At 43.0% G+C, this 136,435-nt stretch overlaps 1 protein-coding gene and 1 long non-coding RNA gene across 2 annotated transcripts; one reads left to right on the top strand and one right to left on the bottom strand.

The window, feature by feature from the left end:
* Positions 1-37,234: 37,234 nt before the first annotated feature.
* On the top strand, positions 37,235-117,771 carry lrfn5a (leucine rich repeat and fibronectin type III domain containing 5a). Its single transcript, XM_029138431.3, has 10 exons — positions 37,235-38,202; positions 79,669-79,772; positions 101,245-101,468; positions 102,278-102,406; positions 102,515-102,695; positions 102,927-103,082; positions 103,456-103,715; positions 104,566-105,033; positions 115,367-115,640; positions 115,940-117,771. The coding sequence occupies exons 3-10, from the start codon at positions 101,272-101,274 to the stop codon at positions 116,879-116,881; spliced, it is 2,607 nt and encodes an 868-aa protein (XP_028994264.1). The 5' UTR covers positions 37,235-38,202; positions 79,669-79,772; positions 101,245-101,271; the 3' UTR covers positions 116,882-117,771.
* LOC129603574 (uncharacterized) lies at positions 64,720-68,391 on the bottom strand. The gene is made up of 2 exons (XR_008693612.1): positions 67,907-68,391; positions 64,720-67,483 (listed from the first exon to the last, which is right to left on the bottom strand). It is a non-coding gene; the product is annotated as an uncharacterized LOC129603574 (long non-coding RNA).
* Positions 117,772-136,435: the final 18,664 nt, after the last annotated feature.

Here is a 136,435-nt window from a genome sequence, read left to right as displayed (position 1 = left end):
CACTGTCCGCATATGCTTGTTGGAAATCTCATCAGTTTGGGTCAACAGTTGTCAGGCCCCAGATCGGCCTCCAGATCACAAAAGATGTCCTGAAGGGACATATACACACACACACACACACACACACACACACACACACACACACACACACACACACACACACACACACACACACACACACACACCCTAATTACTGGCTGATTGGCAGTCACTCAAACTCCTACAATAACACACTCACAGACATATACTGTGTTGCACAGTGACATGCACAGTGGTGACATCTTTAGTCCTGATGGGCATCATTTTGTGAAATGATCCCTGCCTGAAAAGCACAGAGAGAAAGACACACACTAACAGCATTGATGCTTTATGCTCATCCTGGGTAGGTTCATTTGTCAGTGTGCAGACAAATGTACTGTATATGTTTATATGCATTTGCAAGGTTTCCTTTAGTCTCAGATAAACACGGTTAACTGATGTAAAATATACATATAATATAAATATATACTACATTGATGATGCCAACAATGGGATTATTGTGTGAACTTTGGAGGAGACCGACCCTTTAAAGGGGAAACCTTTAAAGCGGATGCAGATGAGGCGCGTGTCCAGTGCTGGAACGTGCAGTAGTTAACTGAACAACTACTACTGTATAACTACTTGATTGATTCTCTTGAAATGAATGAATCCACCGGAGGAAGCCTCCACTGCCGTCGAATTCAACGTCCCACAGTGTTTCAGCCAGAGACATGATCAAGTGACCATTTATAGCTCGTAGTTCAACCGTTCAATCAAGCAGAAAAAGCTACGCTGCTTAAACGAGCCCTTGATTTGTCTCCCTGACGTTTCGTGCAGCACCAGAATCACATTACCATTTTTATTTGTCTAATATGACTGAATACTGCAACATTCCCATTAGCCTGTAGCTTGACTTTAATGCTAATCAATAAGCAGTGGATGTAAAAGCACCCACTTAACAACAGCGCGTTAGCAGCACACACCCTGTACTTAAAGCCTCCATCTGGGGCTCAAGCAACATCTTCTAGCTGAATTTTTCTGATTGATTCAAGAAGTGAACCTCACTGAAGAAGATTTAGAAGCAATTACGTCTGCTCCGCCGGCAGCGCCATTTAATGAGCGCGAGTATCGGGAGCTCTGACAGCGCGTCTCCAACATTAGGGTTTCCATTTAGAAGCATCTCACTGCTGAGCAGAGTCACAGAGCGCCTTCAGACACACGCCGTCTCCGGATAAACCGCTCGACGCGTTGCTCTTCCTCCCAGAGGAGCGAGAGCGAAGCCCTGATTCTGTTCTGAGTTAGGTGAAGACAAGCGATTCGAACGCCGCGGCTCCTAAGAAGTCAAACTACTGGACCGTCTGTTCCAGTGGCTGAGCTGCAGTGTTGCTGCTTTGTGCCTGTGCAGCTGGAGCCCTCATCTTTGTGGTGCTGCTGCTCTTTTTATTTCAGCTGCAGGCGATGCATAAGTAAAACCGGAGGGTCTGTAGTTCACATGGGACTGAATCTGTGTGAGCGTCTCTGCCCTGGAGCTTTTCTCTTCATTGGAAAGAAAATATATATACTGTATATATATGTATGTTTTTCTGTCCCAATGTCAAACCTAAAGTTTAAAGTGCTATAATCCAATTTAGTCCAGGTCTAATAAATATTCAGTCACTGAGTGTTTCTGAGTTTTATTTAGATACAAACCTCAACAATCCTAAGGCTAAAGTCTCAACAGATGGTTTATATGTTATACAGCATTTAAACAATGTCCTCACAGACGCAAATAAATGTAAATTAAGGAGATAATGATTGGCTGAACCATATCAAAATGATGATCCATCTCCTGAGTTGTTCGTCTGGTTTTGCTGCTCTCACATACAGTAGCATCGTAGACCTGGACAGGAAGTAAAGATGCATGACGCGTTCCCAGTCAGTGTCGTTCCGGCGTTCCTTGTCTCTCTTAGATTTAAGCCTGGGATGATATAAACCCTCCCTTGTGTGGCTACTTAGCATCTTTTTCCATAAAATCGAGCGATTTGGCAACATTTCCTGCTGACTCATCGCTGCCGTAGGCCCCCTGCAAATCTGAAATATTTATGATGCTTGATTTTCATTTCATTTTCAGATTTGCTTGACGCCCGTGGCGGCGGTGAGCCTGTCCAGGCCTGTGAAGCGCGTGTCTCCTGCGTTCTCTCGCCGTGCGGGTACCTCTGTGCAGATACAGGGTGTCAGTCAAGAGCGGGTACGAGATTTCTAAGGGAGCTGGTGGAAACCTTTGTTCTGACAGGGAACGTGTGTGAGCATCCTAAGTTGGACAGTAAACATGGATACCTGTCACTTTGAGGTGTGTTTAGTGGGATCTGATCCAAAAAGCAGATCAGACACAGCTATGAACATAGACCATGTCTGGAAATGTAAATAGAAATGTTTTCCTTAAAACAATAAGTTCAGTATTAAACACTCATTAAACACACTTTTCTCCAGCTGCTCCTTGACCACCCACAGCATCTAATGACACCATCTTACAGTATCAAGCAGCTATAACTTCATCGTACTCCACAAATCATATGCAAACAGTTCACCAGACTGACTCCTGATTCATAGACTCCATCTTCAGTGTGTTCTGAGCGTCTGGGACCTTGGGAAGCTTCACGCAGGAGCCAGACTACAAATGATCCGCGGCTATTTTTATCCTGACGCGTGCGAAGGGACCTGAACACATGACTGCACACAGAGACACGCCGTGAGAAACGGCTACGTGTCCACGTGTGACTGAGCAACGGGAGAGTTAGCAACGTGGACGGTGCGAAGCGTCATCCAAACGCGACACGTGCGCTTCAGAGGGACCAGCTGAGCGCTAAAAACGGGAGGCATCGACTGGGGAGGAGGATGAAAAGCGCACTTGCAGCAGGATGATGGAGCAAATCCTGAAGCACTGACCTTGTAGTGACATCACACCTTATTGATTCATGTTGCAGATGTTGTAGTGCTTCCGTTTACCATGCAAACCAAGCTGCAGAGGAGCTGATGCAGCTCGTCCTGTCGCTTTGCTGGGTCCCACCAGCAGAGCACAGAGCTGGGACCCACTCGCACAGTGTCCCATCCACTTCTGAACCCACTGTGTGCAGTTAATGGATCGACGCTGAGGGCGGCTGCTTTCACAACCAGCTGGAAGAATCATGGAAGTCATCTTTCCAGCTGTTTGGTGTGTTTCTAGACTCAGCCTGAAGCTCTGAGGTTACAGACTTATTGCTTGCAGCATCCTATGCATTCATCGAGATATAAGGTACTTCAAGGTCTATAAGGTCTTAATTTTTCCTCTATAGAACTTTTCAGTGCTTTGTAAAAGCACTGAAATGTCATCTTTCCAGCAGAGGACAGTAATTACTTAAGGCCTCTGAACCATGACCTTCCAGCTGCAGCTTGAGAGAAGTGTATTGTCCCAGACTTTAGAATTGTACTGAACCAAACATATATAAAGGGATTTCACAAACTACCACAGATGAGACTGAAATGCATATTATTAAAATCAGTGTTAATGCAAAACAGCTTTTACATTGCGCTTGTTCCAGTTGACTTGTTGCTCACATGAGTCACTTTGATAAATGGCTGATGGCTGAGTAACAGGAGAAGCCAGAGCTTGTTTTGTTCTCATACATTCTCTCTGCATTCATAGAACCAAGCATCTAAAAGGGGCGAGGGAGAACAGACAAGCAAATATGTGACGACGTTAAGATGTTATTGAAATACTCTGTCAGCAGCATTATCATGTTATTTTGAATGAAAAGAAGCTTTGAAAAAAAAAATTATAAATAAATGCTCAAGCTGTGATTCCTAAACAAAACCCTGCCCTGCTCCCTCATCCTCCGCTCTCAGGGTTTCCTGCTGTTACGAGCCTGGACTGAGTGTCCGCACTACATCTCCCACAGTCCCTCCTGCTCGAGCAGCTTCCTGACATTCCTGTGTGAGTACACAGATGGTGAGTCAACTCCTGTTTCCTCTTCAGCCGCGCAGCCCGAAGCACTGACTCACGCTGTCATCCACTAATACCACCAGCCTCCCGACGTATAGATGCGCTGAGCGCCGTCATTGGACCGACTCCACTTTCCTGTCACGACAGTGGACGTCAAAGCCGGGAACTCTTCTATAAATACCCTTTGTTCTGCTGATGCTGCCTGTCTACCTGCGTTATTGGCAGTAGCTTTATATGACAGATAAGCCCAGCAAGGCGAGCGGAAATGAAGGGGAAATATCACTGCGCTCTCAGGAGATCTGCCGTCCTCCCAAAGCTGGTGCAAAGTGATGAAATTTGGAGTGAAAGAGCTGGAGGAGAGGGCAGTACTGTACGTATGTTTTAATGGGGAGGTAGATGCTGAAAAGGAGGGGGGAGGGAGGAAGGGGACAAGGGAAGGAAGCAGATGAGTGTTGAGGAGACTATGTTACGTTGCTGAGCACTAAAAGCTAAAAATAGCACAGAGGCTGTTTGGTGGTGGCTTAAAGATCTCAAGAGGTTTTGACAGTGCTCCTCAAGTATTAAAACAATGCAGCTGCTGCTAGATAGATTCTTAGCGTTGTTGTTGTTGTTACCAGATGCTATGAAGAAGAGCAAACATTAAATTCATCGCAATAATAAGGTAGAGGTGACGCGTTTGAGTGGGATTGTGTTGACTGAGCCGCCATGCAAAGCGTAAGCTATACTCCCACTCCAGCCCTGGATTAACAATAAAGGAAAGAGTGGGACCGATTGTTAGACACAGTGAAATGCATCAGAAAGAAGAGTCGACACAGAGCGTCCTGGACCTTCATCATCAGGACAGAAATAAGAAGTGAGTTTAGGAGATTGTCTTAAGGCTGGAGGAAGAATGTTAAGGAGACAAAAATAAGCAAATTATGAAGCAAATAGTGATAATTTAGAGAAAAGGGTGAAGGTGACCTCCCTTTGGTCCACCTGAGACAAATCATGTCCAACCCAATTAGACTGACGGAGACTCAGACCTAAATCAAGTGATGTTTAAAGAACAAAGGGAAAGCGTAAACATCTGCATCAGTAAAATAACATAACAGCTCTACTGCAGGACTTTAGCAGCAAAGAGTTCGGACCTGCTCGGTGACATTACGGGGAATCATTGCTGCTGTGGCAGCTCCTGCTCCTGACGCTAGCAGCTGATCTGCTGGAGACTAACTGGACTCTCTGTAATCACATTGCTGTAATCCCTTGACATGTAATTCCCGAAGCTGAGCATCATATTAAAGCTATGATCCATCTCCAGATCTTTACATCCACGCGGCTCTTCAGCAAACATTTATTGAATTTCAACTCTAGTATCAGTCAGCAGCATCCTCTATCTGTCCCCTAATCCACCCAATCCCCGTGCACGCCGCATTTTATTTATTCATCCATCCGGTAATCCAGCCGCCCTCTCATCCTCAATGCAAGCCCGTCCTGTCCACGGATCGTCTTACATGAATACACCACCGCACGGTTTGTGCCTCCTCTCATGCATGGGGCCTGTGTGAGCGAGAGGACTGAGCAGGAGCCAGCACAGGTGTCTTTACAGTCTAATATAGCGTTGTCCCATCACCGGTAACCCAAGATCCTCCGTCCACAAGGTGAATATGCACCGTTTTAAAGCATCTTGCTGTGTTGTGAATTGGAGCCTATGATGCTAAGGGTGTAGAGGCGATCAGTGTTGCTGAGTTTGTTGTTCATTTCTCTGCTCTAATTACATTTTTATTGATAATTTCTCCTTTTTACTTCAACACGTCTGCCCTAAAAAATGATATGAACATAGCCCATAATACAGTGGGTACCATGAGTAACTCATGCCTCCTGTAAAGTAAGAAGGATTATTAGCCGGTGGAAATGGTTTGCAAAATGGTGAAGACTTTGATTTTGAAGCTATAAAACCACTGGTTCTCACATTTTGTTTAATGTGAGCTTTAGGCCTCACGGCAACTTTTGTGGCCACTTAGACCTGGTTTATGTGTCTCTACAATGTGACACACTTGAATTTCAGCGCCCCATCCCCCTTTTTGTGTGAAGCATACTCTTTGGTGCTAAGAAAATAAAGCCTTGTCAATCTGCCGTCGAGCTGCTTACTTAAAACGGTGCGTTCGTGCATGCATGTTCAGGTCTCTGAAGCAGAAGATTAGAAAATACAAACACAGCTTCTTCATTCAGGCCCCTAAAGCCTGGTGTTCCTATGTGGACGAGCATGAACACACACACACACACACACACACACACACACACACACACACACACACACACACACACACACACACACACACACACACACACACACACACACACACACACACACACACAGCTCCTCTAACGAACACAATATTTTCCTGGATTCTTAGCGCTCGTTAGAGGCAACATACACACACGCACACACAACCACTCATACAAAATTAATACAACTATTATGACATTGTTCTTTCTTCGGCTTCGTGACTGATTCGAGTGGCGCGGCATAAATAAAGCAACTGTTCCATTACACATGTATGAATGAGGGAGGTCTGCTGAGATCGCATTAGATTTCAGCCTCATGAACACGCAAATAACTTCAAGTCTTTATGAAACTAACTTTTCCTGCGCGGCTTTGTGAGTTCACATGGCTTCTGACACGCGTCTGATGTGCTGAGCTGCACGGAGACAGTGCTGCTTGGGCTGAACATTTTCTCTAAGTGTTGTCAAGCTGTGTTCTATACAAATGTGTGCGTCTGGGCCCAAGCTTCAGGTCAAGTCAACCACTCGTATGTATGTAAATGCTCCCATGAAAGTCAAAGCGCAGTTTATGTAAGAGCCATGGGCCTTTTTAAAGGGCTGCAGCGTGTTGTTGTGTTCGTGAGACGTCTGGCATTTCTCTGGGCTTCACATGCCGATCGTGTCCCCAAAACACAAAATTAATTAGATCTTGTTTGTCGTAAGCTTTCATGGAACTGGGACCAAGCCAGGCCTCCGATGTTCAGCTGAATCATCTGCAGCGGAGTTGTACCGATTCAGAGGCAGCGATTAACAACACGCACTTGCACAGTGTGGCTGCAGACGCTGAAGTGCTCGCTGTCGGCTGCTTTTGGCAAAACACTGCTGTTTTTCTGCCTGAGTGTGTTGGCTGTAAAGGAGTTAGGTTTTATTTCACCGAGCTGAAGAAACACAAGCATGAGTAAGTTACACAAATGGGAAAAAAAATGGTTAAACTGCTGTAGTGTTTATACAGTAAGTGAACAAACAGTAGCATAGAGAGAGAGCAGGTTTGTTTCCGGTGGTGGGTTTTTAGCATAAACAGCTAAATCAAGGTGTAATCAAATGAAAAAAAGCCTAAAAAGTGCAACTAGAGGCAGCTTAACAAGTGTAATTCCTCTTCATCCAAGCAGATGCAAAAATGAAAACGTGCAGTATTGAGAATCAGGTGTGTAGGAGCCTCTAACAGGTTTTACAGCATCACACCTGAAGGGAGTCGTGACGTGTGATGAGACGTCCAGGAAGCGGCAGCGCTGTTCGGTCTGTGGTCCCCGTCTCCTCCAGGCAGCCTCCTCGCTCCTGTGAGCAGGAATAAGGGAATTACGATGTCCTTCATGATGACACGCTGAAACGATTTCCAGGGAGGTACAGTGGAATACATTAATGAGAGGCGCCCACTGTGTAGCACATCTCTGCTAAAACGCTCCAGGAGCTTCTTGGATATGAGCCTCAGCCGCTGCCTCTGCTGCTCCTTTTTGCTAATTCTTCGACTCGTGGCTCCGTCGGGGGCTGGACTTAAAACCAGCCTAACAAGCAGCCCACGAAAGCTGCTGAAAGACGCCCCAAACACAGGACCTGCCATTTATTTAGAGCAATTACCAGGTGCTGTCTGTGAGATGATCAGGTACTCATGGATCTCATGTGCTGTTTCTCAGATACAGCTCGAGCGATGAGCGATGGGTGATTTTTGGATGGAATCGCAGCAAGAGTCGACTTCGGAACCTCCGTTCTCCGCTGTGAAGTGACCCCCTCCACAGAGAACCGATCAAGCTGTGCTGATGTGACCATTCTGCTCCCTTGACTGCACATATCGACCCCGGCTGCTCCGCTGGACGGTCTGCAGCGCGGCTGCCCTCCAGGTTTAATAAAAGCTGAGCTGGAGGAGCTTCCTCCCCAAACGGGATGGAAGGAGGAAAACACCACGCTTCTCCTCAGCATCCACATTATTGAACACGCAACCTCTGTGGCCATGTTTACTTCTGCTACTGATCACCTGACTTGGTTTAATTACAATTATTACACTAAGGTGCACTTCTGTGGACCAACTCCACAATAACATGCTCCAGTGAGATCATTAGCAATGATTTCGCTCCCCTGGCTGCTCATATCGACCAACCAAAGAGTAACTAGTTTAATTCTGCCAGTGTGTGTGTGCATGTGTATGGGGGGGGGGGCATTTTCATGCCTGGGACCTCCTAGAATAAAGTTAGGTCCACAGTTAGAGTGTAAAGATGACTCCACAGCTCCACATTCACACTCATACGCTCTGAGCATTTTAGCTTCTTTGTGATTGGCTGGATTTGGTGGCTCCGCCTTCACGCAGACAAAATACACGCAGACAAGCTGCTTAGGCTTCTGAACATGCTTTTCTCTGATTTGGTAACAATGTGCCACAACAATGAAATCACTGAGTTATGTTTTGACAACACATTACAACCCCTTGGAATAAGCGAAACACCTCCAGCAGCACCTGCACAGCGAGCTCTCTGTTCTTCTCCAACACCTAGAAGTCTGCTTCCAAAACATTTCACTGGTTTCTACAGCAGAGCTTATGCTGAGTATTGGCCCGATGCATGTGTGAGCGTATTAATGGAAGCGGCTCATTACTGGGTGTGTATGTACAGCAGTAAGTGTGGTGTAAGTGTCAACAGAACCATCAAAGTGAGCGTCGTGGGCTAAAAGTGGACCACGTCAAGGTCAAAGGTCAGCCACCGACGCTGTGCTCATTACATCCGTCCAGACATCAGCTGCTCGTCCTTGTCCGGATGACGAGGCTGCTGCTGTCCCAGAGTTGGGCCGGCACAGGTCACCGCTCCATCACACGGCCTGTTGAGCCACTGTGAACTGTGTCGGGCCGTTGATGATAATGGATAAAAGCTAACGGGTCATTAACGCCATTAGATTTCATGTCCTGGGCCGTGGCTTTATGTACTGTGCTGCACAGTCCATCCAGCAGCTGGTAACCAAGACAGAGCTCCACCTAATGAGTCCAATAATATCCACTGGCTCATAGAAAAGATGGAAACAGGTTCAGGTTTTCTAATGCTGAATCAGAATTATTAGTTTATTACACACGATTGAACACTTTAATGAAAATTCTAACCCTTGAAGGCTTCTGCATGGAAGGTCAGTGGTGAAGAGGATGTGATGAAGACAGCGAGCGAGCGAGCGAGTGAGTGAGTGAGTGAGTGAGTGAGTGAGTGAGTGAGCGAGCGAGTGAGTGAGCGAGTGAGTGAGTGAGTGAGCGAGCGAGTGAGTGAGTGAGTGAGTGAGTGTTTAGCTTTGAAGTGGGAATACAGTCATGACTCGACCTCTCTCACCAGTTTGACCTATTGCTTTGTGTTTCCTATTGTTTTAAGAAGACAAACACGAATGTGAAAACAGTGATTACAGCCTCAGCTGATGCTTCGGTTTCCCTTCACTCTCACATACGAATCTCCGTTTTCTTCCTATATCCACTCTTACAGCTGAGGGAAGGAGCCATGTTTGAGGTCTCTTGTTTTCCCGTTTGAAACAGTGTGATTCCCTTTAATCTCTGAATGCACAGACGCAATCTTTAGCTGCGTGGAAGTGCTCCTGACGTCTCCACTTCGTCCTAGAGGGAACGTTTTCATCCAGACGAGCTCCACTGGGATCGCCTGCGTCTTTGTACGCAGATTAAAAGGCAAAATGCTCCGTCTGTCTCCCTCCTCAAAGCCAGCTCCGCGTGCGGTCCCGCCCTGCGTGAGGCGGGGTCAGCCGCGAGCCGCGGCCCCATGCGCTGATCCCCCGTCTTCTTCGAGCGTGTTTGATTTTGCTTTGCTCTGACACTTCCTGCCTGTTCTGATGCTTAATAATCCTCCAGGGGTGACCTTTAAATTCACTTACAATAACTCCGTTCTTTGTTTTCTCTCAACCTCCCACACGAGCGCTCACATGCACAAGCTCCAGAGGCCTTTTCTTCCTCCTGCTGTTGTGTCATTGTGAATAAAGGAGGTCTCTGCTTCCTAATTGCTTTGTTAATTAGAGGCCAAATGAATAGTTCAAGTAAATAGGAATTAGGTATTAGCTGCTGTCGTGGTGTGTTAATCTGTTTAGTGAGCGTTCACTGACGTCTCAGCTGTCTCCAAAAAAAGGAATCCTGAATAAATGACAGAATTATGATGAGCAACGCCGCCTTGATGTTTGGATCAGACCTTCAGAATAAAACAGCTTCTGCTGGGTTTGCATCCACGCTGCCAGACACCTGTCTGCGATGATGAAAGGAAGCGTGTTTGCCCTTTTTACTTAGAGACACACATCCCATAATCGCTCTATGACAAATGTATGAGAGCAGCTGCTGAAACAGTGCAGCATCTCCAGCGTATGCGTTTTCCACATGTTGTCTTGTGAGTACGTTCAAGTTTTACACTGTTCCAGCCTCTGCTCACTGAAGCTCATGCTTTGAAACACCCAACGTGCGAGGTTGTTGGTGAGCAGCGCTACAGATAGCGCTGTTTTATCATTAATGGTGCTGCCGGGAGGAAACGTTGCCCCCAGCGAGTTAGCACTAAGTGCATCACAGAGGTCATTACAGCTGGGATTCATCAGGGCCCCACATGTGACCACGTGGCTCAGCCTCACCTCTGGAACAAACTGTCAGCAAGAAATTATGGGCTAGTTTTTGATCTAAGCGCAAGAGATATGTTTGAATGTGAGTGGGTTTGCATTCGGTCACATGTTTTTGAATGTAAAATATTCTATTGTTAACTATACGCTTTAAGCTATGTCTGTACACTTTTCGAAACAATGATAATTTACTGGGTTCTTCAGTAGCGGAACTTGTTTGTGCAGATGTTGTTAAGTCGTTAAACCCAGAGACCGAAATCTAAACGCTTTGAGCTCATTTCAGGTGTGGAGCTGAGGAGCTGGTAAACCAGTTTGATCCCTTCTCATTTTCCTGCATGTAGAACAGACACACACGCTACATGGCGGCGGACACTAACGCGCTCATTTCCTCCCCCTTCATCTCTACGATGGCTGTGAAACATCTCCTCGCCTCCCTTCTCTCTAACTTTGTTTTTCTCCTTCGCGTCCTCTCCTCATCTCCTAATTCCTCCTCCTGCTTCTGCATCATGTCTTCCTCCCCTCCGTCTGTCCCGCTCCTCCTTGCTCTCTCTCTCTCTCATTCTCGTCTTCCTCTCGTCTTCCTCCTCCTCCAAAGACTCGTGGTCCTGCTTAATAATTGATTCTGGCTGTCACAGTGTGCTGACAAAGACAACAGCGGGGCCATTAAAAGTTCCTCGCCTGTTCTTTCTTCCTGTTTTTATTCTTCCTCCACTTCACACACACACACACACACACACACACACACACACACACACACACACACACACACACACACACACTCTGCCTCTCATCCACCCCCCCCCCCCCACTTCCAGCCTCTCTGCCTCCTTCTGTTCGTTCAAAACAAGCAAAGCTGCCTCTGCTGCTCTTTTTTTTACCCTTTCCCTCTCTGACCCCTTATTATCCTCCCATCACTCACCCCCTCCCTCTCATTACATCCTTTGTTGCCTTCGCCCCATTTTATTCCCATCTAAGTGACATTTTCCTTGATGTGCACTTTGATTCATTACAAGCAGATGATACTCTGATCTGATCTGCCGAAGCGCAGTTAAACTGCTGCACACATTAGTCACGCACAGAATTACACTTGTGTCATTATTCATGCTTTTCCTCTACAATTTTCTTGACACGTTCAAGTCTAGAACAGCTCCAGTGCTGCTTGTCATAGTCACAGAGTAATTACACAATTAGGCTGCTGCTATTTGGTTACATCAATGTTTGTTAAGACAATTGCTGCTCGTAAATCTCCAGCCTTCATCACATTATTTCTGAGTTATTTAGTTTATTACAGCACCGTCTCCTGTTTTCTCACCTTCTTTTGTGTTGTGAGTTATTTATGTGTCAGTTGCGCCTAATGAGCTGCTCCAAACTAATTTTCTCTACTGGGATTTAAGATACTGTTTGAAATCTACCTTATGACAATGATTTGGTGTCAAGGAAAAACTGTTTGATTAAGGCAAATGCAAGCAAAAATGAAACACTGACTAACACCATTTTTTCTGGTGTGAGCTGAGTTCTGTCTGCACCTAAATATAGATCCCTTAAATCTTATTATGCATTGACTGCTACAGTACGTGTGGATGTTGTCGTCCAGAAGTGGATACGGGCTGAAAACCTAATGAGATCCTGTGTCAGTGAACATTTTAAATGAGCCTTTTTTTACTTTGGAAACACATGCATACAATTAGTTAGCTCATTATGAAACACAGTCATAATGAGGCATAATAGAAAACACAATCCAGGCAGCAATACGGCAGCAGAACAGATTAGCCCGAGCTTTAGTCTTATTTTCTCCCAACTACAAAGACCAGTGTGGCTCCACTGTTCAAAGGAGCAACTGTTGGCACGCGGCCGAACACAAAACCAGTCACAATGCACTTCTCTTGCTCTTTAAACGTAGTCCAGCCATGCAGCCTGGCGTGTCAGTAACACCACCCAGACACGTCCTTAATCTCAATACAGTGCAGGTGATGAAACAGTGTAGAGGGTGAGCGTGGGTATGGGTGTGGTTACAGATGTCTTTTGATTGTGCCATTTCCTGTCGTGAAAGGACTTAGCTAGCATTGGGAACCGTAGTTTTGGGTGTATTGTTTTGGCCTTGGCTCACCCTGAAGACTTGTGGTTGTTTTTCGTTACACTGAAAGTACGCTTTGTCACTCACGGGTTGTTGGTTTGTATGCACTAAACAGTGCATAGGCAGTAGCCTGGCCTGGGTTGTCCTATGCGCCCTACCTACATGTAGACGGGGGCCGTAACATCTGTCCAGAGAAAACAGGGAAAACGGAAGTTGCAGTGATTGGACCTACCTGTCGTTTAGCTCCGCCCCCTCTCAGCTCGACCGTAGGGAAAGTACAGAAAAAAACAGGAAGCACTAATTGTATTCTATAAGCACATGGCAATCAATCCTCTGAGACGTCTCGGGGGACTTTTGCAAGGGGATAAATAATATTTTCTCTGCATAGAATATAAGGTGGAATCTGAGTGTCCCCTTATTCCTACCCGCCATTGTTTCAGTCAACCCCCGTTGAAAAAGTGAAGTTTTCCTTTAATTATTATAAAAATAAAGCTCAACAACCATTACTCACCCAGGCAGAAGAAGAACTGAAGAGTTCCTACTAAAGCACTTTTAAAATCTCGGTTTTGACACAGTTGTCACACCTACTTTTCATCCACCTGCATTAATTCTGCCCCTATTTCCTGTGTGTTTTTTTTCCCCAGATCAAATTAGCAGCAGTGCACCAACGCCACCACACAGCAAATACCAGTAAATTGTGCGTTTCCATTCACTGCATCCTGCACATTGTCTGTTCGTCACACACGCGAGCGGCCGCTCGTACACACTCACACCGCGGTTCAGGCGGAGGCGTAACAGCACTAATCTGTCACGCTCTGCCTCCCCCATTCATTACCGCCACTATAATCCAGCACACCTCTGATGTGATCAGCCTCCAATTAAAAATCCATCAAGCCCAAGGTGCGTTTAATTGCCTTGTCGAAGACGCACTTCCCAAACATCCACCTTGCTCCCTCCCAGCTCTTTGCTTCACCTCACTCAGAGGCGTGCTCCTCCTCTGCAGCAGGATGTAATATCATATTGACGGTGCCGTGAAGCTGCTGACAGTGGTGTTTATCCATCAAATGTTTGTACTAACACATTCAATACCGGGTTCCCAGCAAATGAGCTCATTGATTGAGGTGGTGTTGGACAGTGGTGCTGTATAATTCATCCTGTGACTATTCGACGGCGCGTAAACGGTTCAGAGTGCAAGTTCTTTGCTCTGGATAATTGTCTGTCCTTTGATCTAATAGTGGCTCTAGATCCAAAAATATATATAATTTTGTTATTTTAAAAGAAAAAATCCTTCTAACTTGCAGATGAACCACTACAACTTAACAAAATCAGAGAAAACTTCTTCCTTTGTGTCAATATGGATATTACTGTGGTACAAAAAATAGAACAATGCATAAGCCAAATACTGTATTTGGTATTTACTCCATGAATGGGCCTGCGGCTCAGTGGCGTCTAGGCAAAAGCCCTTTCTATAATTATATTTCTTTCTAATGAGAGGCCTTTTTAGTTCTGACATAAATCAAACAGCCCAGATGTGCTGTACATGTAGATTTTGTTAATCTGATCAAACAAAATCAGAGAAAATCCCACTGTCTTGATGATGTCGTCTTTTGGAACAAGGTGGCGTTTCCCTCTGTCCATGGTTGTACACGTTACCTACAGTAACAAAGTGTTCTCTGATATTTTGCGTTTGGCTGAACAAGACCTGTAAACAGGGGCGTTTCTGACCGTACGCTGTAGTTTTAGTTTCATGATAAAGTGGCGTTTGATGTCGTAAACATAAAAATATGAATGCATTTGCCAAAAGTTGAGGTTGATCCTATCTGTCCTATCACAGAGACTCCTCTTAAACATTGTGGAATGGCTTCAGGTGTTCATCTTGTTATGAAGTGATACGGTTTAATCAATTCTATCTAAAAGCCAGAAAACACTTTGATCTGCTTTATCGTCAAACAACACCTTTCTGCTCGACTGGCGCTGAACAGGAGGCTGAATTTATAGACTCGTAAACTGTTTACACGAGGCGTTCACACCCGAAGGAGCTTTAGCTCACAAGAGCGCTAATAGTTATGGTCCAAGAAATGTGCCCATCTCTCTGCAAAGTAACAGGGGTCGCAAACGTGTCGCTCCAGAAAGATGTTCTGGATTATATCACCAAGGTTCAAGTCCTTGGGAGCAGTTTTATTCTGTAAGCAAACAATTATTTATTTATATTTATAATTAGAAATTAAAAAACTCATTATCCAATGAGAGTTTTGTTACAAACAGTAAGTTTTGTTTTTTTATTAAGAGGATTTTAATTGGAATTCAAAAACCAAAAGATTGGACCAATCGACAGTAACTGTACGTTCTTGACCAGAGGTTAGCAAACACCCATCAGACTGTACAGTTAATAATAGTCCACCACGAAGGTCATCACTATTTAAAAAACCTGGGAAAAGGAAAAGTGCTGCTGTCAGTCTGTGCAGAGAGCAGCGGGGGTGAAGTGGCCCCGGGGGAAACACCTTCTTGGCTCAAGTACTTCCTGCTAATCCTGCTAATAAAACAGTTTGGGCAGAATGTGTCCAGCACGAACGCTGAGTCATTCCTTACTGACGCAGCCTCGTCCCTCACTGCAATAACTACAGTCCTGTAGCAACAACCCAAAGAAAACGGGTTTAAAACGGAAAAAGAAGTAAAGCGACTGACAAGAGGAAGTGCAAAGTGCTGCCAAGCCCACTACTGGTGATGAACAGTAATACCTACTGGTCAAGTCATAGTCAATCCTGTAAGGGCTCCCTTAAGATGCCATAAGCTCATTATCGCTTAAAGCCTTTGTAATCTTGACACATATACTGGTTTTTACCTGAGGCTCCAGACAGTGTACACATTTCTTCTCTGTGTACCAGAAAGCAGCCGCTTCCACTTTCAGAATAAAGTAAAGCTCCTTTCCTACAATGGATCTCATTTTGGCCTCGGATTCGTAACAAAACTAAGCATTAAAAAAAAGTTATGTTCTCACAACACAGTCTCTTTCCTATTGCAGATCTACATACAGTATATAATGTATATGAAACCCTTATAGGAGGCAACACCAAGGTTGGGGTCTTTATTATCTCGGCCTTTTCCACAGTGATTTTTGATTTGCCACTGCCTCTTATCCAGGTTCCAGCCTGTTCAATCACCTGAACCTCCCCCTCCCCCGCTCCTCTCCAGCACCTCATTCAGCACTCAGCTGCCGTCATATTGTATTTAGCAGACTGTGCCTTGGCTCTATCAGTCTGTTGTGCATCTGTGGCTTTCCAGCCTTCATTGCCTGATGCCAATATGCTTTTCTTTGCTTATGTTGACCTCACATTTACAGCATGAATTCAAATTTAAACCTGACAAAGTTTATGATGTTAATGTTCAAGGTGTTTGATTCAATGTCTTGACTTTTTATAAAGCCCAGTATCTCAGACACTGCTGTCTCAGAAACAGTACTTACATACTGTATACTGCATATATTGTATATACTAATTTAATTGCATAATTTTCTGAAACTGAAACTGTCTGAATTATTTCTGTAGGATTTGTTTGTACATAAAGGATCAATTTGCGAAAATAAGTGTACACACAAATTTGTTTAAATTTTGTTTAATTGACTCCCTTTCAAAACAAACAACAACCTTTGACCTGTCGAACATCCTCCGTTACTGTAAATGTCACTGTGTAAATGTTATTGTACATGCAGTACTGATGCCTTTTCACTGTCATGTTTCCTTCCATATGATCTGATCTCATGTCTTTATTGCTTTTGTTTTATCAGTTTTGTCCTCACATTGCAACCTAATTCAAATATTATTGTTCAATAGCTCATAATTTAAAACCCATTTTAATTTCAGCTTGCCAATATGTCAATAATTCAAATGGCTCAAGCAATAAAACTTTAATATCCAGTAGTTATATACAGTATTGTACTGTATAGAGCCAATTTACCATTATCACTACAAAGCCATCTCATTTCTGATTAGTCTACATGTGGAAATACAATAAAGCAGCTTTGAACCTGCTATTAGCGACAGGAGCAGATGTTCCTTAGGGGTCCAGCATTTTGGAAGCACATGCTGTTTGTGTGTTTGTGCTTGCAAAGTGTGCCGAATGTGAAGCGAGTGACATCCCTGCAGGTGGAAGCACCTCGTCAATGAACGAGGTCAGAAGAGAATCTGCACTTGTTCAAGCTAATGGCGAAAAGATAAGTGCTTGAATAGCAGCTCCGTGGGGGGTCCGAGCGGAGCAGAGGAGCAGGCCATTCTGCTTGTGTCACTTTGAATAAGGAGAATAATACACCCAACAGTTTGTGTTGCCCGTCTACTGCACGTGGCAGGACGCAGATTATGACCTTTAATAGAATGACAAACATCGTGATACTGTTTTCAAAACATCCCAAAACATAAATGCGGATAAAATTGATCAAATAAGCTTAATGCGAAAAGGAACAACTGAACATTTGTTTGAACCAGAAGCCGTATGATTCAATCTAACATGTAAACTTGTACAACACATACACAATGAACATGGCCTTAATGGTGCTCAGCGTGTCGCTGTGGGAGTCTGATCAATAGTGGCTCAATAGGATCATGTAGGCTGATGTTCTATTGATGTATTTGTGCTGTGATCCTTTTTGCATCCCTATGGAATGTGATTGACAGATAATGGAAATGAATGGCTCGATGTTTTTTCTGAATGAATCTCACATGAAACGCAACCATCTTAAGGAAACCATGCAGCCGGGAATGCGCGCACATTCAGCATAACTCAACATGGACGACCATGAGGAGATGAGCTTTTCAGGGATCAGTGTTAGCATCAGCATCCTCTGTCTGAATATGTCCTCAAGCCTGGATACGTTTTATACATGTGCCAAGGCTGAGCCTGGCTCATCCCCCAGTTGTGATGCAGGTTGGTGTTTGCATGCCATATTTAGGTCATGTTTTTACTCAAGCTTCAACAGCAGCCGACAAATTTTCGTTCTTTTTGCTGAGATCTAATATGAGCGATAACGTGAACTGCGGGCGGTTTGAGGATGTAACGTCCAGCAGAGCCGTCCATCCGTTCTCCTGAAGCCGATCCCAGCTGTCGGCGGGCAGGAGGCAGAGCGGTCCCTCCACGGCGCAGGCTGCCAATCTATCGCACCGCTGACGTACGGAGACAGAAAAGCGTTTGCATTGATGGGCAATTTAGAGTCTCCACTTAACCTGACTGCATGTCTTTGGGCTGTGAGAAAGCAGTGGAGAAAAGCCCTGGATGGACACACATGTGGAGCTTCCACACACGGAGCTGTGAAGCCAGTGCAGCCACACTTCAGCAAAGAGAAGCAGAAACTAGAAGGACACAAATGCAATTTAGAGAGCAGCAAATTGACAAGTTGACAATCGCTGTGGTTAATGCTCTCGTTGCTCCCTGCGCTCTCCGCACAGGCCTAGCTTTAACATTACTCTGGTGTATCTTTGTGGTAAAGTATTATTCACCTCAGTAATTAGAGTAAATAACCCTCAGGTCATTAATATTGATATTCTTATTACATCTATTACCAGCTGGAGTGGGCAGTGATAGCGGAGGTTTTATTGGCCACACTGAGCTGTTAGTCTGCTCTTAAAGGCAGAAACAGAGCAGCTCACTGTGCCAGAGCCAAATGTTCAGCCGTGGATTAAAGCAGGAGGAGAGATTCTAGGCCCCCATGGTTCCGTGTCCAATGCACAGATAGTTTATGTACCGATTGTACTCACAAAGAAAATAGAATGTCAGGGATGTGAATTGAGGGATGAAATAAGACTGAAAGTAGCTTAACTACAGATGGTAACATGGAAACCGCCTCCTCGTCTTTGACGACGAGCAGCCAAACATCAACACACATGTCAAAGTGTGGTCGATCCGAATGGACCCGACTCAGAGGAACCACCAGCAGGATTAAAATAGTTCAGGTTCAATTCCAGTTGATTTCACCTTGGTTCTCTGACAGTGACGGCTACAGGCCAGTTAACAACGCACAGGCTTTAGTCTGTGATGTGCTGAAATATGACCCAGAGAAAGCTAAGCTTACACCCAAACCACCAGAAGTGCAGGTGATAATACTGTTCAGTGTGACATGAGCATCAAGGATGCTTTCACAGAACTCAGGTGTGTCTTGGTCTTAACCTTAGTTCTGTCTGACCAATCAGTGACAGAGACATTGTTCCCCTGAGGCATTTTGCTACATTTGGGTTTTTCGTGATGTTGTTTTTTGATTAAAAACACTGTTAGAAATGGCAAATCACTCATATCTGATTAGGACTTTGTTCTAATGGTTGTCATGCCATTAGCGCGTTCGGTGCTAGCGACGCGGCGCCTGCTGGCTGCTGTGGATGAAGCCATTTTTTCTCACACGAAGGCAGCGCCATCAAAGAGCTGATTTGCTTAAATGTTGGTGCACTCCCTGCAGTCTGCATTTCAAAGTTTCATCTCTGTGCTGTTTCACAGTCGGGTTGAGTGAGACAGAACAGAAGCTAATTGACTTGTAGTTGTGTGGAAGCGCTCGGGCTGGAAGAGGCTGCACAGACAGGAGCAGGCACACAAACACACAGGGATGCTGTACAGACAATTACACATGCTTAGAGGATCATGGGGTTTTAATGGTCTGTGTGTGTATGTGTGTGTGTGTGTGTGTGTGTGTGTGTGTGTGTGTGTGTGAGAGAGAGAGAGAGAGAGAGAGAGAGAGAGAGAGAGAGAGAAACACAGGGTTTCTTTTCATCGTGCTGCAGGATCGGTGTGCCAACACACACACCTGCTTCTGTGGACGTGCGTCCAGGACCCGGAGCTGCTCCGATTAGCAACCCAAACACAGATTAAAGCGTGTTGACATGCTGCAGATGCATGCACATGTTTGTTTGTGTCCCTCGTGGGGACGTGGCATAGATTTCATTTAATGGAGGTTTACGCTAAGTGTAACTGTGCTGATGATCCACTTCCTCCTGTTGCTGCTTACACGCAATCACCTTGTCACACTCCTGCTGTTCTGCTCCACAGATGCACATATAGACGGAAGACATTCAGAAGAGGTGTGTAAATGAGTAGATGAGAGTGTGTGACAGGACTACACACCATTACTGTATGTGTGTTTGATTTATTCTTTTTCATTTATTCTTACAGGAATAGTTCAACAGCGATGAAGAGGAAAATATTGACGTTGCAGAGCCTGGGAGCAATTAGCCAAAAAACAAAAGGCAGGTTCAGGACTCTACTCATTCAGATGGGACTAACATTGTGGCGGCTGGTGGAGGATGAAATATTGCATGTGCACCTTGTTAATTAACTCATCATCCAGGCGTTGTTTTAACCACCGGGGGAAATTACAGGATGTGGTCAGCAACAGGAAAAAAGCCAGAGGAGAGAGCTGAGAACAAGATAATAGTATAACATGTGTAAACTTCAATTACAGCCATTATGTCACATGTCCACGGTGAAAACACATCCATAAAACAGTATAGTAGCAGAGACACAGGAAGCTTCAGAGCTGGTTGAATCTCACATATCGTTACTGTACGCGAATGTTCATTAAACACTAGCTAACTGTCGATATGGGGCCAATGTTCAGCTTTACAGTAAATATATTTATATATCGACAGACTATATCAGACTATTTTAATATGTATATGGTCTTTTACAGTAGACTGTACTCGTCGAGTGAGCTGGCCCCAGTAGAGATGGACTTTTGATATGCTTTTCATTACTGTGTTTAGTTCATGTGAAATTTTTTTAAAAAACTGTAGCTTTAATTGTGTTTATACAATGGCTATAATCCTCCATAATGATGCATCATGGCTTTGTTTGTTTAATTATTTAATCAGCTTCTATCACCAGCAGGGCATTTGGGGGAGGATGCTGCCTGGTGGAGGGTCCCAACGATTAAAACATCATGCGTCACCTGAGTGGACGTGTGAATAGCTGTAGATCTCATCCGCAAAGTAAATGATAATAGAAGGCGCTTAAAAACACGAATCACATGTAACGCATCTGAATTTATGCTTCTTGTAATATTTCTGTCGTGTTAGTTGTGAATCAGATGCTTTCGTGTGTAAAACAGACGGTAAAATGTGTCACAGCCAGTAGCCTCTTAATGTGTAAACACTTTTACTGTAGACGCCAAACTGAACCCAGATCTGTAATGGGTGACTCACTACAGCTGCTTATTCTGCTGCAGAGACTGAGCCCAGTTTAAATGAATGGAAACCTTTGTGCAGCCAGAAGCTGTTCTGTGGTTAAAAAGACTAGACAGTCATGGTGGCAATAGACAAACAGCTTCTCTTCAAATGTCGATTTTATGACCTTAAGAAACCCTGAATTTGTAACAACTTTAAACTGAAGTAGATCAATATAATAGAACTTGAGTCAAGGCATCTGTCTGCAAAGGTTGGACTACGCTCTGGGACATTACATCATAAAATGTACTGTAATTAACAGGATAGGGGGCAGGATAAACAGTGTTTATCACAGGATAAACAAAATGTATGAATATATACATGCCTAAAATCAAGTTAAACAGCAGAGCGAAGGCTGCAACACTATACTGTATACTGTAAGTGTCCTTCATCTACATCAAACACAGACGAATATAGGATACAATAAACCCTTACCATATAGTTAGCATTACAACTAGCCCTGGGCTAGTCTGTGACCCATTTATGGGTCTACCTCTGTGATACTTTATACAACACACATAAACAAGGCCTCAAGTGAAAGCTGTAATCTAAAGGAATCTAAAGTTATGCACCAAATGCATGCTAGCTATTACATGTGGTGAGTTATGAGCTAAATAATGAAAAATGCTAAGCTAATCGCCAGCTAAATAAACAATGTACACATTCAAATATCATCACACAACGTCCATATTACTGGTGAATTCACTCAGCTATGTAATTCTACATTTCTGGTTGTGTTGTGTAATGTAGTCCACTACACATTACCTTTACTGTTCCACATGTTTTCAACAACCACGTGGCTGAGAGTCATGTCTTTTTTTGTATCATAGCAATTAAAAGAAAAAAATATATATCTTTGATAAATTTACATTATATATAATAGTTTATTCATTCAGTCAACCATATGTGGTGTCAGCTCTAACACTGCCATCACATGGAACATTGAGATTCTAAGGAAATTGATCAAATTGAATTTCTAACATCCCATAACTGGGAGAAATAGTTTGCTACAAAAAAGAATCATGACTGTGATTGTGAAATGAGCACAAATGGAAAAAGAGCAATTTCCCTTAAAATAACAATGTACAACAACAACTGTTTTAAATATGTTTTCATTTTGGGAAGGAAGCATCAAAACTGATAGTAAACGCAACGCTAGCACTAAAACAGCCCATTGAAACCCAGCAGCACATCGATGGTGGTGTTTTAACGGGACACGTGCGTTCACTGCTTCCGCGAGGCTCCATTTACCTGACAGACATTAAAGTGGCAGCATCAGCTCTAAAGCCCAGACACCGGCGCTGCCACTGCTCCACATACCAACACATCACAGCGCTTTTAATTTGACTCAGGGCCTGAGGGAGTCGATTACATATTCAGCACATATCGCCTCTCGTGTGTTTACATTAATGAAGCAGATGAGCTGAGAGGTTATGGTCGGTCGCAGGCGGAGGGATGCTCAGACTCCCGGTTCCTCATAGGTTTGTTTTAAATACAACGAAACAGTGGGACTAAACATCTCCACACGTCCTGAGGCTAAAACAGGCTCGTCTACCTGACGACAATGCCAACAGGAGCGTGGCTGCTGTTATTCCAGAGGCTCCATAGGGAGATGTAGCTGCAGCAGGGGCGTTCAGAGCTGCTTGCTATGCAGCAGTGCTGCTTACATTTAAGGAAGCTCATATAGTCCTGCTCATTGCTATGCACATGTTAAGCAGAGTGGAGGCTGGTGGGACAGTGCAACTCCCCGAACACATCATGGGGTGGATGCTTTCAGCCATGTTCCCTGTGACGACTCTGGGTGTGACATGACGGGAAACTGGACGCTTAGTGCGGTTAAAGGCACGTTTCTACTTGGGAAACAGTCATTGAATCGTTACCCGAGTAAGAATTTGGGGAATCTTTCACTTTTTGATAAAGTTCCAGGACAAAATATTTTCCACAAAAGCAGTATCCTGTTTCCTTCTACGTATTTTCTGGTGCGTGTGGACTTTCTCACTCCTCCCCTACGCTTCACCCTCTGTCCTGTTTCCCCTCACGTCGCCGCGTTTTCCACCTGCTTGGCGCTGCGGGCAAATGAAGCGTGTCATACAAGTTACACAAGCGCGAATAATCACACGCAATAGCTGTTTGTCTCCGAGCCGACACCTGCAGCTTCTAATCTGCAGACAAACATGCGGATGCATATACATACGGCAAAACGCGCCCCTGGAGCTAATATGCACAATTATCACGAGACAATGGAAACAAAGTGTTGAGCTTTATTTGACAGGGACGCGTATTTGTGTACTCCTGAATGCTTTGGCGCTCTCCTGCCCAGATCCTCCTCCAGAGACGGAGACTTGGCTGACGAAAGGAGAGCTCAGACACAGAGACGCAGAGATCCGACGAGGCTGAAGCCGTCTTATTCCAGTCTGCGGCAACGCCTTCAAGTCGAGTCTCAGCCGTTTGATTTGAAAACATCTCCTCGTGTTCTGTCAAATCTTCATCCTTAGCGAAACAATGCAAAAACAAAAGTAACATGATTTGTGCAGAAGAAATAACGTGTGTAGTCCCAGTTTGTTTGTGCTACAGTTTTTCTTAACAAACTTTTTCATTTGATTTTCATTTGCAGCTCCTGTTTAATAATAACAGCACGCGCCCGTTGCTCAGCCATCAACGCGCTCAGCTTGATCCTCCGTGAACTTCTGAACCTGAAATCCCTCATTCTCCTTCCAACCTGTGGCCGGACTTTGCTTTTGCGTTCTGAAAGCGCTGAAAAGTTCCACTGAGCGCCATGAAATGTGGGAGCGCGGCTCTGAAATCTATTTCAAATGTTTGGTTTAAACTTCTGACACTTCTGTATTTTTAGGTTTAAAATGAGACAAGCAGACATCTGCTGTGTGTCTGAGACGGTCGACTCACGGCTTACACACCTCCGAGTTTCAACAAAAATCAAGCAATTACAAATCAAAATTATAGCATGTCTGCGTGTGAAATGAGGCCCAGTTCAGTGGGGTTTGCAGTTCTCACTGAGGAGTAAAGGTGTGATAAACTCAAATAATAGGGATTATTGGATTATTAATAGGGCCTTTACAGATGCAGACCACAGACTGATGAAATAAACCTAAAGAAACCAAACACAGGTTTGTTTTTAGCCCTTGAATCGCTGACATATCTCATCATTGGCCTAATAATTCAGCATTACAGAAGTAGGACAAGGCTGCTACTGTATGTTTGAAGCCACTTCTAGAAAAGCTTTGACCTTCTCCAGACAATGAACAGTTGACATCGACAACCTTATTGCAATAAGGAACTCTAAGTCTTCCCACAAATCTCAGAGTGTTTACTTTCTTTTTTGTTGAGCAGCGAATTCAACCTCCCTCCTCAGCACAGACAACAGTGTCAATCCTGAACCCGCTCCCGCTGCGGTGAGAGTTACAGCTCAGAAGAAGTAATGAACAGCAGCTGATGAAAAAAAGGAATCGCTGGGATGAAAGACGGTAGCAGCCGTGCAGAAAAGATGAAAGGAAGAGGAGGAAAACAATGGAGAGACTGGAAATGTGAGTCAGAAGAAGGCAAAGAGATGGAGAGAGTGGCTGGAAAGGGCCCCATGCAGAGCTGGTGATGGACCATTACTGCACGGAGCAGCTTATGCAGCAGGCAGCAGCTGAATTGAATCAGAAAACGGAGCACGCTGGGTTTTCATTCAACTCACAGGAACAGACTGTCACATTATTTTTATTAGCGGTAGAAGCTCACGCTCGACTTCATCACGGAGCCACAGTTTGTTAATCACTTTGTCTTCATTCCAGGGCTTTCACACGCTCACGCATGGTTCTGTGGTGGAAGCCCAGCTCACTGACTGTGTCGTGTCCCAGTAGCGGAAACATCGGCAGCGTCTGTCTCTGGTTTTAATGATTCATCAGTTTGTAAATAGTAAAGTAAAAGTAAACATTGATAGTTTATACTTTTTAAAGAAAATTTTTAAAAATTGTTGCAAAAAATTCCGAATTTATTAGAACTGTTCATTTGTTGTTGAGCCCTAAAACAAAGCAGTCCACACGAGGTGAGCTGACATCACTTATATTCTTATTCTCTAGTTCTCTAGTTTTTCTTTGAGATTCAATATCTTGTTTTTTAAGCAGGTCTGCTGAACTTTTTAAATAAAAAAATAATAATATATTTTTTTTATTAAATTTTTTTAGCTTGCGACATAAGAAACAAAAACATGCTATTTTTGAGTTTCAGCAGAAGTTGTGATGTTTGCCGGTCTGTGCGTTAGCCCCGTGTCAGCGTGCGTTCGTGTGTCACCATGAAGTGTGTGTGTGCCGGTGTTGACAGGAGAACAGCGTGTTCACCAGGCTCGTGAACGGTGAGAGAGACGTTGCCCAGGCAGCTCATATTAGCGGCTCGCTTCTTCAGCCCAACCGATGGCTTTTATTGCTTGACAGCATCGATGTTGGCTCCGCTGTCAAAAGCACAATAAGTGCTTTTTTTTAATAAATATTGGGGGGATGTGAGATTGTTCGCATGTGTGAGAGGCTGCCGGCTCCTGTCGTGGCCCGTTGCAGCGTCTTGCAGGAGTTTATTAGCAGTCATTTATTGGAGCTGTGTGTGTGTGATTGATGCTAATTGTACCTCGGAATCCATTTACTGTCAGACAGTGAAGGAGAGAAAATAGAGCAGAGAAGGAAAAAGACTCCAGTGTCTAGACGGCGTCGCATCGTTTCTTATCATTTTGAGTCTTAAAAAAGAAACATAACGGAGTAATATTGGTAAAAACAGAACACTCCCAGGCTCGTTTTCCTCCCGTGCCAGACTCGTATAAGCTTTGCCCTTTCAAACCTTTTCATATTCGACCTTAGCCTTTATGAGACTTCGTGAGTCACTGAGCGACATGACTCCTCGCTGACACCTCACAGCAGAGAGAACTAACCGGTTTGAGTTCCTTAAACACAAACAAGTCCACCGACGTGACTGGACATTTGCAGCGTTATCTGGAAATGAATGACACAGACAGACATGAATGATGAAAGGGGTCCCTGCTAATAGATATGCAACATTAATCTGCCACTGAGGCCTCGTGTCAAGACAAACATCTGTGTGGTTTGGACACAAGCTGCTAATTGGGTCCAACCAGTAGAGTCTGTTTGAAGCGGTCCAGAAAGCTGAAGCAGTCGTCATAGAATCACCGAACTGAACGCATGTGCACCTGCCTCACCGACCTGCTCCAGCTCCGCGCCGCTGGTTCTGTTTCATCATTCACCTGCTCCTGCAGCAATTTCGGAGCGATCCGAGGCGTCGACGCCGTCTCCAGCAGCTATGGAGCGCGGGGGCAGACATCTGCGCGTGCGGACGCCGCAGATCGTCGAAATACTCCAGGCAAGAGATTCCATGGAGATAAATGGTCCTTCTAACCTCTCAAAGTCACATCTCTCCGCTGAAGATGGGCTCCTGCAGCCAAGTCTGCGCTGAGAGCCCGTCCTCCTCCGACACAAAGAGGCCCTCGTGGGCTTTAGACTATAAGTGTGGATAAGTGCGCCCCTCCTCCCGGGCACGGATGCTGCAGGATGAGGCTGCGCGGAGCTGCTCGGGAACAGGACAATCACTCCGGGTTCACTCTGACCTCCAGAAGGCGCCGCGCCGCCTTCACTTTCTCTGTCAAGCACACCCTTTTATCATTTCCAGGCCAGATGCTGCGGTTTTATAGTCTCCCCGTTATCGCTGGAAGTGTCCTTGCCTAAACATTCTGTCACATGCTGAGCAGCGATGTGGCTGCTTTCCAGTGAGCTCACCCAGTTCTCAGCGCGCACGCCACTGGAGTGGGGACATTAATCTCGGTGCTGGAGCGTTATTTGTCACTTTGGCTCCGTTACATGTTCTTTCACAGACTATTTACAAGCCTGTTAATTAAGATAAATTGTGTAAAAAGAATAAAAAAAAGCTATGCAACCGCTGAAGTAAATGAAAGACTTATGATGAAATAAAGGGGGAGAGTGCCTCCATGAGATACTGGACTGCCTTCCTCTACTGTACGTCATCATGTGATTAGATGGGCTGCTGCTACTGAAGCTGCTAAATGATGAATTTTGCAACGTGAAGAGAGAAAGCTTTTGTTTTAGTCCAACAATGAGACAAAGAAGCAGGTGTTCAATAGAATCTATGTCCGTCCATCTGTGCCAAAGTCTTCCTCCCTCTAAACTGCTCCGGTCAGGAACGTGACAGCTGCTGCAGAACCGGAGAACGGGCGAACTGTGGAACGGCTACTTAATTTTTTCTAGCAGCTTTTCAGCAAAACGAACTTCTAGTCTCCACTAGACACAAGCGTGTTGTTTTAGAATCTTGACTTGCTTTTTCTCTGTCTTCCATCTACTTTAACCTACACTTTGGTTCACTCTGCGCAGACAAGATCCTCTTCTAAAAATAGCAAACCTTTAACTGTTTCCTGTCCTATGATTACCGCATGGTGATCCCACAGTGATAGCAGGCTCTGATGCTGTCAGCGGGCTGGAGTGTCCCAGTAAACACAGGGAAACTGCTCCTGCAGCTCCTTGCGTCTCCACTGTCCAGCAGAGGGAGGCTGCTGTTGAGCACATACCCAAAATACACACATTATGCTATACTGACTGGCTGTGGATCAGTTTCCATGTCCACAACCACTGACTTTTAAAGTTCAGTCACTCCCTTCATTAGTGTCCATTGTAGGGATTGTTGTGCTGATGTTATCAGAACATTATAACTGAGAAGCAGGACCGTTATTAAAAGCTTTCTGACACCTTGTCAGGCCAATCTTTGGTCACTCTGCAGACTTAAATGACAATAACAATTTCACTTTTTGAAAATCACAGGACTCGAGTGTAGCGCAGCAAAGCACAGTCCTGCAGTGTCAACAAGTATCACCAACCGGCGATCAGGCAGTCAGTCAGACGGGTCCACGCTGAGCGATCACCTCTCAAAGTGAGTGAGCTGAGACAGATAGAAGACGCCCAGGGAGTGGGATCCAGCTGGAAGGTGGAGAGAGAGGAGATTAGAAGTTCTCCTGGTTTCATTTACTATCTCCCTTATCCTGCCTCGACCTCGCTGACTCCCTGAGCTCCTTCGGTTCAGTTATGAATATCAAGCACGTTTTAATCACTGCCTTATGTATTAAGCAGTAGATAATGTTCATCTGCTCAGCATAGTGATAACAGCAGCAGGAGCTGCACTGAAAGCTTTAGCAGCAGCGTCCTGACTTTAAAGTGAAGGTTTGAATCTTTCATCAGCTTGATGTCTGTTTATGAATTGTTCACAGATGCAGACTCGCAGTCCAGTCGCTGCTCTGCATAATCATCCGCTCCACTGGTGTACACGGACACCAGCACCAGGCCAGCTGGGATTCACCGTGGGGTTCTGACACTTGCCAGCAGAACATTTCTCCCCTGTCCACCACAGCATTAGAACCAACTGGAGTCACAGCCAATAGCCTTTTGTTTATGCTGTGGAAGTGGTAATAAAAATGAGGCCAAGGACTTGACATTTTGACATGAGCAAGGTCATCATTTCTCTGTGTAGGAAGCCTTGCTGGCACACACTGCTCTGATTTCCCACCAGGTTTTTGTGGGCCAAGTATAACTAAATTGATGCTGACCTTTGTCACCAATGGGATTCTGGTCCTGAGGGGAGAGACCGGACAGAAAGAAAGTATATATATATAAACAATAAAATATGACAATTAAGCATCTTTGAGTTCTTTATAGCAAAAAAAAAACTAAATGAGGATGAGGATGACGAAGTCACATTTAGTAGTTTCTTCATTAAACGTGTCACCTTGCATCTTGTTCTTCTCGTACGTTGGACTACAATCAAACACATCTGTTCAAGGTCTGAAAGGGTTTTAAGGCACGTGATGTTTTGCGACGCATATCGCTGTGTCAATCATCCAGAGTAACAGTAGACAGTGTGGTCCCACACTAGAATCTGTCAGTGACCTGCTGTGATGTGGCTGCAGCACGGTGGTGTCAAATGTCAAGCAGAAGCCTTCGTTTGGAAGGAATCTTCAATGACATGATTACTCTTTATGGCAAAAATGAAGAACAGGCTTAATAAATCCCGGCTGCCGCTGTGATGAGCAGGTGGTGAACAATAAAGTTCTGAGTCAAAATGTCAAAATAACCTTTTTGTGAGTCAGGCAGCCACTTTAAACGGAATACATTACCAGTGTAAGTGGAGGCTCAGAAAGAGGCAGAGACAGGGAAAAGATGACTAGAAGGAGACCAGGAGAGACAGGGTTTCATTATTTAGTACTTACAGTATAGTTTGTCTTGTTTACAGAGAAATGTCCTGAATGCTGCTAAAGTAAATGAAGTTGACTCAAGAGAAACAGATGATATTGTCTATTGTAGTGAAGCGAGTTGTTCTTCATGTCAGTGTAAATACAGATGTTACTGATTCACACTTAACTGCTTCTGAACCTCTCTGGATCCGTCGCCATGAATGTGTCACTGATGGTCTGATGTTCACTCACTTTGATAATTCACTGATGTATTTTTCCTGTGGAGCCACCATGAGGCTGAAAACGCTGCCTGACTGACCTTGACTACTTGATAAACTGACACTCTTCTCAGGATCCCCAGAGGATGAACCTTAATGACTGTAATAACCCATTGAACGTTTAGCACAACAACCATCTCCTAGATTTTTACATCTGGATAACATTAACATCTAAGATCTCACAACAAGACAGGGTTCCAATAAATTTAATAACACAAAACAAACCAAAGAGGAACCCAGAACCATTTGCATTCATTCTAGACAAAGAATTTATATTACTGAGAGTGTATATATATATATATATCTATAGTGTGTACAGTATTCAATGCATAGACTAGAAACGGCTTACTGTATGTCGTTGCTGCATAGGTTTCGCTTGACAACCGTCCACCACCTCAGACTGAAGCACCGTGAAGCTCAGCTGACTCACTCGTCCTGTTCTTCTTCTCCCACTCACTGCCTCCACTACATCTTTGACTTCCTTCTTCTGTGGCGTCTAGTGAAGACACACTGAGACAATGCCAAGATTGCTGCTTTCTCTAGAATCGTGATCACCACGCTTGCTTGCTAACTGCCACTGCGTTGGTGTCCCAAAGGGACAGCAGTGAGGTTGACTTTTCTACACACACCGATCAACGACAACCTGGTGTCTCCTTGCAGTGCTTGTGATGACTGACAGGTGTCAGTCTTTGCTAATCAGAAGCGATAATTAACACAAAGCAGCTCGTTGCTTTCGCTGGAACACATTGTTGTGAATCCATGTGTATGTATTATTATTGTTATTATTATCATTATTTTGTATATATTATTTTGAATTTAACTGCATAGGCTACTTTAGTCTTTTTAATAACATGGTCTTCATCTAACATCAAGTCATAGTTTATTATGCACTTGTCAGAGTTCATCAACTGTAGGGAATGTGAATTAATTCCAAAGCCAGAACCAGGTCTTCATCTTCTCTAATCACGAGCCTCATCTTGGTGAATTCCAAGCGCAACTCATTTTGACGCCGTGCACTTCTTCAAAATGGCTCTTACTTGTGATAATTAAAACCAAAAAAAATTAAAAGAAAGTCAGGCATGAAGGGACGACATTTTTAAGGCAGACAGAAAATTGGTGTTAATAATAGGGAACTCTAAATAATTGTGTGCTTTTCCTTCTTACACCTTATCTCCCTCGCCCTTGTTTCGGCTCTAAAGGTAAGGCTGTTGTTGGCTTTCGGGGCGCCTGCCTTGCCCGTGTGAGCCTCTTTGAGAAACTCTAAATGCGTTGCTCATATCAGTGCGTAGACGCTGAGATTATTAGTAATGCCAGCCTTGTTGCTCCACGCTGAACGAATAAGAGGTTTGCAAGCGAGGCTTATCTGGCAGGGTGCACACAAACAGGAGCGCACACAGCCCGGCACAAAGGAGCCAATACGTCTCCGCACAGACAAAGCCCACGTGAGCGCGCGCGTAAACACAGATGCTCCGTCTGAGGCATGAACGCGCGCACGGCACACGTATGACCTCTCCCGCTCCGGTGCTGCGTGAATAAGAGGCTTATCTGTTGCCAAAACACACAGGCGCGCGCACATCGGTACACTTCAGGAAGTCTTATCTAAGTCACAGCAGATAACGCTGCAAAGCAGAGACTAAGGAGCGGATCTGGCCACGAGCGGAACAAGTACCTGGCTCAGGAAGCGCACGCGGTCAAACAGGCGCATGCACAGTTCCCTAGGTTACGGAGCGGGTGCTGTGACCCGGAGCGCAGCTCCCCGGGGGACAAACATGACTAACGGGCCTGTTAGATGGCTAATATGACGGCACGGAGAGAGGCACAGGGCAGCGCCGGGCGGTGGGAAGGTGTTTATGGCAAAGGCCCGAGTCGCACATCATGGAGGTCTGGCTCCAAAAAGCATTCAAGCAGCAATGGATCAGGTTGGAAGGATCCTTTGATCAAGAAACTAACATGGAACTGAAATTTAACACCAGTTACGTGCATTTACACCTTATTGCTTCTGATCTTAGTACAAGACTAGAGCTTGTCATTTTTCACAGATCTTGAATTGCTAAAAGGTCATTTATTTTTCAAAACCTCAACAACATATTAGAAAAATGCTTGTTGGACATACACATGATAAAAAAACTAGACGCAGAAGATCACTGAGAGTCTGCAGCAACAGCAACAGCAGATGCAGTATTCCTTTTTACTTTATGTGCAAATCCACTGGAAATATTCAGAATAACCACTACAGTATTGAAAATGTGGTATTTTAGGTTCATCATTCATACGAGGAAAGCAAATACTGTTCTAACACAGCACATACTGTTCTAGCACAACTAGAGATTTATATGGTCCATTTACTAAAGAAGAATCTATTAAACTGTCTCTTTAGCACAAGATTATTACCATACGTTATTTTGCAGTGATCATTGGTGATTTAAATTCATAGTTTTCAATTCACAAAAGCAGTGACTACTTTAACTATCTATCAGACAGGTATAGTACTGTAGGCGGAACCTTCATGTTTTCCTGAACCACTGCTTTGCTACTGTGGATGCCAGTACACACTGTGCGTCCGTATTCTGTATATTTTAACTGTTTCAACTGTTTTGGACTATGGGTTGTAAATAATTGGACTGAGTTTGAAGATCCAACTGGCCTGAGTTTGTTTTTGTTTAATGTGATGAATCAGTATTTAAGTTCTATGCAGATGAAGGTGTATTTTTATGTTAGCTATATTTTCATAAGCAGGATTGTTGAAGCCTCCATTTGCGATAGCTGGTTTCACCCAGTTTACGACACCTTAGAGACATGATGTGCTAGTCGTAAACCAGACAGGCCTAATCAATAAAATCAGTATTCAAAAGACATATATCAGTTTCTAATATCTGTCTTTTGGTTTCAGGCATCTGACAGTGGCTTCTTTATTGTTGAATAACATCTAGGCCATAACTCCTACAGGATAAGCCTTATTTCCATGTATTATAACTTTTATATAATGATGTCATTTATTTGAAATGTAAAGCAACGCTGAAGAGTGGAGTCTAGGTCTAGCTCCATGTGGGGATTTTTAATTTCGTCCTTGCATAGTGAGCGATGTTATTTCAAATACTGCCTTGAAATGACCCCAGCGCTGGAACTCCAGATGAATTCTCATCATGTGAGAGTTTTAAATTCATCTCTTTCACATTTTGTTTGAAGACATGAACCTGTCAGAGCTGTCAGACTGTTCAAGACATCTAAATCGTCTCTACTTTTAGCTTCTATGCTGAATTTAATGAGGGTGAATCCTCATTAAGCTGAGTTTTCACAGCAGAATCAAATATGGTGAATGTGTGATTAGACATTAGTTAATATTGTGAACCTTAAATGTCAAAAAGGATTCCTGTTGTTTCTGCCTTTTGTCAATTATCTGAATATTTTATCCCATCATAAATGACTGTGGCTCCATGTTAAATAAAATGAGCAGAAATTAAAGTTCTTCAAAGTATTTGAACTCCATCACTTCATTGCTTTTCAGTATATTCATAAATATTAGTTAGTTTCCCTAAACTGTATCAATGGTAGTAATGAAAACAAATACAAACATGCCCATACAACACAAATATAACATATGTAATTTATTTAACATATGTTCAAACTAATACAGTTTATTTTTTCTTGCAAATACTGAATGAATTAGCACTCTTGCCTCACAGCAAGAAAGTCCATGGTTTGATTCCAGGGTTGCCTTTCTGTCCTCCACTAATATTAGCCATTACACATTGTTAAGTGAATGTGTAGGAAAAAACGATGCAGTGAAGGATTTCCTGGATGAGGATTTAGGCCTTTGCTGAGTTCGTACTTTGCTGACCGCTCATCTGTGTCCAGAGATTTCAGCCAGTATAACCTGCTGCACTTTGCAATAGTCATAACAGGTAATCAATAGCATGATCCATAAGGACAGAGGGCCGAAGCTTCAGCAGCTAATGTTGATACTGACAGCAGTGTTGACGACAGGGTTTTCCTCAGTGTAGAGGTTATGACACATACACATCTGAGTAGAGACCACTGTCTGAGAGATACAGGGAATTCAGAACATAAACGTAGGTTGATATTTACTATAGGATGAAATTCTTGTGCAGAAATTAGCCACAGTGCAACAGATTCACTTACAGCAGGTTCAGAAAGATAAAACACCTACCTTATTGGAGGCGTTCACTTAAAGTGGTCATCACAGCTTTCTGATCACTGATCCACATCTCCTTGGGGGGAGTTTCTAAGCAGCTGTTCAATTATTTCAGTGTTGCTAGAGTTTCCACCAGGTCCCCAGATGATCAGAAATTCAATGCCCTGATCAACAGCACTGGAAGCCAACAACAGAAGCAGCTTAGGATGTCAGGAGCATTGGTCAGAACCTTGGTTTACGCCTGGTGAAGCCTTTGTTCTACATGGATTTCTAATGAACAGTACAAATTATACTGTAGTATCTGCACGTTAGTGATCTACTCTACAGCAACCACCAAACCGGTCAGCATTACATGTACATGAACTTCAGCTCCGTTGGAGACTGGAAAAAGAGGAACCAGTGAGAACTGAGCAGAAGTGGATTTACTTTAAATGTAATGCTGTGCAATTACTTCATTTATGACACATTGGATTTATTAGACTTTGCTGCTATTTCCAGCTGTACCGCAAAAATACACACATTGACGAAATGGCCAATAACTTGAAACAAGCAATAGTTATCTTTTTTTTTTAAACGCCTGATAATGAACTAATGAAAATCAGACATTGAACATGAAATCTCAAATTTCTAGGAGACTTGAAAGAAACAAGTCATCTCCAAGCAGCTTGATGTTCCCGTGACTGCAGCTGCCCATAGATTCAGAGGTTTAACTTCATGGGACCGCAACCAACCTCCCTGGCAAAGAAATGACAAATTGACAAGATGGATAACAGAAATAGGCAACCGAATAACCCAGAACCTCCAAAGAGGTCGTGATAGATCAGTGTCAGATGACACCACGCGTTGCTGTCTGAACCAGAGTGGACGTAATGGAAGGAGGATGAATGAGGAAGACTCCACTTTTGAAAGCAAACCATGAAAAGTGCATATTGAACACAAAGCTTTTTGGAGGAGATGAGACATTTGGAACGTTTTAGCAGATTACATCAGCTCAATGTCAGCTTTCTAAACGATTACTGTATGTAGTTTTTTATGAACAAATTAATTGCAGTCAAAAAAGTGGGTGCAACTAAATATTAAGTTAAGGGTCCCATGATGCCCTTATGAATTTTAAATATTTTCTGTTTATGTTGAGAGGTGCAGAGCACTCATTGAACCTTCATTAAACCTATTGGTCTGAGTCGAACTACTGTATGATGGAGCATGAAACCAGCACAGAGGCAGCTGCAGTGTCAACCCAAACCACATCTGACACCTGCGCACACAGAGTAATCACTTATTAGTGGTGATTAGGATCAATGGTTTTATCTGGCTGCTGCAGATCATTACATGCATTCAGTAGGAACAGTAAAGCATACTTTTACAGCTGCCATAAACCTCTGTTTAGACGTAACGAAGGGCCATTCAGCGCTGATCTATGACAGAGAGACGAGATAAACCTGATCAGGCTTTAAACGTTTATCAGCTCTCCATCTCCCGCGTTTATGAGCGCCCGGCGAATGCATGAATAGCCAGTTCAGCGGGGAGCTAGCCCATCAACCACCTGACAATGTCTCAATGACTTCAACAGTCATTAAGAGCTAATCAATACATTGACTGGCAGCAGCAGTAGCCTGAAGGTTAGATTACAACAGCTGATTGCTGTGAGCAGTTCCTCCACGGTGCTGCTTGAAGTGCTGCAGGTTTCCCAGTGTTTGGCCTTTTTAGGGACAATATGATAAAAAAATGTATACAAACACATGCACCAACAGCGCTTTTGCTTAAGTTAAGTGTATGTATCAAGCTGATTCTCTGTCACTAAACAATACGGAGCATGTTGACCCAGGAGCCTTTAAAAGATTTATGCCTAACACACAGCCACATCTGGATCACAGCAGGCCAATGCTTCATTTGACGGATGTGATGTCAGGTTCTCATTTTAGAGTTATTGACCAGTGATGACCAGGCACCGAAATGGGAAAACTGACTGAAGAGTGATTTCCTGCTGTTGATAAAAGAAAGGTTGACAAATGTAAAAAAAAAAAAAAAACTGAAATAAGAGAATCAAATGCCTGCTGACACATACAGCATTTATAGATCTTCTCTTTGATATTGTCTCCTGACCCAGAGACCTGAACTCTGGACCTGCTGGTGTGTTTCAGCAGAACACCACCGCTGTTATCAGTGTCCTGCAGAAACCCCACATCTCCAGGTTTGTCTTTTGACATGGTCTCATGGTCTAACAGCTGATAGCCGAGGCATCAGCTCAATTAGCGTCTCCTGTGTCGGCTCAGTTGCTGTTGGTGCTGTGCCAAAGTGTTTTCTTCTTTGATCCCAGCATTTCAATATCACAGTGAAATGATAAGATGTTAAGGAGGGCCACCCCTTGCTGCTACCATTTGGATTCACACTGATATGTTCTTCAATTTCCAAACTACAAATGGAAAGTCATATACTTCCTCCAAACTGGTTCTGCCCATTGACGGACAGTATGGATTTTCTCCTTGTCTGCTATCTGCTCTGATCTCACCAAAGGAAGAAAGAAAAGCATGTTGGTAGGAATCACTCCTTCACTATTCAAGACTATGAATGTCTTTTAGACGTGGGGGTTAAGAGTGGGCTGAGGAAATGTAATGTGAGAGGTGACATGTGTCTGGTGTTACCACAATAAAATGTGGCAACGTAAAGGCACTCGCACCTTGGCATCTACCTATGAGAAGGAGGAAACAATGAATGAATGAGTACAGTACAGTGTGTGTGTGTGTACAGTACAGTACAGTATATGATGGAGTATATATATATATATATATATATATATATATATATATATATATATATATATATAAGGGAATACGACCATTTGCTTTAAAAAGCGTGAAGTGAAAAAGGTTGTCATGGTGCAATCCGGAAATAGGAACATACATACTTCAAACTAAAACACACTACAACGATTAAGATTCAATAAATAAAATTCTGGGGCGAAAGATGACAGATTAAGATTGTTTTTCCAAAATGAATCTATCACATTGTCTGAGAATCATTTGTTTGCTCAAGTGCTTTAAGTCAGCAACAGCCGATGCAATTGAAACGTGTAGATTTTTCAATTTTTATTTATTATGTACATATGTACTTCACAATATACCCTGTTGTAAATGACTTAAGACCATTTATACAGTAAATAGCTTATAATGACAGTTATGACTGGTTATGACTTACATTCTTTAGTAGCAAAAGCACTGTAACAGCAGTGTAACAGTTAAAAGAATCACCTGAAGTCACAACACCAACATAAAAAGCACAATTGAACTGTCATAGAAAACATATAAAAAATATAGAAAATATATTTGCTCTTTTCAGTGTTTGTGGCATCAACAAATAAACAAGCACTGGGGCAGTTGAGTCAACCACGGCATCGTCAAACGTCTGGTGTTTTATTTTGAAAACATAACCAGGAAGTCGTGGGTTCTCGTTCAGTTACACTTGACGCTGTCACAGCAGCTGCGCTATCTGGATTAACGGCGCTGAGGAGGCGACCGGTGAGGAGGGCGAGGATCAGCGGGACCGAGCAGCGTGTCGTTGTGAGTGACCGGGCGACCGCTCTGCTGGGACGCTGCGTCGTCTTTATTCAGAAACTTTTATTTTATTCTCCATTCACTTTTTTTTCTATATGGTGGATGAGCGGTGTAAATATAGACTGGGAGACATAAAGAGAGAAATAGAAGGAAGAGCTGGGAGCTCGTGTCGGTAAAGTAAAATCCAAAAATCTATCACTGAGGGGGTTTAACATTTTACACTAAGCGAAGGGACGCTGCGGTTGTGGGTTTTTTCAATATCCAATAACGAAAATCCACTGGAAATGTGTCGGAATTGTTAGACCTCGCTGGCTTTCGCTTGGGATATTTCCTCTTGTGGTGGAATTTTTTTTCCCTGCTTCACCTGCGCGAGGACGGCGACCGGCGGGAAACGGAGAATAAGAAGGGAGCGAGGAAGAGACAGAGAGAGGGAGGACGCACCGTCGGTCGGAAAAACAAGAAGAGGAGCTGAAGAAAATAATTTAGAAAGCAGTGGTTAACGGGGGGAGACGAAGAGGCGGGGGTTCATTTGAGTTCCCCTCGGATGGGATTCCTCTCTCCGCCTGCGGACGGAGGGATGAGTCTAGGAGAAAAAGACGGAGTGAGAGAGAAGAGGAGGATGTAGTCGTCGGGCGCTGTGAGAATGCAAAACGGACGCACCCCTTCGGAAGCTAGGATTGAACTATAAACCCGTACGGATTTTACAGCCACCCAAGGAATGTTACACCTTTACCTCAGTATCTAATATATGGCCCGTCAGCTCTTACCTGGAACCTATTTGTCTGGAGTTACAAGTATATTCCCCTCTACTGTTTTAACGATGGGATCTGGAGACATAGCTGAGCCCTGACACTCGGCGAAGGCGCTGTTCCCAGAAAGAGGTAAAGTTGAAACTCTTCTCTTTTTCTTCTAAACACGTAAGATGGGGGCTTTTCGCCTTAGCCCGTGTCTCTCCGTGTTTCTGTTTAAATTCTTTTTGAGTGTGGCTGCCGGAGCAGAGGAATGGTGGGAGCCGACGGGCAGAACGAGAGAGGCATACGTGCGTTAGGATTTGTCGTTTTCCGTGAATAGATTCTTGGTGTAGATGCTGAAATAGGGCGGGTGGACGGAGGAGAGGACGCGTTTAGATGGCGGGCGGTGTGGTGTAATAGAGAGGTGATAGTGTGTGAACATTGCAAGGTCAAAAAAGAGCTCGGTATAAGTTATAGACGCTCCGTGTCGGCGCCTGTGTGTTAGTGGCTGGTGGGCTGTAATTTCAGCAGACTCTGCGCTCAACTGAGTGCTCTGCTCTGCGCGTGTGCGCGCGCACGAGCATCGTCGGATAGAACGAGAACTAACCTATGTGTGTGTGCGCGCGCGCAACAGCCGTGATTTCATTTGGCGGATAGGACCGCAGACTGTACGGGCGGCCTTTAAATCACACGCGCACGTAGCGCGAGGCGCCCCGACCCCCCTTTTTTTTGCTCGTGCGCCACACAGTGCACCTGTACGTCAAAAGGGGTGGGGAGTTGGGATGGCGTTTGTGTGTCCGCGTGCACGTTTCCGGACAGACTTCTCGCGCGCTACACTGAGCTAAAACTTGAAACAGGACAAGCAGCGCAAACATGTGTGCGCGCGCAGTGTAGCTTCGCGAACACAGCGCAGATAAAAGCACTTCGTTGGCACACGTAGAGAGGATGATGGAGCTTCGCGGTTGCCTGCCGTGCGCGTGTCTGTGTGTGTTGCACGCACGTGCTCAGTCTCCTGCTACCTTCAGTGTTTACAATGCTACATATGACAAGTTAGAATGAAACAGTACCAAATATGCCTTAAATGTTGTCGTTGTACTGGTCTACTCTGCTTGTGTTACTAGCATGTTTTTTGTCATTGGTATGTTTTTTAAATGTATTTTTGTCCAACTGGATGTTTGGAAAAGTGTACAAACATAGACATTTCCTCTTAGTTAGTTTAGTTTATGCTTCTTTTGCTGTTATGACGCTGTAATCAAATCACTCCTTTCTAATTTGTTTTTGATATTCAGATGAAATATAAGCAATCCTAAGAGTGGACCTCAAATGGGCTTGTACTGACAAAGCTTACTAAGTCCTTAGTTAGAACTTATAGTTATATTATTGCATGCAGTAAATCTGTAGAAATGACACCAAATTGCCATATTCATCTTAACACCCCCAATGATGGTGTGTACGATTCGATGCTTCTAATTTAAGGACTAGTCATGTCAGGCCTTTTTTTTCTTATCTAATTTCCTCTCTGTGACTCTCCTTTTTGCTGGAATAGAGCGTGTTTGTACCGGTATAGTAGCTTGCATTGATTGATCAAGCTGGCAATAAATTTATGCACACGAGCCACTCATGCTAGTGTTAATGGCCCGTGGATATGGAGGCATTATGCAAATGCTTCCCTGGCTCTAGGAAAAGAGTGTGGGTGAATGAGCAAGAGAGAGAAAACTGTTGATTTTTAGTCCATTTTAGTTGTGTTTAGCCTCCTATTTATGTCTAAAAGGACGGGTCCGCTGTGCCATTAGGCTCACGATTAATAGCAGTGATTTATGCCACAGATTATGTTGAATGTCAAACAGAAAGAAAGACACTTTCTAAAACAAGTCCTGACTCCTCATTTCATTTAATTTGCTTTACTGGTGAATGAAGAGCATGTACAGTAGTTTGCCAGTTAAAGATTTGGTCCACGTGTGGCTTGCTGTGTGTTATACATGTAATGTATATGTAACACTGAGATGAAGGAGAATCAACATTCCTCGTATCAAATCGTAGTGCAGAGAAGTAAAAAGGTTGTGAGATGTGTTCTTTATGCTTTTTAGGGCAGTGGTATTTTTCATTTTGCCGTTCTTTTATATTGCCCTCTGTTTATCTTCCTGCAACCCTGTCTCCCGTTTCCTCTCTCTGTTTAGCTATCTAACAGAGGGCTGCAGGATCTTGCAGAGTGGGTGGTGGAGCTCTAATTCAATTTATTCTAGTGCTCAGAGACAGGGAGAGGAGAGAGAGAGGCGCTGTGAAGAAAGCGTGAGATAGGAAGAGGGATGGAGACCACAGATGTTAGGTAACACTTCCCATTACCAGTGAAGAGACAGAGCTTATATGAAGCTGGCCCTGTGCCATGACATCTGGATTGATTCTTTGGGTGACTGGAATTACATGAGTGTGAGCGTGTGGTCATTATCAATTGAAACATTATGTTCAGTCATCAGGTTACAAGTCTGAAAGGGGGGAAACAACAACACACACAATTTTTCAACACACTTTTTGAAGCTATTCAATGGCCTGATCTGACTTTTCTATTTAGAGGATGATGGGAAAATGTAAAGTTTTTTTGTGTTATTTTTGTTTAAGTGTGTTGAATACCTGTATTACCTGTATCAGTATAGACAGGCCATAGACAGAACGAGACACACACAGTTTTTACAGTGAGAGATGTGCCTTTTCCCAGACACTTATGTCATCCCATGGCAACTGTTGCCTAAAAATCACGCCTGTGAGGGGACGGCTTATCATTTTAACAACTCTGCCTGAAAATTGTAAGTCTGTCAGTAAACTGTACAGTATATCATGCGCGCAATATTGATTACTTGCCGGCAAGTTAAGACAGAAAAGACTTCAACCACTCATGCCATTATTGAAGAAATTATCATAACAGAGAAAAAATGGCTGAATAGAATTAACCACAGCTTTAGAGTATTGCACCTATTGTTCCTTCCCATAGTTTGAACATTTTATTTCTTTATAACTCTTGAATATCAAATTGCCTTGCCAAAGTAAAAGCTTATTCCCTTTCCCTTTTCCACATCTGTACACCAGTTATGGTGTGCTTCAGAGTTTGATCTCAGGTCCTTCCACTACTGTAAGTGTCTTCACAAGAAAATGAAATGCCAGATTTTAAAGGCTGAACATTTATAAATCAGTTGCAAAACATCTTGTATGCTGACGTTTTCTCTTTCACCAGGTATCAATACGTCACATTGGATGTGCGACTCTGCACACACAGTCGAGTGGCGAGTTAGAGAGTTGGCTTTGCTGCAACACAGCTGAAGTCAACCGGCCGTTCTTTGCATTTAGGACGTGAAGTCTCCCAGTGGAACATTAACTTGTTCGGCTTCATACTATTTAAAGCTAATATTTTCAGAAGCTCAGCACATTTCCTTCTCATGTACTATATTTACCAATTACTTTACTGGTAAAACCTTTCTTAGTTTTTGTCCCTGGAATGTTTAAAGCTGTTGGCATTGACTCACTTACTTCATATGCCTAAAGGCTGTGGTAGGGCTATGATACATCTTTGAGATGTTGGTACACCGTCTTTGTAGTAGCACTGATCCACTCCAGTTTAGCAACCACTGGTATGACATAATCAGATTCATGTCTTTCCTGTTTATTTACGAGCTGGTTAATGTTAGTATTTACAAGTACAATGCCTCACTAGTCTGTTGCAGCTCACATACAACCAGGTTTGTCCAGGCGACTATTGGGGTCTTTTAGTTTTGTCCTTTGGCTATAGGCCTGAGGAACTGAGAAACATTATTATGACGTACTGTACTGTGCTTCAGTGTTGCGCACAGCTAAACAGGGTAAGCTAAAAGATGCAGTGCTGGTACAGATCAAAGCAGACGTCTTGGTTTTTTACCACCGTCAAGAAAAAAAGCTCCAGTAGATACTGTACATTTAATTTATAATGGACAAGTACCAACAATCAGCACTTTACTCATTCAGCTCTGGATTTGATGCACATTTGAAGCTGAAGCTTGGATTAATTGTGTTACAGTCTGCTCTTCAAGCTTTAGATTCGCAAACATCATTTTCCATATCATATCGCTTCTGTGGGTTAAACATTATGGGCTGTCTATCAGACTGAGAGCTGCCGTCACGCTGGGAGAGGCTGCTGTATGCTTTGGCAGTGGCTGCAGCATAGTTCAGTCTCAGAGCCTCGTTTATGCAGTGAAAGCAACCATTCACCAAGGGGCTGCTGTCTCTAGGCTTATAATGGTTTGATAGTTTGGTTACCGTGTTTATAACGAAAGATCAGAATATCTTAATCTGTTCACTATAGTTTTGGATGGTCTCAAAATATGATCTGTCTATCTATCTATGATATATCATCTTTTTATCCATTTTCATCTGCTTTGTAATGACATTCCCATACACAAACCACTTTCATAGCACACATGTCTGGCCTTCAAACACTACCCACTAAACTGTGCTGCTAATTTAGCTAAACCGTGCTACAGTACACAATATATCTATTCTCTTCCAAATACTAGTATGCTTATTTATTATTTTGTGATTTTTATTATTAAAATATCTTTAAAATGTTGCCTTGTTGACACCAGTAGTGCTGTTGCCTGTTTGCACTGTGAAAAACAAGTAACTCTAAATAAGTCTGTCAGTGCCAAAGCAGGATTAGTCTCCGGCTGGCTGGTAGCACTACTTACTTGCTGCTTAAAATCCATTACAAAGTCTTTAATTACATTAGAACGAATTTATATATTGTTATTAATGTGTGGCATTTTATTAGAATTTCACTTTGTACAGTAGGTCCCGAATGTCGTGTGTGTGTGTGTTTTGGTTTGTCCCTTTCCATGTTCTGTTAAATTTGTGTTCGGTCACATAAACCCACTAGCTCCCTGTTCTCCACACCACTGCTCCTTTAAAACCACTAAAACGGGGCTGACACTAGATTCAGTTTTTGGGGAGTGTTTGTGTGTAAGTGAGTGTCTGTGTGTGGGTACGATAGTGTGTGACTATGAGGAGTGGATGACATGACAGATGTGAGACACACTGGGCGATAATGAGCTGTGTTCAGGATAGATAACTGTGGGTGAACGTGACACTGTGCAGACAGACTCCTGGCACAGTGCCTCCCATCCCACTCCTCTGCATACTTGCCTATCCTTCCATTATGTTAATTTACTAGCAGGAATAATAAACATACAGGGCTGAGTAACTAGACATTCATGTCAACCTCAGTTTCACGAACTAAAGAACATGAAGCAGAACCTGCGGTTCTATTTTAAGTAGGTGCTTTTTCTCTTTTGACTGGTGTCCTCTTAACCTACAGTAAAATAAATCTTGAAACCTATGCTTACTGGTTGCATATTTCTGCATATTATAACAAGCGTGCACATCTTTCCAAGGAAAGTCGATTTTTTTTTATTTTAGCTTTTATTTTTAGTGCTTGGTTTAGGTCTGTGAATTTCAGCCATTGACCAGGACCAGTTGACAGGTTGCTTGTACGTATTACCTAACAACCTCTAACCTCTGCACTATTCCATTTTTCAAAAATAGACTGTCTCCGTCCGCTGATTGATGATTGATGCTTAACTAGCTGGTTTACTGTGGCATTTGACTGTTTCAGCCTTGTTGTCCCTGCGTTTTTAACCAGCGCAGCTGCAGCATCCTGCCTCCGTGATCTGCCTTATGAGATCTTTTCACCCATGTGAGAACTTGGGAACATTAATTACTGCACAGAGTCATTTAAGTTTTTAGTTATGATGCATGCTTCCTAACAACCCACACTTTATAAAACACTTTTTCAGATTACAAAATCTGGCAGAACAATTTCACACCTCTGACAAAATCCCAATGCTGAATTATGTGAGACATCAGTGGAATAAAAAGCCTTCTAAAACAGAGACATGCTTTGCAGTGTTTACATTTGAAAAAGGTTTCAAAATTCCCCTTTGTTCTTCGATGGACAACCAAGGGTGGATTAGGGTAAAACATGAATGAAACAAAAGTGAGTGATCTAACATTGTGTGAACTGCCATATACTGAATGTGTGAATATAGTGTCTTTTTAATTTAATTTGCATTTCACATCTCCCTTGCATTTATTATAGTTATATAGTTATTATATTCATAGTGCACCTATGAAACAGCTCACCAATGTGCTGAGTTTGTGCAACACTAGATGCCTATGAGTCCCCAGGCTCTGATGGAGAAGCATGCTGACAGTGTGTGGGTTCCATGTTTTAATACAACCCTCCACTGTGCTACATGCCAAACACACAACACGCCAACAGTTCGTCACTTTCACAAAAAATGTCATTTGCCATGATTTGCTTGTATACTACTGTCACTAGGGTTATTGCAATTGTATAAATTGCAAAATATAAGCTTCTAACAGTTGCTAAGTAAGGCAGGTGGAACATTAATTACTGTGTAATTGTGTTTTTTTATATAAAACCCACTTTCTTTCACTACACAAGGTACAATACATATAGATTTACTCTCCTATTATTAGAAATAGTAATATGCAACATTCAGTTTAGTGGGATTTTAGATAGCGAGTAAATGAGGAACTTCACCAACTTAATGCATGCAACTAGGTGTCCAGTGTTTACTGTAGCGTTCACATCTTATCACTGGAAGTCACAACAAAACAAGTTCTATTAGTGTTCACGTACTGTATTTTACTATGCAATCACTGGTTATGCCACAAGCTTTATTTAATAATAAAAGTTCTGTTGATTGTTTCATTAAGCATTAATACAATACATGTAGTCTAACAGAAACAGTTATAGAAACCATAGAGAGACATTGGGTTGAAGAGTAACTTAGCCCCACAGGCACCTGAAGTACAGGATGTAAGAGCAGCTTGAAGCTGACATTTCGGGCACATGGACAGCGCAGTTGAAGTAGACATTTCAGGACAATAGACAGCTCAGTATGCAGCATCAACCTAAGTTGACATTTCAGGACCATGGGCAGTTCAGTATGGAGCTACAGCTGGAGGTAGACATTTCAGCACCTTGGACAGCTCAGTATACAGAAGTTACTTGCTACAGTACTTGGGTTCAGTAGGCAGGCAAACTGATCCCAAACAACACAAATCAAAACAAGTCAGCAATAGTCTTTGTGATATAAAAGAAATGTGTCTTTGCACAGTAAAATATGCACACTAGTTTTCTCTGTTTGAAATAAAATGGGTTTTGCAGACATTTGGGGCTTTCATCAACTCCCTGCCAATCGTCTGCCAGCTAGCTCAGTATCTAACAGTGTTGTGGAAGGTATTGATTATCCAACCTTGGTCAACATTTGTTAAAGTTGTTAAATAAATGATTAAATGAAAAGAAGCAATCAAAAAACGACTAACCATTTACAAAACATAGCAATTTTTCAGAATGATATGAATATATTTTGAATACCTGCCTGTAAACTAGAGCGATGCCATGCTGCTGTCATTTGCCTCTGTATTCTGATGTTTTAATCAGTGACAAGAAGGTCATCAGTGATGAACGGCGCTGTTTTTTTGGAGCAGCACTGGAACTGAAAACTGAGTAGATTAAATGGTGCATTTAATTAAGAAGCTTGGGATCAGGAAGTCAGAGATCAGTCTTGGTCCATGCCAACAGTAGCTACATTTAGCCTAGCTTGTTAGCGCATGCCATCTGTTCACACACAGATTAACACTACACAGCAGGTGTTAGCGATGGGTACATTTTCTGCTTCAGCACTGTATATGCTGCTATTCACTAAACCTCAGTCCGTTAAAACCTCATTCAGTAGAATAATCCAGACTGACAGGGTCACATTCAACGTCTGTAGAGAGATTTTCTTTATAATTTAAGAAGCAGATTCATACAATGATGCAAGATGTACAGTACTTTACTGTAGTGTGGTTTCCTTTTTTACCTGCACTGCTTCTTCTTTAGATTTTGTATATAAGGTACAATGTGTCTCATTAAACTTACCATATGTTAAATCTAAATTAACTGTCAATCACATTAGCAGTTAGGACCGTATGGTATAAAAAAGAAACTTATCCAAGAAGAGAGCTTTTGTTATTGGAGTCTCAGCTTGTCTGAAATGAAACAAAATGCTGATAAAGCAGAAACATTAATCATACTATATATTGGAGGTGACCTCCATTCTTGAACACTTTTCTCTTGTTTTAGTTTTCTTTTTTTCAGTGTGTTGGTGATGGACTACATTGGCAATGTAATTTTAAACTTAAACATCATATCAAGTGCTTTTGCATTTCTATTAATATTGTTGGACTGGCTAGTTAAGGTTAGTTAGTTACTGCCATCTGTTTTATAAGCTGGGATGAGTCCATATCACTACAGCTGATGTAAAGCTAGCTTTTACACCAAATATTATAAATAGTAGCTAGCTAATCCTGGTGCTTGGCTGTGTTTTTATTTATATTAAATTCCTTTTTTCTTGGCAGTAGGCCGCAACACAACAACAATCACTCTAAAATCCAAAGGCCTGATATGCAATGATTGGCTGAATGATTAGGATACGATTTGTAGCAGTTGCCAGTAAATTTAGGAAGATTTGAGGATGCACTTATCATACTGGGAAACACACTTAATTTTTTATTTATTATTTAAATGTAAACAACCCTCTGCTGTGAGGTGCATTACATAACAGCAAGTAATAAGCCTTCTGCATGAAAGTGGGGCTGAATTTGTATGAGTATGCATGAGATCAGGAGTTGTCAGTCAATACTTGTCAGTAATGATACTGTGGAAACTTACATTTAAAATGCTATTTTCATGACACCCTTTTTGCTACGGACTGCACCTTTTGATAAGGTGTCATGTGGCCTTTTTTGTAGTGGCTTGAAACGTAAACACATTTTGAGGAGACATTTGACTCAGAAAATGGTAATAGATTCACTGTATCACACATCACAGCCACTGCTAAGCACCTCTTGACTCTCTGGCCTTTGAGTTTACTTAGTCTTTGGGCTTCAGTGGCCAGATAGCAGCATATTGTATTTTTGTTTGCATCGTGTACAATAGGGGTGACCTATGATTCAGCGTTTTGTTGGAGACAAAGAGATTTTAGCAATTTTTGCATTGCATGTTAAACTGATCTGCCTGATATATAGGTTCTTACATATACTGTGCTACAGTAAATACTGTATGTTTGCCATCAGTGTCCATGAGCTAGTCTAAGGTAATACTGTGCAGAATCGACACTCTTTGTTTATGACAGTTGCAGCAGTGTATGTTGTGCAGGGATGAATGCACCATGATGAATGGAAACAATAAAGTGAGAAGCACAGTTAAGTGTGGACACATACTTGCACGCAGGCATGCACACACACAAAGCATCTACTTATTTTGGCAGTATATAGACATGCATGCACACAAAGTCATCTGATAAAGAAAATACATCATTACCGCTGTCCCCTAGGAGCAAAAGTCAAAGCATTACTCAATGACTTAGCAGCATATGATGAATCAGCACATTTATGAAAACCAAACACGCAGTGATACTTTAACAATGCCCGTGAACTTGATACGTCATCCGCCGCATTGCCTTTGGAGTGTGGTTGATAAGTCACCAGAGTCTGAGGTCTGCATGGGAATTTTACAAAAGGATATACGGCCATGTTTAGGGACTAAAGAAAAACATTGGCACATTGACTTGGATTACTCAGATGAGTGCTGTCAAGATGTCAGGGACTCGAGCAGGCGGCGGACCCACATGCACAGCACGGAGACGAGAGTATAATCAACAAACGGTTTAATATCCAAAGGCACGGTCAGACGGTCCAGGTCATACACAAGATGGCTCGGTAAAAGTACAGGCAGGGAACAGGCAAAAACTCACGGTCGGTAGATAATCCAGGGTCGGGCAGGATACACGGTGCAAGCAGGAACAAAACACGAGAAACACGAAACACGGGGACTCAGGAAACTAGGGACGCTCAGCTCAGGGATACACAAGAAACACGAAACACTCATGGGACTCGAATACGACAATCTGGCACTTGACTACGGGAACAGGAGGTGACTAAATACACGGGTGAGTGATTAACTGATACAGTGCAGGTGAGGGTAACGATCAGGTGGAGCAGGAACAGCTGTGACAAAAACCCGGAAGTAAACTAAAGCAGGAACAGAAACCAGGAGACTATCAAAATAAAACAGGAAGTAGTATTACCCGGGACATGGCGTGAAATAAGACAAGCAGGACATGACGTGAAACAGGGAACAACTAGAAACAAGGAAACAAGGACACAGATCATGACAGTACCCCCCCCCCTATGGCGCCTTCCACGGCGCCTACGGAAGCCCCCCCCCCAAACCAGGGCGGGCGGAGGGTGGTCCCAGGCGGAGGGACCGAATCCCTACCCCCCAAGGTACATGAGCAGGGTGGGTGGAGGGAGGACCGGGGGAGGGCCAAAACAAGAGTCCACATCAAAGTCCACGACCAGGGAAGACATGAAGTTCAGAGATTCCGTCACGGAGGGTGACGGCGTGGCGAGATCCTGCTCAGCAGCCGCTGAGCCAGGGTGGCACTCTTAGTGCCCTTGGGCTGGGACGATGTCCCCGGGGACCACCCCGCATGGCAGCATCCTCCAGGCGGACGCTGATCCAGGCGGTTGAGGAGTCGAGGCGGACGGCGCCGCAGGAGGCAGCGCCATCCCAGCAGCAGGATGCGCCGAGGGCGAGGCCACCAGTCCGGCAGCAAAGGCAGAGACGAGGCAGGAACCAGCGGCGTCCTCCTTGGACCACCGCGACGAGAGGCAGGAACCGAAGCAGATGCGGCCGGAGCCGGACCGCCAGGGACCGATGCAGATGCGGCCGGAGCCGGACCGCCAGGGACCGATGCAGATGCGGCCGGAGCCGGGCCGCCAGGGACCGATGCAGATGCGGCCGGAGCCGGGCCGCCAGGAACCGATGCAGATGCGGCCGGAGCCGGGCCGCCAGGAACCGATGCAGATGCGGCCGGAGCCGGGCCGCCAGGAACCGATGCTGGTGTGGCCGGAGCCGGGACGGGAGCGACCCCCTCCTGGAGGTCGGCAGGAGCTACGACGGGAGCGACCCCCTCCTGGAGGTCGGCAGGAGCTACGACGGGAGCGACCCCCTCCTGGAGGTCGGCAGGAACTACGACGGGAGCGACCCCCTCCTGGAGGTCGGCAGGAACTACGACGGGAGCGACCCCCTCCTGGAGGTCGGCAGGAACTACGACGGGAGCGACCCCCTCCTGGAGGTCGGCAGGAACTACGACGGGAGCGACCCCCTCCTGGGGGTCCGCCGGGACTGCGGCGGGCGCGACCTCCTCCTGGAGGTGCGCAGGAACTGCGGCTGGCGCAACCTCCTCCTGGAGGTGCGCAGGAACTGCGGCTGGCGCAACCTCCTCCTGGAGGTGCGCAGGAACTGCGGCTGGCGCAACCTCCTCCTGGAGGTGCGCAGGAACTGCGGCTGGCGCAACCTCCTCCTGGAGGTGCGCAGGAACTGCGGCTGGCGCAACCTCCTCCTGGAGGTGCGCAGGAACTGCGGCTGGCGCGACCTCCTCCTGGAGGTGCGCAGGAACTGCGGCTGGCGCGACCTCCTCCTGGAGGTGCGCAGGAACTGCGGCTGGCGCGACCTCCTCCTGGAGGTGCGCAGGAACTGCGGCTGGCGCGACCTCCTCCTGGAGGTGCGCAGGAACTGCGGCTAGCGCGACCTCCTCCTGGAGGTGCGCAGGAACTGCGGCTAGCGCGACCTCCTCCTGGAGGTGCGCAGGAACTGCGGCTAGCGCGACCTCCTCCTGGAGGTGCGCAGGAACTGCGGCTGGCGCGACCTCCTCCTGGAGGTGCGCAGGAACTGCGGCTGGCGCAACCTCCTCCTGGAGGTGCGCAGGAACTGCGGCTGGCGCAACCTCCTCCTGGAGGTGCGTAGGAGCTGTAGCTGGCGCGACCTCCTCCTGGAGGTGCGCAGGAACTGCGACTAGCGCGACCTCCTCCTGGAGGTGCGCAGGAACTGCGGCTAGCGCGACCTCCTCCTGGAGGTGCGCAGGAACTGCGGCTAGCGCGACCTCCTCCTGGAGGTGCGCAGGAACTGCGGCTAGCGCGACCTCCTCCTGGAGGTGCGCAGGAACTGCGGCTAGCGCGACCTCCTCCTGGAGGTGCGCAGGAACTGCGGCTAGCGCGACCTCCTCCTGGAGGTGCGCAGGAACTGCGGCTAGCGCGACTCCTCCTGGAGGTGCGCAGGAACTGCGGCTAGCGCCGACCTCATCCTGGAGGTGCGCAGGAACTGCGGCTAGCGAGACCTCCTCCTGGAGGTGCGCAGGAACTGCGGCTAGCGCGACCTCCTCCTGGAGGTGCGCAGGAAATGCGGCTTAGCGCGACCTCCTCCTGGAGGTGCGCAGGAACTGCGGCTAGCGCGGACCTCCTCCTGGGGCCGGCGGGGGCGCTGCGGCTCCCGGGTGACGGGGACTGGAACGACGCTACAGGGCCGACAGGAACGGGGACTGGACACGACCGCTACAGGGTCGACAGGACGGGGCACTGGATACGACCGCTACAGGGTCGACAGGAACGGGGACTGGAACGACCGCTACAGGGCCGACAGGAACGGGGCTGGAACGACCGCTACAGGGCCGACAGGAACGGGGACTGGAACGACCGCTACAGGGCCGACAGGAACGGGGACTGGAACGACCGCTACAGGGTCGACAGGGACGGGACTGGAACGACCGCTACAGGGTCGACAGGAACGGGGACTGGAACGACCGCTACAGGGTCGACAGGAACGGGGTCAAAGACAGGGGTGACCTCTGCTTGGCCTACGGGAACGCCCTCTACTTGGCCTACGGGAACGCCCTCAACTTGGCCTTCGGGAACGCCCTCAACTTGGCCTACGGGGACGCCCTCAACTTGGCCTTCGGGAACGCCCTCAACTTGGCCTACGGGGACGCCCTCAACTTGGTCGACAGGGACAGGAACTGGAACGACCTCAACTTGGTCGACAGGGACAGGAACTGGAACGACCTCAACATGGCCGACAGGAACTGGAACGACCTCAACATGGCCGACAGGAACTGGAACGACCTCAACATGGCCGACAGGAACAGGAACGGCCGCAACATGGCCGACAGGGACTGGGGCGGCGTCCCCTCCGGAGCTGGCATGACAGCTTACAGCTGCCGAGCTCGACGGGGGAGGCGTCGGGCCTGATTGGGTGGGGTTAACAGTCGTCAGACGGACAGCGCCCTCTGACGGGGACAAGGACGGAACTGGGGTCTGGGCAACACACGGCTGACCTGGGGTCTGGGCAACACACGGCTGACCTGGGGTCTGGGCAACACACGGCTGAACTGGGGTCTGGACTAGGTTCGACTGGGCTGGGGCCTGGAGACGACAGGGCTGCACCGGGGCATGAGTAACACACGGTTTAACTGGGGTCTGGGCAACGCGCGGCTGAACTGGGGTCTGGGCAGCGCGCGGCTGAACTGGGGTCTGGGCAGCGCGCGGCTGAACTGGGGTCTGGGCAGCGCGCGGCTGAACTGGGGTCTGGGCAGCGCGCGGCTGACCTGGAGACTGAGCAGCGCGCGGCTGACTTGGAAACTGAGCAGCGCGCGGCTGACTTGGAAACTGAGCAGCGCGCGGCTGACTTGGAAACTGAGCAGCGCGCGGCTGACTTGGAAACTGAGCAGCGCGCGGCTGAACTGGAGACTGAGCAGCGCGCGGCTGACTTGGAGACTGAGCAGCGCGCGGCTGACTTGGAGACTGAGCAGCGCGCGGCTGAACTGGAGACTGAGCAGCGCGCGGCTGAACTGGAGACTGAGCAGCGCGCGGCTGACTTGGAGGCTGAGCAGCGCGCGGCGGAACTGGAGACTGAGGGCCGCGTGAGAGCAGGAAATCCTCCCAGGGAAATAACCATGGAGCTGGGCAGGTTGGTGTAGGCACGACGATCCGACGGGGCGGGGAGGAGGAAACCGAAACCATAGGCGGTGCGACTGGCGCTGGCGTGGTACAGAGCGTGTCGCTTAATTCATCAAACTTCGCGCATAGTCGCTCGTAGAGGCGATGAACGCTGGGGTGATCTAACGCGGTGTCATCGTCCTCCAGCGTCACTATCGCCACCTCTACGGCGCTGCGCTGATCCTCCGAGTTACTAGCCCGTCGGTAATCCTCCGCAAGGATCTCGAAATACTTATGTAGGTCGCTGGGTAGCTCGGCGCAGGTAAACTCCATACTTCCGCGGGAGAGTTATATTCGCCGTAAAAAAAAAACAAGGAAAAACAGTCACTGACCTGACCGGAGGCTAAGTGCTGGCTGGGTCCAAGTCTGGCCAGATTGTTCTGTCAGGGACTCGAGCAGGCGGCGGACCCACATGCACAGCACGGAGACGAGAGTATAATCAACAAACGGTTTAATATCCAAAGGCACGGTCAGACGGTCCAGGTCATACACAAGATGGCTCGGTAAAAGTACAGGCAGGGAACAGGCAAAAACTCACGGTCGGTAGATAATCCAGGGTCGGGCAGGATACACGGTGCAAGCAGGAACAAAACACGAGAAACACGAAACACGGGGACTCAGGAAACTAGGGACGCTCAGCTCAGGGATACACAAGAAACACGAAACACTCATGGGACTCGAATACGACAATCTGGCACTTGACTACGGGAACAGGAGGTGACTAAATACACGGGTGAGTGATTAACTGATACAGTGCAGGTGAGGGTAACGATCAGGTGGAGCAGGAACAGCTGTGACAAAAACCCGGAAGTAAACTAAAGCAGGAACAGAAACCAGGAGACTATCAAAATAAAACAGGAAGTAGTATTACCCGGGACATGGCGTGAAATAAGACAAGCAGGACATGACGTGAAACAGGGAACAACTAGAAACAAGGACACAGATCATGACACAAGACAGCTACTGTTTACCATACAGTACTTTAGCAATTGTAAACCTCCATAAAATGATACATGATATTTGTTAATGCAGCAGCACAGTCGATGTAACAGACATACGTCTTTTTTTGGTGTGGATCAAAATAAGTCTGGTCATTTATTTTGGTTTGGTACAGTAGGACTGGTAACTAGTCTGACAAGCAGAGCTACAGTATAGGGAGGAATAATAGTTGGACTACCACCGTCTAGATCAAGCCAGCAGGACAAACCACTTAGCCTAATAGGATCCATTGTAGATATGAAGCTGGTTCAGGTATTTACTTTTCGCTTGGGTGAAGGTAGTAATCAGCTTAACATAACAGGTCAGGTAGGTTGTGGTTAAGGCGTGGCATCACCTACGATGGGGCCCGGCACATTTATGGTGAAGCAACATGCTCAAAACAGAAAACACAAATGATAACTGCTTAATAAAATATTTATCAGGGATAATTCAGTACTTTATGATTTTACATGTGTATACAGAAAACTATAAAACTAGTGCTACATTGTATCCACTCTAAAAGTTTAGTAAGGCACCAGAAGGCTGAACCAGCTACAGAGATTTAAAACAGCTCAACAACCCTCTGATTGAGTCAGTAACTGCTTTTCTTAATTATCCCACAAAACTCGGCGCTACCACAAAAATGTTGTCCATAAACCACCAAACTATTGTATACTTATCATTAAGCAAACTTGGCCAAACATTGTTTTGACACGCAATGAGATGCCACGTTTAGCATGAAATGGGCAGTAATGAATGAATACCTAGAGTTAGAGCTCTTACTGATGCCTCCACTCTAGTGTTGCAGTAAGTCCAGGTATAATGCAACACACAGTGAGTCACAGCCTGTGACCCAATTGAGCTTTGTCGCTCAGCATGACCTCCTTCTGACTGTTACAGTAAAACTAATCTGACACTACTGCAGCACTTTTCATCGGACACAATACAAAAGGGCAAAACCTTTTAAGCAATTTAGGTGAATCTGCTTGATTGTGCATTTTTGAAGCAAAGTCACTGAGTTCGGGGCTCTTTTCCAGTGTGTATCATACATGCAGTCATTTCACTTGCCTCAATTATCTGTCTTTTTATATGACCATAACAGCTGAGGCATTCAGGTCCTGTATACTGATGATTGTGTGATCTTGGGTGGTGCAAGCTTAAAGACAACAGGCTAGTTGGCCTTAATCCTGCATCAGAAACAAGTACAGCTCTGTGTGTGCATGCATGTGTGTCCTGTAGCTGTATTAGATGTGTCATATGTGGCATGTTAACTAGCACTGACATGAGACATGAGATAAGCTGGTTAGAAAGGCTTTGTGTCAAAGGAAGTATCTGATTGTACTGGCTGTGTCTAGGTAGAGTTCATTGTCTGAGAGGGACAAGAGGAAGAAAAAGATAAGACGACTAAATACAACAATGTTAAAGATCTGGTTAGAAGTTGGAGGTAAACATACCTGCTGAATGATACTTACTGTGATTCATGGTCTAGCTTTATAGAGCTGTTGCCAGGGCTGTAGACTCACTGCTTTAAGCATTTATTTAAGAAATCTTCCTAGAAATGTATTGTAGCACTTGTAATACATAAATCTCACCAACACATTTAAAATCTATTCTAATTTTAATTATTACAACACTGACTTCTGTTCACATGTCTACAAAGCTAATCATCTCTGGTTATTAGGGCTGTATGAAATACCAAAACCTGGGACAGGTCAGGGTTTTTTGATATACGTATCTAGATGTTTGGTGCCCTGGTTTCTTTTCTCTTTACAAAACTTACTGTAGATTACAGATAGCTATACCTGTAGGGCTTATTTAGTGCACACTTTAACCTATGATGGTACATTCAATTTATTACTGCTGTGTTATCTGCTCAGACAGCACCACATCACACATGCACCACTCATTTAGTTCTACCGCTGTTTACTGTAGCTACAGTATGATATGCTATGACAAACATAAATGCAAACATGTTAAAACATACTGCAGGCTACGTCACTCACGTTTTGTGTGTCTGTCCTGTCTCTTTCTCCAGTTCGTCTTTATTTTGTAGGACATGTTGAAAGATTAAAGATATTTAAGTCTTTGTAATTACTTCCTCCTTCAAGAGTGTATCGTGCATGTGTGTGTGTGATCATCATGTCGTGATCTGAAGCCATCTGGGTTTGCTGCCTGATTACCATATCTGGTGCTAACTATTATACATATTCATGACCAGGGTCTAAAACTGTATGAATATTCATTTTGCCTTCAGGCCGTAGACGGGTGGAGTGACTGTGATTCGAGTCAGAAGAACTGAAATGAAGTCCACCTTTTGTGTGGTGGCCGAGGACGCTTCGTGATAACCCTGGGCCCATTAGTATGCCAAGCAAATTACATATGTATGTAAAGTATTGCATTTTCTTTTGGCATGTGCAAGCGGTGCCTTATGCACACTGATGGGCAGAAACAAACTTAACATGTTTAGGGACAAAGGAAACAGCTTTAAGGAAGCATCAGGGTAAACTTTTCACCAGTTGATGCACAATGATGCCAGAGGGTTAGCCAAAATGAAGTTAAAAAATCAGACCACGCTGCATGCTTAATGCCTTAGCATATTTAATTGCATCTTGCAGTATTCATTTGAGCTTTCAGAAGTGCCACTGTATTTGCCAATCACTGAATAACTCAACATAATTGATGTAGTTGTGCAAGAAGGAAGCACAGACACACACGTTTGATGTCAGGACATATTGTTTGATGTTAGGCCTATAAACTGAGCGATGACCATGTCTGCTTATATCAAAGCACGATGTGTGTCTCTACTTCGTGTTGGTTGACTTTGTCCACTATCACTGTCATTCTGCTCTTGATGTGGTGACTGTGTTTTCACACGACCTTGGATCTGTTTCATTCTGCTTGTAAGTTTGCCTTTGTTGAAGTAGGAAGTGACACATGCATCAAAGATGATAAATGTGTGTGAAAGTGACAAGAAGTACTAGCTGGGTTGCATTTACACAAGTGTTATTAATTAGCGAACAAACTGGTGTCAGTCTGTGAAAAACACTGATCTTGAGGCATCAGTACAGTTTACCCACTAAGTGATCCTTTCAATCGTTTTAACATCATGTTTGAATAACACCTGGAATGGAATGATACTAATTTTATCTTGGCTGACATGGCTTAAGCATGATAATATAATAGGCACTATTACTGTGCATTACCAAAGCTAAAGTACATTTGGCTGTACATATTGCAGGGTAGTAAGAACACATGCAGCTAAAATAAAATAACAGCCTTGATAAATGTTTTAATATTACTATTAAGGGTAAAGTCTCTGTAAACGCACGTGGCTTCCTTGGTGAAGAATAAATACACCTTTTCTTTTATCATTTAGCATGGATTCAGATTGGGTTGATTGGGTTGGTGTGTTATCATTATAAGAAGACAAAAAAAGGACAAAAATCATATCAGTATCAGAAAATATTAAAACCTGAAGAATAAATTGACACCTGTTTTGGGAAATATTGCACTCTTTAAGTACAGTATGATTGCTTGTCTGTTCCTAATGTGAATATGTGAACCTTAGTCACACAAATGCTGCACCCATACACACACTCTCCCAAATACTTTAAAAGAAAACACTTGGGGCAGAACAAAGAACCTCCTTGAAGGTTCAGCATGAATTATTCAATCCATCTGACAAGACGACAGAAAGAGAATGAGAGTGAGACATGGTGGAGAAATAGAGAAGGAGAAGTGGATATAGAGTGTGGCTGATACAAAGGGACGGACAGATGGACTGACAAGGACAGTGGGGTATTATATTGTATTAGCAGTAACAACGACAGGGACATTGAGAAGAGATTTTTGATCAATCTTTTAACGTGAGGGGTGTTTTTTCTGCCTGAAAGTGTTTATCTATCACAAATCCACAACCACAACGACTGAGTCCAACTGTTACAGCAAATAGCTGGCAGACCGTGAACACCCCCTGCTTTGAGGCCATTCTTCTTTGTTTCGGTTTCCTAGTTGTTACTTGTCACCCCTCATTTCTCTGTAATACAGCTATAAAATGCTGCGTTTTATGTACGTTATGATTTTAGCAGAAAAAAAGTCTTTACTGTATATAGTAAAAACAGGCAAACATAATGTAGTGATTGTGAGGCCAGATTGAATTTCATTAATGCATGAAAGCATTGCAGGGATGTAAAGTGGGAGCATAAGGACCTAAGAGGCTTTAAAAGTCCATATAAGAAGTTTAATATCAGGTTTCCTAATCTTATTTCTTTCTTTCTTCATCCCTCAGTGATCAGCTCCACAGCTGGAAGTCAATCAGTGTTGCACTGAGGACATTTTCATTTACCTACAGTAAGGATGTGTATTCTTACTGTGGGGGGGGGGGCAAACAACAAACAGCCTTGTGACATCAACTATCAATTCAATTGAACCAAATTTTTAAATTCCTGCCAAAGACAAATCTGGATACTAGTCCATAAAAAACAACCATATGCTTTATTGTCACATACAGGAGAAATACAACTCAAGTCTGTTTACTGTATGAGGCCTCCTCCATGACACAAAATACATCACTGTCTTTTAGATACAGTCTATCAGCCAAACTAGCTAAAGATGATGTGAGATGCTGTGTGAATGGGTCTGTTTCACATTGAAGATGGACAGATTCACATATTAATGTGTACGTCCTTACCTTGGCTGAAGGCGGCTGTTTTTTTGAAAACCACACCAGTCACACAGTGTTTGAGACCTTGACGTTATTATGTTAATAGTTTTGACACAACTTAAATACATTAACATCTGATGCAAATCCCAATTTCCAGATTCAGTAATATTCACAGATAAATCTGGACCATGTGGCCTCTCAGGTGGCCCGTTCTCAAGGCGCTACCACTGTAACAGAAAGGTGCTTTTTGAGAGCGGGCTTTCAAAAAATGATGACAGATTGGGAATGTCACAGGACGAGTGATTTTAAAGGGCACAAAGTTTTGTGCTTTTGTTAAACAGGTGCTGTACAAGATGGTAATTTTCGTCAACGTGTGGCATTTCTTGAGTTTGGAGCCCGAGGAGACAAATAAAAGGTCCAGACTGAATAATATGACTCAGTTTCTAATTTGTCTTCAGCGCTGCGGGGAAGGTTGCTACTTGTTATCTGTTAGCAGCTGTTCTGTTCCAAATGACAAGAACTCAGTACAACACAAAGTAGACACCTGGTCACCTACACACAGACACACACTTGGCCGGCCTGCCAGATGCTGCCCAGACGGGATAATTGAGAGGAGGGAGTCATGGGCTGAGAGAGGGAGAACAACAAGGGGAAATCAGGGAGAAGGAAGTGTGAAGGAAAGCAAAGGATGTGTGTTGAGTCACATGGGAGAAGATGACGCAGGCGTGAATGTGAAGACGAGAGAAAACAGGAAACACAAGAAAGTCACTGGGAAAGTGTGAAAGGATTGAAAAAAGGATAGAATGGCATAGAAGGGGAAGTGGTGGTGAAGTCACATGGGACAAGATGGATTGCTCAGTAGAGGTCAAATTAGCAACTGTGCACCATACTGCGCCACCCAGGAAGAGGATGAAGGGGTAAAGGGGAAGACAAACATCGGAGCATGGCCAAAACACTAGAAAAAAAGGACACCTATTAGCAACAAAGTCATTTTTTAAATTTTGATAACCACAGCAGAACGTCTGCTTATGGTTAGCGCTTTTTGTGATTCACTGCATTTGATCTGAATGTGAAATGGGGCGTTCTTCTTTTAGTGGCCTTTCTTAGCAAATGGCAACTGCTCTGCTGGAACTTAGTTACTGTAGGAACTTGTTGGAAGATGTTAGTTCCTCACACGCTGTTTGAGTGCTTCATTTATCTTTGCCAGGCGCCGACGTCTCCTCCTTCCTCGTCTTTCATCAGTCCTAATTTTTCTGTCTTAATTCATTTCCTCAGTCTTTTTATCTTCTCCCCCAACCACAGGTCTCTGAATCTCTCTCTCTGTCCCTTGTAGCCAACACTACAATGTCATATTGGTCTCAATTCAAAAGGAATTATACACACACACACACACGCACGCACGCACGCACGCACGCACGCACACACACACACACACACACACACACACACACATTAGTGTGGTCATGCTGTTTGGACAGCTTCATTCAGTTCACAGTGGGAAGCTTCACAGCCAATTCTCCAGATACGCCTACTGTGCGTGTGTGTACAGCTGTTTGCTGAAGCAACAACTGTGGAATTGGGTTAGTTTTGCAAGCAAGCCTCTTCATTACATGTATAATGACATCAGACATGACAGCTACACATAAGAACTGTCACTGTGCTTTTCATTATACTGTAGATGTTTTACTCAGGTGAGAGGTAAGTAGCACCGTTACCTGCCATATTAAACTAATCCTATTATGATCTTGGGGGTCAATCTTGGGGTCAACAAAGCTGGACATATTGATTGATTGGTGTTGTCACCCTTGCTTTGTCTGGTTGTGTTGTAAATTAACTTCACCTTTTATTTTTTCTGTTTTTGTCTTTTTTTGATAAAACTGAAAAAAGTAATTTTTGCTAAACTGGTCTAAAAGTTTGTTATTTTTTTACGCCACAGCTTTCACGTAACTAAAAAAGCAGCATCCATCGTGGCACTCCTATGTAGCCACAGAACTGTATTTTGACCCATTTAGGTCCTTACTGATAAGCGTGAGCCAGTGGGAAAAGAGGAGAGCGATAACATGCTGAGTATTTAAAGTTGACAGCTGTTAGAGTTACAGGGCCATTACCGCCATAATCACCCAGTAATGACACACAGGGAAATGGAAACAAAACACTCCCTTCTGTCTGCTTTGCCCTTCTTCTCTCTCCACCTGTCTTCACCCCTCACTCTGACCTTGCAGCAATTAACCAGTGAGCAGCCCATTCTTCACTGATTGCAAACTGTGAGTGCGACCGCCTTTGTGTGAAGTAAGATTAGCTGGGAATTCTGTGATTTCTGACTCCTTGAAAGTGTGTGTCAAGCCAGTGTATGATGAATCAAGAGGAAAGCGGTTGTGACACGCAGCGTGCTTGGTGGGCGGCACACACACACACACACACACACACACACACACACACACACACACACACACACACACACACACACACACACACACACACACCTAACACTCAAAACAACCTGTCACCATTGCATTAGAAGCTCTTAGCACTTCTTAGCAGAGCAGTCTTCCTCAAGACTGTGAAAACATACAGCACAAAACACCCTTAAACCTGCACACACACACACACACACACACACACACACACACACACACACACACACACACACACACACACACAGTGGAGAGAAAAAAAGCACGTCAGCATTTAGAAAACATGTTTACGATCAGATCAAAAGGTGTTTGCTGTGGGGACCTGGAAGGTGTTCGGACACAGAGCGACAGAAGTCTTTCATCCAATTAAAAAGGTTCTCATGTTCTGTCAGCAGTTTTGCTGCACAGAGGACTCATACAGTACAAACTATTTGCTCAGAGCTTCCTCTAGCATTTTGCACATAGGGATTGGGTTTAAAGCATTTTGTCAGATCTTCAGCGTAAAATCCTCGAATTGCAAACCTTTTCATCTTGCAGTGAAGTTGGGTGGATACTGCACAGTTTTTTGGGCTATTTTTGATGGTCTGATGGACTTTCTCATTAATTTGTTTGTTGTAGTCCCACTCGACTTGACTGCATACTGTACACATACAACACACATCACATTACTGGGGCTGAGGAATTAAATCAATGGTTCAGACAGCTTCAACATACAGTACTGTATGGTCAATTTTACCTTAGTAAAATAGACAAACGTCAATTTCAAAAATAACAGTCAATATTATCATTATTACTCTTAAAATTAAAAAAAACTCGCTTTCCTGATTGTTTTCTCTGAGTGTGTTCTGATCCTGTCACAACTAAACACCTTAGCTTTGATTTTTAGTATTTGGTTTATTTTTTTAAAGACACAGTTTTGGCAAAACAGACTTTGTTAAACTTAAAATGCATTTTTATTTTCTTTACATCATCAGGACATTTAGTTCTATCTGTAGTGCACATATACTGTACCAGTATATCTATGTTTGATTAATCTTGTTTGCGTTACCGGTTTTGAGCCTGTTGGTGTTGGATGGTCTCGTCTGCATGGGTAAAATGTCTTTTTTCTTTATTAATCTGCTTAGTGAGATGGTTAAGGTAACTACAGATACTGTAAGTTTGGTTCTGTTGACCTCTTCATTTTAACTCAACACCACTTTAATATAGAGCAATGTTAACTGCAGTTCAAATAAATAAACATGGACCAATCACAAGGCTCACAGCATATGGGCTTAGTGTGATGCACCGGGTTTTGATACCTGTCAGCCACAGCCTTTATTTCAGGATGCAGTAAATGCTACTGCATAGCACATCCATTACTGGATGTGTGTTCAGTAAAGCAGCTCTAAGGATGGACTGAATTCACCGTTTAGACAGAGGCACATGGTGTGTTCAAATTGGATAAACTGTGAACAAGCAAACTGCAAGCAATTACACACATAAACAAAATCGGCCAAGCAAAGCAGACGTGCAGGTCTGAAGGACGGTTGAGTCAGTGCTGAAGTCAAGAAAGTAGCCTTTAAACACAGTAGGTCAGACTTAAGCACACAGATAAATGCCAGCTGTTTTCAGTGTGTGTGTAAGAGTCAGGGAGCAAAGTCAAGATTGCGTGGGCGTTTGCATAAATGTTTCTCCATCTGGGAAAAGGCTTGTCGGCAATGAGAGATTGTCTTTTTGCATGTGTGCAACACAGAGGGCAAGACTGAGGAGCCCAGTGTGTCTGTCAGTGCTCAGCGAGGAGCTGCCCTCCAGGGTAGAAGCACAAAACACTGCATTGGTCAGTGATAAGTTAGGAATCTGTGCACTGACTTTACTGTGTCATGCTCAGACAATATTAGAGAGATACAGCAGGTGCGACCTTATTTTTGGCTGCATTGGATTTCTCTTGAACAAAATTGCTGTAATATGTGTTAAGCAATTGATCATTATTGGTTTGCAATTATACAGCAATACCTTAATACTAACTGTATTAAAGTGGATAGAATGATAAGAACAAAAACACTAATGATTAAAAAACCTGCTGCTCGGAAGAACGTCACAGTGGATTAAAGCTGTGAATGTTAAATTCGACATAACCCTGTTAAGAATATTGTCTGTATTTTATATTCCTGTCTCTTAATTTTGTATTTTCACCAGAAGCATTTGATTGTAAGAAAATACACATTGAGGTCTGTAGGTGAACACCTTGTATTTATTAGTTACTGTACTTGCATTGTAGAATAGGGGCCGCAATAGCGCAGTCGGAAGGGAGGTTGTCCTCTAACCGCTAGGTTGGGCACTTAGGGAGGACACTGAACCCCAAGATGCTCCTGATGTTTCAAGCGAGCGAGCGCTGATGCATGGCGGCTGCTGGCATCAGTGTGTGAATGTGGATGGGTGAATGAGAAGTAGAATAAAGCGATATGGATCCTGGAATGGTGGTTAAAGTGCTATATAAGTACGGACCATTTACCAATATTACCTAATGATGTTATCTAAACATCTAAAAATCCATTAATCCACATTAAATACATGAAATAATTCTGAAAAGATATATTGGAACATTTATCAAGTATAGGAATCCGATGCAGAGCTAAAACAGAATAAAAAATCAAACTAGCTTTTGAGTTGGTCGACAGCAAAATGATCCCATTAAAGTAATGAACTCACAGCTTCAACCTGCAGTTTAATGAAGTGTCTCCAGTTTTCCCTGACCTATTAGCCAGGACATTCTGGGCCAGGATCCAACTTTAATAAGAATAAAGGCAAGAGATGGAAAATGGATCTATCTCTATGAATCTCACATGCTCTTTTTTAAGCCACATTCACCCCAGAAATCCCACGTGTCAGTTAACTTTATTGTTGTTAATACTGGCTTTTAACAAATTAAACAAATCAAAATTATTTGATATGTATCCATATACAGGGCCATCAGTTCAATTTATATTGAAATTTATTAACCAAAGAGATTGTGTCTGTTCACACAAGTCACATAGTGCTTGTGCTCCTACACTGCTGTGGGAGAGTTACTATACAGTAAGTGGCTGATGATGGATTACAGCACTACCATGTTTGCATGTAGACTACTGAATACACTCTAATGATATTAAGAAGCAGTGTCCTAATCCCCATCATATAACTTATACTGTATCAATATTTTCTCACCCCCCTAGTAGGTATTTTGCAATGTAAGTGGACCAAATCTTGACAGGGAAGGACTTTCTATTAGAAAAATCAAGAGGAAGGTTGGGGCAGTGTTTGTAACACAGCGAGATGAAAAACAAACTGACAGCAGTGGCCAAAGGTGGAGGCACATTTAATGTCAGAGAGACAAGGAGATACACAGATCAGGAGGACAGCAGTAAAAGTTACAAGCCGAATGCCTTTTAAACAGAGGCACAGTCGCTGTCACCCTCACAAGCCTTCAGTGTCTGCCTCAATGACGGAGCGAGACTGAGAGAACTGGAGAGAGCAAGGTAGAGCAAGTGTAATGTCATCTCCAAAAGTGAGGGAGGGAAAGGCTATGACCTGTATATATCTCACAGTACCTGACACAATGACTGTTAACAATGTAATTACTTTACTGTCTGGCAGGCGCCCAGTCCTGACCAAACTAGGGTGTCTGCAAGAAAAGGTGGTCAGACGTGCATTTAATGTGACCATAGCCTCACCTAAGTTACAATAATAAACAAATATCTTTACTTTTGCATTTGACACTATCAGCAATCAAATAAAGACTTACATCTGGATGAAAACATTCAGGGGGTTGCCTGATTATGGTGATCTGACTAAACATTATTATCTACTGTATCATCAGAATAAACAGCTGCTGTAGTCTTAATTGCATTACTGTAGGTTAGCGACATTTTGTGACAAAAAACAACTGAAGGAACTGAAATGTCATCCCATAAGGATTTTTTTATGGTTTAGTTAGTAAGTTGTATTTGTGTTGAGTTGTGTTACATCCAGATGGGACAATCATCATGATCCTGTGTCTTAGGTTTATGATATGATATTATAGAAAACATAAACACATGAGATCAGCAGAGCTCTGTTGACTGCTGGTTATGCACACAATCTGCATTTGCAGCAGAGATAATGGATGCGCTGACTGCAGAGCGTGAGTTACAGTTCAGATGAAATAGATCGCTTTGCCTCAAACAAACTTATTACAGGACGGTATTTATTTAATGCTGCTGCATAACGGAAGGGTCACGGGTCAAAAACATTAATTTTCTACAGAAACTTAGTTAATGAATTGCAATGTGCTCTAAAGACAACTGCGTTTATTGTACATGTATTGAGTTTTGTGTATCTTCTTATTGTATTAATAGTTGTGTCATTGGCTTCTGGTCAGTTCAGTGGGTTCATAGGGCATATGCTTAGTTGTTTCTAAGCACATACTGTATATAATTTCTCACTACAGTATAAAAAACTTCAAAACAAGAGTAAACTAATTATTCCCCTCCCCATACAAATCGAATTTTGCTGAGATTATTGTGACCAGTTGAGTACATTGTGGGGTGGATGTTTCTCTCTGAGTCTTTTATTATGTATGATTCTGACAGATTATCTGATGCTAATGTGTGTGTGTGGGGAAAAGATGAAAACTTTATTTGCTAATGAGACTTGCGAGCATGAGTGAAACATCTAGAATGACTCAGGTCCAGTAGTTTTTTTTTTTTTGTTCTGTCCAGCAGTTTAGCAAGCAGCATATCTTATGCTGATTGCCATATTGTGATGGACAGCTTTGCTTTAACAAGAGGAGTATATATGGAATATATATACTTTTCTTGATTTATGGTTTATTTAATGGTTTATTTAGCTAATCCAAAATATGTGTGATGTTGCTGTGTTGGTGGACAGGTTAAAGGGCCCATATCATGCAAAATCCACTTTTTAGACATTTTGGAGCGTCCCTATGACTCTATGGGTCACATATACACACACTGAGCACGGTAGAAATGCATTTCCTGCTTTTTTCACATTTTGAAAACGTAAATTTTCTCATCCAATGAAAACAGCCACGACCTACTCTGAGGCCGTTCCCCGGGTTTCGTCATACTGGTTGAAAGTTCTCCTTGCAAATCCTGAACCACCACCCCCACAATGATCCCGAACCAAAACTGGACTTCCGCCATTTCCCCCCTCTCACTCACCGTGAACAGACCAGCACGGCAGCGCCCAAGTCCTCCCATAGAAATAGTTCGGTTCTTGGGTGTTCTAACCAACACCAAAGTCTATTCACTTTAACAAGGGATCAACAAGTGAGGATTTGTGGGTCACTTTTATTTTTAACGGACCGGTGCCAGAAACACTGCCTCAGCATTTATACGTATGTGCATTTCAAACGAGGGTGCGTACAATGCTGGATTTGTTTAACGGCTCCTGTTGGAAAAAAAGGATCTATTCCTAAAGTCCGTCATCCACTCACTGAAGTAAGTACATGCTTGTTATTTATAATGTTTTAAAATGTTAGTTTGTCCGTTTAAAATATAGTAACCTATGTGTGAGTCAAGTTACTAGCTAGCTATGCTAACGGCTACAGCCAGTCGACCGAGCCTTTGTCCCCTTCAAATGTGCTCATGTGGGCTCCTGCAGCCACACACCTGTGTGGAGAAAAGCTAATGATTATCGTAACGGCATCGAGCGGCTACGGGCAGGGAGCGGTGGGTCTAGCGTCTGTCCTTTTCTGTAATCGCATACACCTGCGGGGAACAGCTGATCGTTATCGCCCTTCCAGCGGCGACAGACAGGAAGCGGTGGATCTAGCTCGCTGTAGTAAGTTTGTGCTTGATACTTGTGATATCTAAATATGTTAGTTGGGTCTGTTTAAAATGCAGTAACCCACATGTGAGACAAGCTAATCGCTAGCGTCGCTAACGGCCACAGTGAGTCAACTGAGCCTTTGTCCCTTTCAAATGTGCTACTCTGAGTTGGTGCAATCACACACCTGTGTGGGGAACAGCTAATAGCGATGGGCCTTCGATCGGCGACAGGCAGGAAGCGGTGGATCGAGCTTTTGTCCTGTTGACGTGCTGCCGCTCCTGTTTGTGTGTTGCATTAGCCGTTAGCATGCCTTTAGGCCTTTGCACTTTAGAGCTACAGCTGGTCGATCGCTACAAAAAGAACCTGCAGAAGAACGCGGTTGTGTTTGTTATTAACCCGTCCTGTCCAGCCTAAATCAACTTGTGATTTGGGGTTATGTCATTGTTCTATCAACAACATGATTAGTTGGAATGATTACTGTGTTGTGTTTCAAGCTTAGTTGCTAATTAGTCACATCTCTACAATACTTGCTGCTTATCTGGTCAGTTACCGATAGCTTGTACCATAGCCATTATATTTGTAGGACCAATACAATTTACAGTAAATGTAACAGTCTTTTCTATACTGTAGGAGGGCAAATCTCAGTTGCCCACATGCAAGGAGGCTGTCAAACAGAGAAATCACTGCAGACTGTTGGTACACAGACATCTGCTGCCCAGCTCAGGAGTAAAGGTATGTAAGTTTGTATGTACCAACAGTAAGATAGGTAATAGAAGATTTTAATTGGTATATACTGTTTAGATTTTATATTTGAATTGTAACAACTGTTTATCTGTTGTTTTAGCACAGACAGGCCTGTCCTCTTGTTTGGTTTAATTTTTTGTCTGGAATTGTGTGTTCTTACATTAGAGAAGGTTTTGACCTACATAATAATTAACATTTCACTAATCTACAATTCTGATTGCAGTACCTTTTGTTTTGATGAGGTGATGGTGAGGACAGCCACAGCTTCCATCTGGTAGAGGACTGCTTCCGCTCAGTCTTCCAAATAGTGATGAGAACAAGGATCACCACATCTCCCTGTTTACCCTACTTTCATGCATTTCGTCTGCAAGGCCCTGCAAAAGCTTCTCCTTCGTCCTCAAACCCCCAGACTTCTTAATTAACTCAGTAACCTATACATTGCACATTGGAGTGTGAAGGTAACAGTTTGTTCTAGCTTTGGAGTAGTGGTGTATTTTTTTGGTTTACAATAAAGTTGGCTTTAACTATTATGTATTTCACTGAACTCTGTTTCTGAAGGGAAAACACTTTTATTTGGAAAATCATAGTATTGAAATTACATGTTTTTCTCTTTCTAATATGGTAAGCTATAAAGTTGAAGCGGCCATAAATAAAACGCATATAAATTATATATAAATAAAGTTAAAAAAAATTCTTAATGAGTGTTGCACTCACAAAAAACACATTTTTACTCAAATGGTAAAGGAGTTATTCTACAGGTGGTCTACATCAATCATACTATGAGTGTTTTAGTGTTTTATCCATCAGGAAACTGCCTTCTTCTACAACCCAAGCATGAAGAGATGGCAACTCAGATTCTTCACCCCAGGAATCCTCAGCACCAGCTCACTAGCCTCTGTAGACTAGATACCTGTAACAACTTTAGATACAGAGACATATTACTGTCAAATTTATCATGAATGACAAAAAACATAATTAAAAGCAGTAAAAATACGTTAGGTCAATATATAATTTGAACCAATGCTTTTTGTTCCCAGGTAGGTCATGCAGTGATTGCTCTAAATATTAATGCACATTTTTTAAATAAAATTGTCAGAGCAGCAGCACAAGTAAGACAAAACAGTGAAATGTGTAAATGTAAAATGTATTTATATTATTTCAGCTATGCTCTCAAATTTATTTATTTGTATAATGTAATCTAAAGTAGTGTTTTCTATTAACGAGAGTTTTCCAGGTAAGTCGTGTTGTGAATATTGAAGCTGCACACGCCATTTAGCATACGCATTAGCAACCGCTAGTCGCTTTGCATAAATCAATTAAATTGAAGTAAATGCGACATTACCAATGAGACACATCTTGCATCAGCCGAAATGTGGTGACTTCAACAGCCTCCTCTTCAGCTTCAGGGTCAGATTCGGGATCGTAGACGTATGGTTCTACTAAGCTACGAACCAGCTGACTAATGTCGTGCAGTTCTGTAGTGGGTCGTCTTCTTCTGTGGAGGATGGCGGTGGATTGCGTTCTCAATGTCGCACTACTGCCACCTATTGTATCCTAACCGTGCGGTGGCTCGTATCCATGGAGCCAATTTAAAAAAAAAAACAACAACAAAAAAAAGGTATGCACTTCCGCACAGAGGTGTGGTGAGCAGCTTCGCTTGCGACACGCCCAGAAAACACAGCGTTTGCTGATGGAGAGTGAAAACCACACATTGACAGGGGCAGTGTGGACGATCTAAAGGGTTTTATGGGTTGAAAATTTACAGAGACCTTACTGAGACATTAAAGTCTAATATTTTTTAGAATGAAAAGCATGATATGACTCCTTTAAGTTTCTGCTTTAGGGTGTGTATGCGGGAGGGTGGGGTGGTGGTGGTGGTGGTGGGGGGTAAAGGGTGCAACCAGCTGCTGAAACCAAGCAAATCTGTTAAGTAAACAATCGGAGCAAAATAAATAAGAAGCATGGATGTACTTTAGGCTAACACATTCATAACTAAACAACTTTTGTACTGTGGTTTACCTTGGAGATTAATACTAATACCAATAATAGTGTTAGGGTATGTGCACATACTCATACAAACATATACATATCATATACATACAGATGTGCATTGTTATACATATCCCATACTACTTAATAAAAGTCATGACATACAACATCACAAATTCCATATTCACACATTATTGATAATGGTAGTGATAAGTATCAATAATACTTACAGTTGGATTTGAAAAGTGTCCCACTACAAGGTTAGTAAGGCTGTAGCTTGATATTATTCACCCAAAGGGTGAGGCAGACGTTGGTGCATGAACAATACCACTTGTGGAAGCCAGGGTGATGTGAGGGGCTCGGCCACTACGCCCATCCAGCAAGCAGAGGAAGGAATCCCAGCAGCCAGGGAGCCCACACACCTTCAGTTCCAGGAGGGCAGGTGTTGCGACCCAAGCCGCCCACACAGAGCCCCCCAGGCAGAGCTGCAGCAGCCACAGAGACAGCACCCGAGGCCAGAGCGGGCCACCAGGGGTCAACGCTGTCCGCCCCATGAGAACCAGGGGCAAACACTCCCCCCAGCGGGAGGGTCGGCCTGAAAGAGTAGAGCCCGAGGACCCACGGTCCGTAGGGAGCCCGCCGGGAGATGCCCCCGTGCGCAGAGTGGGGCCCGCCCCCAGTCCACCACCCCCCACACGAGCGGAGCGGGGCCAACCTCATCCCCTGGCGCCACCGCGGCCTGCAGCACAAGGCCAGCAATTGGTGGGGTCAGCAGAAAAGAGACCACCCAGGCAGACGATCATCGTACCCCGGGCGGAAAACCCGGACCCTCCACACTCCAACCGCACCACACGCATACAAACTCACACAAACACAGACGCATACATCCACCCACATGCAACACACATCATCACATCAACACACACACACCATAAACTCTCTTACAACAAACTAGTCAATCATATGTGAACCAATGCACTCTCAGATACATTCTCGCTCCCACACCATTTGCTTGATCACATTCATGGGGAGGGTAGGTCTCCGGCCTGCCGTCAATGTGGCCCCAGGCAGGGACCACAGCTCCTTCCGAGCCCGCCCAACCCCCCTAACCCGGGGGAGGCAGAGGGCAGCAGAAAAGGTACCCCAGAACCCTGCAACCCAGCTTGGACGTGAGTGTGTGGAACTAAAGTGCACTGAAGGTGGGTGACACCTCCAGGAGCACAACCACTGGCTGACGGTGTGTCCCCCGGACAGTGCCCCCCCTCACCCTAAATGTCTTTTTGCAGTTAAAACTGGGTGGTGATCTCTCCACCAGGGCCAGTGGGCAAGGCCACAAATGGCCTCACCCCAGGCCCCAGTGAAAGAGCCCACCCCTGGCCCTAAATGTATGTGTATGTGGCTACTGTAAGTATGAGGAACTTTGGGAGATAGCCAATTCTCAGAGGGGTCCAGCAGACAGAGCCATCAATGTGAAGGCTCCGTCCACTTGCCCCCCCGAAGGAGCCCCCAGATTCCTGGACGAGTGTGTATGACTAATGCAATTAAAACTGCAGAGCATCCCACTTGGAAGGGATGGAACCACTTCCCAGTAGCCCCGGTCCCTCCATCAGCAGGACGCCCCTTGCAGACCAGGTCCAGTAGTTAAACACTTTCTATTATCTCACTAATGCCCAGTAACTCACAGATATGCATGGCTGCATGAGAGTCATTAGACTGAGTTACAATGAGTCAATATGCTCTGCTGTTAAAAAGAAAATATAGAATGCAGTGGTTTAGACGAGGTTGATTGGTGGTTTCTATGCTATTCTTTTTCATATTTAAAAAATATGTCACATCTAGAATGAAATCACACCTTATTCCACTATTTCAAGTGTTATGTGGCCCCCTTTCAGGATTATTTTTCACCTTTCCTTTAGTTCTGTTTGCAGCGCTGACAGACCTTCATATTCTTACAGAACGTTTCACAAACCATCCAATTTTCACACTTGTCATCTTCCTCTATGCCCTCTCTCTATTTCTTATTTGGTACAGGGAGAAGAAACAAACTCTATTTCTTGCAGGATTTCATTGATTTCCAGCCAACTTGTCTGCTGGTATAATTACAGCCCCATGTGTATTTTCTGTATTCAGCTGTAGCGTATGCACTACTTTCTGACTGTCACAGACTAAAAATAAGTAAAAAGAAAATCAGTTTTGATTTGTAGTTTGTTCAGTCGTGTATAAGACATTGAGTTAATAAACGTTTCATGAGCTTTATGCTACCCTGGGATCATGTTTCTACAGCGTATGTGCTGTGTTTGCAGACCATCAACTCTCCAAAAACTTCTCTTATTCTTTGGTCTAACTTCTAAACTTGGCTCCAATACAGAAACTATTTCTGTTCCTGATACACACACAGCACAACATGCCACTGCAGAATATATTCTGGCCTATTTCTCAAAATAATGGGAAATGCAGTGTGTGCCTGTGTACTTGTCTGATGTCTTTTGAAGTCCACTGACATTTTGTGGAGAGATACATAATTACGTACACACAGATATGCACTGAACTTGCACTGTGTGTAGGCTGGCCAGTTTCAAGGGGCTGCAGATCAAAGGCATTTGGGTCTCTGTGTTGGACTCCTCTCCTTTCTTCTTCTCCAACTCTTTCCAGTTGTTTAAGATTTACAGAAATTATTTGGTCTAATACAGACAATACATTAACCCGTGCTGTCCAAGTAATACCAGGACCAGAAATATTAGCTCAACTACAAACAATTCAAAATCATACAGAAGTTTAAATCAACAATTTGTGTTTCCAGCAAAACCCCTCAGTCTAAAGAACTCCTTGACACTTCTGGTGTTACAGCTGCATTGTTATGAACTTCTTAATTTGTACTGACGCACCAATGTATGTCTTGTCTCATTTAAGGATGCCCATGCATCAAATAACCGTTTGGGGTGACAAATTCAAGTATTGGACACAACATTGGATCTACAGTATCTTGGGTAGACTTTTGCACTTCTCATCGAAAATCTGTCTCCTTTTATAAAACACAGCTTGTGTCTTTGTTTGTACAACATCTGCAGAGGAACTGAACAAATCTGCTTTGCACTGTCATTCAGCTCCTTCCTAACCTCATCTTTTTGTTTTTTTGTGGACAACCATCTGCTTGTCCAGCCTGCAACGAGGTGTTCTGTCTAACATATCGCCACAATGCAGCTCAATGGACTTAACAGTCTGGAACAAATAACAGTATTATTGTGAGTGGATTACACTTTCCTCGGCCAGCTGTTTCATGAAATCAAAATGGCATAAATCCCAAATAAAATAAATAAGTTTAAGTTAAATAAATAAAAAACCCACGGGAGATTAAGCTTGTGTTGACTTAGCAAGTGAACTGATGGAAAATACTAAACAGCTGTTTGGCTTGCTGGCAGGTTGGCTGTCTGAAATCACTGTTTCAGAGAAAGATATGCTCCTTTCTGGATAGCAGCCCCAGAAGCTGGATTGCCAGCACATTTCCAGACTTACCTGGTAGAAGATATGTGGTTGTAACCAGGCCAGAAAACGCTGGCTGCAACTGTACCTTTGAATCATGATCAGGTGGAGTAAGAAATACGTGAAAAACATAGAAACACAGGAAGGCGCCTGGGTGACCTGAGAATGGAATACATAAGAAAAAGCGATGCCACGACACTACTGTTACCTTTTGAGTCTAGCTAGCTAATACTGATGAGCAGAAATTCTCCCACAGAAGTCATTTGATGCTTATAAAACATATCTACAGTAAATGTAGTGTTTATGACTTACAGCCTATTCATTATGACACAGGATGGTTTTCCCATTTCACCTCATTTGCATTATAATTTCAACATCCACATTTATTCAACACCTCAGGAGGTCAGTAGCTCATAAATAACTTTAAATATGATATAAAATAAATAAATAAAATAAATTTGACCAGTAATAAAAGAGAAATACAAAGTAAAACATGCTGTGTATATAATAAACTGTATATGCTTTCATGTACAGTACATACTGTACCTCTATAGTTATTTAACACGTTTTAATCATAGATGTGTAAATAGTGATAACTAATAAACACAATTATTTAATTCAAACACCAATGACTTTATAAACACAACGTGTACAGTATGAAGAATACTGTCAGAGTTAGTACAGTAAGACATTAATCTCAGAGTGAGATATTTAATAAAAATACAGCTGAATAAACCATCTTTCGTAAACCCTCCCACCCTTTTGGTGTCACAAGCCCTCTTCACAGCACAGCACAACGATGTCCACATTTAATTCAAAGCAAGTAAAACATCATATGGGGTATTGCGTTAAAAGCTGTATTTCAAATTAAACACTTTTCAGTGGAGAGCTGTAGCAGCGTTATGTTGTGTTATGTTTTTTCTGGAGACTTGAAAACTAGCAATGTGGCCCATTGCTGTGCTGCTGCCTGTGATAGTGTGAAAGAGCTTAAGTCACTAGCAGTGTGTGTGTGTGTGTGTGTGTGTGTGTGTGTGTGTGTGTGTGTGTGTGTGTGTGTGTGTGTGTGTGTGTGTGTGTGTGTGTGCGCTGATTGTGCAGCTCTGTGGGACTGAAGTCTTAAAGACTTTGGTTCCCACTTTCTTTGCCCAGCATCTGTCCTGTCATTCTCATATCCCCCGTGTTTGTTGTTCTAAGTAGCCAATATTAGAATGTAAAGTCGTTTGCTCACAGCTCTTTGAAAAACACCCTCTGTTGTCATGCAGTTAGCATGAAGAGTCTATGCAGAACATTAGCTTAGTGCTGCTGTAGGGAGTCGAGTAGATGGGGTTGCTGCTCACTGCCTCTCCGCATGTACAACCTGCACTGTTGCGTAGCCGGCGTTAATTGGAGCATCACTCCTGCACGTCGTTAGTAATTAATTGATTGCCCCAATGGACCAGTATTTGGCTTGTGTTGTTCAGAGAAGAAATTTCAAACACAAACCACAAGGAAAGAGAAAGAAATATGTGAACAGGTACACTGACGACACTGATGTTATATCCTATGCTTTGAAGTCCTACCTTTATACTATAAAGGTATAGTATAGTAAAGTACTGTATAGTGAAAAAAAAGTATAGTGAAGAACAATATTTCTCTATAGAAAAACACTGTTTTTTGCTATATTTCCCATATAGCAATACTGTTATTTGGTGGCAAATATATTGATGTTAAGATGACTAACAGTTATATAAAAATCTACTAAATTACTCTCATACAGTTCATGTAGCAGTACTGGGTTTGTTGGGAACGTATTGACTTCTATAACGTTTCATTTTTACAGTGATTTTAAAACATAAAACACAGAGCAGTTTAAACGTGCTTTGTTCGAGGCAGTCTGTGCTTCTGCCATACAGTATCAGTGCAGCTAAGGGAGCAAATTGAGCCAGATGTACTGAAGGCTGATGGGAATGGAGAGGGAGCTGTGTAGGCAGAGATGGATGGATACGTGGATAGGCAGAGAGAGGCAGGGATGAGGGATGGAGCACAGTCACGGAGATGTAAGATGAGGTGGTGGAGAATGACAGATGCAGAGATGAAAGATGGTCCAGCTGGAGAGACCTCCACCCACTGCTCACATGCACACAGCATCAGCTGGTGTTTACATTTTTATGTGATATGAAATAAAAGCATGATGTAAGGATGGGACAAATACATTTCCAGATTGCTGCCAGGTTTGTTTCTAGTAGAATGAGGGTATTAGACCAACTCAGTTTAATACTGTTCTGCCTGGAGGCATATAAAGACAAACCTGGTTTATTGTTGCTCAAATGAATTAGTAATGTGTTTGTTTTAGTAATATTTACAAGCTTTGTTTCTTGTTGAACGTTCTGAATGGCTCCTGATTATGGTGTTCCTGGCTCTTACAGCTCAAGTTCTAGCAGCAGGTTCACCAGTGCTTATCAAGTGACACATCTAGTGCCAGTGAGCTATAGTGTAGTGGCAGTGTCATGGCAATACAGGGACTTTTCAAAGCATTCACTTTGAAGTAAATCAATAAGGCCAGTCGTTGTTAAAATGATTTTGAAATACAGTTAAACCTGAATTGCATGAACTCTTGCCAAGTACAGACAGTTTCCTGTATTTAAAAGCCACGGTGCAAAAGTAGCCTGACAATAAGTACACCAGCATTTAAGCATGGTCACAGTTCTTCCTTGGCCGTGGATGGAGGATTGAGAACACCTCATCTTCAGAGTGACTGCAGCAGGTGAATAACAGGGTTGACTCAGATGCTTATGCACTAATTAGACTTACACATGGCTGTATGAACTCATCCTGCTAAGACAAGACTCATTTTACCGGTAAGATTAGATGACTCACTGTGATTGCTAAAGCTACTAAAGCATACTGTATCCCGTGTTGACGCTGTGATAACAAGGAGAAAAGAAACTGTTTAATTACAATAATGCAAATAAATCTGTAACCACCTTGTTTCTGTTAGTAAGGAATCATATTTCACTGAACTGGGAATAGTGAAACAAACGTCTTTAGGCAACAGAGATCATCATAGTTAATAACTGTCTGCCCAGCTTCAACTGTATAGTCAAAAATGTTTATTTTAAAATAGCTAACAAAATCAGTTTGAATCTTTGACTCTCAACATGTTTTTTGATTATAAAGAGAATGAATAAAGGACAGATAGAATAGATGTTTGCACAAGTTAGTGATAACTATCACAACACCGATGATCATACTGTGACCAAAAACAGATTAATAAAAGAACGACTAGTCAAAAAATGACCTGGTATTTTTTTAACTAAGTCTCACTAAGTTGTGTATGTGTAGTACACACTGTACTGTATCATACAGTACATATAGTGTTTGAACTGTATATATTGTTACTTATATATTGTTAATATTGATGAACAAATCTGCGGAGGGTGCTTGAATTAAAACAACTTTTTTGGTTCAAGCACTGAAAAGTCCAGTAACTGGTTATTGAATATCACAGCGTCACAGATGTCTGCCATCATTATATTTATCTGTCTACCCTTGGTATTTATACTGCTGAAGTATATGTACAAGCTGCCGTTAAAGGAAAAAAATGCCCAAGGGAGGGAAAAAATACAGAGAGAGTGGGAGATAAGAATTGAGGATATAAAGTATTCTGATGCTCTTGCAAACTATACTGAAAGGTTTTTGAAAAATATAACCACTCAAAGTAGAGGCATTCAAATGCTCTAATCCACCAGCTTTAAATAGTTTGCATTTGTACAGAATCAACTTGACACTGTAATGAAAGCTGCAGCAATTTGCTCCCACTGTGCAGTCGCATAGCGTATAGAACAGAAAGCTGGGAGTTTGTATGGCAGTGCTGTTGACAACAGGCAGACATACAACACAAACACTGACGCTGTTCTTCTTCTGCTTACTGACCTGTTTCAATAATTCACAAAAAGCTGGCGATGGGCTCTATCCCTGAACTCTGTCAACCGTTGCACACCATCACTCACAAGCACACACTCATATAAAAGCTGTGTACATACAAAATGCAGCTACTGTCTACACCCAAAGAAGCTTCACAGCTCCCCTAAGGATGGAGCTTCTTTCATGTCCAGACTATAAGCATCCCCAGACCTCTCAACCACTATGCAATAGTACTAGTTAAGCTAAAGTAAGCCTTGCTTCGATAGGATTAATTATAGGACAAGTCTGTCAGGTTTGGTAGAAGTATTACTACCCCAGCAACCTGATAACAGATGTGTGCAGCTGTGGAACAAATGGGTCAAAAGTTCAAGGCTGCAGTGTTTGAATCTCAAATTAACTCAATATGTTAAATTCCTGAAATCGAGTCATTCTTCTCTCTACAGTATGTTTATGTTTAACTGCATTAATTAGTAAGTAAATCATTAAAGTAGGGGTACATAATAAGTTTAATACAATGACAAACATGCTGAGCAGCTATTAAAATCGTAGCTTTGTTAATTACTTTTAGGTGCTGGAATTGAGTCTGGTCTGACTAGAAAATTGTTAGTAATTAGGATGAATTAAATTTCCTTGTCTCTTTTGTGGTTACATTGTTACATTACATACAGCATACAGTATAAAATATGCATTTGTGTTAATCCTAGTGGCCTGAAAATGTGTGAATTTGAATTTTTACTTTACTTTCTTTAAAGTTGATAGGTCTATATGTGAAAGGATTAACATTAGGTTATACGTGTATTTTAAACAGAGTCTACATGATGTGTCCACTGTATACTAATCAGGTTTTCCTGCTAAAAATATGTTGTCTGAAAAACGATGATGACTCAGGTTAAGTAATCTATATCCAACTGCTTTGGGATCTTGTTTATTTACACGTTTCTAGTCTTTGATCTCTGACACGTGAAAATATTGGACCACTGGAAATGTTCGTCCACAAGAGAGATCAAAGATGGCATTGCTGCCAAATATATGCATATTTCATCAAAACATAGCTCTAAGAAAGCCAGCGCTGAACTGATCACACATTTTACGATATGTAACGTTTTCTCTGTATAGAAAAAAAAAAAAAAAAAAAAAAATCCGCAAAAGTCTGTGTGATCACAGGCAACATAGGTTTACTAGTCAAGTTTCTGCTGGTTCCTATAAATATTAGGGAAAAATCAGCAGTGCTCACACTGGGCCCAGGTATATTTGGTACGTCTAAATTCAGAATCATCTGGTTTTCCTCTAACCCTCACTGCGAAATCATAAACTGTATTTCCAGAAAGTCAGACACACACATCTGATGTTTTTGTGCAATGTACAGACTAAGGTCTTGAAGATGTTGCTGCCATTCCTTATCATGAAAATGACTCTATGTCTCTATGTTGCACTTCGATCAACCTAGACAAACGTTTGAGTCCAGTAGTAGATTTCCATTAAATTTACTTCATCACAGGGATGTCTGCTGTACAGTAGCTGCATCTTTAACCACAATCTGTTGTTGAATTTGTCATAAATTGCCGGACCACTGTGACTCTCGTCCTCATACTATGCATCTGCACTGTGACTACTGTACATGACATAAACATACTGCATGGAATCGCTCCACGCTGTGTTTTAAACTTTAGAGTAAAGAACAAACAAGCTGTGATTCAACAGACTCCCTGTAGCTGCGCAGCCTAGTTAATGCCTTTTTCTAGCTTCGGGTTACATAAGATATTGAATAATTGAGCGTTATTATTTTTAGGATAACTTTTTTTCTGCTTTTCTTTTCTTTTTCCATAGAGGGATTTCTCAAAGCTTTTATCATCATCACTAAACCGTGTAGAGTAAAGTTAGTGTGGCATGCCACCCCAGGTACCCGATCACAATAAAGGATACATGAACTGTCACAAAGTCCAGATCCAAACCGAGTACATGTGGTCTCACCCTGGGGATGCAGGCTCATTAGACTGCATATGTTGTCTGCTCACGCTGGGGATCTGCAAGAAGCTGAACCACTGACCAACCGTTTATATAATGCTATCGTCTGGTGCAACTTTAATGCTTTGTGCTGTAATGGATTTCATCAAAGATTGATGCTGCTGTTTCTGTTGCAGTTCTCGAATGGCTAAAAAATGGGTTTCATGGTGACCGACACAAGAGGTAACATTGACTTTGTCACCGCGTTTTACCCCACATTTCAAGCATATGCAGCTACTGTATAGTAAATAGTGTCAGGAAAGTTTGCTGTGGAGCTACAGTACAAAGCCTTGGCCTGGATTCTGCTGCACAGGCAAACTGGTGAAGTACTTTTTACTTTGTAGTACTTTGTAGTCTTAGTGCACATTTCTTTCAGGGTCATTTTCAGGGTGGGACAGCTTTTAAAGTTTTGATGAGTTTCATAAATGATTAAATGTTATCAGAGCGTGATTAGTTTACATACCCACCCTTAGCTGGCTTGCTGAATGTGCAGTGCAGTGTAGCTGTGTGTGCCAACACATGCGTGTCTTTTCCTGCCAGCGTCCATGTCCTTGCTTAGGACATATCCTGCATATTAACACCTTTTCTGCTTTGTCAGTTTTGCTGACAATGAAACTTTGTTTAACCTGCAAAAACTGTAGTTTTAGCTTTTCTGCTTAAGGTCATATTGAGGATAAAGAACTAATAACTCAACCTTCCTCCTCCTTCCTTCACTGTCGTTTTTCAGTGTGGTTTGTCGAGTAAGGTTTTCAATTTGATGAATGCAGATAATAAATTAGGAAACTCTATGGTGAGTCATACCTGCGATTGCAAACCAACTGCACGTTGAAGACAGGTAGAGATTCTCCCTGTGATAAAGTGGAGTGTGTTTGTGCTGCTTGAGGCAGATTTAATTTTTGCTAACTGTAACACTTTGTGTGTGTGTGAGATCCTGCTGATACCAGACTCGACCACACTATTGATGTGACGGCAATTTATATATTTACGTTTATCTCCTTCTGCTTTCACATTCATGCACTGGCTTCTTTCACCTCCCTTCATCGTTTTCTGTCTTCGATTCTTTTAGTTTGTCTCTTACCATGAAACCTTCCTGCTCACTCTCTCCTCCACCTTAATCTTTGCACTCATTGTTGTCCTCCTTGCCTCGTTACGACCCCTTCCTCTCTTCCACCCTCCTTCCGTCCTGCTGCCTCAGCTGGTACAGAAGCAGCCTTTGTTTCAGTGGTGTCCTCTATGCTTTGAAGGAGGAAAGCTGAAAAGTGAGATGGTGAGAGTGAGAGAGGGAAGAACTGAAATGTGGACAACACAGGAAAGAAGATAACCCCCAATAAGAAAAGGGCAAGATACCGCTGGGAGTATGAAAAGAAGCGGGTGTGGTACTGAGGTGGGTCGGGGGTGTTAAGGGAAGGAAGGGAGGAGATATGTTTGGATCAATGCTCACGTTTGTTCAAGTCATTGATATCCAGTAGCAACAGCGTGTGAGGGCAGATTTCCTGTGTGGATGGATTTAATCTATGAGATGATCAGTATAGCACACTTTTAATGTGGTGCACAGTTACGTTTTCTTTGGTTCTTAGGTGGAAGCCAAGCAATCTGTTTATTATTACGGCTGTTTTAAACATATTCAATGCACTGCAATGCAAAACAAGTACAGTAAAATATATTTACTGTCACATCTGACAGTAGTATTTAATATCAATGACATTTTCTTTCTTTCTTATTTTCTAGTGGGTGAAAAAAGAAGAACTTGGACGTCCACCATCCTTTATGATGTTATAGCTGTGGTAACATGTGATTCCTGAAGAGAGGTGTCCGTTTTTATATCTCAGAAGGTAAAGCATGTGTAATTCATACCTATGTTCAGCTTCCTGTGGAGTTACATCAGGCAATAATTAAAAAAAATAAGCAGCCCACTGCTCTATCATTTATATGGGAACCAAGCTTTTCCTTAGCAGCCTAATAAGTCCAAAGGGGAAAAAAAATTCCAGTTATAATTTAATAGACAGAGTTTAAATGGAAAGAAGACAAACAACTGTGAATATACAGTATCATCCACCAATATTGACAATGAGTAAATTTGTTTTAAAGTATTGCCTGCATGTTATATGTGGTTTTTCTTCTGTATTAGATTTTTTTCTTCCAATTATATTTTTCCTGTGGCATGATCTCGATGGAATGGCTATTGAACTAGATCCATAAATGTCTAAGTTGACCATGGGATTATAGTGTAAACTTCAGGACTTATTTTGTTTTTGCAGTGGAAACCTGACCAGCCCGTTTTGCTCTTGACTTTCTGTCATGGTCCTAATCAGCCCTGTAATTGTTGTTTCATTCTGTCAAAGGAGCAAATCCTTTCCCCTCATCTCTTACCTGAACAGCTGAAATGCTGCCTTCTCATCCTCATATCTGCTTTGTATGTGAGAAATCAGCTTTTATCGTCCTTACCTGCGAGAGGTGCTGCTGATGCCTTCTCCCCTGTGCCCCTCTCTCTGTTGCTCTCTCTCTGTTGCACTCTCTCCTTTGCCTTATCGCCTCCTCAGCTGGCAGTTAGATCTACACTTCTACCCTCGATATGTCCCTCTGGGATGTGTCTGACTGCTGAACTCAGCTAGAATCAGGGAGAAAGGGAGGAAGGAGAAAGTACAAAGAGGGAGAAGAGGAAAGTATAGAATGGGAACAGAGTCCATGTGAAAATGCTCTAATTATGACTACATCTGTAATCTTAACATGGCAACAATGCCTCAGGCAAAGTTAAATCTAATCTGACCATACAGGGTGTTTACCCAGATATAATCATACCTAGAAGTAGAAGAAGATTCACATATTGTTTATTGCTCTCACTCTGGCTAACCTCATACTGTACTTGTTGTCATATCTCCCACAATATCTTTATCACAACTCTTGTTAGCATAAAGGGGAGTATTCCCTAATGCCACCTGGATAACAGGCCTCTGTTCTCTAAAAGGGATTAATCTATACCAATCCAGTCAAGCATCTGTTTGCAGTTGTTCATAAACCCCTGTATTTCTATCTATACACACATATACAGGAAGTGCGGATTTGGTTTCACTTCAGGTGCAGAGAAATTATCATTTAAAGCACTACAGTGGTTGTAGTCTGTGAGCCCAAGGCAAAAAGGCCTGTGGCCTGTTTCAGAGGCTTTTTTGCAGAAGAATAAATGATAATTTCTCTGAACAGTAAATATGGAGCAATCTAAGTGTCCCTTCATTCTTAGAGTTTTTGCCTATTGTCAAAATTTGGCACTTATTAACAACTCACATCTTTACCGAAATGAAAGACTGCAATCAAAACTTAACACTCCTTTCTAAAAATCTAATTGTTGCAACAAAACACATTTTTATGGTGGGCCAAGCTCTATGTTGTTATGTTTAATTGTTTTTTTTTTTTCTAAATTGGTAAAGCAATAAAAAAAAAAAACTGATTAATCATGTAAGTAATGTTTCAGTCAATTCAGTCATTTGGGCTTTTTCATGGTCATTTCGTACCAAATGATTACATTTGGCTGTGGAACATGATAATAAATGTATAATAATTAATAGAATTATATCATTAACCATAAAAGACTTGAAATGAAAGACTGCAATCAAAACTTAACACTCCTTTCTAAAAATCTAATTGTTGCAACAAAACACATTTTTATGGTGGGCCAAGCTCTATGTTGTTATGTTTAATTGTTTTTTTTTTTTTCTAAATTGGTAAAGCAATAAAAAAAAAAAAACTGATTAATCATGTAAGTAATGTTTCAGTCAATTCAGTCATTTGGGCTTTTTCATGGTCATTTCGTACCAAATGATTACATTTGGCTGTGGAACATGATAATAAATGTATAATAATTAATAGAATTATATCATTAACCATAAAAGACTTAATATATCAATCAAATCATCATCAGCAGATTATTCAATAATGTACAGACTAATGAATAAAATTGGTAAAGTCTGAGCTGAAAAACATTGCCCTTATATTTTCAGCACCTGTCAATCATCCTCTCAACTGAAAGTTGAAGGTTAAACACATGAAGACAAAGCTTGTTTTTTCTTTGCTCTTCTTTTTTTTCTTTGCTTAAGGGAGGAAGATGCTGAGACAGACAGGGAGGGAGATGGGAGATCAAACAGCAGCCTGTGTTTGTTTTATCTTTTTAATGAACAAAGTGCTACACATTTTAATGCTTTGGAGTTCACTCAGAGGTTTGTGCTCCAGTGGGGGAATTCAACCTGCAACTCGCCACTAGAGCAACTTAAACTAATACTGTGTGTGCGTGTGTGTGTGTGTGCGTGCATGCGTGCGTGCGTGCGTGCGTGTGCGTGTGTGTGCGCGTGTGTGTGCCGAGCCCCTCAACGGTGCAGCAAAACACATCAAAGTCAAAGTCAAGTCTTGCTGTGTCCCCTACTCACTTTGATGAATGGATGCCTGGATGGATGAATAGATAGATGGAGAGAGGGGTGAATGAATGGCTGAAAGTGAAAGGAGTTGAAGAATGGATAGACGGATAAGGGGGTTGGGAGAATGCGTGAGGTGGAAGTAGATGGATGAAAGGGTGGGTGAATGGGTTTGACCTTTCCATCACCTTCAGACACGGCCACAGATTTACTCGCATGTTTTCTCCTTTCCACCTTTCTTAAAGCTTTCAGCGCAGTTATTCTATTTCAGCATCCCTCTCCCTGCACAGCTTCTTTCTTCCTTTATGTCCCCACATTTGTCTGTTTTCACACTTCCCTTGTCCTTGCTCAATAGTATAATTTCTTTTCCACTGATCACCCCACCCCTTTCTCCGTTTCTTCCCTCTCATCTCCGTCTTTCCTCCCATTAACATTCCCTTGCCTTCTCCACCAGCTTGTGAGTTCAAACGTGTTATCTGTGTGTGTCTCTCCCATTGAGTTGAAAGACTTCTTGGATCCCTAGGGGCAGCTTGGCAATCGACTCCCGCGGAGGGGCCAGCCAGGCCTGGGTCAGCCTGCTCACCTTTTTTGCTCACTTTGCTTGTGGCCCCTGTGGAATAATAGGTGTTAGGATGGTTGAGTTAGGAATAGAAGGACAGAGGAAAAACAGCTGGAGCAGGATAATCATACTTGAGGATACGCAAACGATTACATGCTGGGGTGCAGTATTTACGGTATTCACACCTAAAAGACTCGCCTTTGCTATGTGTTCACACTGAACTCTTTCAAAGTAAGAGCTGCCTGTCTCTCAAAGCAGTCTTGTTTTCCGTCCACACTTGCAATAAAGTAGCAGTGTGGCACTGAGTTTATCTCCTTTCACCAAAAAAAAGTGCTAGAGTGACAGACATAGAAAAGAAAATCTAAAACAGCACTAAGAGTTGGAGTGTGACTATGTACGTAGCTGTTACCAAATATTTACTTTACTGTACTTAACAGCACTGTTTTGACATGTCACATATTTTGTCAATGTTTGGGGGCACAGCATATTCAATACATATGTTCTATTACACATACTGTATATGTAGACTTAATATTGATGCATCTAATTATGCTGCTATGTTCTGGTATTTATCTTTTAAAATGGCCATTGACCAATACAGTGCTCACGGTTCTCATATTTTTCTTCTGACTTTCTCTTTCTGTGTCTTTGTTGTTCTCGTCCCGTATTAAACAGCAGGAGTTTGTGAATCAGAGCGTGAATGTGCTTTTTTATTTCCTACTGAGGCCCCAATTATAGAAATATAAAAGAAAATGTATATATCATCCGTGTTTTTATGCTTGTGATGGAATTCCAAATCACAACAGAATCAAAAGTATATTGAACTGACATTTAACATAACATTTAAACAAACATCCTTATACCAACGTATTAGCCTTAAAGTGGTTAGACATCACCTGCAAACTACATTAGACAATTGTAAGAATTCTACAGTGTGACTGATCAAACTCAACTTTGTTTAAAAGCGTTTGAAGGAGTAGACAAACGATATGTAATGGCATAGCTGCAGGATGAAGGCGATGGGGGATGGGGTCAGGAGAAAATGTGTAAACAGAACAGGTTTAGACATTTGCTACATGTGTCTGATGCTCTGCTGTAATAGTGATGATGAAAATAAGTGGAACCTAGTTATGCAAAACAGGTCAAAGCGACTGATAAAAAACTGTAAATGAAAGCAAAGAAGGACTAAAAAATTAAGGTCTGGCATGAATACATATTCAAAGTCAAATATGTCACCCAAATATGGGTTGTAATGGTAATATCATTTCAGTAAGTTAACACAAAGACAGTCCCAAACCAGATGAGGCCTCAATAATTTGTCCAGCCTCTTTTGGATCTGCCCAAGATATTGATGGATGGATGGATGGATGGATGGATGGATGGATGGATGGATGGATGGATGGATGGATGGATGGATGGATGGATGAATGGATGGATGGATGGATGGATGGATGGATGGATGGATGGATGGATGGATGGATGGATGGATGGTAGGATGGATGGATGGATGTCATGAATGTTTCAATTTTATTTACATAGAGCCAAATCCCAACATTGTTACAGTATTTATAGGCACTTTACAAGGTAAGGTTTAAGATCTTACACAGTTAAACCCAACAAATTCCACATACTGTACACTGTACTGTATGTGGAATTTGACAGCAACAGTGAGGAGGAAAAACTCCCTCTCTAATGAAGAGAAACCTCCAGCAGGACTGTTTGGGTTTAGAAAGCCTCTTACAGTTTTTATCAGTCGCTTTGACGCAGCCGTCCAATGAAACAACACATTCTCCTAACAGTTCACACACAGGTCTAAACAGCGGCTCCAGTGTCATAATGATACGCTTTGTTTGCTGAATGCTCTAAACGTTAAAACACTGGAAATATGCAGCAAAAACTCATTTTGCCTTCAAACAATACAACTTGCAACCAAGTACAGTATATGAACCCGTTCAGTCAGTCATAACACAGTGGACAGAAAAATACAAACCACTGATCTCAGTGTAATTCAGTGCTTTAATGATTGTCATTGGAGCCTGTTGTTATTTGTTATCTTCGTAGTTTACGTCAAATTTACCTTTTATGCAAAACAGAAATGCTTTGATTTTTTGAATCCATGACATTTTTCAATGTCTTTTCAAACTGTGGCAGAAAACTGAAATATTGTAAATATTACAGAAAATACGTGTAAACTAAAATTTAAATCTATTGGAGGATAAGACACAGCCACTATTGATACTCAGTCTCTGCTTTAGACCCCCTCCATTCACTGTAAAGAACAACACAGACCTGGTACCATTTTTAAGGTCTAAGGACTGATTTTTGAAGATTTTTGTGGAGGAGTGTCAAACAGGTGCTATGGTGACTTCATATTGGTCTTACTGGTTTCTAATAGTTAGGAACAGATGGTTTTCCTTTGATCACAAAGCTAAAACAATGAAGTTTAGACTGTTTGAATGGCGTCAGTGTCAGTGACTGTTTTACAAAAGGGAAGAGAAAATGTGTAAACAGAACAGGTTTAGACATTTGCTACATGTGTCTGATGCTCTGCTGTAATAGTGATGATAAAAATAAGTGGAACCTAGTTATGCAAAACAGGTCAAAGCGACTGATAAAAACTGTAAATGAAAGCAAAGAAGGACTAAAAAATTAAGTTCTGGCATGAATACATATTCAAAGTCAAATATGTCACCCAAATATGGGTTGTAATGGTAATATCATTTCAGTAAGTTAACACAAAGACAGTCCCAAACCATATGAGGCCTCAATAATCTGTCCAGCCTCTTTTGGATCTGCCCAAGATATTGATGGATGGATGGATGGATGGATGGATGGATGGATGGATGGATGGATGGATGGATGGATGGATTGTCTCTCTGCTTTGCTTGAACATCACTGTTCACCTACCTGACAGTGTAAATGCATTAACATCCATCTACTGTATATCACATACAGCCTTATATCATTGTGTCCTTCAAGGAATTTCTGTGTAGCAGCTGGAGCACACTTGTATCTGTATGGACTACAAGGTTCTTATGGAGACCTTAAGACCTCACCAATATGCAACGTCAATGACAAATATATATGGATAAGGATCACACCAGTGTAAATGTTGTACAATACTCACAGTGGTACAGTGCTGCTGACATTACATATGGCTACAAGGTCACACAGCTAAGGACACTGCTTTCAGTAAATGTGCTATGTATACACCCACAACAGTAATGTGTTGTGCTTTAAACATTTTGATGATGTTCCCTATTGTTTTAGCCGTTTTATTTCTGCACATTTTCCCCTCACGTGCACTTGTTTCCCTTTAAAAGCTGATGTGTTCAGTCAGACAGCTCACAGATGCTATCCTTCCTTCCCTAAAGCTAAACGTGTCTCTACCAACATGTCTGGCGCTTTTTCATGTTCTCTTTATTTCCTCATCTCAGATTCCACCTCGTCTTCCTCCTGCTAGGTCTGTCTTGCCTCTTTTGTTCTTTCCTTCACGCTGTGGTCACTTTCTAATCTTCATCTGCTCCTCTGCCTTATTTCTTATTGAGTAGCTTAGTTCAGCATTACAAGGTTTACATTCCCTACCATCTTTTGTTTTTTTAGCCTGCCTGTCAATGTGAGTCAGTATACAGTCCCCCACACCCACCTCCTTCCCCTTGTGTATACCTTCACCTTCCTGTCTCTTCAGTGGTAAAAATAGATACTCGAGCATCAGAATTTCTAACAAAAACCAAGTCCTGGAGTTTTTATATCATTAATGGAGTCGGGTTCTTGTGGTAGTGAGAATAACCTTAAGATTATTTGTTTGGGCACTCCACACATATATACAGCATCTATAGCTTGTTATTTCTAGTCGTACAGTATTTAGCAGTCACAGGATCGCTGCAGTATCCGTATGGACTGATCAGCTAGTTCCATGCATGAAAGTTGTCCTGATGTATGGTATGCATGTCCAGAAGTATAAACCTAAAGAAATGTCAAACAGGAGAAAATACGCAGGAAATATCTTTGTTTACAGAACTAGATAAGTTCTTCTTGTTTACATTATTATACTGTAAAAGCATGTTTTAGGTAAGTGCAAAGAAACAGATTAATGTGATTTAAAATATTGGGAGGCAGTTGTAGTTGACTGCATCTTTGCACTACTCAAGATGTATCTTCCCACCCATTGGTGCAATGTTGCTTTTATAATAGTTTATGTGCATAGAATAGAGACATGATGTCCAATGCGCTTTGACCTTTTTTGAATGTTGACTGTGGTCTTTGGAGAAATGTGCTGCCAAGTGCCTTCAATTGAATAATCGGCTGTGCGTGTTCAAAATCTCTAAAAATCGCGATAGGCTCGTTCATACTATTGGCATCTGGTAGACAAGCGAAAGTGATGTGGTGGGGGTTGTGAGCAGGGACGTGCACAGGGAAGTGGGGGCGTGGGGCTCGAGCCATTGCCGTTTGCCCTCACATACCAAAGTGCCATTAGAGAAGGCAAATGATTTTTTTTTCCTATTCCACTCCAGGTTTTGCTTTTCTCGCTGGAGCCCGAACAGCCGCTGTGTCTGTCAGTCACTCCATGTACTCCGCTTCGGTATTTCTCACTCACTCCCTAACTAGAGCAGTCAGTCAGACAGTCACTGGCTTCGGTCAACGCCAGAGATTTTTTGTTCTTTTGTGTATTCAAGTCTGTGTGTGCGCTTTCACATGTGTGTTGTGTAGCAAGGAAAGTAGTATCAATAATAATGAAATTGCATGTAATTGCCTTTATTTAATGTGAGGCAGAGGGCGAATCAGGGAATGAGGCATCAGCCAGAGCAGGCAGGTACAGGTAAGATAATTATTGGACCAAAGCTAGAGTGTGGCTGAATGATGGAAAATTATGTATTTGAATAAAAAAATTGAGCTGAATGCATATCTAATTAAATATATATTAGTCTCCCAAAAGGTAAAGTGTTGGACTTTAAAGTAGCTGGTCTGTGGTTCAAGCCCTCACCTTAATTTATTATAATGTTTTTTTATGATTATTATAGAGAAGCCCTTTGTCTTTAATTAGGGTATAGTGTAACTGCCCTTTTTTGTTTTGGGCCACTGCCCTTAAAATGTCTATGCAAGACCATGGTTGTGAGAGCCCAACATCAGGGTTTTATCTGTAATTACACTTTATACTGTAGCTCACTATTTTTTGTTTTGAAACTGCATGGCTCCATATGCTGCTCATGAGTAATAATGAGAAACAGCAAAAGTCCACAAGCATCACTTAACAGACTCTGCTAGCAGGTGTCCTTACTTCAATTACTGTACTTGGGTGTGTCAGTGACTATTCCTAATATAACATGATGTGCAGCATTCCTTATTGCAAACTCATGACTGGACTGAAGGCAGTACAGTACAGAGATACAGCAGGACAGTGACACAATGAGTCACCGCAGGGTAAGTCATTCCCAGCCCTTAGTGCACTGATTCCCACCCTGTCGGGGAGTGATCTGCCAACTGGTGATGCATCACTGGCTCCACTGCTTGTTCCCTGCCAATTGTTTCTTTTCTCCTCCTCGTCTCTCGCTTCAGCACAGGGCCAACCCTAAATGCTTGAGGGCCGCTACCTCAGCCTGTAGGGGCCTCCTTCAAGCTAATTCCCAGATCCCATAGGCGTTTTTGCAGTTCTAAACTAACAATACCATGAGGTCTTGGACAAAGAGTAATGCTCCTCCTCTCTGTCAGTCACAACAACTTACCGCACTCTGCTGTAGGTATCCCAGTATGTACAGTGCAGGACCTAAATCATCTGAAAAGGTCTGTCTTAGAGGAGTGGGTCTGTAGAGTGTTACAGGTCATCAGACATCAACACATTACATCACAATTGTTCAGAAGCATTAATCAGCATTTTGCTGTAGTTATTTGATGCGTAGATAATCTAATAATTTCATTATGATTAAATCTGATAAAAAATAATCATAACTAACTGACCTGTCATACAGTTAAAATATTGCTACCCAGAGTGAAGATTAAACTGCAAAATTTTCACATCTGAACATGAAATGACATGGTGTGTTTGTATGCAGTTTGCTCATTATGACGATAGAATTCAATCTATTTTTAGTCCTGTGTGGTCACTGGAGCTTTCACCCTGCAGTGTCTCTCAAACATCAACATATACTAGGTAGGCGTTAATCACTACACAATGTGAGTCGCTACAACCTGACAGTAAGTAAACCAAAAATTATAAATGTTATAAAAAGTTGTAGGTTTGCCTCTCTCATCATACTTTGAGTCCTTGAGGGACACTGTCCTGTTGGTTTCTAACTCTCCCTTCTGATCACACACCTGATCAATGTTATCAGAAGTAGCTGGAGCAGTGAGGGATAGAAAACCAGAAAGAGAGTGGCTCTAGTCTGATACGCCTGCTATATAATCTGTGCTAAACAGTATCTGTACATTCAGCACCATGGAGAGCTCCTCCGTTGTTACTGGACAGCATTAGCAGTGTTTCAACCTCCAGTTCACTCGTGCTGCAGGACTGTAGCTTTTTTAAACAGCATGGTGGCCGCAATACAACAGCAGTTACCTTAAAAAGCTGTAACTGTGCTATAACATAACACAGTGAAATCTAATATGTCATAGCAGGTACCTGCACATAATATATACAGTAGATAAATGTGATATCAGGCTGCGTTTCAGACTCAGCATCAGGTTTAGTGGCTGTATTTACCCTGTACTACATCGTGCTACAGCTCTGAAATATCTGCCTCGTGTCACTACAGTCAAAATGCACACACACACACACACACACACACACACACACACACACACACACACACACACACACACACACACACACACACACACAGTACAAGCTGCATTTAGCCTACTTGTGTGGCTATTTATGCTTGTTTATATGTGTAGACACATGCAAATTAACGTGCATCCACACATACACAAATACACACACACCGTGGTGATCTGTACTTAACCTAGATACTGGTGATTAGCCAGTGGCGGTCTAGCATGCCTCCATGTACACAAAGGCTGGCCAAAATACAAACACACTAAGGGTGACATAGGAGCACTTATGTACTAATACTTGGGATATTGGTTGAAGCCTGCATTAAATTACATGCAATTAATTGCATCCATTCATTTGTTTTCCTCGTAATGATGCAAAACTCACATCTCGCACCCAAACACAACTACAAAGGAAAACAGACATGTGAGATAAACAAACCCTGCTGAATAGAACTTAAGGAGAAATAATGACAAAAATGACAACTGTATGTCAGATAGATGGCACATAAAGAAATGCTTTCATCTTTTCACTAGTTTTTGAAATTTATCAAGTTGTCTTTTGTTGGGGAACAAAATATCCAATTTATATGTAAAACCTCAAGCTAAAGCTCTCTCTGTTCCCCAAATCAGTTAGTCTCAATTTAACAGTATGAGGCGTTAACGTTAACTCTCTTTTGATGAAACCACAAATGAGAATCCTTCTTTCACAGTTTTCCTTCTTCCAAATAAACCATTTGTATTCATTAAAACCAATGGACTAGATTTTTAACTAATGGACATGACCTGCAGAGAATAATAAGTGTCAAAATGATGACCTGATGTGGTGCATTATACATTACTTATACATTGCTTATGGTTCAAGATTCACAACAGTGACAATAAAGAATCTTGAGCAATTATTGCATAAACTAATGCACTGAATGTAAATATGTGAAGTAATTACTGTATCATAGACCCTCTCCCATGATCCCTGCATATAATACAGTATACAGTGTAACACATGAAAAATAAGACTGGATTGTTGTATCCACGAGTATCACATACATTCTCATTTGATGATGAGGTAAATAAAAATGTCCAAAAAAGACAGAACTATATAGTTACACTTAATACAATGATATATATTTTGTGCAGTAGTTTATAATAGAAGTAGAAAAAGCACTCAATATAAATTGTTGCCACAGCTGTGTCTATACAGTATATTTCATATCCAGTGTTCAGTGCTCACAACCTGCATGCTCAAATGGATTCAACCTGTGTGTGATTCAACCAAAAATATATTTTTAGCCCTAATTTTAGACGTCTCGCGCCCTCCTTGCATTGTTCCTGCTTCTGTGCAGGCTTTTAAAGTCCGCTGTAACCTGATGAAGTGCTACATACATGAATGTATTTATAGTCTTCCTGCAGCAGTGCTCTTCTTCACATCCACATATTCCAGTGTATGCAGCAGCTGGGAGCTGCCTAGCACAACCTCACTGTCGGTTTTAGCCACCAAGCTGCTTCAGTGGAGTAGGTAGGGCAGCTACTGTAGCACAGAGTACATTATCTAGGAGGCTCACTACTTGCAAATGCCTTCTTGAATTTTATCTAAATGCTGTTGCCTGAGTCCATTTTCTATCTACTGTTTTAAAAGTGTGGGACACTGAGGAGTCAGGTAAACACAGGATGGGCTTCATGAATGTTTAATACCTTATTTCCATTCTGCATATGGAGCTGCTCTCTGTTACTAGCTACATATTTAGTTGTAATTCACTTACACATTAACTTTGACATTTTAGTGTCTGTGTGTTAATAATAAAAGAGCGTGCTCATGTTTGGATCAGTGTAAATTATTTAACGAAGCCCACTCTCTCTCACACACACAAATACCCTATCCTCTGAGACATACTGCCTGCACGCCACAGTTGTACCTGTCTCCTCGCTGACTCTCTGCATTCTCCTCCATTTGGAAGAACAAAGTTAAAAATAACAAGGTCAACAGACTTTTATTCCAGGAAGTAAACATCCTGGTAGGCAGGTTTGGGATCAGAATCTGCTAAGACCAGCTGGACTTAAGGGATAGAAAAGATGCTTTAGACGCCAGAATCAAGGTGGCGTTCATGGTTCATTGAAGCACAGTAATTTGGCTTATGTGTTGATACTGTACTGTACATATACATAGATGGCAACTTCAGGCATGCTGTGTAATTAAATACAGCACAGTAAATTAACAAAGATGAAAAAAATAACATTTATATTTTAAATTGTGCAGAGTTGATAAAATTGGCTCAAAAGCAGGCGAACTACTCCTCTGGGTAATCAGACGATTATTATCCAGATGATGATGAAAAGATGAACTCTTTGTCATCTTTTCTTTATAAGACTGACTATGCACTGTATAGGTCAAACAATACATTCAGTAAATAAGACGGCAGTTGGCATGTCAACCAGAGGAAGAGATAATTATAGTCATCAAAGAGAGGAAGAGGAAAATGCCATTAATCATGATTTATTTTACATAAAATGCCTCATGCTTTAATATGGGAATGACAACAGTGACATTCAGTGTAGAGAGAGATTGGCCTCTTACAGTTTTTTATTACAATGTTTAATATTGAGGAGGAATCTTTAGACACTATCTATGTGCTTCAAAATTAAAGCAAGGCTAAAGCTGGCTAGCATTCTGTAGGGTACAATGCAAAGTACAGTACTTGACAAGGCACTTCATACGTCAGGCTTTGTATCTGCCTCAATGAATTCAGGATCAATCGAACTCTACTGTATGGTTGTAAATGAACAATTTACAAACACAGAAGTTTCTTTTTCTTTTGCAGTACAAAGCCTTAGAAGAACCTTCTGTTAGCATGAATGGCTTTCACGGTTTGTTTTGAAGCCTCGAGTTTGACCTCAGTACAGCATTGTAAGAAACTCGGTATTCCCACATGAAAAAGTTATGAAATATACTTAAGCAAAACTATATCAAGTTGTCCACATTTGAGATAAACTTCAGAAGTGCTGGGTCTTCTGAGTATGATTAGCTGTGAACCAACAAAAAAAAGTCAATAGTTCAGCTGTAAGGGCGAAGACAGTGGGCTGAGGAAGACACAATAGCTCCTGCTGTGGGAAATAGCCCTTCAGTGAAATTTTCCAGGCTCTCGCTTAGATGTTTAATTTTTAAGGTGGCTGATAGTTAGTTATAAATTTAACTGTAATCGCTCCCTTGCTCACACACTTCCCACTATCTCTGCCCTCAAGTGTGGAAGACAGGAGATGGATAAGCTGAAGATGAGAGAGGCACAGATTTATGCGCTCACATTCCTGTTGATATCACACGAGCGCCACATACACAAAAGCACACACGTGAACCAGCAATGCAAATACAGCTGTAATACAGTATGTTAGCCATGCCCTCCACAATTCAGACCAACCACATGTACGTGTAGCCTAAGCAGGTCTTTTTGAGTGTGTGTAGATGCATACTGTGTGTGTGTGTGTGTGTGTGTGTGTGTGTGTGTGTGTGTGTGTGTGTGTGTGTGTGTGTGTGTGTGTGTGTGTGTGTGTGTGTGTAAGCAGGCGGCTTTGTCTTGCCTTGAGGATGATGATGGAAAGCGTTGTCATCCTCCCACCTCTCTCCCGATCACTCCTTCCAGTTCTCTTTCTTCTTCCATTCAAATCAAAGGTGATTTATCAGTGTAACAGAGACATTCCTCGGGTAGCGTAGATGCACTGACATACACAAATGGCTAATTAAATATGAATTTCAAATGCATTTCAGCTGTGATATATGCCATGGGTTTGTTATCTAAACAGTGTCACACAGTGTCATATGTTTAGCGCCTCCACTGCGTGTAAATGATCCCAGAAGCCATCTGCAGACAGTGCACAGCTTGTACCCAGCCACTAGGGTAGAAGAGGCCTGACTGTGAGGTGATGAATGCATGGGTGAATGGGTTGTCAGAATTCAACCTACAGTACAGTATTAAATTTAAAAACCTATAGAAAAACTGAACAGCTCATGGATTGATATTTTGTAATTGCATTTTGACTCTACTGAGGTTTTCAGCAAATATTTCATGATTATAGCAGGATGTGAACACTGCTGATTGTGGCTCCTGTTAGCAGGTGGGTTATATTAGGCAGCGTGTAAACATTTTGTCCTCAAATTTAAAAGAGTGGTAGAAGCAGAAAGAAACATCAGCTTCCAATACTTATTATTAGGCCACTGGGTGAGAACATTCACTATTGTGGTTTTTGCGGAGGCATTTTCAATCGGTCAATATCCATCTGAAGAGGCCCAGGGAAGGAACAGTGCCAACATGATCATGACAGCTTATTTGTCCAGTCAAACTACAGTACAGTGACAAATAGTGGCGTTTTTAATTTTGTGTGTGTGTCTGCAGACACAGATGGTAGATGTGGTCTCTATAGAGACTCTGCTTGGTTCATGTAGTCATTGTGTTTATCTGTGTATATGAGTCGCCCACATCCCATGAAACACTCTGCTTTTAACGCTCTGTGGTACAGGGTGTTTGTAATGACAGGATAGATTAATGGGATTAGGTTTTGTTCAAACATGAGACATATCTCATCGTCGTCTTCATCCTGCTGGCAGCAAAACGCTTCAATGCACACAGGCAGTTTGGATGATGTCAAAGGATAAAAACGCGGTAAGGAAAACAAAGAAAAGCTAGTTGACACATTACAGGATGGGGTCTCATTTTCTACCCTATATGTTTTTCCGATTCGCACAGACCTCCACAGCTTTGTACATGAAAAGTGGAAATATAAGATGAATGGATAGAAATGGACTGAACCTGTCTTTGCTACAGTCCACATCTTTCTGATGACCTTCTACTGTATGCATTTACATGAACTATATACTCTGCGTTTCAGCTGAAAGCACCTTTGGGCTACTGATCCTCCCTTGCTTCTTTTCTTTGTTTGGTTCCAGATCAAAATATGTTATTTCAGCTAAATGCACAAATTTGAGGCAGTTTTAGGGACATGGTGAGACTGGAGCAAATGCCGCACCGGTGACAAATTCTTCTTTTATCCATCGGTTCATTCCCTGGCCACGTTGCACATACTGTTTTCTGTAATACCCAGCCAACTAGGGCTGTATATTTGTATCAGTGAGGTTTATTATATAGATATATTATTCTTCACTAATATATTTGTTCTCGTCTTAGAAGTTCAAACAACAAGGTCTGGAGGATTAACTTGCAACAGGTGACACAATCAAATTGTGGCAATTATTTCACACTTCATTTGTGTGCGCTGGGTAATCAAACCGAGTGGTGACTAAAAGCTACTTCAGGTAGTGCCCTTCACTCGGCAGCTCACAGTAATGATACGGAAACAGCTTTGTGCTCTAGATTTTACTCCAGGCCCATAATGTATGAGCAGTTTTTCATCTTAAAAGATGGGTTGTGTAGTTAAGTGGCATCGCTGGGCTCAGTTTCAGTGTAGAACATTGAGCTGAGGAACCGTTTTACATCAGCTCATCCTCAGCAGCCCTGATGTACGCACTCAAACGCATTTTGAGGGATGGTGATAGTAATGTTATGGCATGGAAAATGTTCTTGTGAACATGATATCATCCACTGGCCAGTGATGGATGCACTCTGGCTTGTTTTGAAAAATTGTGCTGTCAAGTAATGGTGCAGAGATAGTGTTGTAGACCAGATATTACACAACATGGCCATGAATCAGCCACTTAAACTATTACCATTAGTCTCTTAACTGCCAAGATATCCTATAACACATCCTTTGCTTTCCTTTTTTCTCCACTATTTTCCCTTCTTTCTCAATGTGCATGTTTATAATGAGCTCTTTAGTGAACACATATGAATATGTTAAGCATGTGTTTGCTCTCATTCCACTGCAATGAGACTGACCTTGGTGGTGACCTTGCCGTATTGCTGGCAGCTCATAAACTCTAATAAATCACCCAGCTGACTGTATCTGCCTTTGATTAGTTTGATTTCATTGATTAAATCCAGTTCCGTTATGAAGAGGAGACAGCGACGGAGGAAGGAAGCACTGATGCAACGGTGCACAGTGTGTGCAAGTCAGGGTCCGTTGCAAGTCAAGTGTGATGAATAAGTCTCACTGGAACAGAACAGAAGTAGAAGTGCTTTTTAAACAATGGACTCAACACTGTGCATACTAGCAGAAACTCAGAAGAGAAATCGGTTGGCATCTACATTTATATAGACATTTTTTTTAATGCTCTTAATCAAAGAGGCTTTTAAAATACAATTAATCCTCAGTTTAATTAGGTTGCTACTGTACCTGTTCTGTTACGTCCCTAGGGTCTGTTTATATGACTCTGTGTAGAAGAATATCTTATTTTAGAAATGTAAAGGTAATCCATGCATGATTATTCAAATTAGTCAAGTCTTTGTGATTATTTTTGCGATGTGCCAGTGTGCGCATGTAGGTTGTTAATGCGTCTAAATCAGTGCCTGCCTGCTCATGTGTTCAATGTGTGTGTGTGTGTGTGTGTGTGTGTGTGTGTGTGTGTGTGTGTGTGCATGGCCTGGCTTATTGCAGCCGTATCAAAGTGCACTAATTGTATAAAGAGTAATTGTGATGTATTTAGGCAGCTGCTGACCCCTGTTGTTAGAGTGGGTAAATCCATTAGCTTAAGAACAAGGTTTACTGCGGTGGACACACAGAGCAGCGGATGCAGCAGAACTGGAAGCCAGCGGCTTCTTTAAGTGGTTTGGGCCTTGGTGCTTTTTTGTTATGCATCAAATGTTGGTACAAACAACCAAGACACATACTTGAAGGTACGGGAGCCCACATAAAGTATTAATGAGAATCTGAAAAACAGAATGTTTTCACTAAAAGCAGCACAGTACCCTGCTGTAATCACGCCCATATGCATGTGCTGAGTGTACAGACACAAGTACTGTACGGTTTGGCCGTCTGTTGACTTACATTTGTTGGAGCGATACAGTAAATGTGCATAAAGAAGCAGTTTCATGTCTCAAAAGCAAGTGTTATCGCCTTCAGTCATGTTAATATTTCAATTGAGGTAATATATAATTTTAGTGTGCATGTTTATCCAGTTCAGCTGTATGATTCTCTCTATGTCTTACACATGCATTATAATTATCTCACACAGGTCCAGTGTGTCAAATGAGTTAGAAATGTGCACAAATGTGCGTTTCCATCCTAATACCTGCAGAGAAATCTAAAAAGAACTGCTGGTGGGGGCTCTTATAAAATGAACTACTATTCTATTTTACTGTTGTATTTCTGCGTGTGTTTTGCGCTTTTCCTTGGAGAGAGTCACACTCTCTGAGACTGATGTAGAACACTTCAACATATGAAGTGTTTTCCTAACTCTGACATGACTAATCTATTTTAACAACACAAGGACCATAGTAAACTACGTGACACTCTAAGCAAAGAGCCCTGCAAACCAGCGGATGACACTCAGGATGACGGAGCACTTTTCTCTTTACTAATGCTTCAACTGCGCCATGTGCTAAAGATGGTGGCCACAAGCTCCCACTTAAAAACACTGTCTGTTGGTTCACTCAGCTCTCAGCCATCCTAAAGTAGTTTATCGCTGTCCTCTAGTTACCATCGGTTACAAAAACCTCTTCTTCAACATTGAGCATTTCCCCTAATTAACAGTTACATTCAGTGCATGTCCTGCTCTGGCAGAAAGATCACAGGTGCAGGTCAACTGCATCGAAATGACTGAACAAGGCTCCTTGAACTGTATCGAGTCAGAGAAATGCTCTTTAAGGGATCTAATGACACTTTAATATGGAAATAAACAGTGTTGGTTTTAACTCTATAGTTTTCAGTTTATCCAAACAAATCACCGTGAGTGAATGAAAGCATTCATTTCTAGGAAATGTTTTATTATATACGACATTTGCAGTTAAACATTAATGCAAAGCACATGTTACAGAACACTTGGCCTTGTAGTGATTAAAAACAGTCCTAAGAAAGCTAATGATTTTGAATCGTAGCAGTGACCCTGAGTGTTAAATGAATTAGTACAGTATAACTACAAATTGCTGCAGGCGTAGATGTAATTACGCACAACCAGTTTGACATTTATGAGATTAATGCATCTTGGTAAAATCAGATTCAGGTTATAAACCAAACTCAAACCAACGTGGTCTTTTTTTCACACTAAGCAACTGACTACAAAAAAAGAAAAAACACAGATGCAGTTTTAACCACAGCAATGGGGTTTAAGAGATTATGTGATTTTGTTCTAGAGAATATTGGTTTAAACCCAGACTTAAGCCCTAAACCGCTAAGCTAGCTAAGCTAATGACTCCAGGCTCCCTTAGAATTACCTCAGCTTTAAATATGGGAAATGCCTGGACACAGGAAGAACCTGCTGCTTCTTCTTTGGCTTTTAGTACGGAAATACTTCATTTACTATAAAACATGTGACCTCAAATGTTTATCCTGTCCTAGTTAGCTGTGCTTGAAAAAAAAGGGTGATTAGGAGCAGAATCACAGTTAAATCACAGTTCTGGCAGCTTCTTCTCCCATAAATGTGAGAATAGTTCCAGGCCGTCGCCTTTAACTGCCAAGATGTTCTGCTGGTTATGTTCCTGTGAGATTTGAATGCAGCCTGACTTTCATTGTACGTAGCATGTGGAGAATCCATTTCAACTGTCCGGGAAGCCAGTTGTTCATCAGTGAGCAATCCGGGGGTGAAACTGGCTTTGTGAAAGACCTCGAGGCGAGCTGGGGTGTCAGTGGAAGGCGTTCAAAGAAGTGGATAAAGCAGGCGGCACACATGTGTGGAGCACAATCGTATTTTACACACCACTACAAACAGAGCTTAATTTGTCTTCCTTGCCCGTAATCCGTTTGTTTAATTCACCATTCCATTTGATCCCAGCGGTCTTACATGTCACCCCAGGCTACACTGAGTCTGGGACTTCAGCGTGAAGAGGGGTTTGTGTGAAACTGAGCTCTTTTCCAGTGTAATTTGAATTTCTGTGTGTGACACCGGGTCTGTCTGTCGATGGACAGCACCGCGCTGCCCTCATCCATCCTACCTCGTCTCCTTGCGCTAAATGAAATTCATCCCTTTTCCTTTCACACCTCAGCACTCATTTTAATTAGCTCGTTCTCTGATCTCTTTTTTTCTCTTGCTCTCTGATAATGCTACCTCGTTTCCTTTCTATTTCTCTCTCTCTCTCTCTCTCTCTCTCTCTCTCTCTCTCTCGCACTCATTACAGTCATTTCTTAGAGTAATTAATGAGCTGATATCTGCTTTTGGGTCATGAGCTCTCTCTCTCTCTCTCTCTCTCTCTCTCTCTCTCTCTATCACGCTCCTTGTCTGTGTAGCATGAGTGCGTATGAGTCATCCAGCATTGTATTTAGCTGCCGCTCTGTCTTTCTTCTCCTCTGTCTCTGCACTCAAACAGGGAGAGAGAAAAACAGGGATTGTATGACCTCTGACAGCAGATTTCAGGCCAGTAATTACACAGAGGAATGCAAGAGCCACTTTATATAGAAAGACCACAGAGCAAGACTAAATATAGAATATATAATATATAATGAAATGTGGATATTCTGCCCTTTATATCAGTCTATATTGCTGAAACAAATACTCCTATGTTATTGTGCATGTTCATGGTCAACTGACACTTCTCATATCAGTAAACTATGACAGCTTGAGGATTTGCATAGTTCAGGGTTACAGGTAAGAATTCATCACTAAAATATTTATTATATTTTAAACACATAGCTTTCATAGTTGACAGTTCATATTCATTCATTTCATGAGGGTTTTCACTCATTCTGTGTCCCTTGCCTCTTTTTCCAAACACTTTACTGTATGTCTTAGCTCATTTAACTTTAACGAGTGATTTTGTTGTTTTTGTTTGTTGGTTAGAATCCCTCATTTAGAGGTAGTTAAGTGTATTGTGTATTAGTGTAATGTAATAATACATCACTGCTGCTTATATACAGTGTGGACAACCCTTCATTCACAAAAACTCCACTGAGCTACAAAACTGAATTAAATTATTTATTTAATAAAGAAGCTTAATGCATAATATGCACCATGCCAATTTGAATGAAAAAGAAACCAGTAGAAGTTGTACATTCCTGTTTTAATGACCTCTATTATTTGAATAGCTCTACATTATAATATTTTATACTAACTAAATAAATAAAAATTCCACGTTCAGTCATATTCACAATCCTGACCACCTATGACCTCCTTGGTGCATCTGACACATGTGGAGCCACCTACAGGTCATTGTGGTGTAACACACGCTGTGTGGGGCCAAAGATGACAAGGGGAAACAGCAGAAATGGCAGAAACTAGGAATTTCTGGTTTAGTTCAGAGGCAAGATTTAGAGAAATGCTTGGACATGTAGAAATCACACGACATGGTTTTAACTAGGTGCAGTATTGTACTACTATTGTACTACTGACTAACTAGCACAAGGTTGGCATCCACTTTAACACAGTGTGACAGCCAGTGTGAGGCGGGAATTCAGTTTGCATTATTTCCAGGAATTTATTAGTGTTACTTCTGATGTAGTGTGATCACACAACTGAATCACCTGATGACATAGCCAACAGAAACACTGTAATAAAAAGAACCTGCTTTAATTGGTGTGTTTGCCTTGAAAACACTTTATCCCGCTCCATCGCTTCTCATTCCTGTGGAAACATAAAGGTCAACTGTAGAAAGTGTTTGAAGGTTGGCGGCAGTGAGACGTACTTTCTGAACTGTTTTAGCTCAATAACTCCATCTCATCAAAAACAGTTCATTTTTAATAATTAAAACCTCAACTTTTGTTTCACTCTCATCAAGCTGCTGTGTGTTTGAGTGTGATCCTTTTAATCCCGATTCCTCCACGCCCTTCAAACCCAAATCAAGGTTGTCATTAATGAGCATTTTCTCTCTCCTTGCTTCACCCTGCTCTGTCTTCCTCTCTATATAAATTTTCCTAATTAACTACAGGCACTGCTTCCCACTAATGATGACTGAATATGTGTGTGTATATGCATTAATTTGCTCTAATAAACATCTCCGGTTTGATTAGTAATGTCTGAAAGTTGATGATGATCCAACTCAGAGGCCTTTGAGTCACTCCTGCCTGATCTGGTCATTAAGATTTAAAGCCTCAGAAATTAGACTCACTGCAGTCATCCAGTGTAAAGCTTAAGTGTTTTCCATTGCCTTCGTGTGCACAGCTGAGCAAAGTTTGTCTTTATGCAAGATATAGCTGGACATAGATTGAAGTGCAAGTCATACAGTACTTATCCACGCTGCACTTCCATCCAACCTATAATATTTCACATGCACTTAACTCTCAGTATAACTCTCTGCATTCAGAGTGTCATACAGTTTAGTTGATTTAGAAGTAAGTGCAGTGGGCGTAGCAGCCTACCCAGTGAGCACTGTAAATGCTGTTCCTGGGATGATGCACACAGGTTTTTTTTGTTTTTTTTTATTGCACATTGAAGACGATTAGAAGATATTAGAAAACTTGCTATTAAGTTGTTGCTCATTATTGTGGTGCGTTTTGATGAGTTCCAACAGCATTATTCTGTAACATCCCTAATTGTCTTTTTTGTTTCAGGTGTTGTGTCCAGGAGGGGTGGTAATCATGGAGAGGCTGTTGCTATGTGTGATGCTAGTAGTTGCCATGGCAGTGCGGGCACAAATCTGCCCAAAGCGATGTGTATGTCAGATCCTGTCACCCAACCTGGCAACCCTCTGTGCCAAGAAAGGTCTGCTGTTTGTACCACCCAACATTGACAGGCACACGGTGGAACTACGGCTGGCTGATAACTTTGTCACGAGGTAAAAGATCAACAATGACAGTGTTATGGACACTTTATATACAAAAGAGTGAAGAATCAAGAACTATCACCTTTCTACAGTAGCCTGTTAATATTTTTTGCGTTATATTGTTTCTGATCTGAGGACTGATTATTGATTTAACTTTTAGAACACATAAAAGTAACGTGAAACATATTTATTTAAACTAGTAAAATAAAATGATTATAATATAAATTCTAATAATATGTTTTTTTCTATATAATTTTACTGCTGCTTATCCTAAATTCTAACCAAATAATATCTGATATTATAACTCAATATCAAATGATCCTTAAAACAGCAGAGGCAGATCTATGATGTCATCTGATGACAACACTTTTTTGCCGCAAAGATTATTAGGCCGCTACATGTACGGACAGATCAGCATCACCATGGGTGCTTTTGTGGGCCTATGAGCATATTATCCCCTGGCTCCAGAATCAAACACAAAAAGCACATTCCTTCAGGCTCAGAGTAAGTCATCGGTTTACAGTCAATAGAGCCGCCCAAGGCTGTCTGATAGCATTTCATTATAGCTTCTCTGTTAAATAAGCTGCTCAAAAAGGAAGAACTATCCTAACTAGAGCGTAATTATTTAAAAAAAAATCTTAATGAACATGTTTTTGGTTTTAATAATTCAAAACGTCCACACAGTAATAAAATACTAACAATCAGGCAAGATCTCCTAAAGGAATAGTTAAAATGATATATTGATATATTGTTCTGCAGCTCTTTATCCTGGATTGAGTTTGTGCGCTTGTTTAATTTAACATTTGTTTCTGTGTTAATAGTGTTAAAAGGAAAGACTTTGCAAACATGACACGGCTGGTGGACTTAACGCTATCCAGAAACACCATCTCCTTCATTACGCCTCATGCCTTTGCTGATCTGGAAAACCTCAGAGCCCTACATCTCAACAGGTTTGAATATCCAGTCTGAGCTGAGTACAGTTCTGTTGTACGGCTTTACATCCACAGCTGCCAGCTTTGGATGCTGAAAATGATTTGTGTTTGTACAACCCCTCACAGCAACCGGCTGACAAGAATAGGCAATGATACGTTCAGTGGGATGTCAAAACTTCACCACCTCATTCTGAACAACAACCAGCTGGTGATGATCCACCAGGGAGCATTCAATGACCTGCTGGCGCTGGAAGAATTGGACCTCAGTTACAATAACTTGGACTCAATTCCATGGGAGGCCATCCAGGTTAGAACCTGCAGCAGCATTTGAAATGTGTTTGGCTTGAGTCCTGTGAAAGAGGCTTTCATGAGGCGTCTGTTAAGCAGCTTGCTACAAGGGAATCTGAATGTTAGAATCACCTACTGTATTACATGGTTGCGTATCAGGCTCTGTGGGATGACTTACATTAAATGCTGTCTAAAACACTTTGGTTCCTGCAAATGATAATGAGGCTCTGTTTTTTTGTCGTTCCTGCAGAAAATGATCAGCCTTCATACGCTGAGTTTAGATCACAACATGCTCGACTTCATTCCGGAGGGAACTTTTTCTCTTCTACAGAAGCTCAACCGACTTGACGTCACATCTAATAAACTCCAAAAGCTGCCGCCGGATCCTCTTTTTCAGCGAGCACAGGTTCAGTTTGGATGAATGAATTCCTCAAGCACATAGTGTAGGACACAACAACGCAAAGGATGGCTCCTGTCATAATATATAATAAGTTAAGCTACTAGGGGTCATGTAATGTCTTCTTTCTGTTAAAAATGGTTCAAGTAAGGCAAAAATTATTTATATTCAACACACATATCAAGAGCAATAAACTGTTTGTTGGATTTAAAACAGTTCAAGCTTTTTCTTGTTAAACCTTTACTAAATTATGAATTTCATTCATAATTTTGCTTTTGCTTTTACTTCAACAAATGTGTAACATGTGGAAACTGGTTAAGACTGAAATGAGTGAATAGGTCGAGTTGGGTGTCAGTTTTAATGCAGTGGTTGTTTCACACAGGTTCTGGCAACTTCAGGGGTCCTGACCTCTTCTGCTTTTGCCCTGTCATTTGGGGGGAATCCTCTCCACTGTAACTGTGAGTTACTGTGGCTGCGACGGCTCAACAGAGAGGACGACCTAGAGACATGTGCCTCGCCCCACCACCTCTCCGGGCGCTACTTTTGGTCCATCCCCGAGGAGGAGTTCTTGTGTGAACCGCCCCTCATCACCAGATACTCCCATGAGATGAGGGTGCTGGAAGGACAAAGAGTCGCACTCAGGTAAGTGCAAACTGTAAATATGTCGCCATCACTGTGCTTCTCTGCACCCTGATCCACGTAACCCACAGAAAAACATGCTAAAATTATGTTCCCAAGCCACTCAAGAATACACGAGATGCCCAACTTTTCAGTGAAGCACAAAACAGGGACATCACGCTAAAACTTTAAGGATAAAACTAAATCAAGACAACAACAGGTCTTAGAGATGATGATTACTTCATTTGCATATATATTGGTCACACACTTCAAAACATGATAGATGTTATGCTTTCAAACATGGAAATATGATGAGGATGAGAAAGAGAAACGAAGAGGAAGAGGAAAGAAATCAATGAGCTGCTATTCTTGTTCTTTGTGTCTTTAGCTTCCTGCAGAAAGTATAAATAGAGATCAGTACAGGGTCAAATCATTTAACATCTGCAGCTGTTTATTGCATAGAACTGCTAATAAAAGCTTCAAAAAGCCAAGACACACTGTATCTAAAGACTGAGCCTGTGTTTTCTATCATATCCTATACCACACCACAAAAGAACTGAAATCTGTCATTATTAAGAGGGATTTTCTTCAGATGTTTAGAATTCAACTCTTTATTTGCATATTATTGATTAATTAATTTTTTATAAGGCTCACAGGGTGCTAGATCCAGCTAGATTGTCAGCAATAATGAAAACAAAATCATTATTTTTCCAGGCGTTTGTAATAATGCAGTTACCCTAATGTTACGGCCTGGAGGGACAAGACAGGGACTTTAGGGAAACCCCCCCAGGAGTGCTTTGCTTTTATTGTACAGGTGACCTCATTCTGTCTAGCTCCTAACATTTTCCTCTGTACTGGCTGTCACTTCTTAAAGGTGTAAGGCGAGAGGTGATCCAGAGCCAGCAATCCACTGGATCTCCCCTGAGGGCAAACTGGTGTCCAACTCCTCCAGGACGCTGGTTTACAACAACGGGACTCTAGACATTCTCATCAGCACCGTGAAAGACACCGGCTCCTTCACCTGCATCTCATCCAACCCCGCTGGTGAAGCCCACCAGACTGTAGAACTGGTGATCATAAAACTCCCCCACATTTCCAACAACACCAACAACATCCAAGAGCCCGACCCGGGATCGTCTGACATATCCACGTCAACCCGCGGCGGGGCCAGCGGCAGCAATGTCACGGGTGACGTGAAAAGCGGAGCGGACAAGAGGGTGGTGACGGCCGAAGCCACGTCGTCAACTGCACTGATCAAGTTCAACTTCCAGAGGAATATTCCCGGCATCAGGATGTTCCAGATACAGTACAACGGAAGCCAGGATGACTCGCTGGTCTATAGGTAAGACCCACTCACACCACTTACACAGTGGAAACTGAATCATGATATGACCAGGGTGGAGGTAGAGAGTTACCACCGTCTGAGCTACAAAGTTTAGATTACAGTAGATTAAGTGCAATTTTAATGATGCTGTGGTCGCAGAAACTGGAGAGGATGTATACACAACTAAAGAACTCAAGGTTCTGGAGGGCACTACAACAACACTACAAGGGTACAAGGGCCTTTTGAGGGCTCTGTGAGGGAGCTGGGAGAACACTACACGTTGCAAGAGTGCTTCAGTGCTACAGTACTGTCTAATTAAGGACAGGCTACATAAAGAAGAACTGGGTTGTTGATCAAATTGTTGATCAAAGTGTTAAATCTGACAGATATGTACTGTAGAAACTTTGCATTGTGTTTTTGTTGTCATTATCTGACATCTATACAGAATTGATCATGTTAGTTCAAGTTCAGGGTCCTTCGTCAAAGCCGTACAAACAGTGCAGCTCACTGCAGCCTGCTGAGTCATTAGAGCCGTGACAGGGAGCTGTGTTAGTCCGCCTTGACTTCTGCCGTTTGCTCAGGTTTGCATGTATTAGATGGATCTCACAGGGAATGATTGTTATTTGAGCTAAATATTTACTCTGGTGAATTGGGGTAAAGGAGATGAACAAACACAGAGCTTAGGCAGGGAAATCTTCCAGGTTTATCTGGCTTCCATATCACTGCCAACAGAAGCAGTGAGGTGGGGCAGCGTTGGGACGGGCTGTCGGGGTCACACTGACAACTGAAGTTCATCTATTACAGCATTTGTCTCTATGTGAATGCACTAATTAACAGTATAAGAGTGAGCTGACATTATCTGGTGTATATATTATTGTTACATAATTCATAATGCACTTAACCTCCTTCAGAGGCTCCATCATGGAGAGATGGCGCCGATGGGATTTACAGCTGTCTGTCTTGTAAAGATAATGCCATGCCTTCCTCCCGCTCTCACTCTCTCCCTTCGCTCACATTCAAGCATTTGTTAGACTTTTATCCTACAAAAGCCCCCTTTTATACATCCAGCCTGAGACTTTAAAGTAAACATTGGAAAGCATTAAGTTTGAGAGCATGACAGCCACAAAGCAAACAGCTTCCTGTGGGGGCACGGAGGAGGAGTGATTAGACAACTTTTCACCACCCACCCTAATCGTTTCTCTCTCTGTCTTGTCAGTCAGACTCTGTCTGTCTTTTCTTCCTTTTATCCCACGTTCTTTCTCTGACTCTCCCTTCCTCTTTTCTTTTTTTTTTCAATTTTAAACGCTAAAGTCATTTGTGTGTCTCTTTCTCTTGTCTTTAGATAGCGGATTGATTTCCGTTCAACACATCTGCAGGCAGAAAGCAGCAGCACATTGATTTTGCTTTTTTCATTAGCCAAACGCTGAGGAGAAAAAGACGAGGGGTGGAGAAAAAAGACAACGAAGAAGTGGGATAAAACCAAAAGCAGAAAATGTAGAGAGGGAAGGTGGTGAGAGAATGGCAGATAAGACTTGTTCCATTGTTAAAAACATACTCATTACAATTTCATGTTCAGTTGGAACTTATTGATTTGCTTAACAGTGAAAGTTCTACTGTACCATTCACTCCCCACCTGCTCAACATAATCCTGTGTTGCCTACAATCTGAATTTCATATTTGCCAAGGGATGGATAAGTAAGCGGCAGCTTAAAAACCTGCCTTGATGTTGTGCAGTATATGGAGGGTGAAAGCTAAAGTACTGGTGGTGCATCGATTCCTGCAGGAAAGCCCCACCCATTGCTCCTTCCACAGAGTGGTCAGGGCCACTCCTGGACCTGACAAGGATCCAGTGTCTTGTTCAAGGACACTTGAGACAGACAGTGTTTACTGATACAGTGCTGGTGTCTTTCCGCCAGATCGTCTGATTAAGTATTGTGTTTCTATTTTGAGCCGGGATCGTTGTTCAGTCGGTCAAAGAGCAAACTGGCAAAGAAACAGGATTGAGACTTTTATTTAGTGTAATAGGTCAATGATGAATTTCTTAATAATTACCATGGACTGTGGTTGAACCTAACTATGATAGATTAACTGTTGATGGAATATTCAAATGCATTCATTTCATTATACCAGTAACTACCAGTAACGGTGATAGTCTGCTATGACCCACTACCTTCAGAGTGACAGTGGAGCCATCCATCCATCCATTTTCTACTGCTTAGTCCCATGCAGGTTCAGGGTGGTGCTGGAGCCTTTTCCAGCTATCTACAGGCGAGAAGCAGGGTACACCCTGGACAGGTCGCCCAGTCCATCGCAGGGCTGACAGTGGAGCATTAAATACAAATGGAGGTGGAGTAAACCTGAGATGTTTACAGCTGTGGAGGCAGCAAAACTGCCAGCATGGACTCGTAACACCAGCACCACTTAGTTATTCTGCAGCAGGTGCCAGACGTGAACCAGACTGAACTGAGCCATGAGGGAGGAGATGGATCAAACTTTAGTCATGCAGCACAATGGGAACAGGACGGAGCACAGAGTTATGCATAGTACACTAGCATAGTGGCAGCATTAAAGACTGGTGGGTGTAAGCAGTGTCAAGCCTTCACCCCTTGCCTATATTTTATACAGTTATATAGATTTCATCTTGAATGTGTATATTTTACCCTGTCTTTCAAAGGCACTTAAGCCATTCTTATAGTCCTTATCAAAGCTTTTGCTGTTAAGCCCTGATTTCAGGGTCAGATCAGTGGAAAGCTGATGTCAATGAAATAAAATGCTGACCTTTTACACGTGAGCTATTATGGCAGCTACTGTACCTTCACATGCAGGGTTTGGCCTTTACACCGCACTGTTTTATTGAGCAATTCTCAGCTGTGTCACTGACACTGGCAACATCCATCACCAGCATCAACAACAGAAGAGAACATGCTTTTATTCAGCACAGATTTGATGGAATAAATGATACTTATGGAGTCATAAGACTCATAGAGATGATGAAATTTAGAAAATATATTGAATTCATCACTTAATTTGAGTCATTAGCATAAATTTTAGTCTCAAGTCAAATGGAACAATTACAGTAAATATCTTTTCAGAATCTGAACAATATATTTTTATATTTCAGTGAAATAATCGGCTTTGGCTGACTTGTATACTGTACAGTTTAAACATGTACAGTGTTTGCAGCCTCACTGACAATGAAGGAAAACAGTCTGTTTATCAGACAAATATTAACACACCAGCCTTAAATAGAGCATCTGCTGAGTCCGAGCAGTCCAACATTTACCAATAGACACAAACCTTTGCACCGCAAAGATCCCATTCTCTGTTTTCCAGTCCTCATCTACTCTGCCTGTTGTTTTGTTTGCTTTTGAATTTCCTTTTTTTTCTGCAGTCATTTTCCACTCCAACAGATGCATCGAGCTACAGGGGCTGGTTGCCATTTACCAAAAAAACTACACATCAAGCAAATTGTGTGGCAAGCTTTTTATGAGGCTACACAACAGGGAGTGGGGGATGAATCCAGGCTTTTAAAAAGGCCTCCTCTCCTCTCTCGCTCACTTGCAGGAAGTAGTTTATCCTTGCCTGTGGTCCCAGAGGCACAGGTATAACACCTAGCTCAGCTGTGCTTAAGGCATAAAAAAACATCTACCTTTATCTCACAATAATGTTCCACTTCTGACTTTATAGCTCCATAAACACAGTCGCAGTTATAACATAACACTATCATAGTTGTAAGTAGTCTATGGGGTTTTAAATGTGGACACAGTACAGAGGGAGCTGCTAACACATTAAGGAGGGTCCTGAAGGAAAGGAGGAGCCGGAACGCTGGGAAGGAACAGAGGTACAACAATAGAAAAGAAAGCAGGAGAACAAGTTGAAAGGTATAAAAATAACAACGAGTTTAAGACAAAAGGAAGGAATGAAAAAGTGTGACGGGAATACAGTAATTACAAAGAAAAAGACAAAATACAATGTGTGGGAGAGGAAAAACAGCAGAGTCAACAGCAAAGAAGATATTACAGTATTAAAAGTGTACAGAGTGGAAAAAGGCAACCATAGCATAAAGTGGAGATGTAGATGAGTCAGCTAAAGGGAGGAATGGAGCTGAGCTGGGCAGATGGAGGTCTACACCCTGCTACAGAGATGTGCTGAAATGTCTTCCCCACATCTGGGGCAGCGTTTGCTGTGCGGCACTTTGGCGTCTACTCTGCTCGGCTGGTTCGCACCGAGCTCAGCAGTAACGAGCTGCAGCTCAGTGTGGAGCTGCTTTCATTCTGTTTCCAATTAGAAGTTGACAAAAGTCATCATGGGTTCACGCTGGTAGAGGAGCTTCCATTCAGAGACGACAACAGACGAGAATGGTTTACTGATTATTTAGAAAGAGCACCAATTATGTGTAATGCGTATAAATCTATGGCAGCTCAACAAGCAGCATGTACTAGGCTACGTCATATTGTTAAGGACAGTTTTGCTTTTTAAAGAGCCTTATATATATTCTATATACTCCTCTTCATTAATGGTTTACAGTATGTTTGTTTTTATTAGTCCACCCCCAGTCCCTCTATCAGTAGGACACCCCTCACAGACCTAAGTGGATTGTAGAGTAATTTAGCTGGGAAGCAAGGCACGGGGGTTCACAGAGCCAGGTTCCAGATTAGCTCTGCCACCCATCTACTACCCCCCACCACCCCCAGTGAGAATCAGGCAAGCCAAACCCACGCTACCCAGGGCATCACAAGCATCACAGCCAGAACCACCCTCCCTCCTCCGTCACACTTGCACATTCTTTTACTCACGCTTGTTCATGCTCGCCCTGTGGGGACCTCCGCTCAAACCTATACACGTGTGTTGTTATGCAGGGAGGCCCAACCCCAGATTGACTCTTGCTCGTGTGAGGCCATGTACAGTAGTAGATCCAGTAGGCACAATAGGTTGTTGCCATAGTAACAGTACTACTAAATGTTATAATCGTGGTGTATTTAGCCTCAGATCGGGTTGCCAGTTTGAGAATAATATCGCTAGTTTGCCATTAAACCGAAGGCACCTCTCTTATTGTTATTTATAATAATCACATTTTCACAGCACTAAAGTAGCATAAAACCAATCAAAGTGGTAATACAGATCAGAAATAAACCATACATCCTTTATTTGTCATATGTCACGCTTGTTACAATGTCATAATGGAATTCATCCTCTGCATTTAATCCATTACTAGATGAAGACAATGGCAGCACAATATGTGGACATTTTTCTTTATTATCCTATTCTATTAAAATATAAATGTAGACCAACCAGTTTTATATATTTGGTGTTTGGTGTAAACTTCTAAATGTAATTATTTACCCATTAGATATAATAAATGTACTATTTTGACTTGGTTGCTGAATGAAATGGATGGGAGGTGTTTGCAAAGCCCACCTGGCCTGGGTTTCACCTCCGACTACAAGCTGTGTGGGTACTTGCTAAGCATTAGCTGTGGCATCAGGGGCATTTTGTATGGCAGAGATAAGAAGTTAGCTTCTGCCTTGGAGACCCAGGCCTATTAGCATGGCACTGTGCCATCTGCTGTGTAAGCCACTTGTGTTGGGGTCACCAGGAGAAGAACACCCATTAATCCCCTTCACTTTGTTCTTAGAAACCAGTTTGTAACTGGTCTGGCTGTGCTTCAAAGAACGCTGTGTAGCAACGAATGAGTTTATGCTAATAGAGTGGTGATTTCTGTTTAGTTATAAAAATGAACATTACAAGCAGTCATAAAGTGGAATTTGCTGTTCAAAGTTTACATTATATAATGGAAAAGAATCATGTAAGAGTGCAAAGAAAAGTTTGTTAAAACCTATAACTGCTTTCGCAGGCGCTTCTGTTGGCTTATCCACCAAAGTTTCCCACTTTTTAGGCTATTTAATTTGGACTAGCTTGCATTGCAGTAGCATGGGAGGCTTTTGCCAGGAGCACTGAAAACCATTTTCTGAAATAATTGGACAACCTACTTTTAGATATATGTGACCCACATTCTTGTCTTTCCCTATTTGCGCAACACGACTGTGCAATTTTACTTTTTTGTCTGTTCAGATGTTTCAAGTGGCCGGCTACTTACTGCAATGCCATGCAGTCTATTAATATTAGCGATCAGGTGCATGGCGTCTTATTGTTGTTATTCTCTAAAGCACGTGTCACTGTGTCCCTGATAAGACATTGAGAGATCCATTCTAAGGGCTGATTTTTAAAGCTCACCCTTGAATTTTTTAATATCTCATGAGCAAATCATCCCACGCCCCTGCAAACCTACATTAGATCCTGATGATGATTAAACATAAATCAGCAGCACAGCAAAGGAAACACATTTCTTGCTTACTTAATTATGCTCTGGTTGCAGCATGTAAACAAAACAGCTGTGTCAGCGATCAATTCATGCCGGGGGTGTGTTGTGGTATTGACAGAATGTTCTGCTGTTGCTTTCTTTTACTTCAAGCTAATTAATTCTTTGTAGACTTTCTAAAATTAGATCAGCATATTGCACTTCCTGAATTCACACTGGTTAGCACAGAGAAAATCCCAATTAATGCAGCAGTGACAGCTGGCTGCATTACAACTTACTGCTACTTTATAATGGTCATGCATAGGTGGTACAGTATAGTATATGTCACATATTTCAGCATGGAAGTGTAAACTGTAAAAGCTAGGCATTAGTTGCAAGATATGATTCTCTCAGACAAAATAATCCAAAAATGCAGAAACAGAAAACAAAGAATGTTGGACATCTGCATACTCATTAATGCCATCCCGCAGTGAAGCTATTAATGAGATGGCTCAACACAGGAAGTTGTTCGTCCAGTGTGTCACACATGATTTGAGCAGACTCTGCTGCTTGAAGATCACAGCTCGGTTGACCCTTCATCACACAGTCTTAGCTTGACCCGAAAGCTCTGTTCCTTTGTGTTGAATCACTACAGCAAATGATTTCCCCCCCTCTTCCAATAATGCATCTTTGTGACCTGTGGGCTTTGTCCAGTATTGAATCAAGTGAAATAGAACAATCTGGTATGATTGTTCAGTGTTATTTGCGTGGAAGCTATCATTTGTCTTGAGAGAAAAAGCTGAGAGCAGCTAATTGACATGAACATTGGCCTCCTGGCTTCGTCTCGGCTGGACTGAGAAAAGCTAGAGTTAGCACACACACACAAAGACTCGCATGTGCTCCCGTCCATGGAAACAGTGGGAGCTCTGTTTTGACCAGCATGCAAGGCTGTATCAGTGACAAAGTTGGAGGAAGGCCAGACACAATGACAGCCACTGGCAACAGGAGGCTGCAGCGATGGAAGACGCGCACACATCGATACTGCTACAAACACACATAAACATAAGTACACACATATATCCTCATAGAGTAGCATGCACATAGACATTTTATCTTGTGTAATGAAAATGTAATGAACCCAGAAACACACACACACACACACACACACACACACACACACACACACACACACACACACACACACACTCGCAGATGCCCTGGGCTGAGGGCTTGGCACAGCAGAGTAGATAGATTAGTGTAATAGTCTCAGCCAAGGCAATCATCTGCCCACTGTAGGGCTTCAGATACTGGCAGCAAGATCCAGCTCAGACACAAAGAAATTAGCCACAATGAATGAGTCCGTTTGGATGAGATCACAATGCTAACGGCATAACAAAGTCAAGAAAGGAAGCCCACTCACTTGCATGTAAGTGCATTGGAACATGGTCTAAACAGAGCAAGTCTCCATTGTTCTTTGTGTCTGTGACTTAGAAATGATGACAGCTGGGTCATGGTTACACCTCTATTATATGAGTGTACTACGAAACGTTAGCTTCGATAGATCCTGTTAGATGTGAATCCAGGAGTGTCATAGTTGATGGTCTCTCACAAGCAATAAGTTTTAAGGTGAAAGACACAGACTGTAATTTATTCATGTGGATGTGATGAAGCAGCACACACAGCCTGAAGCCATGCAAATAAATGGTACCATTCATAGATTTTCTACCAAAACCTTAAAGTCAACACAGAGGCATTTGATTTGAGCTTTGTAACTATAAAAACAATAAATACTGTAAATATGTGGACACAGATAATATTCAATAGCAGTGGTACATATGATTCTCCTTATCTTTACCAAACATATGCAGCATCTAAATCATCTATATACTGGATAAACATGTTGTTGTTGCTTGAAGCAACAACACAAGTTATTGCTCAGCTCTCACTCTTATATACAGTTGGGTTTATGACGCGTTCTACGCTAACGTTACAGGTACAGTAGCTCTTTCTGTGCAGCTGCTGCCGCTCTGCAGATAATGGAAACACATTTGTTTGCCTTGGTTGCCAGGTTTGCTCTTTTTTCTTCCTCCAGGTGCTACTGCAGCGCTGTAAGCTGGAGGAAGACGATGGAGCATTTACAACACATCCACGTTACATTCACCAACCACAAACACACACAGCTGCATGCCACCAGCTGGTGTTGCTGCGAAACTAGAGGCCTTGATGATATTTTAGCCATGTAGTTTCAGACGATGCTACCAATTCCAGCAGAATAGACCGGTTTACCCACGCTGTGTATGCGACTGCCTTCCACTTATTATCACTGCAGCTGTCTCCTCGTTTTATCAACTCCTGTGATGCTAAAGCAGTAATTCTAAGGTCTGGATGTTATGGACTTCAAACAGATCCCATTCAAACCACAGGCACTTACATTAAAGGGCAACTCCATCAGAGATTACTTTCAATATACATGAACCTGCAGAGTGCAGGTGAATATTATGCTTGTGTTATTATTATCCATTAAGACTCCAAACTAGGAGTCTAGGAAATGATATAATGTATGTCTTTATAGATATTTTTTCACAGTACACATTTCTAATAATGATTCATTTAGTTTGTTTTCTTACTTGTAAGATGAGTACATTAAGCTTTCAGACACTAATACAAGCTGATGCTGGTTCTAGATCAGCAAAGAGTTGGTCCCGGTGTTTGTGGCCAGTTGGCCAGAACAGTTTCTTTCGATGTCAGAATGTGAGAAATGAAGCTCTGGCTAATGAGTTCTGGAGCTGGCTCTGTGTAAAGGGGCAGAGGGTCTGTGGACGGAATATCCAGATCTGTGATAATTAAAATTCAAAAAGCATTTAGGGTCAAGACATGTTTTAATAATCAGATTCATATTTAGAACTTTTGCAGTATAAATGCATACAGCACTACACAGACATCCACCATGGATGAGTCACTTACTAGTGGTGATGACCGTGTTTGGGCTGGAAGTAAAATGATGAACCACAATGTGGAGGACCCACAGACTTTACACTGACACACCACAGCTTTGCTAATGTGACACATTAACACACACACACACACACACACACACACACACACACACACACACACACACACTGCAGGAATAACAAGGACTGTTTTTGTGAGTTTGCATGTGTCCAGTGACATTCACACCAACCATTAACCAGCACAGAATATCAATCTGTGTGTGTGTGTGTGTGTGTGTGTGTGTGTGTGTGTGTGTGTGTGTGTGTGTGTGTGTGTGTGTGTGTGTGTGTGTGTGTGTGTGTGCGTGTGTGTTCACCATTATAGCAACACTTGTGGTCAGCCAGCATATATATGGTCCTATTAGTATTCATGGGGTCATAGATGCTCTTGCTCCACCTCACACATGCGTACAGTGGTGAGGTGTTCCTCCACTGAGGGCTCGCTAATGACCTCACGCTACAGTCGTTCCATCAGTCCTAATACTACGCATTAAACCTTAACATTTCTACTAACCTTCACTTAACTCCAACTTTAAACCAGATGCTGAACCTGGCCAAAGTAGCCCTCTGCTGCTCTTAGAGCACACGAGAGGCTGCGAGGCGTGAACCCGCTGCCCTCTTTGGTTTTAATGAGGAATTTCATTATCATTTTAATGAGGGAACCCAGGAAAGCTGACGAGACGTTTTAAGACAAGTGAAGGACAAATGTGCAAATCCTGTCGTCAGTGTGACAAGTGTCCAGTGAAGAATAACCAGCTTGTGATTGACTGGACACAATTTCCATTTGATATTTCATTTTAAAACACAAAGAACATGTTGTGCTGTAGTTGGAACGCAGAGACTCTCACTGATGACTTCTCATTTTATACACAGTAGAGGTCAGCTTGTTCATTCGTCATTGTCCCTTCTTCAGTCTTGTATTATTTTCCACTTTGTTTATTTGTCCTATTTCAATAATAGGACAATAATAATGCTTTTTTTGTACAAAAAAAAATCTCCAAAAAGTTTTTCTTCATGAGAATGCAGAGAAACATTTACAATCTGTATGCACCCTCCTCAGAATGATCCCCCCATCTAGCAAGAACTTCCTGGTCAACAACCTGGCGGCGGGCACCCAGTACGACCTCTGCGTGCTGGCCATCTACGATGATGTCATCACCTCGCTGACGGCAACGCGCGTTGTCGGCTGTGTGCAGTTCAGCACGGAGTCGGAGTACATGAGGTGTCACTTTATGCAGTCGCAGTTCCTCGGCGGGACCATGATCATCATCATTGGAGGGATAATAGTGGCCTCGGTGCTCGTTTTCATCATCATCCTGATGATACGGTACAAGGTGGGTCTCTTTGTCCAGACAGACGGAATTAAAAGACGGGCCTTTTCATTATGTGGGAAGATATTCACACGGCAGCCATATACTGACTCATTATTTTTTAGTGTTGCAGTGCTGTCTAGGTGCCCCCACATAGACATACATTATGACAAATACTCACAGTAGCACTTACACAATAAACATCATTTAGTGTATTCATCAAAAAAACTGAACTGTGTGTTGACGGCCTCTATAATCCAAACAGCTTTTGTACTGTGGATTAAAAGAACAAGTCCTTCCTCTCTGCTCCTGTCTCTCCTCAGGTGTGTAACTCTGGCGAGGGCGGTAAAGGCGTCTCACTGTCAATGACCAACGTCCACTCGCAGACCAATGGGCAGCAGTCGCAGGGCTGCTCCGTGACTCCCAGCGCCTCCAAGCACGGCTCCGTCGGATTAGACGACCTCTCAGGGGGCGCGAAGAAACGGAGCGGAGCAGCAGCAGGAGGAGGAGGAGGAGGAGGTGTGGGCAAGGACACGATGACTCAGTCATCCGAGTCATCGCTGCCTGACTGCTCCACGGCTACGTCGGTTCTCAGCCAGTCCTGGACGGGAAGAAGCCCAACAGCTGGAACCGAGGATCGAGTGAGTGAGGACAGAGCCCAAGCTGTCGTGCTGTCGCCCAGCGCCGCCAAGCCCAAGAGGAAGCCCGCTCCCGGTAAGCCGGGCTCAGTGTGCTCCAACGCGTCGGCTCCCTATGAGAACCTCCCCTCCTCCTCCTCTCGCCCTCCTTCCGTGTCTTCCTCCACCGCCTCCTCCGCCCTGCTCCCTTCTTCCAACCCTTTGGAAAACCTCAACACCAACCGCAACAACTCCACCTGTCTCAACCAAACGCCACCTCCGCTGGCCCCGCCCCCTTTCTCCAGCCCTCTGGCCACGCCCAGCCCCGTCCCCTCCATCCGATTCAGAGAGACCCCCATCCTGCGCCGGGCTCCTTGCACCGCGTCCTCCTCCGCCTCCACCAAGTACCAGACTCTCCCCACAGAGGAGGGAGGAAGGAGCCGGGCCAGGAGGAGGTACTCGTTGAGTGAAGGAGGCTCTAAGACTCACTCGTCCCATCTGAGAGGAGGGGGAGCGCCAAAATTAGGGCGCATAATGCGGAACAAAAGGAGCCAATCAATGAGCGGGATGCTGCTCCATAAAGACAATGAGGAAGACTCAGAAAAAGGCCGCTGTGATTCAGACTGGATCCTAGAAAGCACGGTTTGAACCAGGACGTTAAAGAAACTGGTTTATTCATTATCGTTTCTCTTTTGTATGAGGCCACGTCTGAGGCTGTGTGTGTGTGTGTGTGTGTGTGCGTTAGAATGTGTGTTTCCGGTGTGTACGCGTGTTGATGTTAGTAGAGCGCCTGCCTGACTTGGAGTGCGTCCTGTAAACATAAACCATTTTTATTTTTTCATTTTTCATAACTTTTTCTCCACAACCTTTTGTATTCAGTTTACACGGTATCTGTTTTACAGCAGGTGGAATGATTTGCCTTGTCTCGTAGCGTCCGAGTGGTCTCGTCGGTTCCACTTTATAGCACAAATGAAAACAAGACAGCCGGCTCGCCACGTCATTTCCTGAGTCACACTCACCGAATCTGAGAACACCACAAAATGGGGATTATTACAGGAAAAAAAAGGATAATGTGAAAAAAAACAATACAAAACTGAACAAAACACCACTGTTATCAATCACACACCCACAGTAAATCTGTGTCCATAACCGTGGCAAGAGAATAGCAGTCTGTGCCTTCTTTTGCAGTAACAGACCTTCTGACAGATGATCTTACCAGACTTTGGACTCCACTACAGCTCCACGACTGAGAGACGGGGTGACCAGAGGAAGAGCGCGTTCACACATAGCCTTTTACCTACTGAGGAGTGCAGATGCAGACACGAACTGGGACGACAACAGCAAACTGAGAGAAACTCTAAAGGACCTCTAATGAAATTGCTATTTTTTAATGGGAAGAACAAACAAAAAGATAAAAATCTCGTGAGCTTTTCACTGCAGCCTGTGTGGGTCACAAGCTTCGGATTCTGTACAGAAGAAGACAACATGTACTGTGTTGTTATGTTGTGTAAAATAAAAATGGATAAAAACAACTGGAACCGGTTTCTCCTGCGTCGATACGTCTTCAGACCTCCTTGTCAGACGTGGGCGGTTCTGCTCTGAGTCCCACGTCTTCCTGAATGAGGGAAACACCCACTGGCCACTTTATTACTGTAGGTTCTGCTGTGAATCATACTTTTATAGAATTGAAATGACCCGAATAATTGGTAACATAGAATTAAAGGCAGAGTTGCTGCACTGAACCACATTAGACTATACTGCTGTTCCTAATAAAGTGAACAGTGTGCTTGTTAAGGGATGAGGCGTCAATTACCCCATGTGGGTTTATGCCTTCACTGTGTCACTGTGTTTTTCCACGAGGTGACATGTCTGTGCCAGATGCAACTCATTTCCACCAGATGTTCCTGACACATCACAAACATTGTGTTAATTTGAGTCAGAAAATAAACTGAACATGGAAAAACACATTAAAATCCTTTCTTTTTAAAACCTATTGAGTAACGCAATAATGCAGGTGGAATAAAAGCTTAACAGCAGGACATCAGCTCTATAAGCGCCCACCCTCCTACACAAGTCGCTGCTGCAGTAACAGACTCGCTGTGGAAGAGAGCTGCTTCTCACCCCAGCGAACGGAACTACTTTTACATGTATATTATTTGATACATTTAAACAAACCTGTCATGGACATGTTGGTTTTTGAATGAATTCTATTTGTGATTTCCAAAAATCAACGCTAAAATCATGAAAGCACTGTTTACAGCTGGTGTCTGAGCTGGTTCCACCCTCTTGTCATGTTCAGCTCATAGATTTCTGGTTGTCTCTCTTTACACAGACCTGACTCTCAAGCACAGATCTTCAGTCCTGAGATGAGGTTGGATGAGAAGCTTAACACATCGTCTCTGCTGTGTCTTTGGGGTCAATGGGGGTCGGAGCTTCACCTTTACACCAGCAAACAGCTGAATCTGACCACATCCATTAAACCTGTTTATTAATCCTTTCCCCTCTCACCTCTGCCCACAGTAAACCTCAAACCAGCTAAAAGCTGCCTTCACAGACCAGAGGGCAACCTGGGGCCCACGGCCAGTACGGCTGAAGTCACAATGTGTTAACATCACTGCAGGAAATTGATTTGCTTTGCAATTAAATTACTGAAGATTCTTTGACGTGAAGCAGATCTGACAGGCGGTGGATGGACGTTCTCACTTCAATTACCAAACATTGCTGTTTTAATGAGGTAAATTGAATTGACTGAAGCGGCGATGGATCCTCGCTGACCTTTCTGAGAAGATGTGAGTGTTTATTCTGTGTTTCTGGGCTCCTGCGGGGCCTTCGGCTGAAGTCACATGTTACAATCTGGCAAACTTGTTTAATTAAACAGAGTGAGCTTCAAATCCCAACTCCAGCGGGATTAAAGGCGCATCCACCCCCTGCTGCCGTGCTCCGCTATCACATTCAGGTCCTCTTCTGGGTTTTACATTTCAATAGCTGATGATGGCGGCAGTCATGAGGTGAATGTTTAAACAGGCACCCGAGTCACTGGAGAGTAATACAAGAAGACGAGAGGGGAAACAAGTTCCTCCCAACGATTCTCATTGTTTTGTTGGACTGAGACATGAGCTCACACACTTTCCAGCGTCCTCTCTTGTGCCTCCATCACTGACCTTGTAATGTTTTTCTTAAGCTGGTACTAGTAAGAGGCTTTACTAGTGAATATCCCCACCACAGGCTTCTTTCTCCTTTTTTCTTCTCTTTCGTTACCTCTTGCTTCCCGTCTCCCTCCTTCCACCTCGTTTTTAACGTCTCTTTTATATCTTTAAGGGTTTAGCAGCGGCTCCTGGACGGCTCTGAGTGATAGTTTGTGCAACAGTAGAAGCTTAAAATCATAATCTGTGCCAATTACTCTGCATTTCAGAACGCACTCTGAAAAAAGGTGCACAGCTAATGAATAAAGTTTGGTTGAGACTCCAGAGGGATGTAATCTGTGGCTGGGTAGGAGAACGCTGAGGGGAGCCACATGCCACATGTCTGTGAGTGACGGTTACATATGCAGAGCACATAAACCCTTTGAAAGTCTAATGTTTAATATTATGAGCACAGTAAAGGAGGGGACAGCTCTGGTGTATTTCGTTGATTTAAAGCAGATGATGGAGGTATATTTATTTTAATGATTCTAATTCAGCTTATTCTTTACAAACCTCTTCGCTGACACACTTTCCACCCGTTAGTCCTTGTCAGGGCAGAGTCTATGCCAGCTGTCAATCAGGCGAGAGGGAGGGTTCACCCTGGACAGGACACCAGTCCATCACAGGGTCACATGTGAGTATCCAGCTAAGTCAGGAGTACTAACCACTGCACCACCACTATGCACCAATTGTGTGGGAGAAAGTGTGGGAGTGAGTATTAGAACTTTAGAGGCTGTTTTTATGTCTGATTAGGTTCATCAGTAAAGGGTAGTTTTGTTGAACTGCAATAAAGTGGCGATGGATAAAGTGTCTAAAAAGTCGCCTCAGAGAATTTCCAGCTCACAGAAGGTACCAAATTATGAGTGCACAGTGAACGCAGCGTTGCCTACAGTTTTACCAGCTCTGAGTGACACAGGGGCTGCTGGAAGCTGAGCTCATAGTGAGGCTCTGTGCTTGTCATTTGGTGGCCGTGGGAACATTGGCTGCAACCTGTGTCTCTGTCTGTCTGGATGTTGGCTAAGGTGACAGGGAGGGACCTGACTGAGTGCATGCACTTTTACAGCAACACGTCGAGACTGTCACTAGAATTCTGTTCCACTTGTCCTTGCGGTTAACATTATATAAAGCTTATCATTTCATTACTAGACTAACATAAATAGAATATGTTTGACCAAAGTCACACTTTTGCTCTTGCAGCTGACTTGTGTTAATTAATACTTAATGCAAAACTACATAGTTCTTTCCTGGAAAGACTCCAGGAAGTGATTAGTAATTAATGCGTCCAAGAAATAATGGTGTGTGTGCATGTGTGTGTGTGTGTGTGTGTGTGTGTGTGTGTGTGTGTGTGTGTGTGTGTGTGTGTGTGTGTGTGTGTGTGTGTGTGTGTGTGTGTGTGTGTGTGTGCGCGCGTGTGCGTGTGTGTGTGTGTAATATCCAGTTTGGGTTCCCCCACTACGGTATCAGAGTCAGATCGTGTTCTCAGTATCAGCTTCTGCCTATGCCATTCATATGGTTATATGAGCATCAGAGTAGGTGGACACACACACACACACACACACACACACACACACACACACACACACACGCACACATATCTTTCTCTGCAGGAGATTTGCCATTCAGAATAATCTGTGCCCTCAGGGACGATGGTGCTGTATAATGAACTGAACACTAATTATTTTGCTCTGTGTGTGTGTGTGTGTGTGTGTGTGTGTGTGTGTGTGTGTGTGTGTGTGTGTGTGTGTGTGTGTGTGTGTGTGTGTGTGTGTGTGCAGACAGTGCTGCAGAGTCTTTTTAAAGAAAATGATACAGTGTCAGACATGCACCTGTATGTACAGACACATGTACAGTAACCGGCCTTAAAACAGACTTTATTATTATTGTAATTTATTTATGGAACTTTAGCCGATGCCTCTTCTGTGTGACAGAGATGCGAGTCAAAATGTGCTGAAAGTATAGGTCTTGTCCTGCTTGAGCACTGCACTGTTCTGGAGAGAACACGGCGAACAAAGAAGGTTTCCTGTTGTTCCCTCTAGTTACATATTTAACAGGTTACCATCGCCATTTCAGCAGAGAAAGAGCCACTGATGTGCTGCACTGTGATGAAAAGAAGAACGCAACTTCAGAACAGAGAACTTGTGCTTTCACACTGGTTTCTGTGGAGATCCATCAGATGATAAATGATGATTTAGTTTGATTTCATGAATAATTTCCAGGCAATGTTTAAATAACCTGTTGACTTCACTCAGATGGGTGAGTTTGTTTACTGTGTTAAATTACATTTTGCTATTAGAACCGATACTGAACAGTGACATTTACAGCCAGCTCCCATCAACTGTCACCTCACACAGGAAGCATTTACCATGACACCACTGGGTTTAATGAAATTACAGGCAGCCTCACTCGCAGGTTTCCATTTGCATTTTCAATTTGCAAATGAAAATGTTCTAAAAAAAAAAAGTCTAAATATCACAAACTGTTTTTCTGCTTCACTGGTGTAAAGTTCGATCTAAAAAAGTGCAATCAGGAAGCATCTGACTCAGATGTTCAGTGAAGCCTCGGCTCAGAGGATGAGACCAAGACATTCTACTTTAAATGAGACCTGAAGTCTGTGTCGACTCAAGAGTCGCTGCCTCCGTCCTTCAATTAAGACACGGAATAAACTAACATACCTGCGAGTTTCTGTTGTCGATGTTTGCGTCAAAAGCTTGATTATGGATCTTTCTCATTAGGACCTACAAACTGATTCAGATGATGGATCTAAAATAGAAAATGATAAACAGTAACTAAACTTAGCTGGAATAGGAGCAAGTGAACCAATGACAAACAGATCAATAAAAACAAGGACACGTGTAACAGTTACTATAAAAATGCTGCCTCAGTTTCTCCCCTCCATTAATAATATGAGTCTACAATCATAAAGAACATGGCCGTGTTAAACTGTAATAGAAGCTCCAGCAGTTACAGTTACATACAGAAAACAGGCTCGTGCGCGGCAAATGTCGTAAATCAGGAATGGAGCTTGGAGCCAAACGCACTTGAGAGGCTTTAAGGTGCAGTAGGTACAGTAAGGTACAGTAGGTGCTGTATTAAGGCTCTGCAGCTGGTTGGGTCCTGCTCTGGACCTTGTTTCCCCTCTGCTTCTGAGGATATTTGTATTTAATTTAGGGGCCAAGGAAGGAAATTGGACTGATTCCTGTTCTGTATTGTCTTGGTCTGGTGCCTGTTGTTTTCTCTAGTTACAGTAAAAGCTCTGAGGGCCTTTGCTTCTTGCTCTGCCCCAAGAAGCTGTTGGGCCACGGAGTCATTGTGTAAACTAGCATCAAAGGTTTTGTTAATTTGAAAGCTTTTCTTCTGTCACATAGTGGTCCCATCTATGACAGTAAATCATGAGGAGCTTGATTTACTGTTTAACTTTTTGTTCATAAGTAAAACCTTCATTTGAGTCTCAGGGGAAGTTTAGACTTCCTGGTACAGTATGTCTGACTGCAGATGAAGAACTTGCTCCTGGCCTTTTTAGCTCTGCTGCTATCTGCACTGTGGTCAGGTGGTTGCTCCGTTAGCTGCTAGCTTACAGTACGACGTGCACATGCTTGCTTAGAAGGTGAGCTCCAACACAGAGGCAGTATGAATCCACCACTAATGTGAGATAGTTCCTCCTGTTTCTAATGCAGTGTTAGGCTCCAAAACACGTGTGATCCTTCCTACTTCAAAGGTCCATCTTCATAAAGTGAATTAATAAAGAAACACATTGACCGTATATAAAAACAGTAATTAACTGTATGTAGGTCTTGTTGAGGGGACAAGAGAAAAACCCCTCACACGTTAATCAGTGACACAGAGCCCCAGCGGTGGGATGAGCCACTGGTGATGAGCATTTACAGATATATTAGGCTTTCCAGCAGCGGGCTGGTGGGGGACCGGCAGCTGTGCGCCGTCTTTGCTAAGAGACCACCAGAGAACAGGAACACGGCTTCCCTCCACAGCGCCGCTCCGCAGGAGAGGCTCCCGTTGGCGGCTCCCTGAGGGACGTGGAGCCGGTGCGTTGGGAGACGACAGCAGGAGTCAGGCCTGGGGTTCCTGGCTGTGTTTAGTGTCATCAGCTGTTTCTGCTCATGTCATGCCAATCTCTCAGCAGCAATACCCCTACAACAAAATATAAAAAGGGACAAAAAAACCCAAAAAACAGGAAAATAAAAAGGTTCCACCTTAGGTAAACACACTACCCTCCACCCCCTAGTCAGGAACAGCCAAGCCAGACCCAGAGGCCACGGTGCTTCCGCCCGGATCATCAGCAGCGCAGCCGGCAAACCTCTGTTTAACATCTGCAGCGCTGCTGGTCAGTGGATTCAGGTGTGGCCTTAAGCGATGACAGATGGACTTCATTTGTTCTAATCACTTGCTCATTTGCTTCTAATCGGTTTACCTCCATTCACCCATTCATCACCATGTACTTATAATGATGTTTACAGCGGGAGGCGGAACAATGAAGCTGAATGAATGCGGCCCGAGCCTCCAACTGGTCCTATCGCCTCCATGTTGACACAGCCTGCATTGACAGCGCTGCTTCTGCTAGTTCTCCTTCACGCCACCAATATTTGGCTTCCTCCTCTGCTGCTGCTGCTGCTGCTGCTCGTGTTCAAATATCTCCATTCCACCTGAAGGCTCTGTCTCTCCAGTGGGAGATGTTATCAGTGTCATTCCTCACCCCCCCACTGTGCTGAGCCTGGTGTTGCTGTTAAATATGAATGCTGTGCATAACATAATAATTCAGTCTATGCTGCTTCGCCACTGTACTTCAGGGGGCCTTCGGGGGCTGTGGGAGTTTTTTTTTTTTGCTAGATGATAGAAATACCAGATCGTTACTTGGCAGTGCTTTTGTAGCGTTTAAAACGTACAGTAACAGCCAGATGTTGTTAGAATGAGACATTACGTTGAGAGTTGACAGGCGTCTTTCTGACCGACTCCAAATGGATCCACTGCAGTAACGCTCAGACAGCATCCATCACGGACGCAGGCTCCGCTTCTGCTCCCTCAGGTTATTTATACACAGTTCACACGGCTCACTGTGCCATCCTGCACTTTATAAATCACAGGCTTCTCCATTTGGTCTCCATTGACTCATTGTATCCACGAATAAGCACAAAGCAATCATCAACCCACCACCTACTCGTGCACGGTGGAGATAATACAAAGAAGCCCTCAAAGCAAAGCTGATGAACACAATCCAAACAAGTCCCACCAGCTGCAGCGGCAGAATAGATTTCACCCACCAGTGTCAGAGCGAGCAAGGTGTGAAGACACGGAGAGACACAAGTGGAAAGCTTCTTGAAAGGCTGCAAAACAGAACGGAGCAGAAATGAGAGGACGCCTTCAATGGGACCACTTCAGGGACAGAAACCCTGAAAGGCAGCGAGAGATAGTGTAGGACAGCGTAAATGATAGTGGAGAACAAGAGGCGAGAGGGAGCGGCAGGAAATAGGAAGGGGGTGCTGGGAGCAGTGGCTGGGATCAAAGTGTCGTGACTGGGCTGTTTATTTTGTCAATCCAATATTTCCTGATGCAGGACAAGAGAGTGAAGCCAGAGGATCAAAGTGGAGCCGTGTTAACTCACCATGTGTATATAGGCGCTAATGGGGCACAGGGAAAACACTCTAATTGCTCGTATTGGATTTCTGTAGTGTGTGAGTTATCTGACTGCGTAGCACGACTGCTGCGAATAACTATTACAGCGATAGAAACTCGCTGCAGACGGAGGAAAATGCAAACAGGTAATGCTTTTATACATCACAATAGATGTTCACGCAGTGAATATGAAACAAAACCATGTGTTGATAATAGAGGTGAAACTCCATCTCACAACATGTCTAGTTAAATTTAGGTTTGATAAATAAATGGATGAATGTATTTTTATGTAAACACAGTGATGACTCCTACTGACCACCTCACATCTATGCGTCCAGCTTTAATATATAATAGTGTTGATTTGGTTCTGTCTCACCTTTGACGTCACCTCTTGGTTCCATCTTTACACCTGAACACAGTAAAAGTCCTTCTGGTTTGTTAAAGCCTCAGAAGTCATCTTCTGACCACGTTGATTCACAGTTCATCGTTAGTTGCTATTAGCTTCCTGGAGCGCTTGTTTGTCTCTGTTCAAGTGATGGCTGGAGGAGCGGCACAGGAGAACACGAAGAAGGTGCTACGACGCTGTGATCGATGCAACGATAAGTGACAGGCATTAACTCCGTGCAGTAACTCTGTAACACTGTCTACGTTTGTATTCCAGTTATGCCGTGAAGCTCCAGGAACAATCAGAAGGTGTCAGGGACATTCAGCAATGCAGCCTTGACAACATCATCCATCACTGTACGACTGATAACGCTGCTTATTCTTCTTACATGACATCTGAATGCCACAGTCTTTGCATCTGAAGTATTTCTATTTCACACATATATATATATATATATATATATATATATATATATATATATATATATATATATATATATATATATATATATATATATATATATATATATATATATATATATATATATCCTCTAAAAATCTCACTAATGAGAAACCAAAAGCCAATTTTACCCGGCTAAGAAATGTGCAGCACACAATCTACTGAACATTTGTTATGGCAGCGAAGTGCTGCAGTGAGTGTGAGACGTTTTAAGGGTTTTTGAAAATAATGAAAGCCTGTGACGCCTGTGCACTAAGTTAATCCTGCAGCAGCCGACAGTGGGAGCCCGGTGGTAAACACGGCGGAGGGTTCGGCGTCTACGCAGGCGTCATTAGCTGCGTGACGGAGGGAGGACGCTCTAAACCAGGTCGTTGTTCTAATCTCTGTCCGTTTGTGTCTTTGGAAAGATGATGTAAGTTTTGCTCTTGGACAAAGGAACAGAGAGACTTGGCCGAGCCGTCGTCGCTAATGCTCTGGTTGAAAGCACACCTTCTCCAGGCTCCAGGTGCTACTGACCCACCACTCAACCCTCACACTGTATATTATGACGCTTCTCTGTCTTTGAAACAGTGCTGAGCATCTTAAAGCTGATGTCAGTGCTGTGAAAGTGAAAGAGTTTTCGCCACATGTTGTCACGTCATTCATTCATGGAGGAGTTCAGACTATTGCATGAGCTTTAGCTCCTATTTATTTTCCTCTTGAAGTCAATGGCAGACAGGGAAGTACCCTTCTGCTGAAATGCCTGACGTTATGGCCACTGTAGTCCCACCTGACCTGCACTGTAGTTCTACATCATCTACAGAATTTAAACTGGGAGTGAATATTTAGTTCTTTGAGCAGAAAAAGGAATGACGCATGTCCGGGTGGAGGCTGCTGCATCAGTCAATTTACACCAATCACACAATTAGCAGCATAGTTTTTGTGTCCTGAGATTCTCACATGCAGACATCTTTTCAGCCCAAGGAACTTTTCATTAGTTGTTGAGCCTCTCAGATCTGCAGTCGTGCGTCTGACCCTTGCTGCCGGGTGAAACACAGAGCTTGATGTTCAGACCTCGGCTGGCGTCATTCCCAGTAATCCCATTATCTCCTATGAACCTCATTTTACCTGCAGAACCCAATGTGCAAAGGCACCAGAGGTACAGCTGGTCCTCACACACACACACACACACACACACACACACACACACACACACACACACACACACACACACACTACACAAGCAACTGGACAGTTGTGAAAACACTTGTGCATTTGGTAAGTGATGTTTTTCTTAACTTCATTTAAACCAGTGCAAATATTTTCTGTTCAAATACTGCTGTAGATATAAAGCATAATTGCTGTGCATTGTTTTTGTTATTATTCATAGTGGTTTGAAACATAAAACTATGGAGACATAAGATCATACAGTAACTGCAGGTTAGTGATGCTTTTGTGTGTCTTGTTTTTCTGAACTTGGAGAAGTGAGTCTGCTCAGCTGGGACCCAGCACAACAGCAGCCAGAGGCCCAGCAACACACACACACACACACACACACACACACACACACACACACACACACACACACACACACACACACACACACACACACACTGAAATGTGATGCGTCAGTGGCTTTGCTCACAGCAGCCTTTTAAGTGGGTAAATTACTTGGCAGCATTAGTGGTTTTCTTGTACATGCACTAAGTCAGTGCAGGCTTTTATTTTGCCTTCGGCTCAACTTTGGTGAATTTTGACAAGTCTGCAGCGTTGACTAACAGGAAGTCGCCGACACTGCTGACATGTGAAGGAATAGTGAATAAAATGAATGCTTTGCTGTTTCTATGACTTTTGGAACTTAGTATAGTTTCTGGGTTTCTACAGTAGATGATCCTGACTAGTTCACCACACAAATACACACTATGACCTGTTGTCCCTTTAGCAGACAAACTAAAGCCACTGATGTGTGATATTGAACTAGCAGGTGTAGGAAGCGAGTCCAGTTTCCTGCATCTTCCGCCTTCAGCTCCACTGACATCATTTCTAACACAAACCTCTGCTTCCCCATTCTTTAACCAGGAACTGAGCACTTCTTCTGAAGGAATCAATATTCGTCACACGTCAACCTCCTCTCTGTTTTGGCCTTGACTGGCGTCGGCATAGCAACATTCCGCTTCCTCTAAAATATGGCGAGGCAGCCAATCAAACGCAAGCGCTGACCCTGGAGAGGCAGCCATAACAACGCGTGAGCGTCTGTCTCAGTGCTGGAAACGCACGTCCTCGTGGTTTTATGAGCAGAGACCTTTGACTTCAGCCTGTCATTCATCCTGCTCTTGATGGTTCACAGCCTCCGCCCGTTGTCTTTCCACCTTCTGGAAACTTTATTTCCGTAGAGTGTGTCCTGTAGCTTCAATCTGACGATGCCTCTCGCTTTGAAGGTGACTTTGACTCGGAACCAGATGAACTCTGCATGTTTATCAAACACAAACAGATTATAACTCACGTAATAAACATGAGATACAGGCTAGACAACATTTAGACGTTTAAAGATGCATTAGCGGTTTAGTTTCTATCATCTGGGTGATGATGTTATTATTAGACCCAAAGTTACATCAGCCAACCAGCCGTTAAGCCCTTAAATAGGTGCTGTACACCAGTTAGACAGCAGGAGAAGGCCCAGCTGCTCAGGCTGGAGCCCACCTCGCTCTAATGGGCGTGGGTAAGATAATTAGGTCTATGATGATTGTAATGTGATGTAATGTCAGATTCACAGCAATCGGATTCCCCTCTTGGGAACAATCGAGCATTGGTCCATCCAATAGGACGATTAAGTTAAAATCACCTGAGAGAGTAACTGTAATAACTTCATAAAGGAGCAGCTCCTCTCATTTTGTGTTTGTGTGTGTGTTTCGTTTTGTGGGGCCTTCGCTTTAGTTCTGTATTCATGAAGGTTTTCATTTTAACGCAGCTTTTCATGCTTATTCTCGCTGCGACTCAAATTGTCCTCAGAGCTGAATGGTTCGTCCTTCTGTCCTTAATTAAAACCAGGAATAGACGTCGCGCACGCAGTCTGCATTCCTTTGAACGGAGTCGTTTTAGGATTCTTTAAGCGGAGGCCGAGCTTTGTGCAGAATCACAATAACAGGACATCCTTGTTTGTCTGACAGCTGACTCTCTCTCTGTAGCATCATTAATAGCGCTGCAGCTGAACACAGCATCTTTCAAAGCGTTGAGCCGTCTGCTCTCTGCACGAGCCTCTCTTCTCTGTTTGTCCTATTTTAGTCATTGTTGTGTTTCACTCGGTGCCATCTGGTCTACACTTAATCCCCTTATGGCCAACAACAGCTAACCTGCTGGGAATTGACAGCTCCTTCTTTCTCTCAGCGCATTTTAGATTGTCTGTCTGCATTAAGGACAACACAACGCACAGCACTGTTTACAGCTGTATAATCGGAAATGAAACAAGATTTACCATCAATGTTGCTCTATAGCGTAGCAATTAAGAGTGTAATGTGGAGACGATGACGATGATATTGATGATGGAGACAATGATGATGACGACGATGATGATGAAGACGATGATGACGATGATAATGATTATTATAATTATAGCCACGAAGACGATGACGACGACGATGAAGACAATGATGATGATGATGATGAAGACGATGATGACGATGATGATGATTATGATGATTATAACCACGAAGACGACGACGATGATGATGCTGCTGCTGAAGATGATGACAATGATGACGCTGGTGATGGTGATGATGATGATGATGGTGATGTTGCTGGCAATGATGGTGGTGTTGTTGTTGCTGGTGATGATGGTGGTGGTGATTGTCACAGTTTGAGCATCATTGTCTGGTTTCTGCTCTGGTTTTGTCCTGTCTTACTCTCCAGTCACATGATGATGTAGTCAATCTGTAATCAAGTCATGCATTTAAACCTCAGTTCTCCTCACGTTTTCTGCCAGACTGTTAGACCATGTTCCTTGTGTCAACTCTCCAGCGTTCATTCCAGTAAGTCCATCCGTGTACCAGTTCTGTTTCTCAGTTCTGATGATGATCGTAATGATGATGATGGTGATGATGGTGGTGAGGATGATGATGTGATGATGATGGTGATGATGTTGGTGGTGATGATGGTGATTAAGACGATGATGTTGATGATTTATGTGGCGGTGGTTAAATGACTTTTCCCTCTTTTGTTTAACACATACATTGATTGGGAGAATGACTTTTTTTGTTTGTTTTAACCACACTCTGACTGGTTTCCACACCCGTCTCGTGATCCATACTGGCGGCAGGTGGGGGACCTGTGGCTGAGCCCCTTCTCATAGGGTGCTTGTGGCAAAGTGAGCTCAGGCAGGCAAACATGCTCTCGCCCTTAGGTGGCTTTGAACCAGCAGTCTGCCCTCGTCCCGTTTGTCTGTTTGTTGTGATCTACAGCAGCATTAATGATAAAATAACAGAAAAACGATTAAGACCTTGTACGTTCTTGCCCTCATGGGCGAAGCTTTAACTGTGGTTCTTCATTTGTCCCACTCAGACCAACACGGTACCAAACGTGTCTCCTGTGACCCGGGTTGATGTAGGGCAAACACGCGCAGGATAAACCCCTTCATCATTCTGTCAGCGGCTCCTTCCAGGTGTGGGACCCGACCGTAAATGTTTTCTCTCATCGGACAGAGTCACTCTTCACTGTGTCACAGAAAAACCTGCCTCAAAGCATGAACCCCCTTCGACTAAACCCGTCACTGTAGCGCGTCTGGGAGAGACTAGGCATTCTTCTAGTTTTGCTTCCGCAGAGGTTGTCGTGTTTGTTAAAAAACAAAAGAAGAAACATAATTGATACTTGATGACTCAGTGTAGAGTTGAAAAATCGATGCAACAGATGAATTGTGTGGAGTCGGATTAAGGTTAGGTCTGAACGTGAATGTCACAAAAAACAAATGCATTTATCATCTGAAATATAAAAGATTTCAAAAACTCCAAACTTTGTTGATTAAATCCACTCTGACTGATCATTCACCGTGTTTTCAGGCATTTATTTGGCTCTAATTAAGCTGTTGAGTGAAGTCAATTTCTTTCACTGACTCATTTGTGAGAACCAATTAGTTGCCATTTAATAACCTCTAAAAACCGGATAATTCGTTTCCTACAAATTATTAACCTGACACCCCTTGAATTTCTGAATGGTGACCTGAAGAAAGAATTAATCAAATTCTTCAAACTACTGTATGTGCGTCACTGCAAACTGGACTTACAGGCTGTTGAGAGAGATTGCTCTGACAATAGATTTACTCAGGTTATGTTCAGCACATGATACAGTAGCTGGAGAAGCTGCTTTGACACACATTTTCACAGGGGCTCATATAATAAAAGACTCCTCTTTTTCTTTCAACCATCGAGGGATCAGCAGGACCCGAAGGTGGAAGACAGTCGAAGCTTGGGATGCGGTAAATACCTGTTCTTTGCCCTCTGGATGCAGCATAATGAATGAAATACTCCAGCAGAATATGGTTCATGCCCCACTGGTGCCGTGCAACAGCTGGACACACAGGACAGCCTGCTCGACGAGGTCGGCCACAGCTGTGAGAGCTCCAGACGGAGGGGAAGGGCCTTGGTAATGGGGTCAGTGGAGTGTTAGGGGGAGAGGGCCGAGGCGCTGTGGAGGGTAATGGTCGCAGGATGACCACGGCAGGCACCTGGGGCTCGGAGCATCGTGAACAGTCCCTCACACCTCTGAGGAGGCTGCTTCTCAGGGCCTGCACTCAGAGCGGGAGGCTGGGTCCCATAAGCATAGAGAGAAAGGCCCTGCATGTTATATGTGGATAAAGGGGAGGATCCCATTATGGAAATGTTCTGCGTCAACACCAGTCTGGGACCAATGAGTAAGTCAGTGCTATGATGGACTGAGGCCTCTGGAGGCTCCTTGAAATGACATTGAACTTAAATTATTGCTGTTTGTAGTGATATTGTATAAGGTCATGTGTGTGGCTACAGGTTAATGTTTCTGATTGGTTGATGGGGGTGAACCCATCTTGTGAGAGGAGTGTTTCTGGAAGCTGATTGGTTGCTGCTTACACTGGCTCCTGCCCCTTCATGTGTTCTGTCCTCTTCAGACACCCACATGTCAGTTCAATGAATGTGCATTTGTGGTTCAAGATAATATTAATATATGGGACCGCCAATAAAAGGTGGCCTGGTGGCTCAGTTGGTGGAGTGTTGGTTTGTGGAGGTCCCAGATTCAAAGCCCACCAGAGCACTAAGCGTGTCCTTGAGAAAGACACTTTGCACTACCTCCCCAGGTTCCCAATGTGGGCTCAGTAAAGTTCAGTTATTTTATTACATTTTGCTACAAGGATGAAAGGATGAAAAATGTAAACAAAAAACAAATATGACAAACAAATGTGTTCTGTGCATGGTGGGATGAGGTACAGGAGGAGAAAGGACAAGCAGTCCCAGGATTCCAGCCCATTGACCATAGCTGACAGTGTCCTCCATCAGTCGACCAATATGCTGATCTAGCCATTGTCCAAGTAGGAGGAGAGAAAGAGAGAGAGAGAGAGAGAGAGAGAGCACAGAAGACTGGAATACAAAGATCTGTCACTGGATTAATGAGGTAAAATGAGATGAGATTCTTATTTATTAGAGCCCACGCACTTCTATATGTCTTCTATAAGGGACAATGACACATGATCTACTGCAGCTGGATCTGCAGGTTTCCGTTGGTGCAGGACAGTGTCATGGTCGCAGGTTGGTAAAAATAACACGAGTACCGTGTCAGGAGCTGATGCTCGAACCCACTGATAACTGGACGTAACCCAGAAAAAAGAGGGGGTTTGCTGTTTATGCAACCTGCGTTGTCGGACAGATGGGTAAGTGTTTCTGTTCTGACCAAGGACTCTGAGGCAGCTGGGATTTGAGCGTATGATCAGACGGTGTGAAGGATGGTGGCGTCATAGACAGGAGCCAAAAACACACACACAACTGAACAAAGAGCGCTCAGCGAACGGCTAAATGAGCGCTAGGGACCGAAAAAGCTTCTTTGGTCAGTTTGAAAGGAGATTATGATGAAGAGCAGGAGCCGCTGCTTGAAGCCCCAAAGTCTGGTACCTTCACCTGTTTATCACCACGACTGATTCAAGTGGCACCATTCAGACTTCACACACACAGCAGACGCTATGCTCTACATACGTACGACTATAAACACACTTTGATGTTCTCGCACAGAGTCATGTTTCAGAAGCGAGTCCTCGATCCGGTGCTTTATAAAATGCAGCCACACAGAAACCGCAGGTCTGGTACAGTACGAATGGAGCGATGGGAGCTGCTCATTGTGGGCAGAGCTCATCCACATGCACAGCACACGGTACGTCCACCTTTTCTATCTTCCTCCCCTGCGACTCCTCATCCAAAGCTGTTATTGTGGCCATTCTCACTCAGCCAAGTGATGCTAAGCGCTATTTGGATTACAGAAAGGTGATAACAGGAGGATGAAGCAAATCAGGCACAAAACACCGGATGAGATAAGATAATAGACAGGATCGCGTTCACACTCCTCATGCAACAGCTTTTGTGGATTAAATTGTATTGATCTGAAGATCTGAACCATTTAAATGACTGGGGTCGGACACAGATTTGGCCTAATGTTGCCCAAATGGATGGTTCCTGACACAAAGTGACCAGAGATCTGATGAATACGCAGAATAGGGAGTTTAACAGCTGTTGAAGATGAAACCAAAATTAAACACTGATTGAGAGCGTGAGAAAAAGATCCAAAAAGGAGGTTGATGGACGAGTACATTCACCTGCGGTGGACGTCCACCTGTGCTTCCCTCAATCATATGTGACTCTCATCTGGATTAGTGCCAGAGGTGACTGACAGCTTTGCTAATCCAAGTGGAGGCGTGGACAATTCTGGACTTAACAGTCGATAATTGGCCCATTAGGCCAAGATGGAGCGGCGACTGGAAGCGAGCGAGCAGGTTCGTGGCTTCGACAGCAGCTGATGCTGCTTTTTATTTCTGCCACTGAATCAACTATACAGTGGCCGCCTCCTGTATCAGCTGTCACATCTCCATCACTAGAGGAACATTAGGCGAGATAAGGAGTTTGATTTGCAGGGGATGTAACATTTTCTGCCCGTGGTCCAATGTTCAGTTCATGAGTGAAGAACATTTTACTTTTTTGAACATTGTGATTCATTCATTTAGGCCACAGACGAGAATTAAATGAAGGACAACGCAGGGATTGCGGAGGAAGGAGGAAGGAACACGATGGATCAGAGAGGACAGGACGGAACATTACACCGGAGGTGAAGGACAGAACATGTCTCCACAGAGAGCGGAGGAGGAGTCATGGAGGGCGCCATGTTGGTTTAATGGTGGCTCCTGCTCATTTTGGACGACAATAAGGACCAAAAACCTGCTTAATACTAGTTACGCTGCAGGAAAATCTCACTGCTATATAGAAATATAGGTGTGGAAAATGAATGTCTAGATTCAGCAACAAATGTCCTGGAAGTACAGTACGATGCAAGGAACATATCACAGATGATGAAAAAAAAGAATGAGCCTGTACGTTGACGCTCATCCTCCATTGCAGCATATGCTGACACACTGACAGGCTGCTCCAATTACCACAGAGAGGCTGATACAGCGGGGTATGAATAATGAAGTCAGATAACCCAGAACCTGTCCAGCTCTGTCAACTGCACACGGTATCAGCCCCGGATCATGATAAGGTGGGCAACGCTTTCACACACAGGAAGGTGGGAAGCGAATCCGTGGGTCAGAAGTCGAGGATCGGACCTTAATGTGACGTTACTCATCGAAACCAATAAGCAAAAAAGCACGAGGGTTATTAATGCTGCTCTCATTCTGTGTCCAAGTAAATGGAACCCATTTATTATCCAGCCTGAGCTAAATCAAAATGATTCCAATAATAATTTCAAACATAATAATTATTTTTTATTTCCAGTTTGCCTCTATATATTCATACTGTATATACTGTATAGATTCATACTCTTATTAACAATGGATCGTTTCCTATTTATTCTATTTCTCTATTTATTTATCTATTTTTGTTTGAGTCTAAGTGTAGTTTCAGATCCTTGGTTCTCTGTTTGGCTCAGACTTGGACCTTATTGGACAGTTTGGTTCAAATCCTCATCCTAGCACCGAGAACACGTGAGCATCTGCAGCTTATACCGACAGAATCCATCAAATTAAAGCAGTACAACTTGAGAAAGTGGAGCTTGAGACAAACAACTTACCAGCTAAAGGTCACACACATCCTCAAGGACCTTAATTCATCAGAATTACATGTAAAAAGTAGAACAACTGGAGAGTAGCTTGAAGCCAATACGTGTAAAACCTCCAAGAAGAAGCTCGATTAACCCTCTACGGCGCCGGCAGCGTATGGATTTGTTTGTGGATGATCTGTTGAAAAGCCTCCCATGCATTTCAGAAGCTTGGAGTAGCTCAGGCGCAGGGTATCGATGAGCCCTCTAGCTCCACACCCATCAGGAACAGTGAGGAGGACATACTGTATGCAGCTACTGCATCAGCTTCTAGGGTCTGGGTATTCTGTCGGTCCAGAGGGCGTGGACGCATCAAAGTAGGACGCAGGAAGTCAAAACAGGAGCAACGGAGCAGAGACGGGGCGGAGACGCTGCATCCGTACGGGGACCAGCTGGAAGACGCTTCCTGGAGGTGGACAACGATGAATGTAATGCAGAATAACACAGAGTCAGTCGCCTGGAGAACGTGTTGTTCAACACAACCAATTCCCGTTATTAACAGGAACATTTTAATATATAGTGTTAATTTCCATTTCTGTGCTTCCTGCTTTGTCTTTTTTATGGTGGATCCTTATGAATTAGGCCAAATGAATAGATTAGGACAAACTAAAAGATAAAAGTATACAGTATTGACTCACTGGAGTAGAAGCAACACAGGCCTCAGAACTGAACCTTACACTGGATCCCGTCTTCAAACACGTGAGAACACGTGGTCAGTGAAGTGAGTCCCTGTGAAAGGTTTCACTTTTACCTCATTTCTTGCCTTTTGTTCTGCACAGGCTGCAACCTTGAACAGTGCTTTTCCTGTTTTGCTGGAAAGCAGCAGCAGCAGCTTCTCCCTCTTTAGATTTAATACGGCTCCATGTCCCTTTGGACTTAATAACCACTCTCCCGGCAACACAGCAGATTCCTGTCAGTTCAAATTCCTTTAGCTTTAATACTAACACACAGAAAGGAGAAACTTGAGGTTCTTTTCTTTTTTTAACGTGTCTGTATGAGTAATGCGAGTGGGGGTGACTGGGGGCAACGGTGTACTTTTATAACCGCCGAACCCTGGAGCCAGCTTCCAACAGGGATTAATACATGAAGGGTGCAGCACAATCTGTACGTTTCCTCCACTCTGATGTGACTGCGACGCCCCATATTTCAGATTCAACATGCATTTATGTCAAATTCCAATATATCCAATATACGAGGCCTTCCTGGGAGACGTCAGTGCTGGGACTGTGGGATCGTACAGATACTGTAGGTTTAGCTTCA

Source organism: Betta splendens, chromosome 22 (assembly GCF_900634795.4).
Source record: "Betta splendens chromosome 22, fBetSpl5.4, whole genome shotgun sequence".
Classification (NCBI taxonomy): Eukaryota; Metazoa; Chordata; class Actinopteri; order Anabantiformes; family Osphronemidae; genus Betta; species Betta splendens.
The sequence above is the reverse complement of the archived record's forward strand: the minus strand, read 5'-3'. Positions and strand labels throughout refer to the sequence as shown.

Bases quoted from the DNA above. Each gene is read 5' to 3' on its own strand.
- lrfn5a (XM_029138431.3), top strand. From the start codon at position 101,272: ATGGAGAGGCTGTTGCTATGTGTGATGCTAGTAGTTGCCATGGCAGTG. The intron at 105,034-115,366 runs GTAAGACCCACT...CACCCTCCTCAG, and splicing joins GATGACTCGCTGGTCTATAG to AATGATCCCCCCATCTAGCA. The intron at 115,641-115,939 runs GTGGGTCTCTTT...GTCTCTCCTCAG, and splicing joins TCCTGATGATACGGTACAAG to GTGTGTAACTCTGGCGAGGG.